This window comes from Carcharodon carcharias, chromosome 12 (genome assembly GCF_017639515.1).
Source record: "Carcharodon carcharias isolate sCarCar2 chromosome 12, sCarCar2.pri, whole genome shotgun sequence".
Classification (NCBI taxonomy): Eukaryota; Metazoa; Chordata; class Chondrichthyes; order Lamniformes; family Lamnidae; genus Carcharodon; species Carcharodon carcharias.
The window spans coordinates 112,826,780-112,947,426 of NC_054478.1; the positions used below are offsets into that span (position 1 = coordinate 112,826,780).

The 120,647-nt window shown below is 41.4% G+C and overlaps 2 protein-coding genes across 13 annotated transcripts; one reads left to right on the forward strand and one right to left on the reverse strand.

The window, feature by feature from the left end:
• Positions 1-2,049: 2,049 nt before the first annotated feature.
• Positions 2,050-60,377, reverse strand: LOC121284813 (gamma-crystallin M2). 11 transcript variants are annotated; one of them, XM_041200531.1, is made up of 11 exons: positions 60,136-60,377; positions 56,328-56,517; positions 55,649-55,801; positions 54,093-54,164; positions 53,217-53,298; positions 42,400-42,482; positions 40,593-40,680; positions 24,815-24,892; positions 17,282-17,366; positions 7,415-7,630; positions 4,915-5,052 (listed from the first exon to the last, which is right to left on the reverse strand). In XM_041200531.1, exons 4-10 carry the CDS (start codon positions 54,143-54,145, stop codon positions 7,485-7,487), a joined length of 615 nt encoding a protein of 204 aa, XP_041056465.1. In that variant the 5' UTR covers positions 54,146-54,164; positions 55,649-55,801; positions 56,328-56,517; positions 60,136-60,377; the 3' UTR covers positions 4,915-5,052; positions 7,415-7,484. The 11 variants fall into 11 exon arrangements, with proteins under 11 accessions (XP_041056473.1, XP_041056472.1, XP_041056465.1 ...); XM_041200533.1 differs by having other exon boundaries at positions 60,324-60,369; XM_041200535.1 differs by lacking the exon at positions 60,136-60,377 and adding an exon at positions 59,814-59,906.
• A 415-nt stretch (positions 60,378-60,792) lies between these two features.
• On the forward strand, positions 60,793-115,137 carry si:dkey-57a22.11 (uncharacterized protein LOC569865 homolog). Of its 2 annotated transcripts, none has more exons than XM_041200083.1 (9): positions 60,793-60,867; positions 70,722-70,889; positions 84,470-84,645; positions 85,051-85,155; positions 93,158-93,231; positions 93,941-94,182; positions 97,433-99,937; positions 110,357-110,516; positions 113,634-115,137. In XM_041200083.1, the coding sequence occupies exons 2-9, from the start codon at positions 70,748-70,750 to the stop codon at positions 113,740-113,742; spliced, it is 3,513 nt and encodes a 1,170-aa protein (XP_041056017.1). In that variant the 5' UTR covers positions 60,793-60,867; positions 70,722-70,747; the 3' UTR covers positions 113,743-115,137. The 2 variants fall into 2 exon arrangements, with proteins under 2 accessions (XP_041056017.1, XP_041056018.1); XM_041200084.1 differs by lacking the exon at positions 60,793-60,867 and adding an exon at positions 64,153-64,192.
• The last annotated feature ends 5,510 nt before the right edge of the window (positions 115,138-120,647 follow it).

Genomic DNA, 120,647 nt, shown 5'->3' on the forward strand with positions numbered 1-120,647 from the left:
ATCATCTATCCATGCTGATACATTACCCCCAACACCATGAGCTCATATCTTTTGTAGTAACCTTTTATGTGACACCTTGTCAAATGCCTTTTGGAAATCCAAATATGTTACATCTATTGTTCCCCTCTATGCACTCCTCTTGTTACACCCTCAAAGAACTCGAATAAATTTATCCAACACAACTTCCCTTCCATAATACAATGTTGATTCGGCCGATAGTATTCTGATTTTCTAAATACACTGCTATTACATCCTTAATAATGGATTCCAGTATTTTCCCAATGACAGATGTTAGACTAACTGGCCTATAGTTTCCTGCTTTCTGTCTCCCTCCTTTCTTGAATAAGGGTGTTACATTTGCAGTTTTGCAATTGACTGGGATCTTTCCAGAATCTAGGGAATGTTGCAATGAGCGAGGGAACCTGAATAGGACTGGAACAAAGAATGTTCGACATATTCTACAAATAGGAAGGCATATCTGGGACCCATGAGAGTACCCATGGCAACAACTTTTATTTGGAGGAAATGAGTGGAGGCAAAGGAAAAGTTGTTCAAAGTAGTTCACGTTCAGCCAGGCAGAGGAAGGTGGTGATGGGTGGAGACTGGCTGGGTCTCCTACAGGGAAGAAGACCATCTAGGTGGGAGGTGGAGGTATGGAAAGGTTGTACATCCATGGTGAAAAGGAGATAGTTAGAACCAGGAAACTGGACATTGTTAAAGTGGTGGAAAGTCATGGATGAATCAGGAGAGACTGGGTAAAGGGAGAAAAAAGGAGCTGGAAAGGGACAAAAATAATCCGTTACGAGGGACAGGAACATCTGAAATAGAAGAGCCCTGTTTGTGGGTCTTGGGAAGGAGGTAGAAGTGGCTCTGTGGAGTTGATAATGTTAGAGTTCGACCTGAGAGAACTGTGTGCTGCAGATTCAAAGGAAGATAAGTTAGAGTGAGTGAGGGGAGCAGAGAAATTGAGACAGCCAATGTTCTGCTTTGGCCAGCAGTTCTCAATGAAACGATCCAAAGAGGATAAGAAACCAGAGGGAGACATCCAGATGGAAGATGGGAGAAAGGGAACGACTGTGAAGGGGAAGATGCCTGGCCAAGCTGACATTGCCTTTATTCTCCTGCTCCCCCTAATGGTTTTATATCACCCATGCAAGGTTATTGAACCTCTTTCCACACTGCATACAGGTCCACAGTGCTAGGCTGCTGACATTGACTGCAATGGCTATCCGTACCCATTGCCTTCTCAGTAACTGTCTGGAGGGCATTCTGGCCCATGGAAAGAAACGGACCTCTCTCCTTCCGTGCACTTGCTGCACCAAGGCCTCTAGCACTCGGAGAATGCCAGGGCTTGCTATCTGATCTATTATGCCATTTTTCAATGTTCTTCCTGGTCTCTAGCTCTGCTTTCACCACTACCTGCCCCTGCTGCAATCAGAATGCACCTCATTCTCATGAGATGCAGGCTGGCTTTATGTGGTGCAGGCCAGCTGTAAATGGTGCTAGCCTCACACAAACTTGGGCCTTCTGCTGAGGCATGCAACCACTCAACAGCATGTTCCATGCAAGCTCTACACCACAGTCTTTGTAATTAGTGTACAACATAATGTCTGTGTATTGTCTGCATTACTTTGAATGCATGCAGATTACTTGCATGTTAGTATCCCAGTGCCTGATTTCAGGACTATCCACTTTCACTCCATTGACTCCACACTGCATCACCCAGCTGAAGAAAGAACAGCAAGTGTAGACAGCTTTCACACTTCATTTTTATTAATTGAACTAGAGAACTTGTGGGAGCCAATTAAGGCTCTTTAATGGCCTATTAAGGCCTATTGTCAGAGGCTGACCGGAATTTCCCAGAGATATCAGGGAACAGCCCTATCAGTGGTCTAATGCCATACTAGCTCAGCTCATGAAAGTTAATCTATAAAACTGCCATTTAAGTAGGACAAGATTCAGTGTAGTCTAAATACAGCACTTAAAACATTGTTAGAAGGATTGAGAAATATTTGCATTACTTCATAAAGATGAATGGAAGACTCATAATTGAAGTGATCAAAACTGTGTTTATTTCTGAATTAACATTGAACTTTCAAAATATTTAGAAATCCATTATACGACGGAAAGATCCAATAGTTGGGCAGGTTGCTCCCCAGTCACTGAATTTCCTGTATTCACCGGGTCTCAGGAAGTACTGCCGGCCTCTGTAGTTGGGATGTTCATAGAGGATCCAGTAACCGTCCATCACATGGCAGGAGTGAATGTCACGGTAACGGAAACGATCATAGACAGATGGACAGTCATCCATAAATTCCATCATCTGTCCTCCAAAGTCAGGTCTCTCGTAAACTTTCATTCTGTAGGAGCCATCACTGGACTGTAGGATTTAGAAAATCATTAAACTAATGCAAAATTGCTGCCAAAAGTACTAATACAAGTAAATCAATGTGCACATATGAGAAATATAAAACCCACCCATCAAAAACAGTGGATTTAAAAAGAAAATAACAGTATGTGCACTCCATTATCAAAGCATAATCAGTGAGCATGTTCAGGAGATTAAAGGCTGGACAATGAGCTGTGAATCTCCAAAACATAGTGGTTGATTTATTCTGTTCTGCCAATTGCTTCACTGCATCTCACCCTTTGCCTCCTGCTATCTTAAAGAAGTTTCCCAATCTGCATATCAATTTTTCATAAAACTCACCACACAAAGTTAGAATTGGAACTCAACAGCATTGAGTTTTCAACAATGTGATCATTGTTAATCTAATGCGTCAAATGCTCTGGACCAAAAATAAATTCTTAGAGATTTTAAGAACGTCAAATTTGAAATTTATATTTTTTTCAAGCTTTTGGTCTCTCTCTTAATTCAATCTTCCTTTCTCTCTCTTTTTCTCTTTCTGTACTTGGTTTGACTCTTAATTTGCCCACTATCATTCATTTTCCTTCTTCATCATTCCTCCACTTGTTTCTCAATCTTTAACTCTCATTGGTTAGGGATATAGAATATTGGTCCTGTTGCTCACCAAGAACCCTGATGTTTTATTGCCCTCAGTACATCTTTATCAGCTGTCAGTTCCAGGAAATTACTGAGGAGGATGAATTAGAGCCAGAAAGAGAAACAAGGAGAGGGGAAAGAAAGATTGGATTCAAAAAGAAAGGGAGAAAATAGGCAAAAAAGAAAAATATGAAAAATATGTAGAAATTTTCCACCTGGAGGCATGTGACACCACAGATCAAATTGTTCAATTTCTGAGCCAGCAGGGTTGGTCGCAAATACACCAACAATTATCACATTGTTAAAAAGTGCATTCTTAATTACAAGATTTAACTTTCTGTATAGTTATTTCAACACTATGCAGGACAATAATTTCCCTTCCCATTTCTGTATATGATATACAATTCCAGTTATTTTTCTATTGCATTGTAAGATTATGTTATTTTATTTAGATCTAAGTTAAATTGTCAGTAAATATAGTAAAATAGCCTCGATTCTGTAATTAAAGATAGCACAGACGCTGATATACTACAGATTATTTAGACAACTGCGTTATTATTTAGGCCGGTGACTTCAGGTCTATTAACCTGATTAGGAAATTAGTTGAGTGGTAGGTAACAGAGTAGAGATAATGGGCGGGTACTCTGGGCCAGACACTACTAATTGTCAGGATATAACCAGTGGTGTCCCTAAGGATCTGAATTGGGGACCTCAACTATTCACCTTATATATTAACATCTTAGATGAAGGGAAAGAAAGCCACATACCAAGTTTGCTATAACACAAAGAAAGTTATCATTGTGAGCAGTATAAATGGGAGCATAAAATTAAAAAGAGAAATTGTTAGATTAAACGAATGGGTAAAACTGTGGCTATTGGATTTTCAGTGTAGGCAACTGTGAGGTTATCCACTTTGGACCTAAGGAGGTCAGAATGGATTACTAATTCTAAGTGGTGAAATGCTAGAAACTGTGGAGACTTGGGAGTCGAGGTACATAGATCAGTTTGATGTGATGAACAGGTACAAAAAAAATCACTAGAGCTAATGGAATGCTGATCTTTGTATCTAGGATACAAGGGGGTAGAAGTCATATTTCAGCTATTTGAAGCTCTAGTTAGGCCACACCTAGAGCACTTTGAGCAGTTCTGGGCACCATACCATTAGGAAAAATATACTGGCCTTGCGGGGGAGTTTGCCAAAATGGCACCCGGATTCCAAGGATTAAATTATTAGGTTTGTATTCCCATTAAGAAAGTTAAGGAGTGGTTTGATCAAATTTTTCTAAATATTAAGGAGAAACTATTTCGACTAACTGGGGAGTCTAGGACTGGCGGGGCAGGGTGGAGGGGAGGGTGCATAATCTAAAAATTAGAAGCAGACTTTTCAAATTAGGAATGAATTGAAATTAAGGAACACTTCTACACACACTGTCTACACACATGTAGAAGTTTAGAACTCTGTCCCACAAACAGCAATTGATGGTAGATCAATTGTTAATTTAAAATCTGAGATTGATAGATTTTTATTAACCAAAGATATTTAGGGATATAAGGAAAATCCAAGAGATATGGAGTTAGGTTGCAAATCAGCTATGAATTCTTTGAATGGCAGAACAGGCTGAACGAGTGAAATGGCCTGCTCCTATAGTTATGTTCTAAATGCAATTCCTTCAGCATTTTATAACCATCCATCATATTGCAGGACTCACTGCATCTGACATAAATAAGTCACCAATAGATCATTAGAATTGAGGTAAAATTCAGAAATTAAAGAGAAATCCAAAACTCAAGAAATTGAAACTTACATATGAGTATGTGCGACATGACTTGATGTTGTCATTGAATCCCATCCAGCGCTGGTAGTCAGGGTATTCTCCCTTGGTCAGAACATACTGATATCCCATGTAATTGGGTTTCTCATACACCACCCAGCAGCCACTCTCAACGCGGATAGAGTTACAGCGGCTGAAGTAAGGGGACAGGTCAGCACAGTCATCACTGCACTCGTGGTGCCGACCCTGGAAGTTTCTGTCCTCGTAAAAGGTGACCTGCAAAAGTACGCATGTTATAGTTGAGACTGCACACAGTCAGAAATATTCATTTAAAATGAATCAAAAGTCAATTAATTTTACCTTTCCCATTTTGTCTAATTCGTGTGGAACTCAAAATTTCTGTGCAGCTGACTTCACTCACAGCAGAGTATTGGCCTCTTTTATGCAACTCGATCAATAAAAACCCAGGGATACTCCATTGTTATTATAAAATCTATCCTTTATGTAACCAGTCCAGTGTGCTCCCAAAACAAGAAAATAAATCCTGATTCATCATTATAGAAAATCCAGTATCACAATTTTTTGTTTCTTTGTGCTTTATCAATTCTGTCAAAAGGAGCTTTTTGTTTTTGCTTACATACAACAGTTCCTTAATCTCTTGGACAAAAGGAATTCTGAATCAACAGTGTGTGACAACTGGGAATTAGCTGTGCCTAGTCTGAATGAAAGCATTCAATCATACTATAATTTGTTCTGAAGGGGCAGTGCCCTTGTGAAATAAATGCTTGGCAAACCTTTTTCTCATTTACTTTCAAAACATTTCACATTGCGTAATGTAATGGGGCAATGAGATGGATGCTTCTCAAACCTCAACTCACTTCGTGTGTGCCCTGGCACCCCATAAATGTTGTGCAAGTCAATTAAAAGCCGAGGCCTGTTGGAGGCTCAACACCAGTCATTGATCACTGGAAGGCACTGGAATCTTACTTTATTGTGCGTTCAGAGTTAGGTGGAGATCAGGTGGCAGCCATAAAAATGTTACCAAGGGAAGTATCCTATCATGGAACTGTCAATGATACTTGCATAATTGGCATAAATTTTGAAAATTGGCTGATGTATTAGAAAAGTAGACAATTCTTTTAATTGTAACCTTTCCCCATTCACCATGAGACTTTTCCTTGTGTCATGAAAGGGTAGCCTGGAACTGCAATGGTCTCTTGAGCTGCTGGCAGTACTCTTCAGGATTAACAGGGATCATTTTGGAGGATAAATCAAAATGCACCCATTTTTCCTGTCCCAATGAAATGCAAATTCGGGGCCTCACACAGGCTTCCCCACCATTTGGACATAAGAACAAATGGATTTGAATCTCTTCCCCAATTCAATTAGATCATGGATAATCTTAAATCCAGAACAAGGTCTAAGAACTAACGCAACATAACTGAAGCATCAGAGCCACAGCGATGGGAAATTATGGGACAATGAAACTGGTTGGGAGTCAATTTTTCTCCGATACTTGAATGTATTCGGGGCTAAAAATGTACTTTCTGAAGTTAAAGCATTCTAAACAAACTTCAGCTCCTGCTAGAACTTTTCATCCTCACTCCCTATGACAAGAAGATATTTTCATTTATGTGACAACCGTTACTCATGAAAACAACTTGCTGATTGGAACCTCTCTGCAAAATACCATAACTGGAAAGTAAGACCAACATATGTGAAGACAAACTAAAGAGAAAAATAAACAGAAAGCAAAATATTGTAGATGTTGGTAATCTGAAATAAAAGCAGAAAATGCTGTGAATGCTCAGCAGGTCTGGCAGCACTTTTAGAGAGAAAGACAGAGTTAACATTTAAAGGCCATGACCTCTCATCAGAAAAACTAAAGGGGATAATTTACTGGCCCTTGGTTGGCAGGCTGAGAATTGTGGGTGGGGGGGGTGGTGGTGGGGAAGGTGAGGGGGTTGCAGGGGGAGTGTGGTGGGCTGGGAAAATGAAGAAGACCAGGGCAAGACCAGATATGGTGGGACCAGATCCAGAGCACTGCTCACTCCAAGGAGGCAGACAGCTAATTAGCATAATTAAGGCCCAGTTAGGGGCTCTTTTAAGAGTACGCCAGCATTTTGCCAATGGTGGGGCAGCCCTCCATCGTGTGGAGAGGCCGGCAGCTAAATGGCTGCATACAAAATTCTGACAGAGTTCAACACGGTAGATCCAGGATGTTTCCCTTTGCTGGAGGCGGGGTGGGGGGGGGGGGGGGGGGGGGGGGGGGGGGGGGGTTTGGTGGGAGGGGGTCCTTATTTAGAACAAAGGGACACAGTCTCAGAATAAGAGATAAGCCTTTTAGGACTGAGATGAGAGGAATTTCTTCACCTAGAGGGTGGTGTATCTTTGAAATTTTCTGCCCCAAGAAACTTGGGGGCTCAGTCACTGAGTGTTCAAGACAGAGATCAATAGATTTCTAGATATTAAAGATATCAAGGGATATGGGGTTAGTGTGGGAAAATGGCATTGAGTTCGAAGATCATCCATGACCTAGTTGAATGGTGGAGCTGGCTTGAGGGCCCAAATGGTCTACTCCTGCTCCTATGTTTTTGAAGGAAGAAATCAACGTGGCTGCATTTGCCGTCATAGTTACCATATCTCCTGTATTCACCGGGTCTCATGAAGTACTGTCGGCCTCTGTAGTTGGGATCTTCATAGAAGATCTAGTAACCGTCCATCACTTGGCAGGAGTGAATGTCACGGTGACGGAAACGATCATAGACAGATGGACAGTCATCCATGAATTCCATCATCTGTCCTCCAAAGTCAGGTCTCTCGTAAATCCTTATTCTGTCGGAACACATCAGGCCTGAAAAAGTGTGCAACACTATTACACAAACTGAATTTTTCAGATCTATAATGGCCGTTCAAACATTTAGCTATTCAATATCCTATCAATGCTAAAAGAACCAACAATTTTTGAGGAACAAAAACATCTAGTAACTTTTACCATGGGCAGAATTTTGGGGCTAGGCTGCAGGTCCCGCCATTGGGACCAGAAGCAGGAGCTGCTTGAGCAGGGATCCACTGGCTGTAAGCGATTTTCCAGTTGCTGGCAAATTAAGAGTCAGTAAGCACAGGGGTCAACCACTGAGAGCGCGGAAGCGAGCAGAGAGGATTTGGATGGGGCGTCAGGTCACACATATCTAAATCACATATATCTATATCTAAAGGGCTGCCTATGCTCAATATAATGGGTGCCTCCTGGACAACTTTAGAAAGGAAAGAATGTGGCAGAAAGAAGGAATATCCCAGATAACCCCATGTTTCTGCAATGTCTCCCCTAGGATCTCCTCCAAGCTGCAAGAGCAAGGCAGGATGTCCTATTACCCAGGGATGGGAAGAGGAGAGGACATGACCTGACCAAGCAAGTCTGAACAGAGATCACAGAGGTTTTATTTTGATATAAAGGCACCAATCACTCATAAGGGATTGGTACACATATTGCGGGGTCATATATTGAGACTCGGCACATAAGGACAGATATACAGAGGTATAGAGGTATGATGCTTGAAGACACCAACTGCACAGCTCTCTGTGTGTGCTCTGCTTAAAAGCAAAAGTAAAATTAAAATTGGATTGCCTGACACTCTTCCTTTCTGGTGATGTTAAGTTACTATCCCTTAAAGGCATATTACAACATTCCCCCTTTCTTTTTAAGGATACTTTCTCCCTTTTCCAAAGAAGTATAACTATTTACAGTACATGTTTATGTTTAGGTACCATTACATAAGTATATAGAATAGCTGAAGCTATGAGTCTCTAAAGCGTAGAGATAACCTGCTGGTATGCCCAGATCTTGTAATGGTAAACTTGTCTGGAGATTTCTTTAATTGCTCACAGTGATCTGTGGGATCTTTCAGGAACACTTCCATGGAAATGGGTGCAATCACCAACTCAACAATTCCGTCGGCTAGTTCTGTGTCTGAGAAATCACAGTACGTACCCTTTCCTCTGCATCTGCTGATGAAGTGGTCTGTGGGCTCTGTAGGCTGTTGTCGAAATGACATGAACTCCAGTTGATCAACACGGCAGTTTAAACTTATTCTGAACTAGTCTTCCAGTGTTGTCCATATCTTTTAGGAATCTTTTTGCTCTTCTTCTGTTAATCCTAATGTGTTCAGCCTGTATAGACCTTCATTCCCAATTGCTAGGTGAATTTTTATGGCTTGCTTTTTTTGATTCAAACGCTATCTAAACATTTTGAATTCAGTTAGTAGGTCAGCTGCATCCCAATTGAAACTGGGGAATGTTGTGGACATTCTGACAATATCCCTTTGACCTTCTTTCTCCTACAGTACCTGGGATGAGTATCGCTGTAGCTGCTTTCACATTCTTTTCCCTATAGTTGCAACCTTCTCTGGCTCGATTTTTATGGCTTTTTTCTTTGTTTTTTTGTTTTGTTGGACTCTCCCTCGCTCGCTATTGATGTGGCCCACGTCCCAGTCACTCGCCTTTTTCAATGGAGCTAACCTGATGCTGGTCCTCTTGACGTGCTGTCCCACTCACTGAACTGACAGGCTATGCACTGCCATCTCACCACAAGGGATCCATCTACTAACTAGCTCTTTACTTGAACATTACCCCGGCACTGTGTCTTTAAAGCTTTGCTGCATAATCACCACACTTTGATTTCAACACTCTCTGAGACTGCAGCTCTGTTGTAGCCTCACCAAAACATCAATGGTCATCTCATGCACAATCTAAGACTGTTCACCATGTCGGCCCTGTACTGCATCTTGCTGTCAGGCTGAGCACCATGTTATTTAGAAGGAACCAGTGCTACACACCATGCCATGTGTGTTATAATGATATAAAGGCAACAATCACACATAAGGGATTGGATAAACATGTTGTGTGTTCATTTATTGAGATTATGCACATAAGAACAGACTATACAGAGGTTGTGTGTGCTCTGCTTAGAAGCAAAAGTGAAACTTAAACTGAATCACATGGCACACTCCTTTTCTAGTGATGTCATGTGGCCATCCCAGTCAGTGGCAATGGGATCAAGCAGCAACCTAGCATCATGAGGCATGGCTGCATCTCAGTGAGAGGAGCACGTATATGATTGTTGATCCCCACAATGTCCTCATGAGTGATCTCATGCAGTTTGGTTTTGTGTGCCCTCATGGTGAGCATAACAGTGTTCATCTTTGTGCTTGCAGGAGAAGACTGCCCATAACCTAACGGAATAGACCAAGAGTGGTGGAGAGGTTCCATAGCTGACCATTGTAACACCTCTGGAGAAGGAGGCGTTGGAACTGGCAGAGCAGTTAGCAAACAGGAGTGCCCACCTAAAAGACTGAGTGACCAAATGCAGAGGCATAAGGGAGACTCTAGCACACAAGGCATTGTGTTCATGTGCCCATGACTGGACACATGGAGCTCCACAGAAGGGGTTGTTGGAATGACACAATGGGAAGCGTTCAAAACCCTTTGATCTATCTGTTCTCCCAAGCAGATCAGGCCAAAAGACAGGACTGCAGTGACTAGGGGGACAGCCATTCATCTTTGATGGGGAGGAGAGTGCCTCAGGACACATTGTCATATCACTTCCTGGCACCTTCCACCAGTGCAGACATTCTCACTTTGGTGGGTATCTGCATTTATACTGGGGGCAAAAGACAGTGAGCACAGCACAGACGTCCCCGAGAAGCTGACAGAAACTGTGACAGCTGAGGCCGTTGACAGTCGGAGGACTAATGGAGACCAGGGCAATGCTGACCACTGGGTAGGTGACATGCATTTAGCATTGTTGACAAGTTGACAAAAGCTGGAGCTGCAGTGTGAGACAAGGGAACATCTGGCAGAGCTTCCAGAAGCTATGTGCAGCCATGCATGGCTGAAAGAGGAACCCATTCAGCCCATGATTGCTGCCATGATGCTTGGTTTCCTCCATCAAGACATTGGTAACCATTGTGAAAAAAGGTGCGCAGACCTGCATGTTATCATTTATGCAGCAGTGGCAATGTGAGAAGGGAGCGAGACATCTGGAGTGTCCACCAGCACCTCACACTCCTCAGGTGAGCACAGAGGTATAGTTGTGTCTTGTGAGAGAGGAAGAGTGGCTGCCTTTTGTTCTGGGGACTCCTCTCAGGGTGTAACTGGTGTGAACAGTGACACCTCAGCCCCTCTGCCTAGGACAACAGCACTTCAAGTATGAATGAGGCCCATGGCAGCTGGCTTCTTTCAGTTTCCAAGGCCTTTTATTTAAATGGACCCATGTGATTTCCTGAAACCCCATGGTTCCTTTGCTCCATTCATGAAATTCAAAATCCCTGTAAAATTGCTGTCAATTGGCTAATTAATTAGTTTAATTACCTTCCTGCTGTGTTCATGCATTATGCTCCCCCACCATGTCAGCCACCATCAGGAATATCCAGCTTGGCCTAAATAGCCAAGTGGTTATGGTACTGGGTTTGTAACCCCATGATCAAGAGTTCAAATCTCACAATGGCAAACTATGAAACAATGTAACTTCATCTGAAACAGATGGAAACAGGTTTACTCAAAAAGAGTATCAGGAATATCCAGCCTCTGCCCTGATATTCCACCTCTCCTACCTGCCAGCCTATCCCCAAAAGGCCTGGAAAATTCAGCCCAGAATATTATACCCTGTTTTCAATATTGACAAAGAGATACGGGATGAAAATGAGGAAGAACTTTGCTTTGCAGCGAGTGTTAATGGCCTGGAACTCGCTGCCTATGAGGGCGGTGGAAGTGGAGATGCTGTAAACATTAAACCTGTGTCTCCTGATCTTTGTATCACTGGCTAATGGGAGCAGCTTTTCTTTGTCTACCTTATCTAAACCTGTCATAATGTTGTACACCTCTATCAAATCTCTCAATCTCCAAGGAAAACACCCCAACTTCTCCATCCTAACCTTGTAGATAAATTCTCATCCCTGAGACCATTCAGCTAAATCTCTTCTCCATCCTCTCAAGGATTGTCCATCCTTCCTAAAGTGTGGGTGACCAGACTAGATGCAATACTCTAAATGTGGCCTAACTAGAACTCTCTCAATATTTTCTCCCAACTTCAAAGATCTATGCACATGAACTGCAAGGTCCCTTAATTCCTGCACACTCTTTAGACTATGCCATTAAATATCGATTGCCTCTCCCTTCTGCCAAGGTGTATCACCTCTGTATTAAATTCCATCTGCCACTTGTCTGCCCATTCTGCTAGCTTATCTATGTCCTCTTGCAGTCAATTTGTATCATCTTCACTGTTTGTCACATCTGTAAATTTGTTATCATTGGCAAATTTTGAAATTATACTCTATATTCCAATTCCCAAATCATTAATATACAAATGTACTAAAAAATCAGTAGTCCCAGCACTGACCATTGGGGAACACTACTGCCTATCATCCTCCAGTCTGAAAAAATATGGAACAGCATAGTCACTGGAAATTAGGTTGAGATAAATAATCATATCTCAGTGTAGGTCTTTACAACTCCTTGAGGGAGGAGGTTTTCATCTCTCGATATTGTGAGAAATGTATGTTTTTTTAAAATATTTTTTGGGAATATTGTGTTATTCTGTGAAAAAGGCTGTATATGTCTGTACCTGTGTGTGTGTTTGATTTAATTAAGGTGGCAGAGATTAATAGAAGACATGTTGTCTGCAGGCTTTAAAGCATGAAAAGGATAGAGGTGTTAGGTTGGAGGTAGAAGTGAATAGGTTGGATCTAACGTTTGCATTTTTAGATAAGTGGAGAGTTTGTTTGAATATCAGAGGGGAGTCAGAGATAACAAGAAACATGTTTGCATCTTTCAGGAGTTCCATAGGTAAATAGAAGGGGGGATATTATAGACTATTGATCCAAAAGCAAAGACAACTTGGAAACATGAAAGATCTTATATTTGAAAGCGTTGGAGTTTATAAAAGGTGTGAAAACAATGGAACCTGAGATGAAAGAGGGAAAAGGGCATTTTAGAGTTACTGTGGAGAGCTTAGGTAGGCTGTAGCTGTTTGAGCTGTTGAGCTGGAGGTGTGAGATGTAGCAGCTGGAGCTATAGCTAGGGCTATGGCCGAGAGAGGATGTAGTTTGAATCAACCATCAAATCAAGGCAGAAAAGTCTTAGGCTACACAAAGCAGTTTTATTCTAAAGTTTGGATTTTCACAGTAGAGTGGAAAAGAGCTACAGGTCATGTGGTATGCCTATTGAAGCTATAGCAGTTTGCCTTGGGTAATATTACTAGATTTTTTATACTTAAACATCTATAAAGGAGTGTTGCCTGGAAGGTGTTTACTTGTGGGTAAGAGTAGAGAGTATTCTTGGGGGAATGTTCTGTAAGACTAAGTTTAACTGTGTATCTGTACTGTAATGTGTGCTTAAGTTTTCTTTGATTCTCGTTAATAAAACTTTTACCCTTAATTTTTAAAATTCCAAAAGTGTTACTGGACTTCTTACTGCTGAGATCAATATGTCCACTTCTCAGTTTCAGAATACAAGAAAGGTATGGCCCATAAGCCAAGTTTCCCTCTGGGATTTGGTTTGCACAGCAATTAACATCAGCTGTGGTCATAACAATATGGACTGAACCCAATACTGAGGTGAAAGACCAGTGTGTTGACCCACAGTGTCATCAAGTCCGACAGTTGCATTAGGAAAAACGATAGATGCCAATATTCAGTGTACATATTTACTCACAAACATGGCTGCTGCTAGGCATTTTATAAAAGGTCTGTAAATTATCCTTTCAGAATACAATAAATACATAGTATTAAGGTGTAAATTGTGTCTAGTGACTGGATTTGTACCATAAGGTTCAAAGTACAGTGTTATGACCAGATTAGGAGGGGTGAAATAACTCCTCTCTTTGTCCCACTCCTGGGTTGGTTTATAACAGATTATGAATTTAAAAAGGTGGTAATATTGCCAATTTAATATATATACTTAATTGTGTGCAGCTCAGTGTAAGAAATAAGCCAGCCAGGTTTCTTAGGTTAACAAGTAAAGAGTTAATTTTATTGCTAAAACTCACTCATGCAAGGATGCAGAAATTATTAAACGATTTAAAATGTGTCCAGATAACCACAACCACGACCCCTCAAACACCCCACCTGCCATCACACCCCCACCCCCACCTACCCGCCAAAGCATATAATAAACAAAAGAAAGAAAACTCTGCTTGAGTATCAGATCTTAACACTTGGCCAAGTAAAAATTAAAGTCAGAAAAAAAAGTATTCAAGACGGTCATAATGCTTGTTTACAGCTGAAGGGTCACTTTCCACAATAACTGCTGGTACTTCAGTTTCTCACTGGAAGAGACTTGACTGTTTGATTCTCTTTTCTCTTGGAGACAGTGGTATTGATTCAGAATCCTCCTTTAAGAAATCTTGGTTTGCAGCAATGAGGTCTTCTGGTGGGTTTTCAAATCACCAACAGCTCAGCTTTGATGAGAGAGGTTTCAGAGAAAGAGAGAGGGGGTAATGCTGTTGCCCCTCCTATCCCTGTGGCAGTCTGTCTCTGACTGTTCCTTCAAATTCAATATCTTTTACACCCAAAAGCTGGGTCACATGACCTCTCCCTTGTTTCAATCTAAGCTTATCTTAGCCACTGTCTCTGAGAGTTCCATAACAAGCTAGAATCAGAGGAACCCCAATTTTATCACCATTCCCATCTTGCTACACCTTATATTTTATGGTTAGCAGTTTTAGAATATAGAATATTCTACTGAATATCATGTATTGACAGGGAAATTGAATCAATTTATTGTTTGTTGGGAAAATTGGACTTACCATGAATGACATTTAAGAAAACTCCCCTGTTGCTTAAAATGCATATTTTCCTACCTAGACCAGCACCTGCAGATTTAAATATTTGAATTTCAACCGAATTGTTCTTCCTCAAGACTATTCTTCCTCAAGCCTGTTCTTCCTCAAGCTGCACTGGACTGAATGTATAAATGCTGGTTTTATTTCCAATTATTTCGTGGGAAAAGGCAGAAGGAGAAGATGGAGCTGTTCATGGATTGGCAAGGAAAGATACATTAAGAATAATGAAGAATACAAACAGAAAGTATAATGACAGAATCAAAAGACGACTTTCTAACATAATTTTTTGCTGTTAACCATTTACTCAGACTTTGAGAGATATCAGAAACTAGGTGAGCTGAAAAGTTGACTCTCTCTTCCCATTTCTCCCCTACAGAAGACAACATTTGAGCTTTTGTGTACTGAAAATGTAGCTTTTCATTTGCACATTAGGAAACAGGGAAACCAGAAGCCTGGTGATTGCCAGTTTAAAGTGCGACCATCAGGAAGAAAGCCAGCAGTGAAAAGAAAATTAGCACAAAGCCTCTACTGCATGGAAGATAAAAGATAACTGTTAACTGACATCTTGTTTTTCACCTTCTTTACATCTTCTGTACCCATATTTATCCAGCCCCATCTTCTGTATGTATTAGACAACCCCATCCAGTACACATCCCCAATCTTACATATCCACTATCCATTCACCATCTTACATATCCATTACACACGCCCACATCTTCCTTATGTATTACACAACTCCTATCCATTACACATCCCCAATCTTACATATTCATTATCCATCCCCCCTCTTAGGGATCCATTACCCACCCCCATCTTATGTATACATTACACACTCCCCTATCTTACATATCCATTACATACCCATCTTGCATATCCATTGCAACATGCATCCATATCAAGCCCAGATTTTAATTTAACAATGGAATTATTAATTACAATTGCGCAGATTTCCATAATATTTAAGAGTCACAAATTCAATCAAAGATTTTTAGAAGCAAATTGTATTTTGAACATATGAAACATGGGGGAAAATGATTTGCTTTTTATTAAGGCTGTTCTTATTACAAATTTTAATTGTGTTTAACTTCAAAAAAATTGCAGTGATAAGTTCCTGAGTACAAGGACTGACTGCTTCTTCTTTTCGTTGTTAGCTATGAGGCTGCTTTCATTAATGACAGCAAATTGATCATTTACTTCCTCTAACCCTAGTTAGATGCTGTTTTTTACTTCTACTTTCTCTTCCTCAGGCTGGTCACTTAGATCCTGTTGGAGAATACAGTGTTCCATAGCCACTAATACCTTATTAAGATTTTGTTCATATACACAACTCCACTGTCTTTTAACCAAACTGTATAAAAAAAAACACATGATTCCAACAGGTCTATTTTTTTTTACACAAATGGCTCAATCATTTGGACTATTTGCTCAGAGTTCATTTGTACATAAACTTGACCCAAAGGGCAAAAGGGGGTCAGCAGAGGTTAACTTATCAGTGGCTGACGAGACCCTCAATCAGCCATCTAAAACTTGCCATCTCTGCCTTTGGTAGCAATTGCTACTTCCCTCAGAAATACAACTGTTCTTTAGAGTTATTAGTGTTAACTGTACATACTGCATTCTGCTCTGTACCACTGCAATCATCATGAGGCTGATCAGCTGATCAGTTATTTGTAGATGGACCCTTAAAGTTCTGTTTTGAGGCAATTTTTCCCACTTTTGGTTTGAAACCTGTTTAGGAAAAAAAGAGCATCTAAAAATAAAACAAGATAATTACACTGTCAAATATTGTTTGGGTATTTGTGTTGGTGTTCCTTCTAGTTAATGGTTTTATACAATGTTATAAGCACATGCATTTATTCTCTATTCCCAGTTGCTCTGAACAACCTGACTGACAATTGTCTGAAAAAGTTTCTGGAATGGAGAAGTTAAACAAAACATTGCTTATGAGGGAAGTCAAAAATGATAGATTGCACCTGTCTTTAACATTTTCAAATCCAAATCTAGTATAAATCATTACAGCTCTTGGCTTAATTCTGCTGAAATCCTTCTTGTAACTTTATTATGAACAGCACTTTGCCCCTTGAAAGCAAATGCAAAACCCCAGCAATTAACAAAAAAACTAAAATCAATATGAATGATAGTAGCAATTAAGAGGTACAGTAGTTTTCTGATTATGTTACTGGACAAATAGTCCAGAGAGCACACGTTCAAACCCCATCTCTGACAGTTTGAGAATTTGACTATGAAATCAGTTTAAGAAATCTGTTAATAAAAAGTTGGTATCTGTAAAGTAATCAGGAAGCTATTTTGTAAAAACCTGTCTTGCTCGTTAATGTCTGTTCTGTATGTGCCTTAAGTGCCTCATCAAAATGATTAACTTTTCACTGTCCTCTGAAGCGGACTAGCAAGCTACTTCAATTGAAGCAAGTTGTTACTCGCAGATCAAGAAGGTGGCCCACCATCACTTTCTAAGAGCAACTAGAGATGGGCAATAAATTCTGGCCTTGCCACTGATGCCCAGATCCTGAGAATAAATAATAGAAAACCAAAGTGTTCCCAACTTGGCATAGTTTAGAGGGTTAAAGATAAAATACAGTTGCTACGTGTGTACTAAGCCCAACTTTGATTTAGCTGAGAAGAACTTGGGGAAAGGCTATCCCCACTTACCCTGTTTTCTAGCATGTTTTGCTGCACAGGCTGCAGTCAGCATTGCAAAAGGATGCAATGACAGGCTAGATGAATGAACATGTCTCTGGGAAAGGAAAAGAAAAGGTTACACAATTCCCCTGAACATCCATTCAAGCGTACATTGCAGCATCTTCACATGAAGTCCAAGGAAATTATTAATTAATTCTGACAGATTAGACTAGTCAACACTACACATTCAGGTGTATTAACTTCAAGTATTCATCAATACTTGAAATTGATTTGATTTATGCCAGTTAGTATTAATGATGAAAGCCATACAGAAGTGTTAACCCGATACGTGGAAGATACTTGAAACAAAGGTCAGCATCTAGACAAATATTACTCATTGCCAATAACTGAAATATTGTACCAAATTCCTTTAAAGTCTGATCAGACAGACTTGGTAACACAGTTATTGTACATAAATATTCCAAGTCTCCATTGGGTATCTCATGAAAAACAAGAAAAAAAACCGAATCAGATTAATTTCTTCCGATGTCTGCTAAAATTTCATGAGGTGCGAAATAAACCAAAAATGGTAACCAGGTTTGCAATAGCAATTTTTGACCTGAACTGGTTTAGAATATTGGCTTATTGGCTGGTTTATATATAGTCAGAGCAATTGAGTATTTATACAAGGGAAGCTGAGTAACGTGCCAAATTCTCAATATTGCATGTCACGGGGACTATATACGACAATTCCAAAAACTTTTTACGGTCTCCCAATTGGAAAGAATGGAGCTGAATACGTTAAATGTGAAAATAACAGAAACTGAAACACGAGAAGTAGAAGCAGGAGTAGACCATACGGCCCAGCAAGCCTATTCCACAATTCAACATGATCATGGCTGATCTTGGGCTTTCACTCCACTTTCCCACCCACTCCCTTTATCCCTTGATTCACTGAGAGACCAAAAATCTATCTATCACAGCCTTAAATGTATTCATCAATGGAGCATCCACAACACTCTGGGGTAGAGAGTTCCAAAGATGCACAAACCTTTGAGTGAAGAAATTTCTCCTCATCTCAGTCTTAAATGGTTGGCCCCTTGTTCTGGATTCCCTAACTAGCGGGAAAGAAAAGTCTCTCAGTATCTACCCTCCCAAGTCCCTTCATAATCTTGAATGTTTCAATGAGATCATCTCTCATTCTTCTAAACCACAGAGAATATCGACCCAATTTACTCAGCGTCTCATCATAGGACAACTTTCTCATCCCAGGGACCAATATGGTCAACCTTCACTGTACCAATGCAAGTATGTCCTTCTTACAGGGCAAGGCAGTGGCATAGTGGTATCATCACTGGGCTGGTAATCCAGAAACCCTGGGTAATGCTCTGGAGGCCCGGATTCAAATCCCACCATTGCAGATAGTGGCATTTGAATTCAATAAGTATCTGGAATTAAAAGTCTAATGATGACCATGAAACCATTGTTATTGTCATTAAAAACCCATCTAGTTCACTAATACCCTTGAGGGGAGGAAATCGTCTGGCCTACATGTGGCTCCAGACCTACGGCAATGTGGTTGACTCGGGATGGGCAATAAATGCTGACCTAGCCAGTGATGCCCACATCCAATGATTTTTTTTTTAAATATAGAGACCAAACTGCACACGGTATTCCAGATGTAGTCTCACCAAAGCCTTGTTCAACTGTAGCAAAACATGTAATTCCCGTACTCCAATGTATTAAAGGTCAACATCCTAATTGCTTGCTATATTTGCCTATCGTTTTGCATTCTTTATTCGAGCACATCCAAGTCTCTCTGAACATCAACATATACAAATTTCACACCTTTTAAAAAAGATTCTGCTTTTTTATTCTTACAATCAAAGTGAATAACTTCACACTACCCACATTATACTCCATCTGCCAACTTGTTGCCCACTCACATAATCCGTCTACGTCTCTTTGCAGCCTCTTTGCGTCTTCCCCACAGCTTACCTTTCCACCTAGCTTGGTATCATCAGCAAACTTAGATATATTACCCTTTGTCTCTTCATCTAAGTCACTAATATAGATTGTAAATAGCTGTGGCCTCAACACTGATCATTGCAGTACTCCACTAGTCACAGCCTGCAAACTTGAAAATGCCCCATTTCTGCCCACTCTTTGCTTCCTGTCCTCTATGCATGCTAATATATTACCCCCAACTCCATGAGCCTTTGTCTTGCCTATTAATCTTTTGTGTGGCACCTTATTGAATGCCTTTTGGAAATCCAGCTATACTTTTCTAAGTGCGTTTTTAATACTTCCTTAATAATACATTCCAGCATTTTAACAAAGACTGATGTCAAGCCAACCAGCCTGTAGTTCCTGTTTTCTCTCTCCCTCCTGTCTTGAAAAGCAGTGTTACATTTGCCAACTTCCAATCTGATGGGACTGTTCCCAAATCTGAGTAATTTTGGAAAATCATAGCGCATCCACTATCTCTGCAGCTATCTCTTTTGGAATCCTGGGTGTAGGCTGTCATGTTCCCAGAGATTTGTTGAATTTTAGTCTCTTATGTTTCTCCAATACTTTTTCTCTGCTGATATTAATTACCTTAATTTTCTCACTCTTTTTAGCCCCTAGATTACCCTTAATTTCTTGTGTACAACTTGTGTCTTCTTCTGTGAAGGCAGCCAAAAATATTTGTTCAATGCCTCTGCCATTTCCTCATTCCCTATGATAATTTCTCCTGTCTCTGATTCTAAGGGACCATCATTTACTTTAGCTAATCTCTTTTTTATATTCTTATAAAAGCTCTTACAATCTGTTTTTATATTTCTGGCTCGTTTACTCTCATATTCTATTTTTCCCTATTTATCAACTTTTTGGTGGCCCTTTGCTGGTTTTTAAAACACTTCCAATCCTCAGACTTGCTAATGTTATTCTTTGCAACATTATAAGCTTCTTCTTTTAATCTAATACTATCTCTAACTTTCTGAGCAGCCCAAGCATGGGTCTTTTGTGCTATATGAAGATTAAAGCTCCCCAACAATTATTATATTGCTTTTGTGCCACTTGTTCATCTATTTTGTTGCAGATGCTTTGTATTTTCAGATAAAGAACGTTTAATTTAATTTTTTACTACTATTCCCTGCATTGACCTTATTCGCTGATGCACAATTAATGTTAAACTCGCGGTCCCTTCCTGCACCACTTCACTTGTTTTTACCCACATCACTACACTATTCCATTGCTCGACTTTTCTCTTTGGGTTTCTAAATCTCCTATCACCCAAACCCTCCCCCCACTTTCCTCCCCCCATTTGCTCTCTTAAGGCCTTGTCCACAGCCCTGAGCCCATCACAACAGAATAGCTCTCTCTTTCCTGAGTACTAATGCCAGTACCCCATGAATTAAAACCCCTTCATCCCACATCACACTTTCAGCAACATGTTTAAATCTACAATCTGCTTGATCTATTCCAGTTGACACGTGGCCCAGGTAACAAACCCACAAACATCATAGGAAAACAACATGGAACAACATGAAAGCCATTTAATCAACCCAGCTTTCTTAGTGTCCCAGATGCCCTGGCTCAGTTGTTAGCATTCTTGCCCCTGAATTGGAAGTTTGGGTTAATACTTCAAAATACTTCAAAATCTAGGCTGATACTCAAGTGCAGCACTGAGGGGTTGCTACACTGTCAACGTGCTATCTTTCAGATGAAATGTTAAACCAAGGCCCAATCTGCCCTCTCAGGTGGTTGTAAAGATCCCATGTCATTATTTGAAGAACAGCAGTGGGGTTCTCCCCACTGTCTTGGGCAGCGTTTAACCTCTCAACCAATTAAAATAGATTATCTGGTCATCATCATAGTAGTGTTTGTGGAACTTTGCTGTGTGTAAATTGGCTGCTGTGCTTCCATTCTTGCAATACTGACCACACTTTAACAGTACTTCATTGGCTGTAAAGTGCTTTGAGATGTTCTGAAATTGTGAAAAATATTATATAACTACAAGTCTTTCTTTCCAGGCAGTTTGCCCATTTACAATCCTTTTCTAACCAAGATCCATATTCTTCTGCTTTCTTCTGAATTCCACTGACTAAATTATTTTTAAATTATTTTTATTTACCCATTAGTACATATTTCAAACTTCAACTATTTAATATATTTGGAAGTCTCTTTCCTCAACAGTTTAGGCATCTCTCACCTATGTTCATTAATAAGAAGCTCATACTGAGGCAATGTTGTCATTCCATATCTATGGTGAGGTTTAACAGAATGTTGATCTAGGATTAAGGTCAGTTTTAGCACTAGCTTTCTTAGAATGTATTGGTGGTGGGGTTTTGGGGCAAGTGGGGGTGATGTGGGAAGAGCAGGAAGAGGATAAGTTTTTAACTGAGGATTACAAATCATGAGGCTAGAGATCCACAAAGCCATTTAATCCATGATAAAGTCAATGAGGCACAATTTCCAACCACTTGTGAAGTATGTGCTGATCCTGCCAGAATTTGCAGGGTCAGTTTAGCAGCATATTGATGGGCAGGCGAGAAACACAACTCCTGTGTAACATAGTGGCAAAGTGTAAGGGAGGGAGGGAAGGCAAGCAATCTTGTTGTTTAAGGACGTAAGTGTAAAGCAGCAGCAAATTTCTGGAAGAATGAGTAAGTGGTGTTTTCTTCCCCAACATTTGTCAAAACTGTTCAAATTTCTCTTCCCAAAGGATGTTTTATGCTTTCTTAAGACTTCACAGCATTTAAATCTGGCAGTATGGGATTGCAAGAAAGCGTTCAGGTAATTAATGGCAGAACAAGGAGACTAACACAGATTTTTATGATGGGGACTTACAGGTCCTTCTGGATAAGATTTTCCAGAGATGCTGGGCTTGCAAGAAGGAGGCCACAAAAAGCAGTTGTCAAAGTCAGATTAAGTGAAGTGGCAGTTATGCTAATTGCCACCTCTCTTTAACACCACCACCGCGCCCCCATCCCCCACCCCAGGACAGTGGACCAGTGCTGGAAAATGTTTAGTGATCTGACAAAGGTAGGCAAGGTAAGAGAGCAGCAACTTTCCACTTTCCATTTGGCATCACAGGACCCCACCCACTGATCGCACTCACTTCTCAAATGAAACTGTAAGTCTTTATCCACAGTGCACTCTTGTTCAATGGTTCTATAAATCTTCCACCTGGAACCTGTATTTGGAACTTCCCTCGTAAGCTCTTCTTGCAATACAACTATTACAATGCAAACCTTTCAACCTTTTAACAAGTCCTTCTAGCATTTATCCGGCAGGAATTGCGAGAGCTAGCTGATTCTGAGGAGCAAACGCTTGAGCTGCCGGAAAGGCATATCAGTGCCGACATCAAGATTGGCAACTGCAAGTGAATGAATTTCAAACAGTACCTGCGCTAACACTTTAACCAATCAGCCTGCAATAAACACCAAAGCAGCTCGTCACACTTCGCCACCCACTCTGGGTGCTGCAAACTCATTAAACCACAGGCCTAGCACAAAAACAAGGTGACAAAGAGGATGATGGTTAGATGGCAATGGTGGATATAAATGTTTTTAGGGAGATAACGAACAGGAACATAATGATGATGATGGTGGTTGCCATACCATGCTCTGTGCTACTGGTGCCCCTGCCTTTTGCCTCCCTCAATTTCACACCCCATGTCACCTTATGGGGAACTCACAACAGTGAGGATAATATTGCACTGATTTTATCACTATAATTGCAAAGTCAGGTTGGTCATGCATTTAATTTTTGTTCTGTTGTTTGATGAGCAGAAAAGGTATTCTGTAGCCTGGTTACAGTGATGTGATGCATTTTAATGGAAGCCAGAAACAGTGATGTTTATTTATGGAATAATGGGAGTCAGCAGACAAGTTGGGGTGATATAGTGATGGAAATCTGCAAAGGGTATCACTTAAATCCAAGGGAAATGCATTAGGAATGATTTCCTACAAACTTTGCAAGCAGCCAGCATGGAAGGGGCTTCTAAGATCCTTGAGGCTGAATTCCAGGTTGTTTCACAACCATTAAGGGCTCAATTTCCAATCATTTCTGAATAGTAAGATTGTGAAGGGCAAGCAAACAACGATAACATCAGACCCACTTGGCAGCACCGTGCATGACCTCCCAGGTTTACTAAGGAAGAAAAAAACATGGCTTCAGAATCCCTGTAGCCATACCAGTAACTATGCTAGTTGCTGCAAGAATATGTCTTCTCAACATTTGGCCATCTACCCTGAACAGAGCTGGGGGTTTTAAGTTCTTCATGTCAAAAGCATTATGACAATTCCCTGAAAATGTGGCATTGACATGCAGGATTCATTATTGTTAACCACAGAGGTTTTGAACATGCTTTCTAAGGAGGACATTAAATAGGTTCATAGTAGGACAGCCCAGTCAAATGTGAGAGCCATCTATTGCTTCCTTAACTTTGGGGAAACTAGCATCATGGCAGAACTGAATCAGCCTGCAATGCTGCTGTCCAGGAGTCACTACAAGATCAATCACTTCCCTAACTTCCCTAAGGATGATATCAGTGGTCTGTCAAATTTTCAGTTCTCCTCAGAATAATAAATGGCCTGCCATATATCAGCCCTCATAGCAACCTGGATGATACTGCAGAAGTTCCCAGTTTGAAGAATTTAGTGACATGTAATTGAGGCCTATACTAACTTTGGCACTACTGCAAAAGCTGTTCAGTTAAAGGTCTGGGTTGGAGATCATTGTGCAGAAGGTGGTATTGTTCATCCAGGGCTTCCTTAGCAAATCAAAGTCAGCACCACCTCCCCAGCCACATAACCTCTAACCATGTCGCTGACTGCATGAACTTTGTATTTAAAATCCAAGACGTTTCTCATTTTGCCATTAAGCTGGTAATTTTATTAAAATTAAGCTGTAGTTATGTACAATGGAAAAATTCTTTAGATATGTACCTAGTGATTAATTGTGACAGTAACCAAAACATTTTTGTTTTTCACAGAATTATTGAATGAATTAGCAATATAAATCAATATGATTGCCAGAACTTGCTTTTGCGTGTGTATTTACATAGATCAAAGTGACAGAATGGTAACAGCTACAACAGTTTACACTTTTTTAACTGCTAACAGTTAAATGAGAAAGATTACCAAAGTCGGTGAGTGGCACTAAAGGAACAATTTGAAACACAATGATTTCATCTATACCTCTGCATTAAGCGTTAACTGCGATAAAGGGTGGTGTGTTCTGTGGTCAAAGGGTGCAACCTAGTGGCAGCATTAAAAAATGCAGTTTTAAATGTAGTTTTAAAGCCAAATGGTCATGATGAACAGGAGAAGAAAAACATCAAACAACAAAATTTCCGCATCTTATTTGATCTATAATCTCCTCACTATATCTAAAAGTTTAATAACGTACGGAATTTTGGAATCTGTCATTTTAGTGTAAAGGCTTAATGACTTAAAAACCAAATAAATTCCTGAAACTAATGAATGAAACATGTTTGAGATCTATGGAATGATCATGAATACATTTCTCTCAAATTAGTTATTTTTGTTTTTATCCCTATATAAAATATCTTACCATCATTGTCTTGCAAAATTGAGTAACTGAGGGTTTATATCTGTAAACCTCAAGAATGTCTTCTAGTGGGATACTGTTCTGAAAACAAATTTAAAGAAAAGTAGACTGAACCTTTGAAAAGGGTTCCAGGAGCATTTCATCATAATAGCATAACTGTTAAAATCACAAGGTTGGAATGAACTAAACAATATTCACTGCTTCTATGCATTCCTCTCATTTCACATTTTGACAATAATTTACAGTAATGATTTACAGATATTAAATGTAATGATTGCTGAAAATGTTTTGATTACAATAATAGGAGACAAATGAAACATCTTGCAATATGTCTAGTAATTGCAGTAATATTCTTTCAACAATTGATAGCAAAATTGCACTGTCTGAATTTACAAAGAAATCACAGTGCAGTATTAACAAAATAGATTATTGGTTGTTCACATAAGATTTTTGGCATTTTATCACATCTTGATGCTACACAAATGCTTTGTTCAAGAGGCTTGGATGATCCAAAACAACAGACTTTTCAGTTGCTCTATATCTTCAATATAGGATAAATCGTTTGAATCTTTTCTCTCCCTTGATGGAGAACTCCATTAACAGATCAGCCAAGAACTACCAAATTTCATCCATGAAATTTACAAGTTCAAGCATTTGTAAATTCCAAGATTCTAATCAGTTCCTCTAGCTCTGGCTTTAGCAATTTGTCTCCCGTTTGCCTTCCTTGTTCAAAATAATGCTCAGGAAAATAAAAACTTTTACTCCAATACACAAAGTTTACTTGTTACAATTTCTTTTAATTTGAAACAACAATCAATAGATTAGATTTAAGCAATTGGTTAAGCAAATCATTTAATGTCAAATGTAATGACCACAGCCGATGTTAATTGCTGCGCAAACCAAAGCCCAGAGGGAAACTTGGCTTATGGGCCATACGCTTTTTTTTGTATTCTGAAAATGAGAAGAAAACATACTGATCTCAGCAACAAGAAGTCCAGTAACATTTTTGGGGTTTTTAAAAATTAAAAGTAAAAGTTTCATTAACAAGAATAAAAGTAAACTTAAGCACACAAGATTACAGTTGCATAGTTTAAAAATTAGTCTTACACACATACCCCCAAAAGACTCTCTACTTGGTCAGGCCCACTAGTAAACACCTTCCAGGCAGTGCTCCCTTACAGATGTTTAACTATAAAAATCTAGAAATATTACCTAAGGCAAACTGCTATTGCTTTTATAAAGGCATACCACATGACCTTTAGCTCTCTTCCACTCTGCTGTGGAAACCCAAGTCTTCATAACATAATTGCTTATTGCAGTCCAAGGCTTCTCTGGATTGACTGGGTGGCTTATTCAAACTTCATCTTCTCCCAGCCTAGAGCTACAGCTAACCCAGCTCAGCTCAAACAGCTACATCTCACAGACATCCTCAGTTCTCCACAGTACTTCTAAAATACCCTTTCCCCCTTTCATCTCAGGTTCCATTGTCCTCACACCTCTTTGAAACTCAAATCCTTCCAAATATAAAACTTTTCATGTCTCTATTTTGTCTTTGATTTTGGGTCAATAACATATAATACTCCTCTTCTAAACACCTATGGAACTCCTACAAGATGCAAACATTTTTCTTGTCACCTCTGACTTCCCTTTGATATTCAAACAAACTATCCACTTATCTAAAAATGCAACTGTTAGATCTAACCTATTCACTTGTACCTCAAACCAAACACTTATATCTTTTTCATGTTTTAAACCCCCCAGACAACCTGTATCCTATTAACCTCTGCCCAGCTTAATTAAATCATTTACACACACAGACACACAGCCTTCTATACAGAATAAAACAAGATTCCCCCAAAATATTAAAAAGAATAACCTCCATTCTCACACTATAAAAGTCTGCATGCCTAATTATCAAAACTGAGGGTACAGGCATGTTTTGTATTGGAATTGAGGAACTAGAGCTGATTGATCATTCAGCTATATTCCATGCTGTGACCTACTTCTTGTCCTATAACTCAGCATAAACGTGATTGCATCTTACTTTTTCCAAATAAAAGGTGTTCTAATGGGTACCCACATGTGTCCTAGCTATGCCTTTTTGTGGGGTATGTGTTCCAGTTCAACTCCATTGATGATTATATCATACCATTTCCTGCTCTCGTCCTGAATTGGAAAACTTCATCAACTTTGCTTCTAACTTCCATCCTTCTTTCACTTTTACATGGTCCATCTCCAACTCTTCCCTTCCCTCCCTCGAGTTGTCTGTCCCCATTTCTGGCAATAAACAATCAACTGATATTCATATATATATATACATAATATATTATATATACATATATATATATATATATATATATATATACTTACACCCACACACTCCCACAGCTACCTCGACTGCAGCTCATATCCTGCATTCTATATTCACTCCATTCCATTCTTCCAGTTTCTCCATCTCTGTTGCATCTGTTCTGATGTAACCTCCCATACCAGCACCTCTGATATGTTTTCCTTTTTCCTCAACTGAGGATTCCTCGCCCCCCACCACCCCACCCCACCCCCACCATGGTTGACAGGGCCCTCAACCATGTCTGACCCATTTTCCACACTGCTGGTCTCTTGCTTTCCTGTCCCTCCCAGAACCATGATAGGGTTCCCCTTATTCTCACCACACAAAACACCAGCCTCTGCATTCAATGTAGCATCGTCTACCATTTCTGTCACCTCCAGTGTGATTCCACCACCAAACACCTCTTACCCTCCCCTTCCAGCATTCTGAAAGGACCATTTCCTCCACAACACCCTGGTCCACTTCTCAATCACCCCAATATCCCATCCCATGCCCAAGGCATCTTTCCATGCAAGTGAGGGAGATATAACACTTGCCTTTTACCTCATCTGCCCTCATTGTCGAAGACCCTATATGCTCTTTCCAGGTGAAACAGCAACTTACTTTTACTTCTTTCAATTTAGTATACTATATTGGCTACTCAAAACGTAGTCTCCTCTACAAAGAGGAGGCCAAACACTGATTTATGGAACACCACTATTTATTCCACAAGGATGACCCAGAGCTTCTGGTGGCCTGTCATTTAAATTCTCCATCTTGCTCAAACACTGACATCTCTGTCCTCAGCCTACTGCAGTGTTCCAATAAACCTGAACACAAGCACATGGAACAGCACCTCATCTTTCGATTAAGCACTTTATAGCCTTCCGGACTCAACATTGAGGTCAACAATTTCAGATTATAATCACTGCTCACCCCTTCAGGATTTGGGTTTGACCGCTGTTACTGAGCAATGATCCTGCTGCCTCTGGACTGATTCCAGTTAGACTGTAGGTTTCTTTTCTAAGAGTTGATAGGTCAGTATTATTTTAGGGTAGAGTTTGAGAGATTTCAGTGATAGTCTAGGAAGTGTTCATAGTGGTATTGTGGAATCACAGAATCTGTTTGCATGTACCTTCTTCCCAGTGTCAGATTTCCCAATTGGAGGGGTTTTAGGAGATGGCACTGAGCCCATGTTGTGTTCCCACCTCCTTCTCCGGTCTGCCATGAAGCGCATTTGAGCAGTACCCTTAATTAGCTTGGAGCCGGGTCTACCACCCACTTCAGCAGACACAACCTGGAAACGGAGGCAGGCTGAATCCATAACGGATCTGATGAAAAGCCCCTCCATCCTTTCTGAAAATCGTGAAGTCGGTTGCACTTGGTGCTGGAAGACATCAAGTTTGCTGAGAAGTGTTGGCTGCAGCTCAAAATGTGAGTACTCATCTTCATTCTTTCTCACTCCTTGCTGTCCAATATGTGGATGCCCCTGTGAAAGATGACCTAGCATAATGGAACCCTTATGAATTAGTCAAACCATTGCAGACTCCTTGGAGCCAATCTTCTGTTGCTGCAGAGTCCCTCACAAGTATATTAATGAACCAAAGATAAAAGCAAAAAACTGCGAATGCTGGAAAACAAAAACAAAAACAAAAACGCCTAGAAAAACTCAGCAGGTCTGGCAGCATCTGCGGAGAGGAGCACAGTTAACGTTTCGAGTCCGAATGACCCTTCAACAGAACTTAGTAAAAATAGAAGAAAGGAGAAATACAAGCTGGTTTAAGGGGGTGAGGTGGGGGGGTGGGGGACAGGTAGAGCTGGAGAGAGGGCCAGTGGTAGGTGGAGATAACCAAAAGATGACACAGACAAAAGAACAAAGAGGTGTTGAAGGTGGTGATATTATCTAAGGAATGTGCTAATTAAGGGTAAAAAGCAGGACACGCAAGGTACAGACAGCCCTAGTGGGGGTGGGGTGGGGTGAAGGAATCAAAAAAGGCTAAAAGGTAGAGATAAAACAATGGATGGAAATACATTTAAAAATAATGGAAGTAGGTGGGAAAAGAAAAATCTGTATAAATTATTGGAAAAAAAGGGGGGGAGTGGAATCAGAAAGGGGGTGGGGATGGAGGAGAGAGTTCATGATCTAAAATTGTTGAACTAAGTATTCAGTCCGGAAGGCTGTAAAGTGCCTAGTTGGAAGATGAGGTGTTGTTCCTCCAGTTTGCGTTGAGCTTCATTGGAACAATGCAGCAGGCCAAGGACGGACATGTGGGCATGAGAGCAGGGTGGAGTGTTGAAATGGCAAGTGACAGGGAGGTCTGGGTAATGCTTGCAGACAGACCGAAAGTGTCCTTCAAAGCGGTCACCCAGTCTGCGTTTGGTATCTTCAATGTAGAGGAAACCGCATTGGGAGCAACGAATGCAGTAGACTAAATTGAGGGAAGTGCAAGTGACATGCTGCTTCACTTAAAAGGAGTGTTTGGGCCCTTGGACAGTGAGGAGAGGGGAAGTAAAGGGGCAGGTGTTGCACCTTCTACAGTTGCATGGGAAGGTGCCTTGGGAGGGGGTTGAGGTGTAGGGAGTGACGGAGGAGTGGACCAGGGTGACCCGGAGGGACTGATCCCTGCAGGATGCCGCTGGGAGGGGTGAAGGAAGATGTGTTTGGTGGTGGCATCATGCTGGAGTTGGCGGAAATAGCGGAGGATAATCCACCAGCAGAGGCTGGTGGGGTGATAAGTGAGGACAAGGGGGACCCTATCATGTTTCTGGGAGGGACACCCTAGTCCACTCCACCCTGGCCCACTCCTGCACCTCAACCTCCTCCCACAGCACCTTCCCATACAACTGCAGAAGGTGCAACACCTGCCCCTTTACTTCCTCTCTCCTCACCGTCCAAGGGCCCAAAGACCAAAAGACCATAAGACATAGGAGCAAAAATTAGGCCATTCGGCCCATCGAGTCTGCTCCGCCATTCAATCATGGCTGATAAGTTTCTCAACCCCATTCTCCTGCCTTCTCCCTGTAACCTTTGATCCCCTTACCAATCAAGAACCTATCTATCTCGGTCTTAAATACACTCAATGACCTGGCCTCCACAGTCTTCTGTGGCAATGAATTCCATAGATTCACCACTCTGGCTAAAGAAGTTTCTCCTCATCTCTGTTCTAAAAGGTCTTCCCTTTACTCACAGGCTGTGCCCTCAGGTCCTAGTCTCTCCTACTAATGGAAACATCTTCCCCACGCCCACTCTATCCAGGCCTTTCAGTATTCTGTAAGTTTCAATCAGATCCCCCTTCATCCTTCTAAACTCCATCGAGTAAAGACCCAGAGTCCTCAAACGTTCCTCATATGTTAAGCCTTTCATTCCTGGGATCATTCTCGTGAACCTCCTCTGGACCCTCTCCAGGGCCAGCACATCATTCCTGAGATACGGGGCCCAAAATTGCTCACAATATTCTAAATGTGATCTGACCAGAGCCTTATAAAGCCTCAGCAGCACATCCCTGCTTTTATATTCTAGTCCTCTCAAAATAAATACCAACATTGCATTTGCCTTCCTAACTACCAACTCAACCTGCAAGTTAACCTTAAGAGAATCCTGGACTAGGACTCCCAAGTCTCTTTGCACTCCAGATTTCTGAATTCTCTCCCCATTTAGAAAATAGTCCATGCCTCTATTCTTCCTACCAGAGCGCATGACCTCACACTTACCCACGTTGTATTCCATCTGCCACTTCTTTGTCCATTCTCCTAACCTGTCCAAATTCTTCTGCAGCTTCCCTGCCTCCTCAATACTACCTGTCCCTCCCCCTATCTTTTTATCATCTGCAAACTTAGCCAAGATGCCCTCAGTTCCTTCATCTAGATCATTAATATATAAAGTGAAAAGTTGTGGTCCCAACACTGACCCCTGCAGGACTCCACTAGTCACTGGCCGCTATCCTGAGAAGGACCCGCTTATCCCCACTCTGCCTCCTGCCAGACAGCCAATCTTCTATCCATGCTAGTACCTTGCCTCTAACACCATGGGCTCTTATCTTACTGAACAGCTTCCTGTGCGGCACCTTGTCAAAGGCCTTCTGGAAGTCCAAGTAGATAACATCCATTGGCTCTCCTTTGTCGAACCTACTCATTACCTCCTCAAAGAATTCTAACAGATTTGTCAGGCATGACCTCCCCTTGATGAAACCATGCTGACTTTGCCCGATTTTCTCATGGACTTCCAAGTATTCTGAAATCTCATCCTTAATAATGGACTCTAAAATCTTACCAACGACCAAGGTCAAGCTAATCGGCCTAAACTTTCCCGTCTTTTGCCTCACTCCCTTCTTAAACAGGGGGGTTACATTAGCGATTTTCCAGTCCTCTGGGACCTTCCCTGACTCCAGTGATTCCTGAAAGATCACCACTAATGCCTCCACTATCTCTTCAGCTATCTCCTTCAGAACTCTGGGGTGTAATCCATCTGGCCCAGGTGATTTATCCATCTGGCCCAGGTGATTTATCCACCTTCAGGCCTTTCAGTTTTCCTAGCACCTTCTCCTTGGTAATGGCCACCATACTCACCTCTGCCCCCTGACTCTCTTGAACTTTGGGGATGTTACTCGTGTCTTCCACCGTGAAGACTGACGCAAAGTACCTATTCAGTTCCTCTGCCATTTCTTTGTTCCCCACTACTACTTCTCCAGCGTCATTTTCCAGCGGTTCAATGTCCACTTTTGCCTCTCTTTTACCCTTTACATATCTAAAAAAACTCTTGCAATCTTCTTTTATATTACTGGCTAGTTTACCCTCATATTTAATCTTCTCCCTCCTTATTTCTTTTTTAGTTGTCCTCTGTTGGTCTTTGTAGGCTTCCCAATCCCCTGGTTTCCCACTGCTCTTTGCCGCATTGTATGCTTTCTCTTTAGCTTTTATGCTGTCCCTGACTTCCCTTGTCAGCCATGGTTGCCTCATCCTCCCTTTAGCATGCTTCTTCTTCCTAGGGATGAATTTTTGCTGTGTCTCCCAAATTACTCCCAGAAACTCCTGCCATTGCTGTTCCACTGTCTTTCCTGCTGGGCTCATCTCCCAGTCAATTCTGGCCAGCTCCTCCCTCATGCCTCTGTAGTTGCTTTTATTCAACTGTAGTATCGTTACATCTGATTCCAGCTTTTTACTCTCAAATTGCAGGGTAAATTCTATCATATTATGGTCACGTCCTCCTAAGGGTTCCTTCACCTTAAGCTCCCTTATCAAATCTGCCTCATTACACATCACTAAATCTAGAATTGCCTGTTCTCTAGTGGGCTCTACCACAAGCTGCTCCAAAAATCCATCTCGTAGACATTCCACAAATTCCTTTTCTTGGGATCCATTAACAACCTGATTTTCCCAGTTTACCTGCATATTGAATTCCCCCATGATCACTGTAACCTTGCCTTTCTTACACGCCTTTTCTATCTCCTGGTGTATCCTGTGCCCCACATCCTGACTACTGTTCGGAAGCCTGTACATAACTCCCATTATGGTTATTTTACCTTTGCGGCTCCTCAACTCTACCCACACAGATTCTACATCATCTGACCCTACGTCATTTCTTGCTATCAATTTAATTTCATTTCTTACTAACAAAGCAACCCCACCCCCTCTGCCAACCTGCCTATCTTTTCGATAGGATGTATATCCTTGGATATTTAGCTCCCAGTCCTGATCCTTTTGCAGCCATATCTCTGTGATGCCCACCACATCATACCAGCCAATTTCAATCTGCGCCACAAGCTCATTTACCTTATTTCGTATACTGCGTGCATTCAGATACAACACCTTCAGTCCTCTATTTCCCGTCCCCTTTCTCATTGTCGTCCCTTTATCTGATGTGCTTCAAGTTAGATTCCTAGCGCTTTCCAAACACTCAGTCCTATTTTGCGCTCTGGGGACTTCAATAGCCTCTCCTGGGCTCTCCTTTCTTTTCAGTTTTTTCATAATTTTCCATGAAGTTGAATCCACCACCCCACATGCTAACCTGCTGCTTTGTTTCCCATTAGTCATATTTCTTGGAGTTTTGCCCTTCCCTCCCCCCCACTTTCTAGTTTAAAGTCCTGTTGACCACCCTATTTACCCTTTTCGCTAGAACATTAGTCCCAGATCGGTTCAGGTGGAGACCATCCCAACGGTACAGATCCTTCCTGTTCCAATACTGATGCCAGTGCCCCACAAAATGGAACCCCTCTTTCCCGTACCATTCCTTTAGCTACGTGTTTATTTCCCTTATTCTCGCATCCCTATGCCAATTGGCACGTGGCTCAGGTAGTAATCCGGAAATTATAACCCTTGAGGACCTGTTCTTTAATTTAGTTCCTAGTTCCTGATAATCCCCAAAAAGGTCCTCTTTCCTAGACTTACCTATGTCATTTGTCCCGACGTGGACCACAACAACCGGATCCTCCCCCTCCCTCTCCAATATCCTTTCAAGCCGGTCAGAGATATCTCTCACCCTGGCACCGGGCAGGCAACATACCATGCGGGACTCTCGATCCTGCTTACAAAGGAAGCTATCAATTCCCCTAATTATAGAATCCCCTACAATTACCACTTGCCTTTTTGCTCCGCCCTCTTGAATGGCTTCCTGTGCCACAGTGCTGTGGTCAGCTGGCTCATCCTCCCTACAGGCCTGTTCCTCACCCACCCAGAGAGCAAGTACCTCGTACCTGTAGGACAAGGTCAAGAGCTGAGGCTCCTCTGTTCCTGAACACAGGATCCCTCTACCTGTCTCACTTGCAGTCACACCCTGTTGACCCTGACCACTGACTGAACTTGAGGTACTTAATCTACCGGGTGTGACTGCCTCCTGAAACAAAGTGTCCAGGTAACTCTCCCCCTCCTGGATTGACTGCAGCATCTGGAGCTCGGACTCCAGCTCATCAATTCTGAGCCGGAGTTCCTCCAGCAACCAACACTTGCTGCAGCTGTGGTCACTGCGGCTCGCAATGGGATCTGCCAGCTCCCACATCATACAGCTACAGCACACCACCTGCCCAGCCATCTCAATTTAGATAATTAATTTATTAGTTAGCTTTGCAGTGTTTGTTTTTTTACATTTGGTGCAGATTTCCTACCAACCAAACAGGTCGCAGCTTTCCTGTGATGTCACTGTTTCAGTTTTGGCTTCAGTTAGTGTGCCCCGAGGTCACCATTCCGGTGTTCCTCCCTCCAAGTCTGCTCCCTGGAGACAAGGCCGCACATCCCCGAGGTAAGCTAGGTTTATACTCACCACTCCAGTGCTCCTCCCTCCGAGTCTGCTCCCAGGATTTACTCACCAATCAGCTGCTTTTTCTTTTACAATCCACTTTCAGAAGAGTGTCCCTCGCAGGTCTGGTGCACTCCTGAAGGCACTGCCTCTTCCTCTCTCACCTTTTTTTTAGGTTTGAGGAGGAGGGATGGATGGAAACACTACAGCAATGTAATGTTTGGGGCTATTCCGTTCTTTGACAGTGGGTCCTCCTCAATTCCCTCCTGAGTCGCAGTGGCTGCAGTGACTTCTCCCAGAATGCTTCAGTCACTTTTCACTAGCGCCCTCTATTGGATGTTCTTCCTCCTGTTGAATGCAAGAGTCCTTCTCCTCGATTACCTCCTGAGTCGCAGTGGCTGCGGTGACTTCTCCCAGAACACTCCTTTCAAGTGAAGCAGCTTTTCACTTGCACTTCCCTCAATTTAGTCTACTGCATTCGTTGCTTCCAATGCGGTTTCCTCTACATTGGAGAGACCAAATGCAGACTGGGTGACCGCTTTGCAGAACACCTTCAGCCTGTCTGCAAGCATGACCCAGACCTCCTTGTCGTTTGCCATTTCAACACTCCACCCTGCTCTCATGCCCACATGTTCGTCCTTGGCTTGCTGCATTGTTCCAGTGAAGCTCAACGCAAACTGGAGGAACAGCACCTCATCTTCCGACTAGGCACATTACAGCCTTCCGGACTGAATATTGAGTTCAACAATTTTAGATCATGTACTCTCTCCTCCATCCCCACCCCCTTTCCGATTCCCCCCGCCCCCCATTTTTTTCCAATAATTTATATAGATTTTTCTTTTCCCACCTACTTCCATTATTTTTAAATGTATTTCCATCCATTGTTTTATCTCTACCTTTTAGCCTTTTTTGATTCCTTCACCCCACCCCAACTAGGGCTATCTGTACCTTGCGTGTCCTTTCTACCCTTAATTAGCACATTCCTTAGATAATATCACCACCTTCAACACCTCTTTGACCTTTTGTCTGTGACATCTTTTGGTTATCTCCACCTACCACTGGCCCTCTCTCCAGCTCTACCTGTCCCACCACCCCACCACCCCCCCACCCTTAAACCAGTTTATATTTCACCTCTCTATTTTTACTTAGTTCTGTTGAAGCGTCAAACGGACTCGAAACGTTAACTGTGCTCCTCTCCACAGATGCTGCCAGACCTGCTGAGTTTTTCCAGGTATTTTTGTTTCTGTTATTGATGACCCAACCTGTCTCTGCTTCTCTTGAATGTGTCTGCAGTCTGTCACGTGCAGCTTCACCAGGTCCAGCAGAATACTGGAATTGAACACAGCAGTCCATTTGTGACTGGGCCTGGCCACCTCCATGGTCACCTGGACCACTTCACTCAGAAGGTTCCCCCTCCAGATCCCTGTAGCTCCATCTGACCACCCTTTAATTATGAGGCCACCAACTGTGCAATGCCTGGGCACTCCTAATGTCACATCATTCTAATGCAAGGAGGTCTCAATAGCTTTGCCACACAGCAGGAGCCCAATCCATAATGACCTGCACACATGATGTGAGGCAACCAAGCTGTCACACAAGCCACCCATCACTTACAAGGAACCCAGAACTCACCAGCCCCTCATCTTTTTTTATTCATTCATGGAATGTGGTCATGGCTGGCTGGGCCAGCATTTATTGCCGATCCCTAGTTGCCCTTGAAAAGGTGGTGGTGAGCTGCCTTCTTGAACCGCTGCAGTTCATATGGTGTGGGTACACCCTCAGTGCTGTTAGGAAGGGAGTTCCAGGTATTTGACCCAGCGTCAGTGAAGGAACAGCGATATATTTCCAAGTCAGGATGGTGAGTGACTTGGAGGGGAACTTCTGGGTGCTGATGTTCCCATCTATCAGCTGCCCTTGTCCTTCTAGATGGTAGTGGTCGTGGATTTGGAAGGTGCTGTCGAAGGAGCCTTGGTAAATTCCTGCAGTACATCTTGTAGATGATGCACACTGCTGCTACTGTGTATTGATGATGGAGAGAGTGAATGTTTGTGGATGGGGTGCCAATCAAGCGGGCTGCTTTGCCTTGGATGGTGTCAAGCTTCTTGAGTGTTGTGGGAGCTGCAATCATCCAGGCAAGTGGGGAGTATTCCATCACACTCCTGACTTGTGCTTTGTAGATGGCGGACAGGCTTTGGGGAGTCAGGAGGTGGGTTACCCGTCACACTATTCCTAGCCGCTGATCTGTTCTTGTAGCCACCTTATTTATATGGCTAGTTCAGTTTAGTTTCTGATCAATGGTAACCCCCAGGATGTTGATAGTGGGGGATTCAGTGACTGTAATGCCATTAAACCTCAAGGGGCAATGGTTGGATTCTTTCTTGTTGGAGATGGTCATTGCCTGACACTTGTGTTGTGCGAATGCCACTTGCCACTTGTCAGGTCACACCTGGATATTGTCCAGATTTTGCTGCATTTGGACATGGACTGCTTCAGTATCTGAGGAGTCACGAATGATGCTGAACATTGTGCAATCATCAGCGAACATCCTCACCTCTGACCTTATGATGGCAGGAAGGTCGTTGATGAAAAAGCTGAAGATGGTTGGGCCTAGGACACTACCCTGAAGAACTCCTGCAGTGATGCCCTGGAGCTGAGATGACTGACCTCCAACAACCACAACCATCTTTCTTTGTGCTAGGTATGACTCCAACCAGCGGAGAGTTTTCCCCCTGATTCCCATTGACTCCAGTTTTGCTAGGGCTCTTTGATGCCACACTCTGTCAAATGCTACCTTGATGTCAAGGGCAGTCACTCTTATTTCACTTTGGGTATTCAGCTCTTTTGTCCATGTTTGAACCAAGGCTATAATGAGGTCAGGAGCTGAGTGGCTCTGGCGGAACCCAAACTTGATGTCAGTGAGCAGGTTATTGCTAAGCAAGTGCCGCTTGATAGCACTGTTGATGATCCCTTCCATTACTTTACTGATGATCAAGAGTAGGCTGATGGGGCCGTAACTGGCCGGGTTGGATTTGTCCTGCTTTTTGTGTACAGAACGTACCTGGGCAATTTTCCACATAGCCGGGTCGATGCCAGCTTTGTAGCTGTACTGGAACAGCTTGGCTAGGGGCGCAGCAAGTTCTAGAGCACAGCTCTTCAGTACAATTGCCGGAATAATGTCAGAGCCCACAGCCTTTGCAGTATCCAGTGCCTTCAACTGTTTCTTGGTATCACGTGGAGTAAATCGAATTGGCTGAAAGACTGGCATCTGTGATGCTGGGGTCCTCCGGAGGAGGTCAAGACGGATCATCCACTCGGCACTTTTGGCTGAAGATTGTAGCAAATGCTTCAGCCTTATCTTTTGCACCGATGTGCTAAGCTCCTCCGTTATTGAGGATGGGGGTGTTTGTGGAGCCTCCCCCTCCAGTGAGTTGTTAATTGTCCACCACCATTCGTGACTGGATGTGGCAGGACTGCAGAGCTTAGATCTGATCTGTTGATTGTGGGATCGTTTAGCTCTATCACTGGCTGCTTATGCTGTTTGGTACACAAGTAGTCCTGTGTTATAGCTTCACTAGGTTAACACTTCATTTTTAACTATGCTTGCTGCTGTTCCTGGCATGTGCCCGTGCACTTTTTATTGAACCAGGGTTGATCCCCTGGCTTGATGGTAATGGTAGAGTGGGGCATATGCCAGGCCATAAGGTTACAGATTGTGGGTTCAGGTACAATTCTGCTGCTGCTGATGGCTGATCTGTTTAAAATCTATCCCATTTATCATGGTGGTAGTGCCACACAACAGGATGGAAGGTATCCAAAACAAAAACAAAAACAGAATTACCTGGAAAAACTCAGCAGGTCTGGCAGCATCGGCGGAGAAGAAAAGAGTTGACGTTTCGAGTCCTCATGACCCTTCGACAGAACTTGAGTTCGAGTCCAAGAAAGAGTTTTTCCAGGTAATGCTGTTTTTGTTTTTGTTTTGGATTTCCAGCATCTGCAGTTTTTTTGTTTTTATGATGGAGGGTATCCTTAATGTGAAGCTGAGACTTTATCTCCACAGCGACTATGCAGTGATCACTCCTACTGATACTGTCATGGACAGATGCATCCGCAGCAGATAGGTTGGTGAGGATGAGGTCAAGTATGTTTTTTCCTCTTGTTGGTTCCCTCACCACCTGTCACAAACCTAGTCTAGCAGCTATGTCCTTTAGGACACCGCCAGCTCAGTCGGTAATAGTGCTATCGAGCCACTTTTGGTGATGGACATTGAAGTCTCCCACCCAGAGTTCATTCTGCACCCTTGCCACCCTCAGTACTTCCTCCAAGTGATGTTCAACATGGAGGAGTACTGATTCATCAGCTGAGGGAGGGCGGTACATGATAATCAGCAGGAGGTTTCCTTGCCCATGTTTGCCCTGATGCCATGAGACTTCATGGGGTCTGGAGTCAATATTGAGGACTCCCAGGGCAGCTCCCTCCCGAACCATTCAGACAATGAAAGCACAACTTCAGCATCTGGCTGTCATTGTAACATCTTTGGGGTACAGTTTGTGGTGCATGTACAGGGGTGAGGAGCCAGTGCCTCAGAGAGTAGCCCTTATACCCTGGAATCCATTCACAGACCTTTCGGGGGGGTGGAATGGAAGAGCAGCAGAAGGCTTGACTGGCAGAGAATTATATGCATCGCGTCAGCTTCCAAGAAAGCATGCACAGACATGCATGAAGTTTTTATTGTCGGTATACACCAGCTGCATATTCATAGAGTTGTAAGGCTTCCTGTTGATGAATCTCTCCAGCCTGTCACTGGGTGCCCTGATAGCTACATGAAAGCAGTCAATGATGCCACGGGCTTGTGGGAACATGGCAATTGTAGCAAATCCAAGTGCTCCCAGAGTTCCGACGGAGAGGAATTTGATGTAGTCTCCAGCCTGGGCAAAGAGGCATCTTTGACCATCATGATGCAGCTATTTACAGCTGCATGTGAAATGTCACAGTGATTTGCGAATGAGACCTGAAATGATCCAGAGGTGCAGAAATTCAAGTCCACAGTTACCTTGACTGCTACTGACAGGGCCTGGTTATAAGTGGGGTAAGGTATGAGCTTCTCATTGACAAGGGTATGGATATCGTGACCACCTCACTGGTGACTCGCAGTTTCCTCTGGCACTGACTTTCTGACAGGGCCAGATAGCTTTGCCTGTTCCAGCAGATCCTGTGCTCTGAACAATCTCTCCTTCTCCTCCATGGCACTGGTTCTCTGGCTGTGAGCTCCTGGTGCTCAGGGACCCTGCGCATACTGTCACTGCGATGCTTTGTTGGCCTTTAGGTGTGATGGTACACATATTCCAGCTGCACCCCTCCTATTTCCCAGGTGAAGCAGCCTGGTTCATTGCCCAGTCAATGCCAGTTGTATTCCTAGCCCCGAGGTGACAGGGACCTCAACCCTGCCTCTCCACACTCCCTTGATGAACTCCTGCAACTTTTCAGTACACATAATGAGGCTGTTCTGCCAGTTCAAAAAAATCAAATATACCTTCAAAGGCTTTCCTCGCCTGCTGATTGCCTTCATTACTGTCCAGGCCTCCACTCACCGAGTGTGATTGCTGAGGGCTCCCGATTTCTAGCCACCACTTGGAGAATTGTTTGGCATCTAATTTGAGGCCTTCTATTGCCACCTCAATGAGTTTAATTGAAGCTATGATAGACACAGCTCTGGTTTGCCGTTCGTGCCGCACAAAATGGCTGGTGCTGAAAACCAAGACGGGACATCTAGCCACGCTGATCAGCTGCTATTTTTTAGCCATCCTATCTCCTTTCCAACCCATCCTAGACAGGGTATCCACCCTCCCCCATCTCATGCACTTCTGAAGTTAATCTCCCTCAGTGTTGTGGGATGTGGGAATACCGTGTTTTCATGATGACAGCCATGTTAATGCTCTATTTAGAATGGGTTTCTGAACTGGTGATAAAACTTACACTTTTTATTTTGTACTTTTTAAAAATAAACCCCTAGGGGAAGAAGAGGCAAACATGAGCATAAAGTATATGATCCTTAACAAACAGATTTTGTTTTAGATCCATAGATGATGATGGAGTTGGATGACTGACATCACTACAATAGAGCAATTCCTTAAACTGCTTTTGTTTCATATATGTAAATGTAGTTTTCAGACTCATCACAATAAAAAATATTATACATCCATTCACTAAATGAAAAGTTGACTTGCCATTAGAATTCCAGCAAACGAAGAGAGGATCATTGCTTCTCTTTCCATTTCATTTGGGTACTTGGAGCCAGCATGACTTGAAATTAACCTAGAAACATGCAGGTGGAGTTAGGCTCTGTTTAGAAACATACCAGGTGTTTCAGAATAGCATAATATACTGCACTGTGGAGTGTGCTGAAACAACTTTACCACTTCAGTTCTCTATATACAGAGTTTATTCGCTGAAAAAGAGAAATGCTGAGGAGTGAAATGAGGAATGAATATTGGAGAGCACGCCACCTGCATTAGATAAATTGCAATTAAACTAGTTTTCATATTCAGATTAAATTTGTGCTGACATATCAATTAGTGCATAAAAGGCATCTTAATAAATTCTTCTCAATGCTTTTGTCTGGATGATATACTACTTACAGCACCATTTATGTAAAAAATACAATAATCTACTGTTAACACATTTCAGGATTAACACATTTCATCAGCTGACTAAACTGCATGATAAAACAACTTAGATCCCAGAATTGTTTTCATTACAACGAAAATTGTGGCTAATCAAGAAGAAAACTGTTGAGCGGTTGGAGTCATACCTAGCACAAAGAAAGATGGACGTGGTTGTTCGAGGTCAATCATCTCAGATCCAGGACATCACTGCAGGAGTTCTTCAGGGAACCTAGGTCCTCGGCCCAACTATCTTCAACTGCTTCATCAATGGCCTTCCTTCCATCGTAAGTTCAGAAGTGGGATATTCGCTGATGATTGCATAATGTTCAGCACCATTCACAACTCCTCAGATACGGAAGCAGCCTGTGCCCATAAGCCGCCTGACCTGGACAACATTCAGGCTTGGGCTGATAAATGGCAAGTAACATTCATGCCACGCAAGTGCCAGGCAATGACCATCTCCAATAAGAGAGAATCCAACCATCTCCCCTTGACATTCAATGAAATTACCATTGCTAAATCCCCCACTATCAACATCCTGGGAGTTACCATTGACCAGAAACTGAACGGGACCAGCCATATAAATATTGCAGCTACAAAAGCAGGTCAGGGCTGGGAATTCTGCAGAGAGTAACTCACCTCCTGACTTCCCAAAGCCTGACCACCATCTACTAGGCACAAGTCAGGAGTGTGATGGAAAACTCTCCACATGCCTGGATGGGTACAGCTCCAACAACACTCAAAAAGATTGACACCAATCAGGACAAAGCAGCCCACTTGATTGACATCCCATCTTCATCCACTCCCCCTACCACTGTCGCACACTGGCAGCAGTGTGTACCATCTACAAGATGCACTGCAGCAACTCACCAAGGCTCCTTTGATAGTACCTTCCAAGCATACCAACTCTACCACCTAGAAGGACAAGGGCAACAGTTGCATGGGAACGCCACCACCTGCAAGATCCCCTCCAAGCCACACACCATCCTGACTTGAAACTATTGCTGTTTCTTCACTGTCGCTGGTCAAAATACCTAACAATTAAAAATAATTCCAAACAACACATCTTTGCTAGTTCTAACAGGAACTGTTTTGGGGCCATAATCTTCTCCAAATGGTAATTTTAGCAGAGAGTGGTGCACTGCTTTCAGGCAGTACTCACAGATTATTTGTTTTGTGTTGCATTCTGCTCTGAGAACTCTTGTCCCTTCAAAATGGATAGGTCCTTTTTTTCAAGCAAGGAAATTATGAAACTTGCTTGTTTAAACAATGTAACTGTGTCATTTACTTTGAATGGTAAAACGTGGCCTGGCTTGTTGTAAAATATAATTTACTAACCAGTTCTTTATCTGTGACAGGTAGTACTCACACTTTCTCATTTTCAAGAACTTCCTGATCTTCCTCTTCATTTAGCCAAAGCAAAGCAACATTGATCGCCAAATCATAATGTGCCTATGTAATAAAGATTGCAAGGTTATTTTAATATTGTTTAATCTATTCAATAGAATTATCTCTGCATTGTGTTTACAAACTGCTTGCTGTAATCGGGCACATTAGAGCAATTGCTCTTGGGAGAGTCATTTAACTGTGAAACAGGACTATTAGCACTTGGCCAAGCTCTTCTTTATTCAGTAAGCGTTTGAGTGCAACCATGCTCATAAAAAAAGACTGTAAAACAGCTGGCATTTTAACATGTTTTATGCATTTTTTTTCACCCTCAGCATTGATGTAGAACTCCGGCGCTGGATAAATGTTGCCTCCACTATAGATCTCTGAGTCTACGTGAAAGATTTTATAAATAAGATTTAAAAATAATTAAAACCTAAGAAATTGAAACATATATTGTACTATCACAACAATCTATGTGCATTATGAAAAGTAAACCAATGTAACAACCAATATAATTCACTCTCACCAGTAGCACTCATGCTGTGATTAACAAAAGTGTTATTCATTTTGAGCCCCCATTTTCCAACATATGCTCTTATATAAGTTACAAACCACTTCAGAAGGTATAATCTATTTTGGGTGATAGTGGTATGATGAGAAGATTGTTATTGACAATGCTTTTGACTCGAGATTGGTATGGAATTCTTGGACAGTGATGGAGTTCTCCATGTGAGAAGCTAAAGCTAAGATGGAACCTGAATGAACCAGAATTAATAGTCAGACTGCTAGTAGAGAGAATTGACAAGATTTTGTGGCTTTTTGTGGCTTATCAGGTCAAGAAAAGTGACTACTGAATGGAGACTGAAGGTTTCTATTTGCGTGAAGCCATTCTACTTTACAGCAGCGTGGCTGACATTACTATAACTTAAATTAGTGACCAATTCACATTTTGCTTTTACTTTTTCCAACTACCATAAGTTGCTTCCTGTAAATGCAACATATATGGTATGAATTCTGGTTCCTAACTATTGCATTCATTTTTGTCAGAAACTGTGGTCTACATTTCTTTGAGATTGAATTACATGCTACACAACTGATTAGTAGTGGAGATTTCGGTGAGTTTTATTGACTCTGTCACAAGGAGTTAATTATCTGTAGCTTACTAACATTACAATGAGTATTTGTTTTTGGAATTAAACTGAGATTAGCTTATATTTCACCCCTTTCTTGGATTCACTCAAGTTCTGTCGAAGGGTCATGAGGACTCGAAACGTCAACTCTTTTCTTCTCCGCCGATGCTGCCAGACCTGCTGAGTTTTTCCAGGTAATTCTGTTTTTGTTTTGGATTTCCAGCATCCGCAGTTTTTTTGTTTTTATCTCTGAGATTAGCTTCATTATACCTGTTATAGAGAGGTGAAAACAATCACGGCTTATCTCCTGCTCGCTATCTTGTGTAGACATGGGGTTTGGACAGGATCAGGCACCCATGATTAAATAACTGCTAACAATTACTATTTATGTAGGTGAAACCTACCGCTTGGACAAAATTTGAGAGCTCATGGAACTATACTCTTGAATGGTTTATTGCCCTCAAGAAAGGAGGGATAAAAAGTTGCACATTTTCTAAATTTTAATTTCAGTAGCTTTTTGTGATAGCTTAACAATAGTTTCCCGGCAGAATTAAATGATGTTCTGACATGCAGCTAATGGACAGAATTTTCTGCCTGCCGGGCAGGCAGGCCTGACCCAATCTCCGACGGGCGGGGAGCCAATCCCTGCCAGAGATGCGGGCCTCACTGCCATTTTACGTGGGTGGACCAATTAAGGCCCACCCAGCGTGAAATCCGGCCGGAAGCGCTATGCGCTTCCTGTGTGAGCAGTGGGGGATTCCCCAAAAGCGAGAGTGCGCTCTTTCGCACATGTGCACGAAAGAGCGCACATCTCCCTGAGGCTAAGTGCACCCACAGGAAGATTGCTGACACTTCTAAAAACATTAAAAATAGAAAAAAATCCTTAACATGTCCCCCTCATGTGACAATGTCACATGAGATGGGACATGTTCATAAATTACACTAAAACTTTACTAAACTTTTTAAATCCCTACATGAAACTTCAACTCGCTGGTGGATGAGGTTTCGTGTTTTCTCTATTTGCCTGCCGGAGCTCCTGGCCTACCCGCCAACCTTAAGGTTGGACGGGCAGGTCCTTTAATTGTAAATGATCTTGTCAATGGCCTCAATTGGCCATTCACAGGTCGGCAGGCACACAGCTGATTTGACTGTGGCCCCACCTTCCTGAAAATTTAAATGGGGCGGGATGACATGGGGGGGTGTTGTTCCCCCGACGTCATCCTGCGTCATTTTACGCATCAGCAAACGGGCCCCACCCCCTGCTCGCCGATGGCAAAATTCGGCCCAAAATGTTGTTGGACAAAATGGAGGAAACTTTACCCGGTCTTGTACCTGTGCTGTATCCGAATCTGCTGAATGCAAAATGCTGATAATTAGGTATCCAAAGTTTCAGCAACCCTCATATTTATCAATACTACCAAAAAGAAAAAAATACTATCTAGTTACCTAAGTAATGAGGAAGACAGTGAAAGAGATTAGCTAATAGTAATTTTGTGCTATTTGTAAAAAAAAAACAAGTGATAAGCAACATCCATGAGAGGGGAATGAAGTAAATCCAAATTCCAAGCCTTGCAGCTAGACTGCTAATATGTTCATAGACCTACCATAATGACAGTGCAACTCATATTTAGACCAATGGAAATATGTTTCAATCCACTTGTAAAGTTAAATGAAGCAATGTGGGAGAAGGCTTGTGTGGAGCATTAACATCAGCAATGGAGTACCTCTGTCAAATGTCTTGTTTCTATTCTGGGAATTCTATATAATTCTATGTATGTCTGTATGAAAGAAAAACATATTACTACATTGGGGAGATTATAATGATAGAAAATTACCTTGAGACAAGAAAGAAATTGTATATTGGAAGGTAAGAGTAAAATTAACTGGGTGTAGATATAAAGGGCTTAAAGAAAAGGGTTTAATGGGATGAATTATCAGGATAGAATTTAATGCTAATAACTGTTCCACAGTTAGGAATTCTGTGCTGATAGTGAATGTTAGAAAAGGAAAGTCTAATGTTAATAAAGCTCATACAAATTTTAAAAATACTTGCCTCCGATAAAAGACAAATCATCAAGACCTAGGTCCAGAAATAGCTTGTTAAGGTTAATATTGAGGTACAATAAAAACAAAAAGTGCTGGAAAAACTTAGCAGGTCTCGCAACATCTGTGCAGAAAGAGACAGAGTTAATGTTTCGTGATCAATATGACTCTTCCTTGAAGCTGAAGACAGGCAGGATGTGATCGGTTTTATGATGTTGAAAAAGGGGGAGGGTCAGGTGGAGCTAAAAGGGAAGATCCGGGATAAGAACATAAGAACTAGGAGCAGGAGTAGGCAATTCAGCCCCTCGAGCCTGCCCCACCATTCATTACAAGCATGGCTAATCTCATTTCGGCCTCAACTCCAATTTCCCGCCCTCTCCCCATAACCTTTCAACCCATTACTAATTAAAAATCTATCTCCTCAAATTTATTCAGCATCCTGGCATCCACTGTACTCTGAGGTAGTGAATTCCACAGATTCACGACCCTTTGAGAAAAGTAGTTCCTCTTCATCTCTGATTTAAATCTGCCACCCCTTAGCCTAAAACTATGGCCTCTCATTCTAGAATGCCCCACAAGGAGAAACATCTGCTCCAAGTCTACTTTGTCTATCCCCATTATCATCTTATATACCTCAATTAGATCTCCTCTCATCCTTCTAAACTCCAGCGAGTATAGACCTAAACTGCTCAATCTCTCCTAATAAGACAAGCCCCACATCCCTGGAATCAATCTAGTGAACCTCCTCTGAACCGCCTCTAGTGCAACCACATCCCTCCTCAAGAAAGTGGACCAAAACTGTGCACAGTACTCCAGGTGCAGTCTCACCAATGCCTTGTACAGTTGCAACAACACTTCCCTATTTTTATACGCTATCCCTTTAGCAATAAATGCCAAAATTCCATTTGCCTTCCTTATTATCTGCATATTAGCTTTCAGCAATTCATGCACAAGGACACACAGATCCCTCTGCACTGAAGCATTCTTAAGTTTCTCCCCATTTAAATAATAAGTCGCTTTTTTATTCTTATGACCAAAATGGATAACCTCACACTTATCCACGTTAAACTCCATTGGGCCAAATTTTGGCCCATTCACCTAAACTGTCCATATCCATTTGTCAATTTTTTATTTCTTCATTGCAGCTTACTTTCCCACTTATTTTGGTGTCATCTGCAAATTTAGCTATAGTACTTTCTATCCCAGAATCCAAGTCATTAATATAGATTACAATTTGTTGGGGCTCAAGGATCGAACCCCATGGCATCCCACTAGTTACAATTTGACATCCAGAAAAAGACCCATTTATCCTGACTCTCTGCTTTCTGTTGGTTAGCCAATGGTCTATCCAAGCTAATGTATTACCCCTAACTCCGTGTGATCTTATCTTGTGTATTAATCTTTTGTGCGGCACATTATCAAAGGCCTTCTGGAAGTCCAGATATACTACATCTACAGGATCTCCATTATCCACTTTGCTTGTCACATCTTCAAAGACCTCTAGCAAATTAGTCAGACATGATTTACTCTTCATAAAACCATGCTGACTCTGATAGATAGGTTCATGGCAGGGGAGATTCAGTTAATAGATCTCTTGGATCAAGAGGCAAAAAGTGTGGGAATGGTAGTTGAAAAGGAATAAACCATTGGTCCAGAGTAGGTGTTAATAGCAGAATAAAGATCAGTGCTACCTGAATGAAAAACATGAGAACAAAATACAGACAGGTACTAAGGGAACAAATACAAATTGGAGGACAGAATTCATAGCCTGAAGTTGTTGAACACCATGTTGAGTCCAGAAGGCTGTAAAGTGCCTAATCGGAAGATGAGGTATTGTTCCTCAAGCTTGCATTGGACTTCACTGGAACATTGCATCAGGCCAAGGACAAAAATGTGAGCACCAGAACAAAGTGGTGAATTGAAATAGCAAGCAACTGGAGGTCAGGGTCATGTTTGTGGACTGAACAGAGGTGTTCTGCAAAGCAGTCACCCAGTCTGTGTTTGGTCTCCGCAATGTAGAGGAGACCACATTGTAAGTAGTGAATACAATAAATGAAGTTGAAAGAAGTATAAGTATATCACTGCTTCACCTGGAAGGTATGGGCCCTTGGTGAGGAGGGAGGGGGTAAAGGGGAAGGTATTTTGCCTCCTGTGATTGCATGGGAAGGTGCTGTGGGAAGGGGATGAGGTGCTGGGGGTGAAAGAGGAGTGGATCAGGGTGTCCCTTCAGAATGCTGATGGGGACGAGAGGGAAAAATATGAGAAGGGAATGCTGAAGGGGATGAGAGGGAAAAATGTGATTGACGGTAGCATTATGCTAGAGTTGGCGGAAATGACGGATGATAATCCTTTGAATTCAGAGGCTGGTGGAGTGGGGACAAGGGGAACCCTACCATTGTTCTGGGAGTGGAAGGGGTGAGGGCAGGAGTGTGGGAAATGGGTCAGACATGGTTGAGGGCCCTGTCAACGACAGTTGGGGGGAGTCCTCATTGAGGAAAAAGGAAGACATGTCAGAAGTGCTATTGTGGAGGGCAATATCATCAGAACAGATGTGATGGAGATGGAGAAATGAAGAGAATGGAATGGAGGCTTTCCAGGAAGCAGGGTGTGAGAAGGTATAGTTGAGGTACCTGTGGGAGTCAGTGGGCTTGTAATGGGATTTAGTAGACCATTTATCCCCAGAAATAAGGGCAGAGAAGTCAAGGGAGGGAAGGAAAGAGCCGGAGATGGACCATGTGAAGGTGAGAGAGGGTGGAAATTGGAAGCAAAATTGATTAAGTTTTCCAATTCAGGCCAAGAGCAGGAAGTAGCATGATTCAGTCATTGATGCGTCAGAAAAGAGTTGTGGGAAAGAGACAGTGTAGGACTGGAACAAGAAATGTTCCACATACCTCACAAAAGACAGGCATAACTGGGGCCCATGCAGGTACCCATAACCGCCATTTTTATTTGGAAGAATTGAGACAAGTTCAAGGAGAAATTGTTCAATGAGAGAACAAATTCAGCCAGGCAGAGGAGATTGGCGGTGGATGGGGACTATTCGGGCCTCCATTCAAGGAAGAAGTGGAGAGCCTTCAGGCTGTCCTGGTGGGGGATGGAAGTGTAGAGGGATTGAATGTTCATAGTGAAGAGGAGTTCGGTCCAGGAAACTGGAAATTGTTGAAATAATGTAAGGTGTCAGAAGAATTTCAAATGTAGGTGGGAAGAGACTGGCCAAGGGAAGAAAATATGGAGACAAGATTGGAAGAAATAAGCTCAGTGGGGCAGGAACAGGTGGTCTACCAGTACAGTCCTGTTTGTGGATTTTGGGAAGGAGTAGAAGCAGGCTGTATGGGTTTGAGGGACTATGAGGTTGGAGGCTGTGAAGGGAAGATCTCCAGAGAAGATGAAGTCAGTGATGGTCTTGGAAACAATGGCTTGATGCTTGGTGGTGGGGTCATGGTTGAGGGTACGGTAGGAAGAAATGTCTGAAAGTTCACACTCAGCCACTGCAAGGTAGAGGTCAGTACATCAGACAACAACAGCATGTTGTCTGTGCTCCATTTTGTATTTTTCTCCTTTAGTAACAGTCTGTATCATGTTCTGCTTTCAGACACCACTGGCCTTTATTCTGTTATTAACACCTATTCTGGACCAATGCTTTTTTCCTTTACTACTTTCATTCCCACTCTCTTTGCCTTTTGTTCCATTACATTTTTATAACTTAATCCCCCCACCCTCGAACCTATTCCTGACCCTCCCAATTTTCAACAGCATAAAACCGATCATGTTTTTGCCTCTCTTTAGTTCTGTTGAAGAGTCATATTGGGCTCGAAACATTAACTCTGTTTCACTCCCCATAGATGCTGCCAGACCTGCTGAGTTTTCCCACCACTTTTTGTTTTCATTTCAGATCTCCAGTATCCGCAGTATTTTGCTTTCATTTTAATGTAATAATAAGGTATCCTACGTTATCTCGGTCAGTCTGCAGCCCTTTGCTAAGACAGACACAAGAAGCTAGGGTAGAAACAAGGAATCTGACATCTCTGGATATCAGTGCTTCATTGAGGTTATCAAAGGAATCAGCAGGCATCCACCGAATCGGGATGATACAGGAAACCTTTAAAATATGGCGGGCAGGTCCCAATTCCAGGAATCCCGACTCCATTCCCAGCTGTCTTATTTTCAGGAGTGCCTTTAAAGCAGAGTTGTCCAGCCTTTTTATGTGAGGGGCCACATTTCAATTTTTTTCTCATTTTGCTGATGAGCAAATTTCAGAACAATAAGGTTTGGCACAACATTAAACATGAATTTTTTTAAAAATCGGGATAGAATTAATAGTCACATGGAAAAATGTGGGTTGATTAGGATGAGCCAGCATGGGTTTCTTACGGTAAAATCATGTTTAACTATTTTGCTGGAGTTTTTTGAAGACCTAACAGAGAAGGTTGATGAGGGTAATGCTGTTGATGTGGTGGACATGGACTTTATTCAAGGCATTCAACAGTGCTGCACAACAGTCTTGTGAGAACAGACTTGTGAGTTCATGGAACAAACGGGACAGTAGCAACGTGGACAAAAAATTAGCTGAGTAATAGGAAACAGCGAGTAATAATTAATGGATATTTTTCAGGCTGCTGGACAGTTTGTAGTGGATTTCCCTAGGAGTCAGTATTGGGCCCTTGCTTTTCTTGATATATGTTAATGATCTATATCTTGGCATGTAGGGGACAATTTCAAAATTTGCAGATGATACAAAACTTGGAAACATTGTAAACTGTGAGAAAGACAGTGTAGAACTTCAAAAGGTCATAGGCAAGTTGGTGGAGTGGACAGACAGGTGGCAGTTAAAGTTCAATGCAGGGAAGTGTGAGGTGATTCATTTTGGTAAGAACAACATGGGGAGACACTATAAAATAAGAAGTACAACCCTAAAGGATGTGCAGGAGCATAGGGACCTGGGTATATTTGTGCTTAAGTCATTAAAGGTGGCAGGACAGGTGGAGGGAGCAGTTAATAAAGCATACAGTATCCTAGGCTTTATTTATAGGGGCATAGAGTACAAGAGCAGGGAGGTTATTCTGAACTTGTATAGGACACGAGTTAGACCTCAGCTCGAGTATGGTGTACAGTTCTGGGCACCACACTTCAGGAAGAAATTGGACACTTTGGAGAGAGTGTAGAAGAGGTTTACAAAAATGGTTCCAGGGATGAGAAACTTGAGTAATGAAGACACATTGAAGAAGTTGGAGCTGATCTCCTTGGAGAGGAGACGGTTAAGAGGAGATTTGATAGAGGTGTTCAAGATCATGAGGCGGATGTACAGAATAGATAGGGAGAAACTGTTCCTGCTCGTAAAAGGGTTGAGAATGAGAGAGCACAGATTTAAATTGATTTGCAAAAGAAGCAAATGCGATGTGAGGAAAAACTTTTCACACAGCAAGTGGTTTGGGTCTGGAATGCACTGCCTTAACTATGGTGCAGGCAGGTTCAATCGAGGCATTCAAGAGGGCATTAGGTGATTATTCAAAATAGAAACAATGTGCAGGGTTATGGGGAAAAGGCAGGAGAATGGCACTGAGAGATAATTGCTCATTTGGAGAGCCAATGCAGGCACGATGGGCTGAATGGCTGCCTCCTGCACTGTAACAATTCTGTGATCCTGTGAAAATGTCAAAGCAATAAATTGATAATTTTTAAAAAGTAGTTAATAAAAATGATTAAAAATGCCAAATAACAGAACTAATCAACAAAATCTTTTTTGCCTATTTGCTTAGGAAGCACAGCTAGAGAGAGAGATAGACTATGCCCCAAATCCTGGTCACTAGGGAACGGGTGGGGACCAGGGCCTAGCTAAGGATTTGGGGTTAACTAACACTGACCTTGAGATCACCTCTGGTGGCACACACTCTGAGCGGGCCTCGACAGAATTCATACGGAAGTGGGGTTTGGAAGCAGGTTGCCTTTCAGCCTGGGTTTTTCTCCTCTCCCATTCTGGTTTGTGAATAGGATTTTGGGGAAGGAGGAGGAGGGGAATGGTGTATTTGTGTATGCCAGTCTAAGGGTTGTCGCTCTCACACAGACTCATTCACTCATTCACACAGACTCAATCACCCACATACTCACTCAATCACACAGACTCACACAAGTCCAGATATTCACTCCCAGGTCAAGTGCACAGGTATGGGAGAATTCATTTTCCTAATGCAACGTCCATGCCAACCCAAGCCCCTCTACCCACCCCTCATACCCCGATGCCAACCTATGCCCCTTGACCCCATTGGCCCCACATACCCCCAAACCCTATTTTAACTGGGCCAAAGGTGGCCCTTTTAAATAGCTTGCCTTGGCACCTGGCAGCCCCTGTGGCTGCCTCTGAACTCTTCTTAGGTCAAGTGGCCCGACTCTAGCTCACACATTCACACAGGCAATGAAGATCCCGCCATTAGTGGGCACTTTCTCCCAAAGTGAGAAGATCGAGCCAGTACTTTTCCCGCTTCCCACCTCAGTGATGAAAATCTAGCCCTTTGTTCTTAGCTTTGTAGATACACACACATATATATTGTTTTAGATATTACAGTACTTAGTCTTTAATTTAGTTCAGGATCATTTAGTAATTCCCAGTGTCTGTGATAAAAGTTATTAGGGTTCTTTATCTAGTTATATGTAGAAGGGTGTCTCTATAATTAGAAAGTGCATTTGCAATAGGACAAAAGAAAGTTTACAGAAATTAAGATTCTACAGGTCAACCAACCAGATGTAGGTAGGTAAAAGAGTACCACTTTTGAAGTGCAAGTTTCCATGGATTCAGAGGCAAGATTTAAGACAGCTAGTTCAAAAAAAGGCACCAGTGCAGAAGGTGAATTTATTCATGAGAAATAGGAGGAATAGTCAGCATTGAAGACTAAGGTTTATTTCTGACATCTCAGAAAGCTGCCATCATCATCCCAGAGGAAAACTAGGCAACAAGTTCATCCACGCCAACTGAAAAGAATGTGATAGTTAAGTTAATGGTGCTGGACGTGTGACTGACAACGAGCACAAAGACACAAATCTATTTGAGAAACTGACAGCGAAATGTACTGTTAGCTTGTCAAGGGACCTAATCCCACATTACCTTCACCAATTATGTGAATCTCAGCAAGCAGTTAATGCTGAATTACTGTGATATAACTGAAATCTGTTATTTGGTTCATCAGTTAACCCTCTCTACCAATTTTAAGTGTTGCTATGATTTCAAGGTTAATAAAGGATTGTTAGCTGTTGACTTTGTTGTCTCCTTTAATAATTGATGAGATGCATTTCATTCACTCAGTATTCTGTTGCTAGTGTAAATGCTAATACAATCAGATAATACAATGGTTGACAATTCAGCAAGCCATGATGCATCATTAACTCCAAGCATATACTGACTGGTACACCCCATGTAGTTCCTTTATAAGAAGTTAAGGTGAAGGGAGTAAGGATCATTTTGGTATATTTCATAAATATTATTGCCTGGCTATTGATTCCTGCATTCTTACTCAGTCTATAAAGCTTTTCAAGCAGATTGCATTTTGCGAATTCCTGACAAAGCAATATTCATAACAATTTTTTTTCAGATTAACTAGTTATTAGTAATTATCAATATTGTTTATAGCTTTACCAAATCATTGAAGTATGTTGACTCCATTTTTCCCTTGGGATCAAAGCTGTTTTCACGAAGTCTGGTGCCAATATAATTTTTCCTTTGTACAGAAACAGATGCTGGTTACATTAGAGAAGTACAACAGCTGACCATAACAACTCTGATGTTCTTATTAAAAGTACAGTTTCTGACCTATAAACGATGATTGAACTTCACTGGCCTATGTAACTGTAAGTAATACAGACAAAAAAATTTTGGGTTTGATTCTTGGTCTATGCTACATTAGGTGACAACTGTGGGACCATAATTGACCACAAGGTCTCTGCCCTAAAGATGAGAAATTACATGTAATAATCATACGTTACGTGAATAGTATGCCTCTTAAACAAGGAATTGTTCCAGGACTACAGCAGTTCTATCCCTAAATATTAAAATGCAACATGCTCTCGACTTCTAAAAATGTAACTTAGAGTCACTGATATCAAAAGGTGTTTACAAAATAAATACTAAGAGGATGCCTTCTTCAATGTGTCTACAAGCATTCAAAGGCCCCAACCTGGTTGCTATCAGTGGCCTCTGGCAGAAAGTATGCATAAAGATGTTGGCTCACAGCAAGACAGCTTTAACACCCACAATGGTCAAATAATCTGTTTGCAATCGTGTCAGACCTCACATGGGAAGATTATCCACTTGTATTAAGCACCAGAGGGTTGCAGCATCTGTGGCATCATACCCCAGCCAACACATTTAGGCAAGACTTGAAAAATAGAAGCGATTGACCATTCTGGTTAACCTTCAAATTTAATTTTTTTTTCTCTAATTTCCTTAAGTTGCTGTTTAAGCACACACATAAAACACAACATTTAAAGAGGAAAATTACCAACTGATACGTACAATAATTTTTCAATTTCTTTCTTTATATGCCTTTTTTCCACTTTCAGCGACATTCCTGTTCTTCAAAAATCACTTTGGGTACGAAGACCAAAGACAGTATTCATTAGTTCATCCTCTGCAATGACGTTCAGGTTTCTTTACTTACAGATAACACTATGAAGCTTAGAACAACTTGGTTTACAAACAAGCCAATTTCAATTTTTTTCATTCATGGAAGCTGCTCTCCTAAAAATTAAATTCTTGAAAATATGTGCACATTACCTGAATAATATGTCCCTTAAATAAAGAACTGTACCAGGACTACAGCAGTTCTATCTCTAAAGATTTAAATGTGATATACACTAGACTTCTAAAAATGTAATTTAGATTCACTGATATCAGAAAGTGTTTGCAGAATAAATATTAAGAGGATGCCTTCTTCAGTGTGTCGGCAATTTCTTTGCAGCTGAAAGACAATACTCAGGTTTCTGAGCTCAATCCAACAGACCAAAGTACTTTTCCTGTTGCTAGGAGACCTTGGCGTAAACACAAATGGCAACAGGTGCCCCGGGCTTGATTCTCCTGGTCTCAAATTACATACACATCTCTCACAGCATTATACTTCCAATTAATTAGTTTGCCAAGTTACCTTCAAATAAATGACAAGTAAGGGACATTTATGTTATAAATATAGGGTAGCTTCCAGGCATTTTGACCAAATGTTTGTAGGCCTCTCAAGTGCCTGGATAGAACATAGCTAACACTGTGACTCCGTTTTCTGTAAGCATAATTAATTTGTGCTGAATAGAATAATCGGCAGGGGTATTGGGTATAAAAGCTGGGAAATCATGTTGCAGCTGTTTAGAACCTTGGTTAGGCCACACTTGGAATATTGCGTGCAAATCTGGTCGCCACATTAACCAGAAGGATATGGAGGCATTGGAGTGGGTGCAGAGGAGGTTTACCAGGATGCTGCCTGATCTGGAGGTTATTAGCTATGAGGAGAGGTTGGAGAAACTCGGATTGTTCTCACTAGAGCGACGGAGATTGAGGGGCAACTTGATAGAAGTTTACAAAATAGTCAGAAGCTTTTTCCCAGGATGGAAGAGTCAATTACTAGAGGACATAGATTTAAGATGAGAGGAGAAAACTTTAGAGGAGATGTGCGGGGCAAGTTTTTTACGCAGAGGGTAGTGAGTGTCTGGAATTTGCTGCCAGAGGAGGTGGTGGAAGCAGGTACGATAGTAGTGTTTAAGAGACAGCTTGACAAATAGATGAATAGGATGGGAATAGAGGGATACGGACCCCGGAAGTCCAAAATGTTTTAGTTTGACAGGCAATATGATTGGTGCAGGCTTGGAGGGCCGAAGGGCCTGTTCCTGTGCTGTACTTTTTTGTTCTTTGCAATATTGACACCAATTCTATTTGTAAAATGGTTAAGCAAGTTACATTTATAACTTCATAGTGTACATAAAAAACAGCCTAGACATTAGTATTTAATTCATATTTATTCAATAAAGTGTATTTTCCAGATGACTCCTTTAGTTTAGATAACAATAAGTAATAGAGAATCTTACCCAGTTCCCTTCTCAAGCATTGAATTTTCACCTCTCCTGGTCTCTATGCCAATGTCATATCATTCATCATGGAATTCTGAAGTCTCAAAACCAATCTCCCTTCACATCAGTCAGTGTCACGTGAAGGGTGACATTTTATAAGGACTTCCAATCCTTTACAAAAGCAAAATACTGCAAATGTTGGAAATCTGTCTTTCAACATTCTTTGTACCATGAAGAGGAGGATCAAGCAACATAGGCTCTAGCGCTTCACTCTTTATTTTAAAATCTGACTATTTTAGTTTTCAATAAATGGAAAAAGAAAAGCAGCTTAGCTTTTCTGGAGGAGACTGAAACTGAACTGAATTAACTACAAAGTTATATTCATCCCAATCCCATTGAATTGTGGGGAAAATGCAAAGTAAAACAATGCCAAATATCTGAGAAGGAGGAAGCTCGTGCGTAGCACAAACACCTTTATGGATCACTTGGGCTGAATAGCCAGTTCCTTTGCTGTATACTCAATGAAATCTAAAATTTTCCAAGAATGGTGTACAGATGCGGTCAGTAGTACCAAAAATCACAGCAGGTCATTAAGAATTTTAAAAATACATATTCTAATTTGATTTCCAAGCTATTTATGACAAATCACATTGCTCCTTACATGTGGAGTTAGAATCAAGACTAGACAATCTCTTACCTTAACTGAAGTGCTGTGGACCATCAGCAGCAGCAGAATTGTATTCAACCACAATGTGTAATCTCAAGGCCCAGCACATTCTTCACTCTCCCATTACCATCAAAGCCAAAAGATCAACCCTGGTTCAATTGAGGAGTCCAGGCGAGAATAGCACAAATAACACCAGCATTTCTAAAAATGAGGTGCCAACCTGGTGAAGGTACAACACAGGATTATCTGCATGCCAAACAGCAGAAGCATCATGTGATAAAGAGAGCTATGCAATCCCAAAACCAATAGATCAGATCAAAGCTTTGCGTCCTGCCACATCCAATCTTGAATGGTGATAGGCAAATAAACTACAAAAGGGAGAAGGTTGCAAAAATATCTCTATCCTCATTGATGGGGGAATCCAACGCATCAGTGCAAAAGACTAGGCTGAAGCATTTGCAACCGTCTACAACGAGAAATACTGAGTGGATGATTCATCTCAGCTTCCTCCTGAGCTCCCCAACATCACAGATGCCAGTCTTCAGCCAATTTGATTCACTCCACATTATCAAGAAATGGCTGAAGGCACTGGTAAAGCAGATGTTGCATGGACAACATCCTGGAAGTAGTACTAAAGATTTGTGCTCCAGAACTAGTTGTGCCCCTAGCCAAGCTGTTCCAGTACAACTACACAATGGCATCTACCCAACTATGTGGAAAGTGGCCCAGGGAAAAGTTGTCCACAAAAAGGGCAACCTTAATCTAGCCAACAACTGCCCCATCAGTCTACTCTTGATCATCAGTAAGGGGATGGAAGGATTCGCCAACAGTACTATCAGTTGGCACTTACGGAGCAAAAGCCTGCACACTGATACTCAGTTAGGATTCTTCCAGATACTCAGCTCCTACCCTCACTACAGACTTGGTCCAAACATGAGGGGAGGGAGACTGCCCTTAACATCAAGGTACATTTGACAAAGTATGGCAGCAAGTAGCCCTAGGAAAACTGAAGTTTGTGGCTATTGGGGGAAATTCTATACTGGTTTGAGTCATATCTATCATGAAGGAAGATGGCTGTGGTTGTTGGAGGCCAATCATCTCAGTCCTAGGATATCACTGCAGGAGTTCCTCAGGGTAGTGTCCTAGGCCCAACCATCTTCATCTGCTTCATCAATGTTCTTCTCTCCATTATAGGGTCAAAAGTAGAGATGTTCACTGATGATTGCACAATGTTCAGCATTCTATAAGACGACTCAGACACTGAAGCAATCCATGTCTAAATGCAGCAAGACCTGGACAATATCCAGGCATGGGCTGAAAAGTGGCAAGAGACATACATGCCACACAAGTGCCAGGCAATGACCACCCCCAAGAGAGAATCTAATCACTCCCCTTGACAATCAATGGCATTACCAATGCTGAATCCCCCACTATCAACATCCCAGGGGTTACCATTGACCAGAAACTGAACTGGACTAGCCATATAAGTACTGTGACTACAAGAGCAGATCAGAGGCTGGGAATTCTAACTGAGAAACTCACCTCCTGACTCCCCAAAGCTTGTCCACCATCTAAAAGGCACAAGTTATTATTGCAATGGAATACTCTCCGCCTGTCTGGATGACTGTAGCTCCAACAATACTCAAGAGGCTCAACGCAATCCAGGAAAGAGCAGCCCACTTGATTGGCACCCCATCAACCACCTTAAACATTCACAAAGTGGCAGCAATGTGTACCATCTACAAAACGCGCTGCAGCAACTCGCCAAGCCTCCTTTGACAGCAAGTTCAAAACCCCTGACCTATTGCACCCCGAAGAACAAGGGCAGCAGATATATGGGAACACCACTAACTGCAGGTTCCCCTCCAAGCCACATACCCATCTTGACTTGGAATGATATTGCCATTCCTTCACTGTCACTGGGTCAAAACCCTGGAACTTCCACCAAACCCCCGCCACACCCCACCCCCAACTAATAACAAACCGGGTGTACCTACACCAGATGGACTCCTGTGGTTCAAAAAAGCAGCGCACTACCACCTTCCCAAAGATGATTATGGATGGACAACTAATACTGGCCTCACCAGCAATGCCCACATCCAACAAAAGAATTTTTAAAAACTGGCACCTTGGTACAACTTGACACATCCATACACCACTTACTTCATCCTTCTGTTCCATTTTAAACATTCATGTCTGGTACCCACTAACCAGGTGTCCTAGTTTATCCCAAGTCTATCTACGCTTTTCACACAACAGCACCCTTGCTGAGTGTGACAGCTCATAAAACCCTTCTTCTGGCTGTCCAGTTTCAAGACTCACTGTTTCTCAAATGCTCATCAATACCAAAACGGCTATAGATAAGTTAGGTGAGTGGGCAAAAATTTGGCAGATGGAGTATAATGTGGGAAAATGTGAACTTATTCACTTTGGCAATAATTGCAAAACAGTATACTAATTAAAAGGAGAAAGATTGCAGAATTCAGCAGTACAGAGGGATCTGGGTGTCCTGGTACATAAATCACAGTTAGTATGCAGATGCAGCAAGCGATTAGGAAGGCAAGTTGAATGTTAATGTTTATTGCAAAGGGAATGGAATATAAAAGTGGCAAAATTTTACTACAGCTGTACAGGGCCTTTCTGAGGCCACATATGATGTACAGTTTTGGTCTCCTTATTTAAAAAAACAATATAATTGTGTTAGCTGTTCAGAGGTTTCACTCGACTTATTCCTGGGATGAAGAAAGGTTGAGCAGGTTAGGCCTATACCCATTGAGTTCAGAAGAACGAGAGGTGATCTGACTGAAACATATAGGGTGGATTTGACAACAGTGGGATTTTACAGTCTGGCTGAAGTCAATGGGCTTTTGAATGGCTGGCACATTTTATGGCCCTGCCCCCGCTACAACAGGGCCGTAAAATTCTGCTCACATAAGATTCTCATAGGACTTGATAGGCTGGATACCAGCAACATATTTCCTCGCGTGGGGAAGACTAGAGCTAGGGGACAGTTTAAAAGCGATCACCCTTTTAAGACAGAGATGAGAAGAATTTTTTTCCCTCAGAGGATCACTAGTCTATGGAATTCTCTTCCCCAGAAAGCAGTTGGAGGCTGGGTCATCAAATTTATTCAAGACTGAGTTAGATATAATTTTGATAGACAAGTGAGTGAAGGGTAATGGGGGGTTCAGACAAGGAAGTGGAATTGAGACTACAATCAGGTCACCCACTATCTTAATGAATGACGTAGCAGGCTCAAAAGGCCAAATGGCCTACTCCTGCTCTTAAATCCTATGCTCCTGATACCTCTCCTTATTGATCACTCAAAATAAACTGACCAATAATCCAAAGATTATTGCAAATATAAACACAACTGCAATTTACAGAAGGCTGTTTATTTGTGCCACAACGATAGGGGGGGAAGCACTTTCTGCGCATACGCAGATACAGACTATCAGGGTTGGCTGCTCGTATTAAAACGGACAAGTTGGCTTGGCAGAGACAAAAGTTCGTTACCCATTCATAGATCTGTTCAGTCCTTCACCAGGAACAAGCTACTGTATCTAGTCCATGTATTGTTTATCAACTGTTTCCCCTGTAAAACATGCTACCGATGAGTAAATGATTAAGATATCTAACCAGAAAGCGATTTCCAACATCCAATGAACTGAGAATAGATTGTAATATTTAGTTTAAAGGTACTTTTTGGCACAAATCGATAAAAAAAGAAATATTCGAAGAATATCTGCATTACCCAATATAGGACTTGAATCCATGATCATTAGATCGAGAGTCCCATTAGCTACCAGCCAACTACATAGGAAACCACCTCACTTACCCAACAACTACAGAATATAAGTAGAAACAGTTAGCTTTCAAGGCTATGGTTACGTAGGTCAAGCCTGCGAACGCCCGCGCAATGTAATTTGCAGGAGGTGGATGGAGTTCAGAATAAACTCGCTGGAACCGCATATTCCGAACTCAATCCGCCGACAGAAAAGTTAAAAACAAAATTTGCACATTCACCAGCCACAGGATTATATATCGAGTACGCATGCTCAGCTGCTCATGACGCTATATGAGTCAGCCACGTGACCGCACCGACACACGATGGCCTGACCACGTGAAACGTAGCCAATCGAAAGTGTCTGTTCTCAGCCAGCAACTCCGCCCCCCACCCTCTCCTCGCCATGCCACATTTCTCCAATAGAAACGGCGGGCCGGCCGCCTCCCGACCTCTCCTCCTCTTATGGATGAACCAATGAAAATGTCCTCTCCACGCAGCCGCTTGCGCGTGCGCTGTGCTCCACCAATCAGAGCAATTGTTTTTTTTAATTTTGGTTTTTGTGCCGCGCGGCGGAAAATTCCAACCGGTGGCGGAGAGAAAAAGCAAAACTGAGCTGGGGAAAGAGAGTTAGCGGGGAAGATAAACAAAGCGGGGGTAGGGGACAAGAGAGAGAAGAAGGCGAGAAAGGGGAGAATCGGAAGAGAGGGGGCAAAGGGAAAAGCGGGCTCTGAACAAGGCGAGTCTTGGCGTGTGTGAGAGCATTCATTCTTCGTGTTTGCAAAGGTAAATATCACTCTTTAGGTTGGTCTGTGATTAAACTTTAGTGGTAAGAATCTGCTGTAATAGCCAGTTGTGAGGGAACTGGTCTGTGTCGTTAGATTGAGTGGAGGAATTGGCTCATGGGAGTGGATTGAACAGAATAAAAGAAAAGGAACAGTAGTCGGCCATTTGGCCTCTAGCCTGCTCCACCAACTATTAAGGTCACGGTTGAGCTACAATTCCACTTTCCTGTACTATTCCCGTATTAACCGTTTATATTCAAAAATCTATTGATTTCTATCTTGAGGATACTCAATGAATGAGCATCCACAGCTCTCTCAGAGAGAATTTCAAAGGTTCACAGCCCCTTTAATTGAATAAATTTCTGATCTCAACCCTTATTCTGAGACAGTGATCCTATGTTCTCCAGCTAGGGGAACATTTTTTCAACACATATTCAATCAAGCACCATAAGAATTTTATATGTTTCAATTAGATCACACCTCATGCTTTTTAACTCCAAGGAATATATACTGACTTTACTCAATCGCTCCAAGTAGGACAATTCCCTCATCCCAGGAAGCAGCCTAGTGAACTTCTATGGCACTCCCTCTCGGGCAAGTAACCAGAAACCAAAGTTGTTGCGGTTGTGGCCTCACTAATAACCTGTATAATTGTACGAAGATATTATTCCAATCCCTTTTGTAACAAAAGTTAATGTACTATTTGCTTCCTAAATGCTTGCTGTACTGGCATGCTAATGTTGTGATTCATTGACAAAAACACCTAGGACCCCCTGAATGAAGACATTTCCTAGTCTCTTGCCATTCAAAAAAAATTATTGTTTTTTTTGTTAAAATGGATAACTTCACAATACCACCTACAACCTCTTTGCATCTTTAGGAAGGACAGGAAGCTGGGAAAAGGTGGTGTGGTGGTTCTGTTAATTAATGGTGGTATTAGCACAATAGAGGGAAATACCTAAGTTCAGGAAATCAGGATGTCAAAGCAGTTAGAGTAGAGATGAGAAATGATAAAGGCAAGAAATCAATTGTGGGAATGGTGTACAGGCCCCCTAGTGGTACCCACATGGTAGGATACGGTATAAAGGAAGAAATAATGGGAGCTTGTCAGAAAGGCATGGTGATAATCATGGGGGAATTTAATCTACATATTGACTGGAAAAATCAGATGGCAATGGTAGCCTAGATGAGAAGTTCATAGAATGTTTTCGGGATAGTTTCTTAGAATAACGTGTTCTGGAGCCAACCAGAGAGCAGGCTATACAAGACCTGGTTTTGTGCAATGGGATAGGATTAAGTATTGACCTCATTGTGAAGGTGCCATTAGGTAGCAGCAACCATAATATGATTGAATTTTACATTCAGTTTGAGGAAGAGAAGAATGGGTCCAAGACTAATGTTTTAAACTTAAATAAGAGCAGTTATGAGGGCATGAAAGCTGAGCTAGCTAAAGTGAACTGGCAAATGAGGTGAAGGGATAGGTCAATAGAGATGCAGTGGCAGACATTTAAAGAGATATTTCACAATATACATAACAGATACACTCCAACAAGAAAGCAACATTCCAAGGGGATGATCCACCATACATGGTTAACCAAAAAAGCAAAAGTTGATAACAAAGAATGACTAAAAAATTAATAAGGAAGGAAAAATTAGGAGTACGAGAGAAAGCAGATATTAAGAGTTTCTGTAGATATTGAAAAATAAGAGTTAACAATGTGAGTGTTGGTCCTATAGAAAGTGAGTCTGGGGAATTAATAATGGAAAATAAGGAGATTGCAGATGACTTGAATGGGTATTTTGCATCAGTCTTTACTATAGAGGATACAAATAGCATCCCAAAAATTGCTGTAAATCAGGAAATGGAAGCAAGAGAATTACAATTGCCAGTGAAACGCTACTGAGAAAATTGTTGGGCAGACAAGTCTCCGGTCCTATGGACTTCATCCTAGGGTCTTGAAAGAAGTGGCTAGTAAGATAGCTGATGCATGGGTTTTAATTTCCAAAATTCCCTTGATTTGGGGAGGGTTCCATTGGATTGGAAAATAGCAAATGTAACTCCTTTATTCAAAAAAGGGAGGGAGGCAGAAAGCAGGAAACTACAGGCTAGTTAGCTTAAAATCTGTCATAGGGAAAATGTTAGCTATTATTAAAGACTTTATAGGGCATTTAGATAAATTCAAGGTAATCAGGCAGAGTCAGCATGGTTTTGTGAGGGAAATAATGTTTAACCAATTTATTGAAGTTCTTTGAAGGAACCACATATGTTGTGGATAAAAGAGAATCCGGTAGGTTACTGTACTTAGATTCCTAGAATGCATTTGATAAGTTGCCACATCAGTTATTGAGGAAACTAAAATAGGTCATTTTCTGGTTAGCAAGATGTCACAGGGATCAGTGCTGGGGCCTCAACATTTTACAATTCATATAAATGACTTGGATGAAGGGACCAAAGCTATGGTTGTTAAATTTGTTGATGATACAAGGATAGGTAGGAATGTAAGTTGTGAAGAGAACATGAGGCTGCAAAGGGATATAGTTGGGTTAAGCAGATGGGCAAAGATCTGGCAAAATGGAGTATAATGTGGGAAAGTGTGAAATTGTCCATTTTGGCAGAAATTTTTTTTAAAAAGAAGCATATTATCTAAATGGTGAAAGATTGCAGACTCTGCAGGTACAGCAGATAATTAGGAAAGCTAGTAGGATGTTATTGTTTATTGCGATGGGAATTGAATACAAAAGTTAAAGAGGTTATGCATCAGTTATACAGGGCATTGGTGAGACCACATCTGGAATACTGTGTACAGTATTGGTCTCATTTAAGGAAGGATGTAAATGCGTTGGAAGCAGTTCAGAGAAGGTTTACTAAACTAATACCTGGAATGTGAGGATTGGCCTTATGAGGAAAGGTTGGATAGGCTAGGCTTGTATCCAGTGGAGTTTAGAAGAGTCAAAGGTGACCTGATTGAAACTTATTAGATCCTGAGGGGACTTGACAGGGTGGATGTGGAGAGGATGTTTCCTCTTTTGGGAGAATCTAGACCTAGGGTCACTGTTTAAAAATAAGGGGTTGTCCGTTTAAGGTAGAGATGAGAATTTTTTCTGAGGAGTCTTTGGAACTCTCTGCCTCAAAAGGCAGTGGAAGCAGAGTCTTTGAATATTTTTTAAGGCAGAGCTAGATAGATTCTTGATTAACAATGGGGGTGAAAGGTTATCGGGGGTAGGTTGGAATTTGGAGTTGAAGCTACAATCAAATCAGCCCATGAACTGACTGACTGGTGCACCAGGCTCGAGGAGCCAAGTGGCTTACCCCTCTTAATTCACATGTTTGTATATTCACCACTTACTTTCCCACTAACATTGTATCATCAGCAAACATGGATACATTATGTTTCAGTCATGTGTATCATTAATATAGATTGTAAATAGCTGAAGCCCAAGCACTGAACCTTGCAGCACTGTATCATGCTGGTTAAAGCCTGCCAACCCGAAAGTCCTATTTATTCCTACTGTCCATTGACCAATTCTCAATTCATGCTAATATATTACCTAATCCCATGAGCCCCCTAATTTTGCATAATCTCTTGTGTGGCATATTATTGAATGTCTTGAAAATCCAAATATACTACATCCACTGGCTCCCCTTAACCATTCTACTAGTTGCATCATCAAAAAGTTTTACAATATATATGTCAAACATGATTTTCCTTTTGTACACCTGTTTAAACATTATGATTTTCTAAGTGCCCTATTAATGGGTCCCTAGTAATAGATTTTAGTATTTTACCTACCACTGATATTTGGCCAACAGACCTAAAGCTCCCTGTTTTCTCTCTCCCTCCTTTCTTAAGGCTGGGTTTGGTAGGGCAAGTGTCTATATAGAGTGGTGGATTAAACATTTCAGAAGGAATATTTAAAGATGCTATTTTCTACCTGGGAACATAAGTACACAATTCACCAAATGTAGTGATGTAGGTCAGCAAGGTCATTAATGAAAAAAAGCAAACCAAGCACCAGGGTTTATCTCCCGAGGAAGAGAATTGAAAAGTGGAGAAGTTGTAGTAAACCTCCGTGGAATTTTGGTTAGACCATACTTGGAGTACTGTGTGCGGCCTGGACACCATATTATAAAAGGTTTATAGAGGCACTGGAAACATTGCAAAAAAAAATTTACTAGGATGATACCAAAAATGAGATTATGTCTATTAGGAAAGGATAAACAAGCTGGCAGGGGAGAGACCATGATGAATGTCTTTGGACAAGTGCGAGTTGCGATTCTTTGGATTTATTTTATTTTGTGAGGGGGGTTGGGGTTCAAACCGTGGCTTTGGTCTTTCACTCTGTTAGTGCTGAAGTTGTCTCATGGTTGTTTTCTTTCTCCTCTGACTTGTGAGAACTTCAAATGATGGTGCAATCAACACCTGAGCTCCAAACTAGGGGGTGTGTTACACTGGTAGGGTAGCAATGAAAAATAATGAAAGAGGTGCATGCATTCTTTATTCAATTCCCTTTGAATGCTGCGGATTTGAAGCTGTGGACATATACTACCTGCAGGATTTCCTCAGCAGTAGATACTTCAATGTGACCTTTACAAAGTGTTGCAGGCTGTGAGAAATTCCTGAGGGTCTTCAAGGAGAGAGGAAACCTGGCACCACTGTCATTTCTCACGTTGGAGCTGCTGTTTATGCTGTCATCGTGTTATGGCAACCCATCTCCTGTTGTGGATGCGCTCACTTTCCTCACTAAGTTCATCAAAGTGTCTGGGAGCAGCACTGAGGCCAAGGACCCTTTCAGGAATTGGACCAACAAATGGCAAGTCAAGGTGACATTGAAGATGGATGGCAAAAGAACTATCGTCCACCCGTCCTCCAGCTTTGTTATCAGGGGAATTTGGAGCTGCTTGGTCTATGCAGGGCAGCCCAGAGTTTGTCAAACCTGCGGCAGTGACATGGCAGCCAACTGCAGCAAGGTCATCTGCAAGAACTGTAAGCTGAATAAATGCTGTAACCTGTCTGGTGAGGCAGGTCACCTCTGCAAGACTTTCCCAAAATGCTACACTCAGGCAACGAGAAACATGAGAAAGAAATGTCAAGCATAGCTGCTGCAAAGGAGACCAGCAACCCTCTGCCCACAGAGTCTTCCAGTGTGCAAACCAGGACAAAAAAAGACAGAGAGAGGTACAAGGAGAAGGAAAAATGTTGCAGCAGGCTGCCAAATACCAAGCCTGTCCCCTGAGCTGCCACCCCAGCCGACAATCAACAATCATCAGAGACCCAACAGGATGAATAGAAAGTGGTTATGCGGAAAACCATAAATACACTGACACAAAAAAAGAGCCCACACCAACACCAGACTAGTGGAAAGAAGTGGATCATGTTGAAACGGGCAACGACGACAACCCATTGTTTGAGAAAAGCCACGGACAACACCAGGAAAAGAAGCAGCAAAACGCTAAGGAGCTAGAGAAGACTGCCCCCACAAACAACAGCTCTGACATAGGGGACGGTCCGGTGCACCCAAAGCACAGAGTGCAGTCACGCCCAGCCCACCCCAGCTTCAGGAAGCTGGAAGCATCAAAGCCCTCAAAGGGGAACAGAGTGGAAAGACAGCACCAATGGAGTACAGCCCAAACCTCCCTTCTTCCATGACCCTCCCCAATGCCACCCATGCAGAACAACCCCATCAGGGCAGAATAGCACACTTTCTCAACCCAACAACGGTGAAACTGTGCACACTATGGGTATGCAGGAACATACCCAAGGGCTGGGACTATCACACAATGAGTCTGGTAAGCAACAGAGTTTAATGGTCTAACGATTGTCTGCATCAACATGTGGATACTAGAAGGGTCAAACGATTTTAGTCATAAGTGTCTTTTAGTACAAATAAAATGTAAGCAGAAGAGAGCAGAACTGAAGATTAGCAGATGTACTCTGGACAGGATAAGGAATGAGACAAACCAGTTACAGAGGATAAGGCCAGGAAGTGAGTAATTGTGCAGGCTAGGCTGCCTCCTTGCTTCAATCAACAAACTATGGGAGGCCTTGCATGGATGAGAACAATGCCGGGGATATGTACAGATGGGAAATAAGTAACTAAAGCTGGGGAAACTTGTTTAGCATGTGATTGTAAACTGACGATTAGAATTGAGTAATGGTATCTGTATGTGACTAAAGGTGTATATAAGGAGTGAACACACGTGCCTTTTTAGAATGCTGTGTTAGACTGCCTACACTTGAATAAACGATCGGAATCTATGCCTGGGTCTCCTGGTGGTTTATTTGAGTAGCACCACAACAGGTACTTTGCCAGGGTCAAAGCTGACCTCCTGCAGAAGTGCAGAATACTGCACCTCAGTACCTACAAGCAATGGTTGTGATGGTGATCCCATGAGCCATCGATCTGGTCAGAAGGAACGGATACCCACTCCTCTGGCCTGGGTATTCTGAATGGAGGCAACATCACCATCCACAAAGTTAGGGAGATGACAGGCAGTTCGTAGCGGATGTAACATGCAAGAACTCTCTGCTCCAGTTATTCCAAGTAAATGTCCCAGCTCAAAACAACCAGCAGCTGACTGTCACTCTCTATTGCTGGCAATGTCATGGCCGGTCATTTTAGATAGTGACTTTAACTGCATAGAGATGCAGCTGGTTGACCTGGGAGGGCTGAAAGAAAACTGGACACCACCAGATTCCTGATAGAAATGGCAAAAGACCCCATGCTGCATGCTGTCTTCAGCAGCCCTGCAGATGGAACACCATGCAGATACACCTGACCAAGGCAGGACAGGCCTGTTTGTTCTAGATTGGACTTCTGTTTGTGTCCTGAGTATTCTTAAGTTAAGTTGGTGTTCTCTGACTGCTGGCTTCTATTGGCCAGTTGTCACCTACAAGAAGGACATGAAAGCTGTATAAGAAACTGTTGGCCCCAGAAAATATTGAGGAATTGAAAAGGTATTGCAAAGGTAGGTGAACCACAAAACCCCTCTAAGTCCCTGACACACTAAAAGGAAGTGATCAAGGGTTATTGTCAATAGTTTCTTCAAAGAAGGCGAGAGAAATGCCCCTACTCCAGTAACATATGCAGAATCTGCTCCTCCTGCAGTCAGTTGGAGTCTTTGTCAAGGAAGCACTCCAAGAACTGAAGAACCAGCAGATCTCTGTCTTTGATGCGGAGGTATCTACATCATTTTCCGCTACAAGAGCAGGTCAGAGGCTAGGAATCGTGCAACAAGTAACTCACCTCCTGACTCCCCAAGCCTGTCCCCCATCAACAGGAACATGTTAGGAGTGTGATGGAATACTCCCCACTTGCCTGGATGAGTGCCGCTCCCACAACACTCAAGAAGCTTGACACCATCCAGGACAAAGCAGCCTGCTTGATTGGCACCACATCCACAAATATTCACTCCGTCCACCATCGATGCACAGTAGCAGCAGTGTACCATCTACTGCACTGCAGGAATTCACCAAGGCTCCTTCGACAGCACCTTCCAAACTCACGACCACTGCCATCTACAAGGACAAGATCAGGTAGATGGGAACACCACCACCTGAAAGTTCCCCTCCAAGTCACTCACCATCCTGACTTGGAAATATATCGCCGTTCTTTCACTGCTTCAAAAGCTTGGAACTCCCTAACACCACTGTGAGCGTACCTACACCATGTGGACTGCAGCGATTTGAGAAGGCAGCTCACCACCACCTTCTCATGGGTAACTAGGGATGGGCAATAAATGCTGGCTCAGCAGCGAAGCCCACATCCTGTGAATGAATTTTTTTTAAAAAAGGTCCACGGTTTGCTCCACAGAGTAGGAGGAGAATTTGGGTTTCTTCTTCCAAAAGGTACACAGCTCTCTGATCAGCAGCCAGGACAAAGAAGTGACTTGGTGATATCATCACTGCCTAACATACTAAGTATCAGCAAACCCTTTTATGCTGGCTTGTGTGACATGAAGCCCACTGACAGAATGGCTTCCCAGTCCTTCCTTCGTCTGTCACAAAGGTTTTGGATGACAGTACACATTCCCCCAGCCAGAAGCAATAATTTAGAGATTGAGTTGTATTCAACTCTCTGGGACTGGTTCAGCCCAGACTTGCTGAAAGTATATGAGAGTATATTTCCGGCAGGCAGCATGTCGGAATCCACAAGGAAAGGCATCATCGTCTGCAAGAAGAGGAGGAGAGGGATGAAATCCATAATTGGCAGCACATTTCACAGCTCAGTGTGGACCACAAAATTCTGTGAAAGTCATTGCTAGTCAGATCCAGTCTGGAAATGGTGATCCTTCCTGATCAGATCTGCGCTGTATCCAGCAGGAAGATAACTGGTAGCCTTACACTACTCAGGGATAGGAACCCCCATGTGTGGGACAGGGGGTACACCTTCCTCATCACCTTGGAACAGGGGAGGGCCTTTGACAGAATATCACCTACATGATGATTGTAAGCTGGAAAATAAGGTTTAGAGCTTGAATTGGATTCAACTTCTCTACATAACCATCAGTAGTACAGTTTCAATCTACGGGTGGGAATCAGAAAGCATTCCATTCAAATCTGGAGTCAGGCAAGGCTGTCGTCTTCCACCTGTCTTTGTGTGCTGAATTGAACCTTATGCCCGCATCCTTCCTGATGGACTCAGCAAAAGAGAGGTGACAGTCCAAGTAGTGGGGGCACTCTGGTTAAAGCATCCCTGCAAATGGGAACTAGTGGACACAAATGCTGGTGGTTTTTATTTCTATAGACTTCCAGAAGGCATTTGATGAAGTGTCTTATAAGAGACTGTTAGCTAAAGTTGAAGCCCATGAATTAAAGGCAAATTATTGTTTAAAAAAATAACTGAATGATAGAAGACAGTATAAGGATAATTTGTCAGAAATCTAATTGGTGGGATCTGACTACATCCTTAGAGGTGTCTCTCAAGGATCTGTGTTGGGACCTCAACTACTCACTCTATTTACTGCAATTTATGGGGTAGAAAGCCCCATATCCAAGTTTGCTGATGCCACAAAGGCAGCATTTTAAGCAGTGAAGATGGAAGCATAAACTTCCAAAGATATTGATAGATTAAGTGAGCAAAACCGTGACAAATGGATTCAATGGAGGGAAATGTGGGGTCATCCACTTGAACCTAAAAAGGTTAGAATGGATAAACTCTAGAGGCTAGAAAAAGTAGAGATTCAAAGAGACTGTGGTGGGGAGTGGCAGAGGGTGGTGGTGCTGTCAATGGACATAGATCTTTAATTTTAATGAATAAATATAAAATATAATCAAAAGGGCTGGCCTTGTATCTAGAGGATTAGAAAACGCCAGCAGGCAAAAGGTGGTAAGAAGTTTGGAACTCATTTCTGCAAATGGAAATTACTTGATCACTTGTTAATTTCAAATCTCAAATTGATAGACTTTTGTTAACCTAATGTATTAAGGTACATGAACCAACGGTAGGTATATGAAGCTAGGTCACAGAACAGCCATGATCTCATTTAATGGTGGAAGAAGCTACAGGAGATAAATGGCCTCCTCCCTGTTCCTATGTTCCTTTCTATAAATTGTTTGAAATCACTTCTAACATTATTTCCCGTGAAAACCTGCCCTTCTTTCAGATAGCTAGCTGTGATTTCAATTGATGGGACTTTGCACCACCATCATTGTGCCAGGAAGGATGAGAGGTGGATGAGTGGAGTGTAAACACTGATATTGATTATGCTTTATATCCTATGTAATTATATGAACAAGTAGAATTGTCATATTTGTAATTTTAATGGGTGAATTTTTGCATTTCTTTGTACCATTTGATTGTTTATTGTTTTGAGTGTGGGGTTACATTCAATGAAAGTGGTGTATTTTTTTTAAGGTGTACAAAGTGGCAGCGTTTAAATTATGGAAAGTGAAGTGATGAATGCAACTGTATCCACCAGCCATTTGGACTTCTCTGGCAAAATGAAGGAACGACGGAATAGTATTTTAAAAAAGACAAAATACAATGCATCTCTGATCTCTAAGATTAAGACCAAGATTCTCAGTAAGTGTTCTACTTTCCTCGACTTTTCTAGTTTCTGCAAATCTTGCAGACCTTGTCTTCAACCTGACCTGGATCAACCCATTTGTGCAACAATCTATTAATCTTTGCATTCAAATTAAAAATTCTGATTTAAGAAATATAGTAAGTCTTAAGTAGCCAAATTAGTAAAATTGTAATTTCAGCTTTGCATTATGTAAATAAAACAGAGTAAAATGTAAGTAAGAGTCACTGTCACAGACGCTTTAAAAGGCGTCTCCCAAGAGCAATGTGTATGTATGTGTGTGTATTTTTTACCTTTAGAGTGAGTAATTCAGTAGAAAAATAACCCAGCAGCAAAGCCTTGAGACTTAAAAAGGAAGAAGTTAGATTATTCCATACTATTTTTCTGGAAGTTACTGAAAAAAAGATACACTAATACATACAGAAAGATTAGTTACAGAGGAAGATAAAAGTGATACTTATAAAAATTCGATAAGTTCGGACTCTCTGTTCAGTGGAGGCCAAATATGTTTGAAGTCGAGATGTTGCATTGTCTGAAACGAAGGTCTTGAGGTTGTAGAGTTGTCTCTAGTTGTTTTGGCTTCCAATGTTGACTTGTCGCAGGTTGCTTTAACTGGTGAGCTTGGGTGGAATCAGGTTTACAGAAATGAGAGAAGGTTCCTTACTTCTGTTCTGCAGGTATGGCACTTTTAGCTGTTACTTTACAGCAGACCAGCAGCTATTTTTAGATAAAAGCAAAAATAAAAAATACCTGGAAAAACTCAGCAGGTCTGGCAGCATCTGTGGAGAGGAACACAGTTAACGTTTCGAGTCCGTATGACTCTTCAACAGAACTAAGTAAAAATAGAAGAGAGGTGAAGTATAAGCTGGTTTAAGGGGATGGGGGGAGGGTGGGACAGGTAGAGCTGGATAGAGGGCCGGTGATAGGTAGAGATAGCCAAAAGATGTCATAGACAAAAGGACAAAGAGGTGTTGAAGGTGATGATATTATCTAAGGAATGTGCTATTAAGGGTAGAAAACAGGACAAGCAAGGTACAGATAGCCTAGTGGGGGTGGGGTGAAGGGAAGGGATCGAAATAGGCTAAAAGTTAGAGATAAAACAACGGATGGAAATACATTTAAAAATAATGGAAATAAGTGGGAAAAGAAAAATCTATATAAATTATTGGGGGGAAAAAGGGGGGATCGGAAATGGGGTGGTGATGGAGGAGAGAGTTCATGATCTAAAATTGTTGAACTCAATATTCAGTCTGGAAGGCTGTAAAGTGCCTAGTCGGAAAATGAGGTGCTGTTCCTCCAGTTTGGGTTGAGCTTCACTGGAACAATGCAGCAGGCCAAGGACGGACATGTGGGCATGAGAGCAAGGTGGAGTGTTGAAATGGCAAGCGACAGGGAGGTCTGGGTCATGCTTGCGGACAGACCGAAGGTGTTCTGCAAAGCGGTCACCCAGTCTGCGTTTGGTCTCTCCAATGTAGAGGAAACCGCATTGGGAGCAACGAATGCAGTAGACTAAGTTGAGGGAAGTGCAAGTGAAATGCTGCTTCACTTGAAACGGGTGTTTGGGCCCTTGGATGGTGAGGAGAGAGGAAGTAAAGGGGCAGGTGTTGCACTTTCCCGGTGCCTTGCACCTTCCCGTGCAACCGCAGAAGTTAGCATTTTAGGAAGGTTTAGAATTCATGCGAGTTCCTGGAGATTGGTCAAGTTTCATTAGCTTTTCTTGCACTCAAAGGCTTTTAATATGCAAATTAAGTTGCCTGTCTGGAGAAAGGTGCTGTAAAGCTGTTAACCCTTGCTTGCCTGTATCCAAAATCCAGGAGCTTGTTAATTCAGGTGGCAGTTCACTGAAGATTTAAACTTCTATAGCAATGGAGTGGGATACATTTGTTCTGGACCCCTGGGAGGAGTTCCCCAGTTTCAGTTACTGAGGGGATGTGTCTTTTGGGACACCTCTGCTAACAGGTGGCTGGCTAGTTTCTGCAGCCCTGCCTAGCAACTCTTCAACTGGGTGAGGTGTCTCCCTCACTATGCTTACCTGCTTTAGGACTTCGCTGGTCCCTGCTTAACTCTGAGATGAAAGAGTCTGCTAACCTAATTTCAGGGTCGCTCCCTTCATCTTTTCTACATCTCACGGGTCATTTAATTTTGTAGCCTGATTTTGGCCTCTTTCAAGTGCCTTCTCCTGAACCACTTCCACCCTCATGGGTTCCATTGCCCCCTGCAGGACATCTGAACCTTTTCCACCTTTCTGAACCCCTGCAGAATGCTGTTTTTCTTCAGTCTCTGCAACCCCTCTTGACTGTCCATGAATTTTTTGGGCAACACCCTCCAACCTGCCAGGTCATTCCCCAGTAAAAAGTTGAACACTTGCATGGGTAAACTTGAGATTACACCCACTATTACTAGCCCTGTAACAAGCTCACTGTTTAAGTGAATTTTTACTGTTGGTACCTCAGTACATTCTCCTGTGAGTCCTTTGACTAGTACATTGAAAATTGTTCTGCCCCTGTGTTGAGAAATTTTAAATTTTCCCCACTAGCAATGTCTGTAAGTGTCTCGGAGAGTGCAAATCTCCTTTTCGCGTTCTTTGGAAACACTAGGGGCCATCTTCCCCTTGAATACAAAATCCTGATAGGTCTCTGCACCCTGTGTTGTGTTTGCAGAGACTTACAACTTTCATGAACATAGACAACAGGCTGTGCTGTAATGTTCACTGCGGTTCTCTGCACATACCATGGTTTGCCGTAATGAACGCAACCAGGGCTTGGTCCTGCTGGTTTTCTTTTTACTAGACCTCCTCTTTTGAAGGTTGGAGATTGGTTTGCCCTGCTTTCATTATTCTCATAAGAACTAGGAGCAGGAGTAGGCAATTCAGCCCCTTGAGCCTGCCCCGCCATTCAATACAATCATGGCTGATCTCATTTCGGCCTCAACTCCAAATTCCCGCCCTCTCCCCATAACCTTTCAACCCATTACTAATTCAAAATCTGCCTATCTCCTCCTCAAATTTATTCAGCGTCCTGGCATCCACTGCACTCTGAGGTAGTGAATTCCACAGATTCACGACCCTTTGAAAAATGTAATTCCTCATCTCTGATTTAAACCTACCATCCCTTAGCCTTAGACTATGGCCTCTCGTTCTAGAATGCCCCACAAGGGGAAACATCCACTACACATCTACTTTGTCTATCCCCTTTAGCATCTTATATACCTCAATTAGATCTCCTCTCATCCTTCTAAACTCCAGCGAATATAGGCCTAAACTGCTCAATCTCTCCTCATAAGACAAGCCCCACATCTCTGGAATCAACCTAATGAGCCTCCTCTGAACCGCCTCCAATGCAACTACATCCTTCCTCAAGTTAAGGGACCAAAACTGTGCACAGTACTCCAGGTGGGGTCTCACCAATGCCTTGTACAGTTGCAACAACACTTCCCTATTTTTATACTCTATTCCTTTAGCAATAAATGCCAAAATTCCATTTGCCACTCTTGCCTGCTGTACCTGCATACTAGCTTTCAGCGATTCATGCATGAGGACACCCAGATCTCTCTGCACTGAAGCATTCTGAAGTTTCTCTCCATTTAAATAATAAGTCGCCTTTTTATTCTTGCGACCAAAGTGGATAACCTCTCACTTATCCATGTTAAACTCTGTCTGCCAAATGTTGCCCATTCACCTAACCTGTCCATATCCATTTGTAAATTTCTTATTTCTTCATTGCAACTTATTTTCCCACCTATTTTGGTGTAATCTGCAAATTTAGCTATAGTACTTTCTATCTCTAAATCCAAGTTATTAATATAGATTGCAAATAGTTGGGGCCCAAGGACTGAACCCTGTGGCACCCCACTAGTTACAGCTTGCCATCCAGAAAATGACCCCATTTATCCCGACTCTAACTCCATGTGATTTTATCTTGTGTATTAATCTTTTGTGCGGCACTTTATCAAAGGCCTCCTGGAAGTCCAGATATACTACATCTACAGGATCCCCATTATCTGCTTTGCTTGTCTCTAGCAAATTAGTCAAACACGATTTACTCTTCATAAAACCATGCTGACTCTGATGGATTCCATTTTGACTTTCCAAATGCCCCATTACTACTTCCTTAATAATGGATTCCAACAATTTCCCAACAACAGACATTAAACTAACTGGTCTATAATTTCCTACTTTCTGCAACCCCCCCCCCCCCCCCCCCCCGCCCTTTTTGAATAAGGGTGTTATATTGCCCTTTTTCCAAGCCACTGTAACCTTTCCAGAATCCAGAGAATTTTGGAATATAACCAATGCATCCACTATCTTTGCTGCCACTTCGTTTAAGACCCTGGGATGTAGGCCATCAGGTTCTGTAAACTCGTCACCCTTCAATCCCAATGGTTTCCTCAGTGTTTTTTCTCTAGTGATGGTGATTGTTTTAAGTTCCTCCTTCTCTATACCCTCTGCACTACCTGTTACTATTGGGGTGGTACTAGTGTCCTGCACCGTGAAAACTGAGGCAAAATATTGATTACACATTTCTGCGTTCCCCACTATTAACTCCCCAGTCTCATCCTCCAAGGGACCAACATTCACTTTAGCTACTCTCTTTCCTTTTATATACTTGTAGAAGCTGTTGCTACCAGTTTTTACATTTTGCGCTAGTTTTCTTTCATAATTTAGCCTTTGCTCTTTTCATTTTTTTTTTAGTAACCCTTTGTTGATCTTTAAAAGTTTCCCAATTTTCCAGCCTGCCACTGACCTTTGCAATTTGGTATGCCTTAGCTTTTGCCTTTGTTATCTTTAACTTCCTTGCTTAGCCATTGATGCTTTTTCCCCCTTGCCATTTTTCTTCCTCTTTGGAATATATTTTACTTGGGAGGAATTGAATATCTCTTTAAATATCTGCCACCGTTCATCAACTGTCCTACCTTGTAGTCTTGCTGCCCTGTCCACTAGGACCAAATCTGCCCTCGTGCCTATATTGTTTAACTCCAGAACACTAGGGTGGGACTCAAGTTTCTCACTCTCAAACTGAACTTGAAATTCTAGCATGCTATGATCGCTCTTCTTTAGAGGATCCTTTACAATGAGATCATTAATTAATCCCATCTAATTACACAAAACTAAATCCAGAATAGCCTGCTCCCTGGTTGATTCCATAACGTATTGATCCAAGAAACAATCTCTAATCCACTCAATGCACTCTCCCTCGAGGCTACCCTTGCCAATTTGATTAGTCCAATCTATATGCATATTAAAATCACTCATGATTATTGCCGTGCCTTTCTTACATGCTCCCAGTATTTCCTGGTTTATACTGTGTCTTACTGCTGAACTACTTTTGGGGACCTATAGATTACTCTCACCAGGGACTTCTTTCCCTTGCTATTTCTTATTTCTACCCAGATTGACTCTACGTCTTACTCTCCAGTGCCTATATCATTCCTCACTATAGCACTGATCTCTTCCTTTACTAACAAAGCTACACCAGCTCCTTTTCCTTCCTGCCTATCCTGCTGAAACACTGAGTACCCTTGGATGTTCAACTCCCAAACCTGTTCTCCCTGTAACCATGTTTCAGTAATCACCAGAGAATCATACCTATTTATCTCTTTATGCACTGTTAACTCATTAGTTTTATTCCAAATGCTAGACGCATTCAGATACAAAACCTTTAAGTTACCCTAGTGTCAATTTTCCCTACTGTTATATGATTCTTTGGCGTGATATGATGTTCACACACTCTGTCCCTTCCTTTTACATTTTGGTAACAATCGACCTCGTCACTAACCTGCACTCTTACCCTCTGCTTAGACTTTGATTTTTTATATTTCCGTGCAACTGAACCCTTCCCCCCCCACTATTTAGTTTAAAACCCAATCTCCAACCCTAGTTATGCATTTCGCCAGGACACTGGTTCCCAGCATCATTCAAGTGGAGCCCGTCTGAATGGAATAGCCCCCTCTTTTCCCAGTACTGGTGCCAATGTCCCATGAATTCAAACCCATTTCTCCCACACCAATCTTTGAGCCATGCATTTACCTCTTTAATCTTATTGACCCTGTGCCAATTAGCTCGTGGCTCAGGTAATAATCCGGAGATTATTACCTTTTTGGTTCTGCTTTTTAATTTAGCCCCTAGCTGCTCGTATTCCCTCAGCAGGACCTCTTTCCTCGTTCTACCTATATCATTGGTACCTACGTGCACCACAACAACTGGATCTTTCCCCTCCCACTCCAAGTTCCTTTGCAGCCCAGATGAGATATCCTTAACCCTGGCACCAGGTAGGCAACACAGCCTTCGGGACTTTCGATCCTGGCTATAGAGAACAGTATCTATTCCCCTAACTATACTATCCCCGATTACAATAACATTTCTTTTTTCTCCCCCCACTTGAATGGCTCCCTGTACCACGGTGCTATGGTCAGTTTACTCATCCTCTCTACAGTCCCCGCTCTCGTCCACACAGGGAGCAAGAATCTCAATCCTGTTGGATAAAGGCAAGGGCTGAGCTCCTGCGGTGCTACTTCCTGGATCCCTCTACCTGCCTCACTCATAGTCACACCCTCCTGTCCCTGACCACTAGCCGAATTTAAGGTAGTTAATCAAAGGGGTGTGACTGTCTCCTGAAACACAGCGTCCAGGTAACTCTCCCCCTCCCTGATGTGTCACAGTGTCCAAAGCTCAGACTCCAGCTCATCAACTCTGAGCTGGAGTTTGTCGAGCAACCAACATTTGCTACAGATGTGGTCACTAGGAACCACAATAGGGTCCACCAGCTCCCACATCATGCAGCTAAAACACATTGCCTGGCTCTGTATCTCCCATTTTATTTAATTAGTTTTTCAATTTGTTTTTAAATTCCGTAATGGTCTTTGGATTATCAATCTGCAAAATGTTTCACCTATTTACCTTTAACCTGAAAGCAACTGAGAATAGAGATTCAAAATATAAGACCATAAGACATAGGAGCAGAAATTAGGCCATTCGGCCTATCGAGTCTGCTCCGCCATTCAATCATGGCTGATAAGTTTCTCAACCCCATTCTCCTGCCTTCTCCCCGTAACCTTTGATCGCCTTACCAATTAAGAACCTATCTATCTTGGTCTTAAATGCAGTCAATGACCCGGCCTCCACAGCCTTCTGTGGCAATGAATTCCATAGACTCACCACTCTCTGGCTAAAGAAGTTTCTCCTCATCTCTGTTCTAAAAGGTCTTCCCTTTACTCTGAGGCTGTGCCCTCGGGCCTTAGTCTCTCTTACTAATGGAAACATCTTCCCCACATCCACTCTATCCAGGCCTTTCAGTATTCTGTAAGTTTCAATCAGATCCCCCTCATCCTTCTAAACTCCATCGAGTACAGACCCAGAGTTCCTCGTATGTTAAGCCTTTCATTCCTGGGATCGTTCTTGTGAACCTCCTCTGGACCCTCTCCAGGGCCAGCACATCCTTCCTGAGATACGGGACCCAGAATTGCTCACAATATTCTAAATGTGGTCTGACCAGAGCCTTATAAAGCCTCAGCAGCATATCCCTGCTTTTATATTCTAGTCCTTTCGAAATAAATGCCAACATTGCATTTGTCTTCCTAACTACCAACTCAACCTGCATGTTAACCTTAAGAGAATCCTGGACTAGGACTCCCAAGTCCCTTTGCACTCCAGATTTCTGAATTCTCTCCCCATTTAGAAAATAGTTCATGCCTCTATTCATGCAAAGTGCGTGACCTCACACTTCCCCCACATTGTATTCCATCTGCCACTTCTTTGTCCATTCTCCTAACCTGTCCAAATCCTTCTGCAGCCTCCCCGCTTCCTCAATACTACCTGTCCCTCCACCCTATCTTTGTATCATCTGCAAACTTAGCCAAGATGCCCTCAGTTCCTTCATCTAGATCATTAATGTATAAAGTGAAAAGTTGTGGTCCCAACACTGACCCCTGCGGAACTCCACTAGTCACCGGCCGCCACCCTGAGAAGGACCCCCTTATCCCCACTCTCTGCCTCCTGCCAGACAGCCAGTCTTCTTGATAGCCAAATCAACTGGAACTCAGTCTCTCTGCTAAGTTGAAGCTGAAGTGTTAGGCCTCCGATCATGGGCCCCAGTAGTCACCTTTAATCTGAAATCAACTTAGAATAGGTAGTTCAGTTACTTATCAACCAATGAACTTACGATTTTCCTGTGACATCACTCTTTGTTTTTTTTCACTCGGGGATAGTGACTGCAGAGGGCAGTCTTCCCAGACTGCTTCTCGCCGACAGTGAGTGCAGAGGACATTCTTCCCAGACTGCTTCACGGTGACTGCAGAAGACACACTTCCTAGACTGCTTCACGGCAACGGTGAATGCAGATGGCGCTCTTCCCACACTCTCATTTTCCGTAGGATCTACTTCTGTCCCTACTATATCTCCCTTTTATCTCTTCATTGCTGATGTGAGTCACCTGAACTAGGTCTACTGTGGTTCAGGGGTTTGAGAGTCAATTCGTAGACCTCAGCCAAAACTGCAGCTGCCCTTGCAGAGCTGCATTTTTATATTATAGCTGAGACAAGTTTTAAACTTATCTAATTGTACCAATTCCCTTATCCCTTCATAGGTTTGCTCTATTTCTAAAGTGCTGACGCATCAGTCAGATGCAATCTGTTTAATTCTCTCGAATTCCAGATAAGTCTGTGTGGATTTCTTATGGGAATTGCTGACAATTAGGCCCCTGGGACCAATTCATATGCACCACGAATTCCAGCTTTGGTCTGTTCGTAATTAACGGTCACTTCAAGGGACAGCGTGGAATAGATTTCCTGGGCCTTTACTGATAGCTGACCCTGCATCATGAGTGTTTATAATCTTATGGTCAATATAGCTGATCAGCTACCTTTTTAAAAGTGGTAAAAAAAAATTCTACATCTTCCTCAAAACCTTTTTCTGGGTTACAGGGGTTTGTGCTCTTATTGGCAGAGTGAGATTTTCCCTAGTAGCCTCAAGTTGTCTTAGGTCTCTCTTTCTGTGCCTGCAACTTTATCTCCAATTTTCAGAGCTGGAAAACCCTTTCTTTCTCTCAGACTTCCCTATCTTTTTCCCTTTCTTGAAATGCTCGGCTTTGTCTTCAGATTTTCCAGCTGTATTTTGACTAAAGTAACCTACTCTGGCTCAATATGGCTTCTTCTACCTGTTCCAACTCAGCCCAGAGACCCAAATGCTCAGCCAGCATTCTTGAGTTTCTTGAGAAACTCTTGTCTTTGTCTTGGTGGGTAGTTTAAGTCCTATCCATTTAGTTATGGATTTTAGCTGTTCTATGTACGCTAGGTTTTGCAATGTTAAAACTTCCTGTTCAACGAATGTCTGTGCGTCAAAACTAGCCATCTTAACTTTGACCATTAGTACTTTATAAAAGTTCGCTGTTTCATCCGTTATTTTCCTCTTCTACTTCCAATTTCTTTAAAGTTCAAATTTGGCAGGTTTGCAAATGGATTCAATTCTGGATCCGAGCCCCCAATTGTCACTAGTGCTTTAAAGGGTGTTTCCCCAAAGTCACCTGTTAACACTGTATGTGTGTATATTTTTTACCCTTGGAGTGAGTAACTCAATTTAAAAATAACTCAGTAGCGAAGTTTTTTCACTTAAAAAGGAAACAGTTTCACACTATTGTTCTGGAAGTTAGTGAAGAAAAGATACAAACACACACACACACACACACACACACACACACACGTTACAAAGGAGGATAAAAATTATACTTATAAAAGTTGGATCAGTTCAGAGTCTCTATTGTTCGGTGCAGGCCTGATATGTTGGAAGTCAAGCTGATGCATTATCTGAAGTTAAGGTCTTGAGGTTGTGTCATTGTCTCTGCAGCTGCAGTGGTTTCCACTGTCGAATTGCTGCAGGTTCTTTAACAGGTGGAATCCCTGCCCTGAAAAGCTTTGATAATGTTATGTGCTGAGATGTTTGGTTTCCACCAAATGTAATAGTCTTCCTTTGTGCTGGGAAAGACTCTAATCTCTGACAGTTTGCTTGGTCCCCATTTGCTTCGTTTTGATGAAGTCTTTGTGGTGCTACATTCAGTTGACTCTGACCCAGATGCCATGGATAGTCACTCTTGTCTCTGGAATTCAGCCCTTTTGTCCGTGATAAAACTGAGCATCAGTGAATGGGTTTGTGGTGAATCAATGTTGATGGATAGCACAATTGACACTCCTTCCAGCACTTTGCAGCCGATTGAGTGGGTTGATAGGGTTGGCTGCATTGGATAGGACATGCCTGGGCCCCCACATTGCTGCGTAGATGTCAATGCTGTAACTATAATGTAACAGCTTGGCTAGAGGCCTGACTAGTTCTGGAGCACAAGTCTTCAGTGCTACAGCTAGGATGTTGCCAGAAATGATAGCCTTTGTTGTGTTCAATGCTTTCAGCCATTTCTTGACTGCACATGGAATGAATTGAATTGGCTGAAGACTGAGATCAATGATGATAGGAACCTCAGGAGATTGTAATGGGAGAATGAGTGATACACTGGACTGATGTGGTGGAATACAATTTTGCTGCTGCGATTGGCCCATAGTGATTCATGGATGCCCACTTTTAAGCTGTTGGACCTCTTAACTATTTGTTAGCCTCAATATGAAGTCTGGTCCCTATCCAAAGTGGTTATTCCCATCAAAACTGTCATGGACAAATGAAACACTGACAGGTAGATTTATGAAGATCGGCTTAAGTATTTTATTTCCTTGTGTTGGTTCTCTTGTCTACTCCCACAAACCCAACCTGGCAACTATGTCCTTCAGGGTTTGGCTAACTTGGTCAATGGAGGCATTATCAAACCACTCATTGTGACGTTGCAGTCCTCTGTTAGAGAGTATGTTATGTGCCCTTGCTACCCTCAGTGCTTCCTCCAAGTGATGTTCAATATAGATTGTAGAATAATACAGAGCAGGATTAGGAGTGTGCCAGCTCTTTGAAAGAACTGTCCATTAGCCCTGCAAAGCTTTCCTCTTCAAATATTTATCCAATTCCTTTTTGAAAATTTTTCAATCTGCTTCCCACCATCCTTTTGGGCAATGCATTCCTGATCGCAATAGCTTGCTAATTTTTTCCTTGTGTAATTTCTGGCTTTTTTGCCTGTTACCTTAAATATGTGCACCCTGGTTATTGATCTTTTTCCACTGGAAGCAGTTTCTCCTGCTTTACTCTTCAAAAACTCTTCATGATTTTGAATATTATCAGATTTCCCCTTAAATCTTAGCTCTTCTAGGGAAAACAACCTCAGTTACTCTAGTCTGTCTAGATAACTGAAATCTGTCATCTCTGATAATTCTAGTAAACCTGGTCTGCATCCTTTGTAAAGCATTGATGTACTTCCTAAAATGTGGTTCCCAGAATTGGCCACAATATGACAGTTGGCCCCAGCCATTATTTTATAAACATAGGAACAGGAGTAGGCCATTTGGTCCATCGAGCCTGCTTCACCATTTGATTAGATCATGGCTAATCATCTATCTCAGTGTTACTTTCCCACACTATCTCCATATCCCTTGATGTCATTGTCTCCAGAAACCTATCGATTTCTGTCTTGAACATGCTCAATAATTGAGCTTCCACAGCCCTCTTGGGTAGACAATTCCAAAGATTCACCATCTTCTGACTGAAAAAATTCCCCTTTTATTTTGTTTCTCTCCCACACATAACTCCATGACTAGGAATTTATTTTCATGACTGAATAGTCCAAGATTTCAAGAATCTGAGTCCAGACATTCATACGGTGCTTCCATTTGCACTGTACTTCATAGCAAGGCCTTGATGAGGTTTCCTGATTTGTCAATGTGCCTTTCTTGGTTTATGCAGCTTGAAGTATCTTATCAGCTTCGTTAAGGTTTAGCATAACTTCCCTGTTCTATCCCTTGATTTCTAAAGCCAATGATTCCATATGCTTTTTAAAACTAACTTCTCCTGCCACTTTCTAAACACTCCTGTACATACGCCTCCTTGTCTCTCTGCTCCTACACTCTGCTTTAAAATTGTTTAGTTTATATTGCCTTTCCTCAATTTATTTTCCAAAATGAATCACTGTACACTGTATTAAATTTCACATGTTAACTTTCAGCTACCCATGTCTGCCCATTGTCACCAGCCTGTTCTTCTGAAGTCTTGTCTGTTACTATCCTCCTAGTTGTTCACTACATTTCAGTTAGTACCAGAGAGGGAGGGTGGCCGCATTTGTCACTTAAAACCATGGGGCCCAACAGTAGTACTGTAGCCAATTATTTTTATGCATGTTAAAATAAATTTCCATATTCAGATTTTTAGTGGAAATTGTCACATATTTACAGCTTTCTGCCAGGATTTCAACTGGTGGGAGGGATTAATTTGAGCATCACCAGTTTACAATTCAGTGTAAATATGGAGCCAGAAAATTCTCATGGAAAAAGATGAAGGAAAGCACACAAAAATTAGATTTTGAATATTGTTGATTTTTCTGTGGCATGGCAAACATGTGGGAGAAACTGGTTAACATTTTACCTGTCACTCTTTCTTTGTTACTGCTCAACAATCTGTCTCACAGATCTGTTGTCCCTTTACTACCTTGCACCCCATAACTCCTTTTTTCCTCTTTCTCTCTGCCTTTTTCTTTTATTTCAGTTCGGGTGTTGAGAGTGGTATGGCATGGTGGGGAAAGGGGCCATCAGTGGTTACAGATTTGTAATGGATTGGGGTTGCAGAAAAAAATATGGCCTGCAGCAGCTACTCCCATCCTACCTCCTCTCCAGGCACAATGCTTCTCCCCTAACCTGCCCCAACCCTCTATAATATTGTGTTCCCTACACTATCCTGCTGTTCCTTTCTCTCCCTGCCACAGTCTCTCTCTCATCACTGTCTCTCCTGCTTCCCACACTCATTCTTTGGAAGATCAAACTAAAAGTTTTCAATACAGGTTTTGACAGCATATGTGACAGACCACGATAGCTTGATTAGAATAACCATAATAAACCTCCAATCTGTGGTTAAAAAAAAATTATTGTGATTGTCCCCCAATTTAACCTAGTCAAATATTATTAAGCAGACATTTTCCTACAGCTAATTAGGTTATTCTTCTCATACCTATTTTAGTAAACCAATAAGTATGGAACTCTGAAAGCAGCCCCACAAGTGCCCATGGAGAAGGAGGTACTACTAATATAATTTAGACAAAAGTCCTATTTAACTAAAGAATCCTTTTGTCAGTTAAACTCTATTTGCGTTGAACTGTCCACTAATTGTGATTGGTTATCCCCATGTGACTGTCTCCCAACCTTGTGTTCCATTTTCTCCAATTTCAGCAAACTGTGGAGAAGCAAATTATAACAGACTTAAAAGAATTGAATTGCTCCAAGAGATGTGCTATGTGGGAAGATTTACTCTTAGGGTAGATTGGACACAGCACATTTCAAGTCAGTTCTGCAATGTTTCCAACTTTTAATTGTTCTGAATTCACCACATTGCCTTCTTGCAAGCAGCGGTTAAACAGCTGGTACTAAAGTGAGCAATTCGGACACTGGAAGTAAGTATCTCAATTTCTAAACCACGTTCTGCACTTGGTCCAATGCAAATATTTTTCTCTTTCAGACAACTCATCAATGATGAAGATCTCACTTAAAAATAACAATAAAGCTTTGGCATTAGCTCTTGCTGAAGAGAAGAAAAAATACAGAATGGCTGAACAGGAAAAAGTAATTCTTCAAAAAGAAATATGTATTCAAAATTATGACATAGTTATGCTCCAGCAAAGATTAACTACTCAGGTAATAAGGGCAAATTACTGATTGCCGAATTAAATAAGTTTGTTGACAGGGGCACTGTAATTAAGCAGTTTTTGGGATCCATCTGGATTTCCTTTTCTCATTTAGATAATAATGTGGTTTATTTATTTTGGCTCATAAATTGGAGTCAGAATGTAGTCCTTAAGTCCATTGGCTTTTTGTACAATTATAGAAAGTCATTCCACAATACAAATTCAAGGCAAAAGTGGGTAGACACACCAGAAATTGGGAGGGAGAGGATAGGACTGAAAGTGTGGTCAAAGGGTTAGGTTTTAAGGCAGTGAGTGTTTTGCGTAAATGTAATCTGAGTCTAAGCTTTGAGTATGGGTTTAATATGCACTTGAAGTCTGTGAAATGATATCTGAATTTGTATTTTTTGAGAAACAGAATGCTAAACTTTCGACCTTGGAAGGATTCTTGTTGAAGATAAAAAGCTGCTTCTCAGATGCTACTGATTACTTGTCAACTGCCATCAATACCTGCGAATGTGATGTAAGGATTTGTCTTTATTCAGTTTTGTTACAAACTGTTGTATGTTTTAATAGAATCCAGAACTGCAACAAACAATGGATACAGCAGCCGAATATTTTAACTGAAATCTAAAATATTACAATAATGAAAGAATGGCCAATTATTATTTAATTCACAGGTGAAGTTAAGAAATTGGAGAAAAGAGCGGAGCAGAGGTGAAAAACATTTATTCAGTGAGTTATGATGATCCGGACTACACTAACTCAAAATGCTGTGGAAGCAAATTCAGTAGAAACTTTAGTAAGAGAATAGGATATGTACTTGCAAAGAAGTATTTTTTTATTCTTTCATGGGATGTGAGCATCATTGGTAAGACCAGCATTTGTTGCTCATCTGTAATTGCCTTTGAGAAGTTGATGGTGAGTCACTTTCTTGAACTGCTGCAGTCCATCTGGCATAGGTATACCTCGTGCGAGGGGTCATAAAGACTCTACAAAGGGATTTAGATAAGTCGAGTGGGCAAACAAATGGCAGATGGAGCATAATGTGGGAAAATATGAACTTGTCTACTTTGTCAGGAAGAATAGAAAAGTGTATTTTTTAAATTGAGAGATATTGCAGATCTCTCCTCTACAGAGGGAGCTAGGTGTCCTGGTACGTGAATCACAAACAGTTGGTATGTGGGTGCATCAAGTGAATAGGAAGGCAAATAGAATGTTGGTGTTTATTGCAAGGGGAATCGAGTATAAAAATGGGAAAGTGGGGACTTGGTGTGAGACCACATTTGGAGTACTATGTACACTTTTGGTCTCCTTTAAGAAAGGATATAAATGCAGTGGAAACAGTGCAGAAAGATTCACTTGCCTAATTCCTGGAATGAAATGGTTTATCTTATGAGGATGGTTTCAGGAAGTTGGACCAATACCCCTTGGAGTTTAGAAGAATGAGAGGTGATCATATTAGAACATATAAGCTCCTGAGGGGACTTGACAAGGTGGATGCCAAGAGGATAATTCCCCTTGTAGGAGAGTCTAGAATGTGGGGACACCACTTAAAAATAGGGGTCTCCCATTTAAAACAGATAAGGAATAATTTTTTCTCTCAGAAGTTCATAGTCTGTGGAGTTTTCTTCCCCAGAGAGCAGTGGAGGCTGGGTCATTGAATATATTCAAGGCTGAATTAGATTTTTGATCAACAAAGGAGTCAAGGGTTATGCGGGACAGACAAGAAAGTGGAGTTGAGACCACAGTCGGATCAGCCATGATCTTATCAAATGGCCTATTCCTACTCCTAGTTCTTGTGTTCTTATGGTGCTGCTTTTGACATACTCTTCTGCAGTCATTAAACCAGGTTGGTCTCCTGTCTTTGGTAAAGGTTGAGTGAGGGATTTGCCAGGCCATGAGATTACAGATTGTGGTTGAATACAGTGCTGCTGCTGATGATGGCATTCAGTGCCTCATGGATGCCCATTAGCAATCCTTGTTAATGCTTGCTGACCAGCCTAAAATTTAAGGTGCTCAGTCACCCTATCCTTAACTATAGTCCCAACAGATGTTAGTAACTGCTTTACAATACTTCGGTTTCCCTCCCTCCTTTTTTAAATGAAGAAGTGATTTTTCAATATAAAGGAACAGGCATTTGCAATCTTCTCCCTATCTTCTTTAAAACCCTGGGATATAATTTATTTAGTCCTGGGAATTTGTCACTCCTTGTACCTTTACTTTTTTCATTGGTTATTTGTTTATCAGTAATTTTGGTGAGCTTCTGCCCCAATTCAATATTACTTTCCTGGGGATGTCTGACATGTGGTTCTCTTCCTCTACTGCAAACACTGACACAATATAATTATTCAACATAGAATCATAGAATGCTTAAACAGTACAGAAGGTTGCCATTCAGCTTGTCGTGTCCATGCCAGCTCTCTACAAGAGCAACTCACCTAGTCCTACTCCCCCGCCTTTTCCTCGTGGCCCTGCAAATTTTGCTTCTTCAGCTAATTATTCAATTCCCTTTTGAAAGCGCTGATTGAATCTGCCTCCACCACATCTCAGGCAGTGCATTCCAGATCCTAATGACTCACTGTGAAAATAAGTTCTTCCCCAAGTTACCATTGCTTCTTTTTCCAATTGCCTTAATCAGTGTCCTCTGGTTCTCGATTCTTCCACATCTACTGTCTAGATTCCTCATTATTTTAAGCACCTCCATCACATCTCCTCTCAATTCTCTCTTCTCCAACGAGAATAGTCCCAGCTTCTCCAATCTATCTACGTAACAGAAGTTCTTCACCCTCGGAACCATTTTCACGAATCTTTTCCGTATCCTCTCTAATGCCTCACACCTTTCCTATAGTGTGCTGTCCAGAACTGGATGGAATACTCCAGTTCAGCCTGAACCAGTGTTTTATTCAGGTTTATCATAACTTCCTTCATTTTGTACTCATGCCCTTGCTTTTGATAAAGCCCAGGATCCCATATGCTTTATTAAATCTCTCTCAACCTGCCCTGCCAACTTCAATGATTTGTATTTAAACACCCACAAGTCTGTCTGCTCCTGCATCCCCTTTAGAATTGTACCTTTTATTTTACAATGCCTCTCCCCAGTCTTCCTAGCAAAATGTATCACTTCACACTTCTGACTTCAAGGTGTCAGCCACTTCCTTATTTTCACCGACAATATCACAATTACCAGTTTTCAAAAGGGCCCACATTATTCTGACTACCCACTTCTTCCTAAGATAATTGCAAAAATTATGTTAATTTTATTATAGCTTGCAAGTTTCTTTCCATATACCCTTTTTAACCATGAACATTCTGTCTAATTTTTTTTTGATGTGCATGGCTTATTCATTTAAGTGTGTGGATGCTTTAAATTCTTATGCGGCAGCATACTCACAGCAACTTAAAGGGCAAACTTGTGCTCAGCCTGCGCGGAAACGTCCAAGTTGCTGTACAACCGCGCATCTGAAGCATTGCTCACCATCTGATATGTTATGCTTTGGTGTTCTTTGTATCTCTCTCATTCACCACAATCTTTGCTAATTTTTGCTTTTTCTTTTATTTTCATGTTGTCACTGCTAGTCACCCATGGCTTTTTTTTTGGTAAGCTGAGCTCTTGCCCCTTAGTGGTATAAACTGGTTCTACTCCCAAGTAGGCAAGAAGGCAAGACAAGCAAACAAAGGTGCAATCAAGACCAGAAACTGAACTGGACCAGCCATAAAAATACTGTGGCTACTAGAGCAGGTCAGAGGCTGGGACTTCAGCAGACAGCCCAAAGACTCCACCATCTACAAGGCACAAATCAGGAGTGTGATGGAATACTCCTCACTTGCCTGGATGAGTGCAGCTCCCACAACATTCAAGAAGCTTGACACTGTCCAGGACAAAGCAGCCCGCTTATTTGGCACCCCATACACAGACATTCACTCTCACCACCACCAATGCACAGTTGCAACAGTGTGTACCATGTACAAGATGCACTGCAAGAATTCACCAAGGCTCCTTAGACAGCACCTTCCAAACCCACAACCACTACCATCCTGAAGGACAAGGGCAACAGATAAGTAGAAACACCGCCACCTGGAAGTTTCCCTCCAAATCACTCGCCATCCTGACTTGGAAATATATTGCTGTTCCTTCACTGTCACTGGGTCAAAGTCCTGGAACTCCCTTCATAACAGCGTTGTGAGGGTACCAACAGCACTGTGGGTGTACCAACACCACACGGACTGCAGCGTTTCAAGAAGGTAACTCATCACCACCTTCTCAAGGGTAACTAGGGATGGGCAATAAATGCTGGCCCAGCCAGCGAAACCCGCACCATGTGAATGAATAAAAAAATTGTTGCGTAAAGTTTACCATTCTGATTAATCCCCTCTATACCCTCTCAAGGATCTCAGATCCTTCCTAAAGTGTGGTTACTGTGCCGTAAATGACTCACTGACTCACTCCAAGGCTAATATATCCTTCTTTAGGTAAAGAAGTGCTCTCAGTTCTGCTTAGCATAGTTTTGTATTGTTTGACGCAACGCTCTGTTTTTGTACCCAATACTTCTATTTATGAAGCCATTCCCTCTCCATATGCTCTACCACCTTCAAAGATTATGCACATGCACCCTGTGTCCCTCACATTCTTTAGAACTGTGCTTATATTGTCTGGTATCAGTAGGTTTGGTTATTTGTGCTTGCAGCTCGCCGACCATATTCACCACACTTTGTGCATTTACATACATTCATTGTAAATCTGCCTTTCTATTTTCCCATAGTTTTTCGTAGTCTGCTGCTAGCTAATAATACTATTTCCTTCTCTAGTAATGTCCAACGCTTTATGCATCTTATTCTTCTTTTCTACCTCAATATGCAGGTGCCCATCCTCCTGCTGATTTAGTTTAAATCCTTCTCAACTACACTAGTGAACCTCCCAATCCTGTTGTGATGCACCCTGTTCTTTTTGAATAGGTGTCTTCTGTCTTAGAATTGGTCCCAGTGCCCCAAGAATCTGAAGCCCTCCCTCGTGCAACGTACCTCAGGCCACACATTGATCCTCTCTGTCTTCCTATTTCTATTCTAGCTACTGAGCGGCACTGAGGGTAATCTGAAGATTTGACCTTTGAGGTCCTATTTTTTAACTTCCTAACTCCTGAAAATCTGACCAAAGGACCTCAAAGTCTGTCCCCTCTGTTGTTGGCACTGGCTTTTACCACAGCTTCTGGTTCACTTCCTTATCCCTGCAGAATATTCTGCAACCTCTCGATGTGTTGTCTCCCTGATGCCAGGGTAAACAACATCATGATGCCGGACTTGTGATGATGGTGACAGAAATGATTATCTGCCCCCTGGCTATGTAATGACTACATTTCTACTTTTTGCTGTTCCTTCATGTGTAGTCCCTTGCCCATTAGTGCCATAGTCTGTACTGCACTCCTTCAAGGAGTCATCACTCCCAGCAGTCTCCAATGCTGAGTACTTGTTTGAAAGTGGCATGCACTCCAGAGAATCCTGTACTGCCAGCCTTTTCCTACTCTTGCCAGATGGTCACCCATCGACTATCCTGAACACACAGCCTGTGACATGGCCACTTCCTGAATCATGACCCAGGAAACACACATCCTCCCTGCTGCTCCACAGTGACTCTAGGTGCTCCTCAAACTTATACATCCTGAGCTGGAGCTGAATCAGCTGGAAATGCTTTGTAAACACATGGTCCCGCAATTGTCCTGAAGTTTAAAGCAACAAGTCTGATATCTCCATCCATGATCTGAAAAAAAAGCTTTCCTATCTTTTGCTAGTTCGTACCTTGTTAATACCTTTAGACCTGCTCTGTGCTTGTTCTCTTAATAATTCACTTGCTGTTATACTTACCCTGATTGATTTTTTTTAATTTTCCAGCTTCCAATTTGAATGAATCCCCTAGTTTAGAGATTTGCACATTTTGATGTCACATTTTGATTTTTTTTTAAATGCGATCAGTCGGCCCTTAGCTGCTTAATCCTCCTGCTGGTCTCACTGTGTCCTTGCTCTCGCTGCTGCCACTCCTATCTTCCTGCTGTGCTCTCTGTGATCTCCCTCTTGGTTATGCTGCCTCTGCTCTTATATTCTCCTGTTGGTCTTGCTGTGCTCTAGCTCTGTGCCTCTCTGCCACTGTTCTTTTATCTTCCTTGCTGTGTTCTCCCTCTTGGTGCTGTTGTGCTGCTGCTCTTTTATCCCCACACTGTTCTTGGTGTGCTCTCACTCTTGGTGCTGCGGTGCTGCTCTTTTATCTTCTCTGCTGGTCTACTTATGCTCTCGCTTGTATATTTACCAGAATGATAACTGAATCCAAAGATTAAAAGACAAAAAACATTGCACAAGTTATTGTTATATTTCCTGGAATTTAGGCAGTTAATGTGTGATTTGATCATTCTCTATGTTCAGGGAAACTGATAGAATAGACAGGGTGAAACTATTCTGGTTGGGAAATCTAGACTAGGAGACATGTTCCAATAATTAGAGCCACGCTTTCTTTGAGTAAAAATAGAAAACTATTCTACACAAAGGGTAGTCAAAGTTTGGAACTGTCTTCTGCAAGTGGTAGCTGACGCTAGGTCAATTTTAATTTTAAATCTGAGGTTGGTAAAGGCAGGTTTGTGAAATTTGTAGGTTACCCATGATCTCACTGAATGTTGGAATAAATGGAGTGGTGCAATGACCTTATGTTCTATGTTTCTGTGCTCCTGCCTATGGAAAAGTGAGTGGGCTACACCTAGACTTCTGTCAGTCTATTTTGAAGATATTTGGAGAGTAGCCAGTACAAAGGGTGGTTATTGGGAGACCATAGTCTCCATTTCCAGCAATTCTTTTTTGCTGTGAAGCCTGTGGCTGCATAACAGTCCCTTGTTCTGTGCCCAGTAATGGTTTTTTGAGTTTTGACAACTGAACATTTAATGTGCTTGTTTTTACTCTGAATATGTACACACTATAAAACTGCTTACGGTTTAGTGTAATTTAGGATTTAATTGGCTAAAAGTCTGGGCACAAAAATGGCTGATATTGAAAATGGAAAAGATTCATGCTGAAGCCAAAAACTGCTGTTATATGGTAAGTATCAAGTTTACAGGCAAAGTAGAGGCAACTTCCCTTTGTATTACACAGAAAATGCACTGAAGTAGGCTTATCTGGTCTATGCTGATGTATAAATTCTAGACAATCCTCCTTCCACCATCTCATGTAATCTTATCAGTATAATCTATTTCCCCCACCCCAATGTTTATCTAGCTTTCCCTTATATGCTTCTGCACTATTTGCCTGAACCATTCCATTCCAAGTGATAGTGTTCAATATTCTGGGTAAAAAAAAAAAATTCTCCTCCTTCAGGTACCATGCCCTAAGTGGGTGTTGGCGACCATGGACTTCCATTGGATTGGTCCATGATTTTGCTTGGCAAAGTACTGCAGTGGTTTGCCATTTCCTTCTGCAGTATGGCCCACCAGAAAACTGCCCGGCTCTTACTGCCTGCCATGAGGCATATTGGAAGGATTACAGGCTGATAATCAACCTGTTTGGTTATGTTATGAACACACCTTCCGTAACCATCAAGTCCTGAATTGGCACTCAAACCTGGAGCTTCTGGCCCAGAGGTAGGGATGCTACCCACTGCACCACAGATCTCCTCCCTGACTCTTATATTTGCGTCCCTGATCTTGTTTTCCCCACCAGTGGAAATATCTTCTTTACGTCTACCTTTATAAAAAAAACTTCTTATACTTGTAAAGGCTTCTATCAGGTCAACCCTTGAGACTCTCCTGGATAAAAATGCTCTTGCCTGTTCAGTCTTCCCTGGCAAGTATAACCTTTCAGTTCTGTTTTTTTTTTCTTGCATCATCTCTAGCTCCTCCATATCCTTGTTATAATATGGAGACCAGAATTGTGTACAGTACTTAAAGGCAGCCTAATCAACATTCTATATAAATTTAACGTAAATTCTATGCTTTTCAATTCTTTCCCTCTGGAAATGGACCCAGTGTTTTTTGCTTTTTTTAATCTGCATCACTACTTTGATTTTTGTATCTGTACTCCTGGTCCATTTGCTCCTCTAACGTATTTTTCAAGGGATATATGGCCTCCTTATCCTTCCTACCAAAATGCACCATCTCGCACTTATGCAATTGGAAAATGAATTTCAATATCATTCTATCAGCTTATTAACGTTGTGTTGTATTTTGCCGTAGTCTTCTGCAGTGGTAATTAAGCCCCCAATTTGATGTATGTGACATGCAAGTACACAATGAGTGGCGATCACATGAAGGTAGTTGGCTTAACTTTTGTTGTTGTGCTTCATGAAGGGGTATTGAGTCATTCCTGCTCTCCTTTCTCCCCATTCCTACCTCCTTTAAGAAAAATATTGGACTGATTGGTAACTGTTTATTTTAATAGATTTTCTAAGATACTTTTTACATAATATTTTGATTAAAGTAATGAAAATTAGACTAACCGTTTGGTGCATCTATTTGTATTCTTCTCCATTGAGGCATTTACTTCTTTCACTGTAGTTTCAAGAACATCAGTGGAGTGGTATGTTGTTCCAAAGAAGTAAAAGTGCAAGTGAAGATTCCAGCTCTAACTTGTAAGTAATCAATAAAGTTGTTGATTCAAAGTTTAAAGGAAAAAAATGAATAATTAATTGACACATTGCATGAACTTTTACTACTACTAAACCCAGGGGCGGAGTTAGCTTATGAGATTCAACTACAGTGGAGTTAAATAAAGTTTTATTAACTGATGGAAATAGTTCAAGTATACTAATCCTATTCTATAGAAATTCTGACGAGAAGATTGCTTCTTGTGAAATGAGTTGCAATTTTTTTTGATTCAACTTGCTGATTTCTTTATCTCTTATCCTACCACCATCCCTCAGCTTAGAGGGCAGGCACCCAAACAGTCTCCAAGTTTTGGCTGCTGTCTTAATTGGCTCTGGGTGGCAGCCCAGTTTTTCTCTTAGTGAAGCACATCTTAGTCAGCAAATCTCCTGAGGCACTATGGTCAATAGTAGATAACTTTTGTGCTAATCCAAACAAAAATTCAATTGAAATCATCTTAAATGTTGTTACATGGACCAATCCCTTTTCAATTATGAAAACTGATCTCCAATTAGAAAAAGCCGTCCTGACAAGTTGTTGGAAAGTTGGAGAAGACCAAGTATTGTGTAAAACTATTAAGTTGATTGGTAAGAACCATGCTCTTTCTTGGGACGTACAGTGAAAAGCAAAGCAAAAGAAAAATAAAACTTGCTTAATGAAATAAATTGACCAACTGAATGCCTATTTTGATTACAGAAACACGAGATTACCATCAGGAGTCCCATATGAGTTTAGAATTGAAGAAAAATGTCAAGCCGACAGCATCCAGGATGACAATATTGATTCCTTGAAACAAGCTGTAGCAATTCCTGTAGAGGATTCTACATCTTCAATTGGTGGACCTATATGTCAAGCCTTTGCTGTGAATTTCCATGAGAATGCTTCGATCAATGACCCAAATATCAGAGAGCAAATTGAGGTTGGACAGCCTAGTCAAGGCAAGTATAGTTAAAAAAGAAATCTTTTTTTCTGTCTAAATACTTCTGCTGACAATCACTTACTACACACATAGTCTATGTATATTTTAAGCAACATTAACACCAAAGTAGAACTTGAGTAATTACAGTAATGGTAAATAAATTGAGAGGCATTTGATCCAACAAATCGTCACTCATTACTGAGGGAGTTTTTCGGGGATGACTGACTAGTTTTCACCTATCCAGCTTTCTGTTTTGGCCTTAAATTGGATCTTCTTCAGGGTACCTGATTCAGATGAGAAACTCAACAGGCTGAGAATAGAGACCCTGAATCAGCCCTCTCCTATAATGTGCCTTGGGAAAGCTACTCTCATATATCTACTGGACCAAAACAGCCACCATATTTTCCTTAGAAATTGTTTGCAGGAGCTTTGAATAATTGCAGCCACATCTGAGGAAGTTTGTTGTTCTGTTCCTTAAGCTAGAATGAGGAGACTTTATACCTCCAAGAAAATGTGAACAATCCCAATAATTTTTCACTGCATTGATAGGAAAATGTTTGAAGTTTCTTGAGTATGAAAGATGTAACGAATGTGAGAAGTTGGTTTGCATTTATTTTTACATGTTTCGGATAGATCAGATTTGTAATGTTTTATATTTTGCATCTATTCACTGGAATACAGTACATTTGTTGTACTAAATTGAGGATAGAGCTGGTGCTGTTAAGATGAAGGAATCCAACAACTAAAACTTTTCAGGTATACATTTGCCAACAATAATGAATCAAAGATGTGAGTTTCTATAACAGAGGATAATTCCATTTTTGTAACACTGAGGATAATTCCAGATTTGTACTTTGTATTTAAGGAGTTTCAAATATATTAAAATACATAGTTTTGAACTATTGTGCAAGTCGTTAGTTATGCCACATCCTACATGAATAAAATCTTCAGCAATGTCTACTCCTCCTACCTCCACACTGTGACCTCCAGAATCCTCCAACAATCTATCCCCGGCCCCCTTCTCTTCCTCATCTATGTAGTGGGCGTTTGCGACTCTGTTAGGCATGTAGCACTCTATCGCCTTGCCTGACCATCTCCATTGTATCCGTGCTATCAGACTGCTTGTCAAACATCCAGTCTTGGATCAACTGCAATTACTTAAACATTAAGCAATTAAACTTTGAAGTGAAGCCATTGTCTTTAGCCCTCCACCACATATTGTGCACCCTCTTCACAAATTCCATCTACCTCCCTTCTGTCCTCTCCAGTCCCAAGCTAAATTTCTCTCATGTTCCTTTCATTATAAATACCAGTTATTTCCATCTCTGTGATATTGTCCTTGGCCCCATACCTCAGCCCATCTGCTGCTGAGACCCTCAAACATGCCTTGTGACCTTCAGACTTGACTATTCTGATGCTCCCCTGTCCAGTCTCCTGTGTGCTACTATCAGTAAAGTTTAACTCATGCAAAAGTCTGCTGACCATTTACTATCCCATAGCAAGGCCGAATCACCTATGGCCCTTGTCTTGCTGACCTACAATGGCTCCTGTTTCCCCTGTCCTCACTGTGCTATCAATTTTTAGATTCTCATCTTTATTTTTAAACTCCATCATGACTCCATCTCTTCCTACATCTAACCTGCCCCAGCTTTACAATCTTCCCCAAACTTGAATCCTCCAATTCTGACCAGTTGGCTGTTTCCTCCTTCATTCTACCACTGCCCTGACGCCAGCTACTTGTGACCTATGCTCTGGAATTCTCTGACCAAGGTTTTCTTACTTTGTGTTTTTAAAGCCCTACTTAAAACTCATGAGTTTGACCAATGTGTTGGTCAGCCCTCCTGATCTCTCCTCCTTTGGTAGCATGGCCATTTCTTTATGTTTACGGCTCCATGAGGTATTCTGCAGCGTTTTCTACATTACAGAGGTGCTATAAAGATGCAAGTTGTTGTTGAAATAAAAGTTGCATTTACTTAGCACTCTTTATGACCTCAGGACATCCCAAAATAAAGCTGTTGTAATGTAGGAAATGCAGCTGTTAATTTGCACGTGGCAAGCTCCCACAAGCACTAATGTTGGTAATGATTAGATAACCTGCTTTTACTAACATTGTTTGAGAGAGAAATATTGGCCTGGATACTGAGGGTAATTCCACCATTCCTCTCATGGTGCTATGGGATCTTGTATACCCACTTAAATCAAGGACCTGTGTGCTCCCTTAACCTCTCATCCAAAAGTCAGCACCTCCGAAAGTGCAGCACTCCCTCAGTGCTGTACTGGATGTAGGCTTGGGTTCTTTTACTGGACTCAAATCTTGAAAGTGGGAAACCTTCTAACACAGATGAGTCAACTGAGACACAACTGACACTATAATTTACAGCTTCAGGCTTTTTTTTTATTAACAGAGTTCAGTGATGTTGCAAGTTCAGTTTGATTAAAAAATAATGAGGAAAGTAAAAGTTACTAGGTGGTGAATTTTCATTTTTCCAGCTCCATTGACAATTGGAGTCCTATGGAGAGATTTTATGGAGGGGGATGGGTGTCTTGGCCACCAGGTGCAGATCTGGCAAGAGACCCACATTGCCTCCTTTGGGAAAGGCCTGCCAAATTATGAGCCAATCAGCAATTAATAATCCACTGGCGGGTCTTCCAAGGGATCAGGACATTGGCAATGAGCACTGCTGGAGAATCGGAAGGTGGCAGCTCTTGTGCTCAGTAGCGCCACCAAGGAGACAATGACTGCTGTGGGAAATGCACCCACCGATGCAACACAGACCACAGGTAAGTGATGGTGGATTGCTGGGGGGGGGGGGGGGGGGGGGGGGGGGGGGGGGGGGCTGGGGGCAGGTGGGGTGAGGGCCAGAGCAAGGGTTGGCTCTCAGTCGGTCCCCTCTTCCTGATGCCAGGCCCCTCAATCAGGCATTGAATGCCTTTGAATGAAAGACACCCACCAACCCCGCCTCCCCAGTCCCACCACCTCAGGACATCACAAGCAACCCACCCAAGTTTGCTTAGTGTGCTCTCCAGGTGCAACAGGCCTGTCTGGCACCAGTTTAATACCAGCAGAGGTAGGATAAGGCCCTCTAAGTTACCCCCCCACTCCCCTCATCATCCTGCCCAATTGAGTGCCCTCCTGGCCTCCAAACGGTCCAAATCGGAGTGCGTAAAGTACCGCATTTAGTTTTGCTGTGTATTAGTGTACAGTTAGGTAGAAAATGTTTGTTTCTTGCCCTTTTTTAAAAAAATGAACTTGTTTTTATGTATTTCAGATCGTATTTCAAATCGTACCAGGCTCCTTCACAATTCCAGAACATCTGTAATGAATGGTGTTCATATTCCACAAATATCATTTACTGAACAATTGCCTGAAACTCAGTTGAGCGAAACCATGTTTGCAAGTCAAAATATTACCTTAAGAAAGAAAGATTCATGCTCTAGAAGTTCTAAAATGTCTATAGAATTAATGGAGAAGAACTTGGCAAGAGAATCTTGCTCAAGAAATTCTAAAACCAGTGAGACCTCCGAGTTTAACAGGACAAGTTTGGTTGTGCCACAAGTTAGAATTACTCCAGTCAGGTACACTTCACAACTTTCTGATTTAAAAAAGTGTAGTACAGATCTATTCACTGAAGAACAGTCAGATGAGCCACGGAAACCTGAAGTGACTATCTTTGATGCAGAAATGGATCTAACCACTAGTGAAGCAGTAGAAATTGTTACTGTTACAACAAAATCCACAAAGGACAGAATGAAAAAGGCTGAAGGAGATAAGTTGGAAGTTGAAACATCATCAAAGAATGTGGAGACACTGCGAAAAGTAAAACGGACAAAGGGAAAGAATTCCAACAGTGCTAAAAGGAATTGCAACATTGATTCTCTGGTGTGTGAAAAGAAACAAAGAAAATATTCTGAGGCATTTTCTATCTTTAACCAAGGCTTTATTAATAATCATGAAGAACCCAATGTTGGTATTCCAAACAATGGACTGAATGATTGGCTGGTGCATAAAGATAGTATCCACCCAAACAGTCAGGAGGAGTATAGTCATGTTGTAAGTGCTGCAAAAGAAAACATTCGTAATATCGAGGAAACAGTTGAGAAAAAGACATGTCGAGTTCATAAGAGCATTAAGGAAAGCTCATCCAGGTTAATTATACCAGGAGCCAGGGGAGATCATCATGAAGTGGAGTTAAATGAACATCTAAATAATGTGGAAGAAAGCAGTGGAATTTCAAATGCTTTGCAAGAACAGCTTTGTAATGTAAAAGAAAAAATTGGCCTAGGGGTATTTATTGTGAAGAAAAATTGCCACAACGTTAAAGAAATTACATCTAATCCAGTTATATTGAAAAGGGCAGAACATGAAGTGGAGATGGCTGAACATCTAGGTATAAGCGATTATGGGAATTTAAATAACAAGAACACTAGCCGAAGGACATTTGTGGTGACAGAAGAGCACAAGAGCATTAAAGATAATTCATCAAAATCAGTTGGGCTGGAGAAACTTAGAAAGAAAAGTGTAATGCTCACAGATGAATGTCCAGATAGTTTAGAAGAAGGTTCTGGGATCTGTAACACTTCAGAAGAAAATATTGGTAATAAAGGCAGAGCTAGCCGAAGGACATTTGTGCTGACAGAAGAGAATACGAGCATTAAAAATAACTCATCTAAATCAATTGGACAGAAGAAACTTAGAAAGCAGAGTGCAGTGGCCATAGATGCATATTCAGACAGTTTAGAACAGGGCTGCAGGACCTGTAATGCTTCAGAAGAAAATACTGGTAATAAAGGTAAGGCTAGCCGAAGGACGTTTCTAGTGTCTAAACAATGCAAGGCTGTTAAAGAATGTTCACCAAATTCAGTAATATGGCAGAAAGGTAGAGAACAACATGAAGTGGAGATAGCTGAGTTTTTAGGTAACCTAGAAGTTGACAGTGCAAATAGTGAAGATAACCAAAAGATGATTGTAGTGCCTAAAAGACACAAAAAATCATCCAAGTGGGAGAAATGTAGAGAGCAGCAAGAAATGGTAATAGGTGAATGTCTGGTTAATCTGGAAGAGGACAATAAAAAATCTAATGCCTTAGAAAAAGACATTAGCAATAATAAGCGCAAGGCTGACAGAAGAACATTTGTGGTATGTAAACAACCTAAGAGTGCTAAAGAAAGTTTCTCTAAAGTAATTAAAGAGGAGAAAGATGAAGAGCAGTATATCATAGCTGAACATTTTCCCAGTATGGAAGGGAAGAGTGGAACTTCTGACACACCACAAGATTATATAAAGGAAATAGCTCACCAAAGGACATTTGTGACAAACAAAATACCAATGATTGTTGAAAGTTCATCTAATCTAATTGTGGAAAATCAAGGTAAAGAACAGTATCTAATGGATGTAAAACAGCACTTGAATTGTTTAGAGAGGAGGAACAAGAAAAGCTGCAGCCAAAATCCAAATATTTCTCCAGAAAACTATAGCAACATAAAGAAGAGATTGAATAGAACAACAGTAGTTTGCAAAAATATTGAAAAAGGCCCAACTCAGTCAATTCTGCCAGTGAGAAAAGCATTGCAGCATGAAGTCAAGAAAGAACAAATAGAGTGTGAACAGAACACCCACAAAGTTTTAAAGAGTGATTGGATGCCTATTTCAGAAAAAGGAAGCAAACTTGGTAGGAAAACCCATATAAATGGCTCCAATGAATCTGTCCTGCAGCTGTCCATAGAGGATGATTTTGAAGTGGATCTTTCAACTGCGGAATGTTCAAAGGGTCAAGGTATGCCTTTATCTTTGGTCAAACAATTAACTGATGCGCACTTAACATAGAATAAGCGAATGGCACTTTGCAATGACTTCTATAAGTGAGTGCGGCAACAATGAGCTGGCAATCTTTTCTCTGGAAGAGATCTAAGATGAGATCTTATGGTGTTTAAAATTATGAAGGGGCTTGATAGATGGATGTGGAGAAGTGTTTCCACTTAAATATATTGTGGCCATTAAACAATCAAATGAATAAATGAGAGATTTTTTAACATGGTGATGAGCATAATTGATCTTGCAAGCTCCATGGAGTGATTGAAGCAGAGTAACATTGATATGCTTAAAAGGAGGCATGGTGCACGCATAAGAGAATGGAGGAATTTGGGGGGGTGGGGAATAGTGAAAAGAGGTAATGAGCGGGAGGTGGTTTCTCTGGACTTTGATATTGAAAGAACTCCACTCATCAAAGTCTGTGGAACCTTTTTAGGGAGATTTTCCCGGGTCTCCACCCACCAAGTTGCCTCAATGCAGTGATCATTGGGAATTATGCCCAAAGGTAAATGCGCTCTGGAAAATTTACACTTACCTCCTGAATAGTCAGACAATGTCTCTTCTGAAAGATTACATTTGTAACAATGCAGCATTCCCATTGTATTGTACAGTACACTAGTGCCATATTTAGATTGGTGTGGATTTTATGGTCAGCAGCAAAGGAACACTGCTTGCTGTTCATTACTGAAGCAAGCCTCACACTTCTCATGGGCTTTCACGTGGCAACTTAGAGTAATTAGAGAGCTAATTCAGCACAATGCCCTGTCCAGGGGATCTTGGGACATGTGTGAACAGGGCAGAAAGTGTCTTTAGCAATCAAATTGAAGAATACTCATGGAGGCACACAAAATCTAAATTGGAAACCAATTAGTTAATTGTTAACATAATTTAGCTATATGCACTGGAAAATGTGACTGTGGTGGCAGGATAATTCTATGAGGAGATAGTCAAACATGGGCAAGGAAACCTCCTGATTACCACATACTGCACCTTCCCCCCTCCACCTCAGCTGATCAATCAGTACTCCTCCATATTGAACACAACTTGAAGGAAGCACTGAGAGTGCCGAATGTACTTTAGGCGGGGAACTTCAATGTCCTTCACCAAGAGTGGCTCAATAACACCACTAAAGACCAAGCTGGCTGTCTCCTAAAGGACATAGCTGTTAGACTGGGTCTGTGGCAAGTGGTGAGGGAAGAAATGTTGTCTTCCATATGACAGAGACTGGATTTCATAGAGGATTCTGTTGGGTTGGCTTCAATACAGGAGAAGCACTTCAGAATGCACTGCAGAAGGAACCACACTTTATAGAAGGGGCAAAGTTTCAAGTTCAGAGAAACAGAAAATTATTTCAAGAGCACAGATCAAATAATAAAGTCACAGAATCAGCAAGTTGACACTGAATATGGAGGGTGCAGTTAAAGGTGTTCTGTTCTAATTAAATTAAAAATGGTGATTTAAACACTACAAAAAAAAGAGGGAAAGAATACTTGACCTGATCCTCAACAACCTACCTGTCGCAGTATTGGTAGGAGTGACCACCACACATTCCTTGTGGAGACAGAGTCCCGTCTTCACACATTGAGGATATCCTCCATTGTGTTGTGTGGCACTACTGCTGAACTATGAAATGGGATAGATTTTGAACAGATCTAACAGCTCAAGACTCAGCAACAATGAGGCATTGTGGGCCATCAGCAGCAGCAGAACTGTACTCAATCACACTATGTAACCTCATGTCCTGGTATACCCTGCTCTACCATTACCACCAAGCCAGGGGATCAACCCTGGTTCAATGAAGAATGCAGGAGAGCATGTCAGGAGCAGCATCAGGCATACCTAAAAATGAGTTGTCAACCTGGTGAAGCTACAACCAAGCAGCATTAGCAGCAAGTGACAGAGCTAAGCAATTCCACAACCAACAGATCAGAACCAAGCTCTGCAATCCTGCCACATCCAGTCGTGAATGGTGGTGGACAATTAAACAGCTCACTGGAGGAACCCAGCATATCAGTGCAAAAGATAAGGCTTGAAGCATTTGCAACAATCTTAGCCAATTCGATTCACTCCACATGATATTAAGAAATGGCTGAAGCCATTGGATACTGCAAAGGCTATGTGCCCTGAAAATATTCCAGCAATAGTACTGAACACTGTGCTCCAGAACTTGCCAAGCTGTTTCAGTACAGCTACAACACTGGCATCTACTCGACAATGTGGAAAATTCCCCAGGTATGTCCTGTTCACAAAAAGCAGGACAAATCTAACCTAGCCAGTTACCACCCCGCAGCCTACACTCTATTTTCAGTAAAGTGATAGAAGGGGTCATCAACACTGCTATCAAGCGGCACTTGCTTAGCAATAAATTGCTCACTCACGTTTAGTTTGGATTCCAACAGGGCCACTCAGCTCCTGACCCCATTACAGTCTTGGTTCAAACGTGGACAAAAGAGCTGAACTCCAGTGGTGAGGTGAGTGACTGCCCTTGACATCAAGGGCAGCATTTGACCAACTGTGGCATCCGGGAACCCTAGCAAAACTGGAGCAATGGGAATCGGGGAGAAAACTCCCTGCTGGTTGGAGTCTTATCTAACGTAAAGGAAGATGGTTGTGGCTGTTGGAAGTCAATTATCTTAGTTCTTGGACATCACTGCAACAGTTCCTCAGGATAGTGTCCTAGGCCCAACGATCTTCAGCTGCTTCATCAATCACCTTCTCTCCATCATAAGATTAGAAGTAGGGATGTGCAATCATCAACGAACAATGTTCAACACCATTCATTACTCCTCAGATATTGAAGCAGTCCGTGCCCAAATGCAGCAAGACCTGGACTTGGACATTTGTGCCACGTATGTGCCAGGCGATGACCATCTCCAACATGAGAAAATCTAACCATCACCCCATGACACTCAGTGGCATAACCGTCGCTGAATCCCCCACCATCAACATCCTGGGGGTTACCATTGACCAGAAACTGAATTGGACCAGCCATATATATATACTGTGGCTACGAGAGCTGGTCAAAGGCTAGGAATCCTGCAGCCAGTAGCTCGCTTCCTGACTCCCCAAAGCCTGTCCTCTATCTACAAGGCACAAGTCACGACTGTGGTGGATTACTCTCCACTTGCCTGAATGAGTGCAGCTCCAACAACACTCAAGAAGCTGGACACCATTGAGGACAAAGCAGCCCAACGATTGGCACTCCATCTACAAACATTCACTCCCTCCACCACTGATGCATAGTAGCAGCAGTGTGTAACATCCAAGAGGTGCACTGCAGGAACTCGCCAAGCCTCCTTAGATAGCACCTTCCAAAACCATGAGCACTACTATCTAGAAGGGACAAGGGCAGCAGACACATGGGAAGGCCACCACTTAGAAATTTCCCTCCAAGCCACTCACCATCCAAACTTGGAAATATATTACCATTCCTTCACTGTTGCTAGGTCAAAATCCTGGAACTCCTTACCTAACAGCCCTGTGGTTGCACGTATACCACATGGACTGCAGCAGTTCAAGAAGGCAGCTCACCACCACTTTCTCTGGGCAATTAAGGACAGGCAATAAATTCTGGCCTAGCCGGTGATGCCCACATCCCATGAATGAATTTTTAAAAAAAGTAAGCGCTGAAACTGGGGAAAAATATTCATCATTTAAAACTAATTCAATAGCATAAGAGGGAAGTTATGAGATTGATGGGACGTAGCATGTCTGGCACAGAAAAATGAGGAACTAGATTATATTCTCAGAAGTAAAATTTGGTTTTCATGAATGCTTGGTGTTTAAACAGTTTTACAAATGGAAAGGACCACAAAGTAATGAAGGGCAAATTGTGATGTAGTCTACTTGAATTCTTACAAAGAAGAAAGGATCTGCAAAATGCAGTTTTTAAGAAAAAAAGGAGAAGGAAATCTGATGCAGTCAGCATAGCCATTGTTTGCAGAGATGATCATTAACAAAACTGTTAGGTATTAAAAAGATCAAATTACAAAACTTATTCTGTGGTAGTGAGCTTTGAGGACCTTGAAAGGAATGAAGAAGTATAAGAATATATTATTAGCAAAAATATATTTAATTCGTTTTTGACAAAATTCTGTATTGTAAACATTGCATCAATTTGAAATACACTTCTGGTTGCGGGGGATGTAATTAGGAATATAGGAAAAGGACATTAGCACATTCTGATTGTTCACCATTCAGTGGGATTATGGCCGATCTGTGACTTTTCTCCATATATCAGCCTTTTCCCCATATCATTTAATACCTTTGAACAAAAGCTCATCAATCACTGTTCTAAAATTAACAATTGAGCTAGCATCAATTGCTTTTTCTGGAAGAGTTCTGAACTTGTACCACCTTTTTGTGTGTAGAAGTGTTTCATAATGTCACTCCTGAAAGATCTGGCTCTAATATTTAGACTATGCTCTTGGACTCCCAACCAGCAGAAATAGTTTCTCTCTATCTACCCTATATGTACCCCTTTAATATCTCAAACTTAATAATCATATCAAAATTTAGCCTTCTGAATTCCTGAAAGTACAACCCTAGTTTGTGTAATCTCTCCTCTTAATTTAACCCTTGGCGTCCACATCATTTTACAACAATAACAATAACTTATATTTATATCGTGCCTTTAATGCAATGGAAGACCCCAAGGTGCTTCAAGGAGGCACTATAAAAAGGTATGACACTGAGTCACATTAGGTCAAATGATCAGAAGCTTAAGAACCCTAAACGAGGAAATTGAGGTAGAGAGGCGGAGAAGTATATGGAGGGAATTCCAGGGATTGGGCCAAGGCAGCTGAATGTGCAGCCACCAATGGTGGAAGTATTTTTTATTGGGAACGTACAAGAGCCCAGAATTAGAGGAGCACAGATTGTTGGAGGGTTGGAGGAGATACAGAGATAGGGAGGGGCGCGTCCATGAAGGGATTTGAAAGCCAGGATGAGAATTTTAGTGTCAAAATGTTGCTTAACCAAGAGCCGATGTAGGTCAACAAGCACAGGGGCAATAGGAAAACGGGATTTGCTGTGAGTTAAGACACGAGCAGCAGTGTTTTGGATGACCTCCAGTTTAGGGAGGATAGAATGTGGGAGTCCAGCCAGGGGTGCTTTGGAAAAATGAAGTTTAGAGGTAATAAAAGCATGGATGAGAGCTTCAGCAGCAGATGAGCAAGGTCACGAACAGACTGGCTTAATCTCAGACTCTTGCCAGGCAGAGAAATGGAGTTTGGTCGAAGAGGGAGAAATGGAGTTGGAGTGGGGACCCAGAGCAATGCTTCAGTCTTACCAATATTTAATTGGAGGAAATTTCTGCTTATCCAGTACTAGATGTTAGATAAGCAGCCTGATAATTTAGCAACAATGGAGGAGTCGAGGGGGGTGGTGGTGAGGCAGAGCTGGGTGTTGTCAACATACGTGTGAAAGCTAACGGATGATGTTGCCAAGGGGCAGCACGTAAAAGAGAAATAGGTGGGAACCAAGTATAGATCCTTGGGAGACATCAGAGGTAACAGTGCAGGAACAGGAAGAGAAGCCATTGTACTTGATTCTCTGGCTACGATTAGATAGATAAGAATGGAACTACGGGAGAGCAATCCCACTCAGCTGGATGACAGTGGAGAGGCGTTGGAGGAGAATGGTGTGGTCAGCCATGTCAAAGGCTTCAGAAAGACTGAGAAGAACAGGGAGTGATAGTCTACTTTTCTCACAGTCACACAGGATGTCATTTACGACTTTGAACAGAGCAGTTTCAGTACAGTATAGTGGCAGAGGCAGGCTGGAGTGATTAAAACATGGAGTTCCAGGAAAAACAGGAATGAATTTGGGAAATGCCAAAACATTCAAGGATTTGCAGAAGAAAAGGAGGTTAGAAATGGGACAGTAGTTTGCAAAGATGGAGGGTTTTTTTTGAGGAGGGACTGATGACAGCAGATTTAAAGGAAGGACAACCCCTGAAGAGAGAGAACTGTTTACAGTACTGGCTAACATGGGGGCCATGAGGGGAAGTTGGGTGATCAGCAATCTCGTGGGAATAGGTTCAAGGGAACAGGAGGTGGGACTCATGGACAGAGCGAGCTCAGACAGGGAATGAGGTAAGATAGGAGAGAAATTAGAGAAATATGCAAGTCCGGGGTTAAGACGAGGAGGAGCATTTAAGGAAGTTTGGTTTTGGTGGGCTGATGGAGGAAGTTGGAAAGCTGATGGTAGCCCAGCAGAGACAGCTGATTGTATTGTCTCAGTCTCGGTGACAAAGAAGTCCATGAGCTTCTCTCATTTATAAATCTATGCTGTGCTTCTTCGAAGGATAATATAGCCTCCCTAATGTATGATGCCCAGAACTGTTCTAGAGTCTCAGAGTCTTTACAGTGTAGAAGAAGGCCATTTGGCCCATCGAGTCTTCAATGGCTCTCTCCGAAAGAGCATTCTACCTAGTCCCAGACCCCTGCTTTATCCCCGTAACCTTGCACATTCTCTCTTTTCAGAAAACAATCCAATTCCCTTTTGAATACCTAGATCGAACCTGCCCCCACCACCCTCACAGCAAGTTCGTTCTGGACTCCAACCATCCTCTGGGTGAAAACAATCTGCACTTTTTTTGGTCCGAAGCGAATGATCTCACTTTTACCTGCAGTGAAATCCATTTATCACAATTTTATCCATTCACTTTACCCATAGCATTGTCATTTTCTACTTCTATCTACAATGCTACTATGTGCCAAAACACCTTTTTTTAGACTAAAAAAATTCTCCATAATTAACCTAACAATTACAAGACTTATGTATTTTAAAAAATTGCTGTTTCCTGAGAATTCTGCTGCAATTACAAGGAGCAAAACAGGCATCCTCCATTTTATTCACAGTTCTGGTACACCAAGGCCCAACTTGGGACAGATCAGTTTCAGTTGACTCTTTGAGCTGTTAAGACTAGCCTGTGGTTTCAAGATGTATACCCATTGTGTCAGATCTTGTCCTTTGATTATCTTCCAAAATCCCTGTTTGCAATATTGAGCAATCTTCAGAACTGTGAAACAAGCTCTAAATTCAATAAAAGAGACTAGATTCCAAATCTTCCACCTCAAAATTGTGAGAAATAATTATGTCAGGTAGAGTGGTATTTGGATTGTTGAACAAAACTCTTCAGTTGGACCAATGTTCCACAATAATCCATGTGGCAGGAATATTATTTCAGAAGCTCAGATTTCCTTCAGCATAATTGCAAATTTATTCAACCACAGGACTCTGTAGCTGTTTTATCACCAAAATTAAACTGTGATCATTAATAAGCTGGTGCTGATATGCGCTGTCTTGGCATCAATCAAGATTTAATTTGATTGACATAGCCTGCAAGATAGGAAGAAAATCTTCTGACAAACTCTATGCTCCTAATTCAGGAAAGAAAGGCTGCAGCCAAATTTCAGATTCTTTCTTCAAACTTTGCTCTTGATGCTTGTTTTTCATCTATTACTCTGGCACTGATGTATACTTAAGTTGTCTATTTTCAACAATGTCACTACTCTCTCATCTGGTTTGAAATAACATTTTTACAATTTCAGAAATATCTGACTCATACTGAAGCTTGAGGTTTTGAGGGCCATACACTTGTCAATTCATTTTTTTTCAATCATTAATCTCTAAACTAAGGCTACATTAATTTTGGTCTTCTCCTGCATGATATTGCATGTGAACGGAGCTATCAACTAATCTAATGAATTATGAATTACTGTTTAATATGTTGATCTTGAGTACATGAAATTGGGCTAAGTGTTTTTACAATCTTAAGACAATTACTGCCTTAATATTTTTCCAATGAATTCCTTTTCTCTGCCCTAGTAACTATAGAGCAAGCTCACTTGCCTTGTTGGCAGTTTATACTGCCATGGCGCAGTGACCAGTCTTGGCATTGCTGCCACGTATCAGCTTTCTGTTCTCTTTCACGAACAACTCCACTTCCTGTTCCAGTGGTCTGCCAACAAATCATTTTTCTTTCCCATAAAGTGTTAGATATTGAACCTGCCCCAGTGGAGTCATGTTGTGGAATTAGTTAGCAATGCTCTTTACCTTTTGGAGGGAAGATTTTTTAAATATTCTATCACAGGATTTGGGCATTGCTGGCTAGACCATTTTTATTGCCCATTCATAATTGTCCTTGAGAAGGTGATGGTGAGCCAAATTCTTGAACTGTTGCAGTCCATGTGTTGTAAGTACACTCACAGTGCTTTTAGGGAGCGAGTTCCAGGGTTTTGACCCAGCGACAGCAAAGGAACCGCGATATAGTTTCAAGTCAGGATGGTGTGTGGCTTGGAGGGGAAAATGCAACTGGTGATATTCCCATGCATCTGCTGCCTTTGTCCTTCCAGATACTAGAGGTCGTGAGTTTGAAATGTGCTGTGAAAGGAACCTTGGTAAGATGGTGCAAGTGCATCTTGCAAATGGTACAAATTGCTGCCACCATGCTGGTGATGGAGGGAGTGAATGTTTGTGGATGTGGTGCTAATCAAGCAGGCTGCTTTATCCTGGATGGTGTCGAGCTTCCTGAGTGTTGTTGGAGCAGTGCTTATCCGGGCAAGTGGAAAGTATTCCATCACACTTGTGCCTTGTAAATGGCGGACTGGCTCTGGGGAGTCAGGAGATGTTACTCTGTGCAAAATTCCCAGCCTCTGACCTGTTCTTGTAGCCACAGTATTTTTATGGCTGGTTCAGTCATGCTTCTGGTCAATGGTAACCCCCCAAGATGTTGACAATGGGGAATTCAGTGATGGTAATGTCATTGAATGTCAAGGGTAGATGGTTAGATTCTCTTTTGTTGGAGATGGTCATTGCCTGGCACTTGTGTGGCATGCAAGTTACTTGTGTCTTATAAGCCCAAACCTGAATCTTGTCCAGGTCCTGCTGCAAATGGACATGTGCTGCTTCAGTGTCTGAGAAGTTGCGAATGGTGTTGAACATTTTGCAATCAGCAAGCTTCCCCACTTCTTACCTTATGATGGAGGCAAGGTTATTGATGAAGCAACTGAAGGTTTGGTTGGGCCTAGGACACTGCCCTGAGCAACTCCTGCAGTGACGTCCTGGGAATGAGATGATGGACCTCTAACAACCACAACCATCTTCCTTTGTGCTAGGCATGACTCTACTCAGTGGAGTATTTTCCCCTGATTCCCTTTGACTCCAGTTTTGCTTGGGCTCCTTGATTCGGTCAAATGCTGCCTTGTTGTTGAGGGCAGTCACTCTCACCTTACCTCTTTTGTCTATGTATGGATAAGGCTGTAAAGAAGTCAGGAGCAGAACCCAAACTGAGTGTCAGTGAGCAGGTTATTGCTGAGTAAGTGCTGCTTGATAGCTCTGTCAATGACCCCTTCCATCAATTTGCTGATAATAGAGATTACACCGATGGGGTGGTAATTGGTTGGGTTGGAATTTTCTTACTTTTTGTGGACAGGACGTAGGTGCGCAATTTTCCACATTGCTGGGTAGATGCCAATGTTGTAGCTGCACTGGAACAGCTTGGCTAAGAACTCAGCTAGTTCTGGAGCACAAGTCTTCAATACTATTGCTGGAATGTTGTCAGGGCCAATACTTTGCAGTATCCAATGCCTTCAGTCATTTCTTGATGGTGCTTGGAGTGAATCGAATTGGCTGAAGGCTGACATTTGTGATGCTGGGGACCTCAGGACGAGCCTGGGATGGATCATCCACTTGGCACTTCTGACTGAAGATTGTTGCAATTGCTTCAGCCTTGTCTTTTGCCTTGATGTTTGTGGAGCCTCCTCCTCCTCCAGTGAGTTGTTTAATTGTCCACCATATTCACGAGTGGATAGGGACTGCAGAGCTTATATCTGATCCATTGGATCACTTATGCCTATCGTAAGTGCGGTATGCAAGTAGTCCTGTGTTGAAGCTTCACCAAGTTGACCTTTCATTTTTAGATATGCCTGGTGCTACTCCGAGCATGCCCCCCTTCAATCTTCATTGAACAGGGGTTGATTCCCCCAGCTTGATGGCAATGATAGAGTGGGGTTATGCTGGACCATGAGGTTACAGATTTTGGTTGTATACAAGTCTGCTGCTGCTGATGGCCCACAGCTTCTTATGGATGCCCAGTTTTGAGTTGCTAGATCTCACCCATTTAGCATTGTGGTTGTGCACACACGGGTGATGTCATGCCAATAGCCTTGAAGGGCTTATGTCCTTCAGGATTTTATATTGTCCCTTTACACTGTCTTGCAGTAAAATAACAGGTAATTTCCCATTGCATATATTCGAAATGCTACTACCTGTGATGGTGAGTAACCTCTTTCTCTATACTAGATTGCATCATTAACACTAATTATTTGTATAGACCTTTGTGATCATAAAATGAGATTTTCTTTCCCATTTCTTTCAGAGAAGAAAGAATGTCAAGTCCTAAAAGATGTGACAAATGTAATTCCTAGCAAACTCGATCATCAGTCACAACTCATTGAAGGAAAACAAGGCCTTCTCAGTTTACGTGGCAAACGGCAAACTACTGCAGTATTAAATTACAAAGAGCCACCACTCCACAGGTATGTGAATTAATTTTGGTAATCACTTTTGCAATTTCAAAAGTCAAATTCTTTCAAATAGCGTATTGGATCAAATTCAGATTAAAGATTATGTTTCATCGCCCAAACCTGGGGAATGTTTTTATAAATCTCTCAGATCCTTTAACACTGAGATTTCAACTCTGGTTGAAAAAAACGCATTTTACAGACTATGTGTAAACAAAAAGTCCTCTTTTCCTTCTACTCTGAACTTTTGTTTAATCTTGTATCCATGACCCATCAGTTACTGGAAAAGTCTATTTCTATCCACTCTGCCTCACCCTTTCATAATTTTAAACAGCTCTACCCTGCAAGTTCGTCTGTTCTGTTGAAAATTACGCCGTTTCCTTGTACATCCAAGTGAATCTATGCACACTCTCTTGCCTCAACATCTTTCCAATGGTGAGAGGCTCAAAACTGCCCAGAATCATTTAACTGTGATCTTACTAGTTTCATATAAATTTGTAATAACATCTGCAATTTATATTCCATATCTCATACTATAAAAGCCAGATCCTTCCTTTGGGTTTTTTATTATGATCTTTTTCACATGAGATGTTCCTTATGTCTTTTGAAGCCCAAATCTTTGCTGTTATACATCATGCAGCCTTCCTCCTTCAAAACATACCTCATAGTTTTTAAACTAAAATGGATTGCCATTTTACTTAACAAACATTTCATTTCACCTAGCATTTTTAGTATTGTCTGAAAATGTAAGCACCATTGGAGAACAGAACCTTCACAAGTCTGCAATTATTTTGATAGAGAAAAAGCCAATATTTCATGTAAACTTTCCACATTGGCATCATCTAGTGTGGTGTTAGTTGATAAGACCATTGAAGTAAGAATGACATGGGATGGGAGAAATCTTTTGGATTAAATATATTGGATTGGGTTATTATAAGCAAAATTTATTTTTTACAGATGGTATTAAAGCAGGTGACAGGGGAAAATGCATTCAGATCAAAAGGTTTTAGATCTCTCGTGTAATCAGATCTCTACAATTAAGAATTTAAGAAATAAAAAGTCAGGATAAATATTTTTCTCCAAATAGTGATAGACTTTTAAGAGGGAAGTGGACAGTTGTTTGAGAAAGAAGAAATAAAATAAAAATGTATGGGGAATGTCCAAGGCTGTCTTGTTTGGAGAAAAATACTTAGACATCATGGGCAAAATGACTTTTTTCTGGAACATTGACTGTGGAATAAGTTATGTAAGACCATGGAAGCATACAGTATATGTACATAAATGAATATCGAATAAATGTTTTAGAAGCAAGGGAGATGGAATTAAGAAAATGAATAACTGGGTTCAACTTTATATTTTCTGTGCTAAGCCCAGAGACCTTTAACTAAACATTAAAAAAATGTTCCCGTTAAGACCAATACAACCAATTGTAAGAAGGTTTCTAGAAACAGTCAAAAATTTACACTATCAGATAGGATTCATTGAATAGGGTTTAGTCCTTTGATAAACAAATGTATGAGTTCCCTCCTCAGTATAATTTCAGAAAAAAATTAAAGCATGTGTGCATCAAAAATGATGCAATATATTTAGCACATATCTACCACCAGATGGGACAATAGTGCCAGGCTTTCAAATAATGCTATAGCAAGTTCATGAAATCTGTCTCATAAAATGTACAAATGGTGGGAGGCTTATCTGCAGAAATCAATGAAAGTTTTTCTCTCTCTCAATTCTCATGGAATCCAAATGTGTGATCTTGCCAATATCAATTTGGAAGACACCTTTTCAAAGTTTGAAGACGTACAGGCAACACTTCTTTCTAGGTTCCACATGAATCCGCAATACTGGAAATTATTTATATTAAAATAGGATCATTAACACAAAGCATTCATAGGTTTCCCTTTTGAGATAGGAGAGGAATGGAACTGGGAGTTGAAAAGAATGGCAGAAATTTATGCCCCAGAGCCAGAAATTTGTTGCTTCAAGCACCACTTGAGACAGCACATACTCCAGACTTGACGCTCGAGTGCAGAACTGAGGAGTGCTGCTCTGTTGCAGGTGCCATTTTTTTGAATTGACCTGTGGCCCCTCTGCCATCTGAATTGCATGAGATTCCATGGCACTATCCTAAGAAAAGCAGGTAGTTCTCCCAGTGTCTTGGCCAATGTTTTACCCTTCAACCAAATACCACTTTTAAAAAGTTACCTGCTCCTTATAACATTGCTGTTAATGAAACCTTTACTCTGCCCAAAATATCTCCTACCTTACAACAGTGACTACATGTCAAAACTTCTTAATTAGCGGTAAAGTGCTTTAGGATATATGCACTATACAACTTTTTCTTTTAATTGATCTGAAAAATGAATTCTTGAAGGTTAGGTGAAGTGGTTCCATCTGGGAAGGCCATTTTGGAAAATAAGGTGGAAGAAGGTTCTGCTACAGGTTTCAAAGATGCTGTGTATGAAATAGAGGAATTTGAAGAGTAATTTAAATTAACTGTGGCAGGGAGTCTGTGCAAGTCATATCTCAAATATTTTGAACTTCATAAACAGTGAGTTACTTTAACGCAAAGTGACAACTATATATACACAATTGGAGCTGCCATTTGTACACAGCAAGACCTTACAAACAGCAATGAGAAAAATGACTAGTTAATCCATTTTTTTTTTGGTGTAAGTTCAGGAAAGGAAGGTTGGCCAAGGCAAAATGCTATTACGTTGATTCGGCAACAGAAATAGGGAATAGAGAGAGGAAGTCAGAAGTGTACAGTTTAGTATAGTGCTCTGACCATAAAATTAGAGATGCATCATAGCATTGTCATGGCATCCTTTTGGGGTAGGGATCCAATGTAACATTTAATTCTACACAGTTCAGTTTCTGTTGCATCACTTGGTTTTAGATATAAATGGCTGTCTTCTCCCAGTCAGTGCAACTTCATTTTACCTTTTGATTATGGTGTATTATATTGTCAGTGGTTTGCTCAATGGATCAATGATTTGTAATTCCTCTGAAGTTTGCAGGACAGTTTTTTTTAAAAAAAGGAAATTTCATATGCGAATGCATCCTTAATAATGCTAAAATAACTCATGACAGTAATGTACTAATGTGCAAAACTCATTTTTTCTTTTGCAGAAAGCTGCGTCGAGGGGATGAGTTCACAGACTCAAGGTTTCTGCATTCACCTCTATTTAAAAGTGGAAAGAAAAAGAAAAGATGCAATGTTCAAAACATACACAAATAAACGTGTGGGAAAAGGAAACTTAGCTGACTTAATTTCATAATTTCAATTTCCAACTAAAATTTCAGATCAAGAAAAGCAGCACTTATTTCTTCCTGTATTTTTGTCATTTCTCAAATTGACATATGTGATATTGTTATTGTTCATGTAGATTATATAACTTGGCACAGGAGAGCTTTTCAGTTATTCCAAGAAAATATCTAAAATTGTCTGTAATTCTGTATCCCAGTGAGAATCTTAGAGATGCATCATGGGTTTGATCTATATCTAAATGACAATAGAACAAATTGAGTTGTCATTTTCATGGTGGAAGTATTTCAAAACCAAAGTAAAAATGCTAATTTCAAAACTACCAATTAGTATACAATTGCAGTATAAAGTTCATGGACACTATAAATGAATCTATTCAGAAAGTGTCATCTTAATCAGGATAACTATTGGATCCTGGAAGCAACTGAGGTGCAGAACATGGCTAATGGCTCCCAGATTGTCCTGGGGGAGGCCTGGTCTATTTTGAAGGCCAGCATTATGAGCATTAGACTGCAGACTGCAAATATGCATGTTGGGGCAGGTGGTTTTTCAGTTCTGACAATATAAACTGCAATATCAGGGACTCTTTTGCTATGAAGGAGGTTAAGTGTTTGGTCCATTGGGAGGAATGTGTGGTTGAAAACCTAGCAGTGGCCCAGACTGGTTTGGTGGGCCTGGAGGAGCATGCCTGCTAGGTACTTCCAGATTCTCAGTAAAACTCATCATTTCGGCTGCTATTCAGTTGCATCATCAGATGGTACTGGGCACATGTTCCAGTCAGTATTGTCCCTTAATGCAAAACAGATCCTGGAAATGCTATAGGATCCTGATTTACTTATTAACAAGGCATTGTTAAACAGCTCTGGCTGCCTTGCAATGAAACCAGGGAGTACTGTGGCTGCCATTGTGACAACAGCAATGGGAGATTAATCAGTCCCCACCATTTCCATTGCACAATTGCCTCATTTCCAATTGGCAGGATGACTCAACTAGAGACAAGGTGTCTTTGAATTGCTAAATATTTTGGAACAGGAGGAACCACATAGCTAAAAATTTCTACAATGCCTTTGCAATTCTGCCTTATTTATTTAAAAGTGCCATACCAGATATGCAATAAATTTCAATTTAGTATCAACTGGAGAAATTCCACTTATTTTAGATGCTTGTGTATTCTCTCAGTTTATTTAAAATTGTTAATTGATCTTTACTCAGTTTATATAATTTAATTCATTGTGGTGATTTTTTTTAAGTATATATTTTGTTTTCTTGTGCTTTGCTGTTTTGTGAAGCGATAGTTGAAACTGAATAAACTCTTATGGCTGTTTCATTCTTAGAGGAAATACATTGAATCACCACAACAATATTATGTTCATAAGATCTGTTTCACACCAAGGTATAAGAAAGTTATGAAACATTCATATAAAAGGAATTTTTTGGATTACAAGTCATTACTGTTGTAATTGAAATTCTTAACTATCTTCATTTGATTAGAATATTATTGATTTGAAAACTGCTTAACTTTTCATACATCACAGTAAATAATTTGCCCACCCCCTAGTTTCTATTTTTCCAAATTTTTATTTTCATGCACTATAATGGGACTGAATGAAATAATTTGTAAACAAACTTTGCTCATGATAATTTCTAGGTGCAACTTGCTTCAAAACTCAAGAATTTATCAGCTTTCAAAAATGGCAACACATTCAGTTCTTATTTATGCAGTCTAATGGCTGAAAATGTCTTCTTCAGTCTTTTGTCCTCACTATTGTTGGGAGTGCTGTAGACCACCACTTTAAAAAAAAAAACAACTTGCATACCTGATGGAGCCAACATGTGCACAAGTGCTCTTCTGGCTCCACATTAAAACCTTTTTCCTCACCACTTTCCCCCACCCATCCCAAGTCACTCCTGTTTCCCAATACCCATCCAAGTACTTCTGTCAGTCTAAAATTAAAAATTTTGCCAGTGAGTTGCAAGAGCTCTCCTGATTTCTTTTCAAATTCAACTAATTTATGGGTATAAAAGAACTTCATTGAAAATGAGGAACGATAGCTGGTGTAGAATCTAAATTAAAATACAAGCTCTGTTTGCTTCCAACTTCTCGTAAATTAATTTAAATCAGAATAAATACAGAGAAAATACTGTGACTGCCATGCAACCAGTCTATAAATTCTCACATGCTCACACCCATTTTAAATCAAGTATTTAATAAACTTGGCTGAATAAAGCTTATAAAATTTGTTCGCCAGCTTTTCTTCAAGTTTTGCAAACAATTGAGCAAAAACTGAAGTAAAATTCCCCAGTTTGGCTAAGTTGTACAGATGCCTGCTGAGAAACTGAGTAATCTGCATATGTTTAGACTGTACCTTCTTCCTTCAGCCAACAACGGTGATTCCTCGGCAGAGGAAACAAGGGCTAATGGCAAATAGGGCCATAGTACAAAAAAGGTTAAAATCAAGTCTAAAGGCACTGTATCTGAATGCTCAAAGCATTTGCAATAAGATAGATGAACTATCAGTGTGAATAGGAGTAAATGGGTACGAAATGATTGTGATTACAGAGACATGGCTATGGGATGACCAGGGCTAGGAACTGAATACCAAGGGTATTCAATATTTAGGACAGACAGGCAAAAAGGAAAAGGAGCTTCTGTGGCATTGTTAGTTAAGGATGAAATCAGTGTGATACTGAGAGAGGATATTGTCTCAGAAGATCTAGATGTAGAATCAGTCTGGGTGGAACTAAGAAACAACAAGGGATGGAAAACATTAATGGGAGTTGTCTATAGGCCTCCAAACAGTAGTGATAAGATGGGGTGGGGTGGGGGGGGGGGGGGGTGACGTTAAACAGGAAATTAGAGATGCATGTAATAAAGGTGCTATAGTAATCATGGGTGACTTTAATCTACATATAGACTGGGTAAACCAAATTAACAATAATACTGTGGCGGATGAACTCCTGGAGTATGTACAACATGGTTTTTTAGACTAGTATGTCAAGGAACCCACTAGGGAACAGGCTTCCTGGATTTGGTATTGTGCAACAAGGGGTTAATTAATATTGTTCTGCGGGAATAGTGTTCCTTTAGGGAATAGTGACCATAACATGATAGAATTCTTCATTAGGATGGAAAGTGAAGTAATCTGATCTGAAACTAGGATCCTAAATCATAAAGGAAACTACAAATGTATGAGGCATGACTTGGCTAAGATAGATTGGGGAACTTCATTAAAAGCCATGACAGTGGATAGGCAATGGCTAATATTTAAGGAACGAATGTATGCATTGCAACAGTTATACATTCCTTTCTGGTGCAAAAACGCAACAGGAAAAGCAGCCCAAACACAGCTAATGAAAGAATTTAAGGATAGTATTAGATCCAAAGAGGATTCATATAAAGTTGCTAGAAAAAACAAGCCTGAGGATTGGGAACAGTTTAGAAATCAGCAAAGGCAGACTGAGATTGATTAAGAGGGGGAAAATAGACTATGAGTGTAAACTTGCAAGGAACATAAAAGCGTACTGTAAAAGCTTTTGTAAGTAGGTAAAAAGAAAAAGATTAGTGAAGACAAATGTAGGTCTCTTACAGTCTGAAATCGGACAATTTATAATAGAGAACAAGGAAATGGCAGAGCAATTAAACAACTACTTCAGTTCTGTCTTTACAGAGGAATACAGAAATAACTTCCCAGAAATACTAGAGAAGCAAGGGTCTAGTGAGAAGGAATTGAAGGAAATTAGTAGTACTAAAACAATAGTTTTGGAGAAATTAATGGGACTGAAAACTGATAAATCCCCAGGGCCCGATAATCTACTTCCTAGGGCACTAAAGGGGGTGGCCAAGGAAATAGTGGGTGCATTGGTTGTCATCTTAAAAAATCCTGTAGATTCTAAACAGTCCTGGCAAATTGGAGGGTGGCAAATATAACACCACTATTTTAAAAAGGAGGGAGAAAACAGTGAATTACAGACCGGTTAGCCTAATATCAGTAGTAGGGAAAATACTAGAGTCTATTATAAAGGATGAGATAACAGGACACTTAGAAAATATCAACGGGGTTAGACAAAGTCAACGTACCTATGAAAGGGAAATCATGTTTGACAGATCTACTGGAGTTTTTTGAGGGCATAACTAGCAGAATAGATAAGAAAGAACCAGTGGATGTGGTGTATTTGGATTTTCAGAAAGCTTTTTATAAAGTCCCACATAAGAGGTTAGTGTACAAAATTAAAGCACATGGGATTGGGGGTAATATGTTGGCATAGATTGAGAATTGGTTAGCTGACAAGAAACAGTAGGAATAACAGGTCTTTTTTGGAGTGGCAGGTGGTGACTACTGGGGTACCGCAGGATCAGTGCTTGGGCCCCATCTATTCACAATATATATCAATGATTTTGATGAGGGAACCAAATGTAATATTTCCAAGTTTGCTGACAACATGAAATTTGGTGGGAATGTGAGCAATGAGGAGAGTGTTAAGAGGCTTCAAGATGATTTGGGCAGGTTGAGTGAGTGGGCAAATACATGACAGATGCAGTACAATGTGGATAAGAGTGGTAGGAAAAACAGAATGGCAGAGTATTATTTCACCTGGTGATAGATTGGGAAATGTTGATGTACAAAGGGACCTGGATGTCGTTGTACACCAATCACTGAAAGCAAGCATGCAGGTTCAGGCAGATAAGGCAGCAAATGGTATGTCGGCCTTCATTGTGAGAAGGCTTAAGTACAGGAGCAAGGATGTCTTACTGCAGCTGTAAGGTGCCTTGCAAGACTACACCTGGAGTATTGTGTGCAATTTTGGTCTCCTTATCTAAGAAAGGATATACTTGCCATGGAGGGATTGCAGCGAAGGTTCCTGGGATGGCTGGATTGTCATATGAGGAGAGATTAGGCCAACTAGGCTTGTATTTACTGGAGTTTAGGAAAATGAGAGGGGATCTCATTGAAGCGTATAAAATACTGACAGGCATGGACAGACTGGATGCAGGGATGATGTTTCCTCTGGTTGGTGGAGTCTAGAACAGGGGTAAACCATTTAGGACTGAGATGAGGAGAAAACTCTTCACTCAGAAGATGGTGAAGCTATGGAATTATCTACCACAGAAGGGTGTGGAGGCCAGGTCACTGAAGATATTTAAGAAGGAAATTGATAGATTTCTGGACTCGAAAGGCATCAAGGGGTATGGGGAGAGCACGAGAGTACAGCATTGAGATAGAGGATCAGCCATGGTCCTATTGAATGAGGGAACAGGCTCGAAAGGCCAAATGACCTACTCCTGCTCCTATTTTCTATGTCTATGTTTCAACTGAAGTGTGAAATCTGTACTTGTTAAAAAACATATTTTGGACAACCTCTTAATTGCTGAAAATATTTTTTCAGAAAGCATTGATTTTTATGGACACAATACCACCAAGCGGAATGCCATAATTCTTCAATGTCTCATTTAATATTGGAATTTGCATTCAAGTAATACTGAATATTTACAGTAAAGTCTTATGTGAAATTGACAGGTCCAGTATCTTTGAAATATTAATAAGTAACAGCTGAGCCATGAATTTCAAAATGGATGGTGGGCTGCATTCTTCATTGTTGCTTTGTAGCTGGATCATTTTACAAGTCTTTGAACAAATTTCTAATGATTGCCATTGAAAACTTGCAAGTTGACTATACATAATTACAAAGTACTATAGTTTGGATTTGGTTCTTGACAGCGTGTCACCTTGCCTCAAATCATTATCAGGATTATGTGCAGAATGAATCAAAATGAACGAACAGTAGGCAAGTAAGTATATATTGTGGAGGGGGTGAAGAAAAGGATCAACTGGGTGACTTCCGTGATGTTATAGCTTAAGGGGCATTGCACTTCATCTCTTCTTGATGACCTCTATATAACTGGGTGTAACTAATGGTATCTGAAGAGGCAGAAGCAACATTTTGACAGACTCCCTTTAAAGATAATACTCATATCTTTAACCTAGATGCTGTCAAATGGTAGGAATCGGGGGTCATTTTACATTACCCATTAAATAAGTGCATGCATCCAATGTAATTTGGCCATCCTGCTTCCTATTCTAGATCAATAGATCAGATCATAGGATCGTAATGAGGATAATTTGCACCTTGGAGCAGTGCAATTCTAGGCAATATTAACTGAGTAATTAATATTTTGAACAGTGCCAGGAGAAATTTATTAATAGTGAGTTACAGGGTGCATTAATGAATACACACACTATTTAGGAATATATGTCCCAGTTAGTTATTGACTGTCCATATAGTATTTTAAAAGCAAAATACTGTGGATGCTGGAAATCTGAAACAAAAACAAAAATTGCTGGAAAAACTCAGCAGGTCTGACAGCATCTGTGGAGAGGAAGACAGAGTTAACGTTTCAAGTTCTGAAGAGTCATACGGACTCAAAACGTTAACCCTGTCTTCCTCTCCACAGATGCTGTCAGACCTGCTGAGTTTTTCCATGTAGTTTTTTTTGTGTTGCAATTGTGCAGATTGCTTCAAGTAATGTATATAATCGTAGCTGGTTGACCTGGGAACTTAAGTTTTATTTTTTTCTAACACTATTACTTTTCCTATATGAATTTACAAAAATAAATTTAACAAACCTAATCACTTCCATTTTTGGCAAGACTGTGTTAGGGGAAATACAGTAAGAATTTATTGAAAGGGAATGAATTACTTAAAATCTCCAGGCAGCCAGTGCTACCAAGCACATTAACAGTTAAATGTTACCAAATGAGCCTTGCGCAGCCTTAGGGCCTGCTAACAACAGAATGGCCTTGGGAGCCAGACTGGAGACAGAGGATGAAAATAATATGGATTAAGTGTGCTCTTCGACAGATAAGGAAAGGCCAGATGGT

Bases quoted from the DNA above. Each gene is read 5' to 3' on its own strand.
- si:dkey-57a22.11 (XM_041200083.1), top strand. From the start codon at position 70,748: ATGGAAAGTGAAGTGATGAATGCAACTGTATCCACCAGCCATTTGGAC. The intron at 84,646-85,050 runs GTAATAAGGGCA...TTTGAGAAACAG, and splicing joins AGCAAAGATTAACTACTCAG to AATGCTAAACTTTCGACCTT. The intron at 85,156-93,157 runs GTAAGGATTTGT...CTTTCACTGTAG, and splicing joins TCAATACCTGCGAATGTGAT to TTTCAAGAACATCAGTGGAG.
- LOC121284813 (XM_041200528.1), bottom strand. From the start codon at position 28,650: ATGCTAGGTCATCTTTCACAGGGGCATCCACATATTGGACAGCAAGGA. The intron at 17,367-24,814 runs GTAAGATATTTT...TTCCTTTCCCAG, and splicing joins AATTTTGCAAGACAATGATG to AGACATGTTCATTCATCTAG. The intron at 7,631-17,281 runs GTAAGTGGGGAT...ACACTTTTTCAG, and splicing joins AAAACATGCTAGAAAACAGG to GCCTGATGTGTTCCGACAGA.